Here is a 138,015-nt window from a genome sequence, read left to right as displayed (position 1 = left end):
AGAGCGGGCTGCAGAGGGGGCTGCCCTTCCCGGGCGCCCTGGCTCAAGGCAAAATGGGATCCCTGTCGGCTGGGGCTGCCAGCCCAGTTTGTGCCCAGTTTGCCAAGGGGAGCATCCCTGCTATCCCACTGGGGGAGCCTGGGCTGTGGGCCCTCTGCGGGGCTCACGGCAGCGGGGCTGCAACCTCCGCTCGGCTCCATCCGCCACCTCGGCGGGGGCCCTTGGCTTGTGCCCAGGTTGTCTGCAGGCCTGGGGGACAGTGTGGGTGCAGACTGGGACCTGGGGTCATCCCACTCCCCGAAGGCAGGGGGTGATGGATGAGGTGTCCCTCGCCCAGAGCAGGACGGGGAACGGGCTCTGCCACGGCTCCCGAGCCCGGCTGGATGGAGAGCTCTGTGCCGTGGGGACGCGGCAGCCACGTCCCCAACGGGGACCTCTCCTCCACCGTGCGCAGATGGCGCGGAGCTGCCTGGGCACGCTGGCTGCCGCTCCGCAGCTGCGTCCAGGGTAGGCAAGGGTGCTGTGCGGTGGGTGCTCTCTGAGCTGGCTCTGGACAGACCCCAGAACCAAGATCAGGATCAATCCCCACACTTCGAAAGAGGCTGCTTAGCAAGGACTAGCCTGGGCTCTTCAGCTGGACTGTGCCTGTCCCAGCCAAGGGTCCCTGCTGGAGCTGGGAGAACAGCTCTGTTCACATCTTGCTGACAAAAGGGGGACAAAAATCACACCAAAAAAAATCACTTTGGCAGAAAGTTTTTTTGGTGAAATTTCTCTGGTGCTGTGAAGCCAGCTCAGCCAGGGCTCCCTGGGGGAACCAGCCCTTGGAAAGCTCTTGCTCATCCTGGTGCTTCCCATCCCTTTGGAGCTGCTCGGCATGGGAAGGGGCTGGGGCTCTCGCAGAGGCCGGGCGGGCAGCGGCGAAGGGAACGAGCCCTCCTGGGAGCTGCGTCATGCAGCGGCTCCGGCTGCTGGAGCCAGTGGTCAGCCTCTTGGGTGCTGTGCAGTCCTCCTGGCTGGGCGTCCGGGTTCCTGTGGCACCCATGGAACAGGCCGTGCTGTCCTTGTCCCTGCTGGGGCTAGTGACTTCCTCCCTGCTGGAGCATCTTGGCAGAACGGGGGGGTCTGGCCATGCTCGTGCGGTGACAGCTGCCCTTTAACGGTTCCCCTCTACGTTGCCCTGCTCCAGGTGCAGGGACACTCGCGTGCAGGCTCCGCTGGGGCAGCGGGAACATCGGTGGGGGAGCCTGAGCGCTGCCGCCATCCTTGGCGAGCTGCCGCGCACGGTTGGCTGTGCCCGCTGCAGGAAAGGAGACGTCCCAGGCGGGGGACGCGCTGTCTTTTGCAGTGTGTTGCGCCATGCTCTTGGATGTGCTCCGTCACCTCCAAAACATGCTGTCAGGCCAGACCCCTGCTTGCTCGGCAGCCCCGAGGCAGGGGGAGGGTGCCGTTCCCCTCAGGGTCCGAGCCCAAACTGCTCCATGCTTCTGCCTGTTCTCAAAACCCTCTGTGCCGGGGAGACATCTCCTCAGCATGGCCAGAGCGGCTCTTCCCACTCCATCCACCATGGGCGTGGAGATCTGCTCTCTCGTCCCGTCCCCGGCGGCTGCGACCTGCCTCTCCCCGGCCTGGCTTCACGGCCTCAGCCATCCCCGTCCTCACTAAGGGCACCATTTCTGGGTGCTCCAGCTCCTTTTCCGGGCTTGGAAGCAGAGGTGGGATGTGAGATGGCTCCATTTGCACGGGGCTCGTGTGAGCTCCTCCTAGGGCTCTCTGGAGAGCAAGTGGCACGCGGGGATCTGGGGAGACAGCGGCCCTGGCGACCTGCTGAGCTGCTGGGCAGCAGAGAGGGCTTTCCTCCAGGAGGAGGATGAGGCGATGAAGTCCTGACTTTCCAGGCAGCCAGGGCAGCTCCACGGATGGGTGGACAGAGGGTAGCAGAGGAGGGAACGGAGAGGGCAACACCAGCTGGTTTCTGCTGTCCCTCAGATGCAAAAGCGTGCACCACGTTGCGGTGGGGCTGTGTCCGAGAGGAAAAGCGCCTTCCCACCTCGGTGCTCGGGACTCGCTCCCGAGGCAGCCGGGAAGGAGGTGCCAGCGCTGTCCCCTCTGAGGGACCAAGGAGCTTGGTGGAAAGCAAAGCATAGGGAGAAGGCGCCGCCATCCCATGCCGCGGCGGCTGCGTGGAGGCTCCTGCCAGCACCCCGAGGGACGCCGTGGTGCCTGGCCCCGGCCGGGCCACGCGGTGCGGCTGCCGCTCCGGTCCCCCCCCCTGCCCCCCAGGGCTTGAAGGCACCGACAGCTGCTGCCGAGGGAGCGCTTCGTTAAATCTTTGATGAACCTTCCTCCCGCTAACCCTCCGGAGCACAGAAAAGCGCCCTGAGCACAGGAGCCTTTGGAAGAGCAATTACGGGCAAAAGTGCCGTGACGAAGCGGGGCTGGAAGGAAACTAATTGTGGCAGCTTCATTAAGGCGAAGAGAAGGCGCGTTGCCATAGGAGCCACATCTTGACATATAAATATATAGGTGGTGAAGGCCATTAGGTATATCCTATGTGGCAGACGGCAGCTGGGCCCCGCTCCTTCGGCACCTGGATGCCGCCGAGGAGCCCGCCGCGTCCCCCCCACCCCGGAGCATCCCTCTGGCCTCGCTCGCCAACACCTCGGGTTTCTTATTCCTCCCCAGGAAACGGCTACATCGAAGGCAAAGAGCTGGAAAACTTCTTCCAGGAGCTGGAAAGCGCAAGGAAGGGGGCTGGCGTGGTAAGGCTCTCCCCTGCTTTTGCTCCCTGGTTATCCATGGCTGCAGGGCCCCCCACCCCGGGCCGGGAAGGGACTCGCGTGCCGCCAGGTCAGGGGGGAACAGGTTTGAATTAAAAATACGGGGGCTGTATCAGGCTGGGTGGCTCCGATTTCCCGGGGCGCCCGCGGAGAGGGGAGGAACTGACTCCCGTCCCCGCTCTTTGCCGGCAGGACTCCAAGAACGACAACTTTGGCGAGAAGATGAAGGAGTTCATGCACAAGTACGACAAAAACGCGGACGGCAAAATCGAGATGGCGGAGGTGAGTCAGGGCGGAGCAGCTTCCCCTGCCCGGCGGGGGCCGAGAGGGACCGGCGTGGCACCTTGGGCGCTGCCGGCAGCCGAGGCGGCCGCGGAGGGTGGGAGGAGGCGCCCGGGCGAAGCTCGGAGGGGGCCGTCGCTTCTTCGGGGGTACCGCGGACGAGCGGAAATCTCCGTACGGGAGAGGGGGAGAAGTTCGGGCGCGTGGCTGGGAGGGTGAGCAGGGAGCGTTGGGGGGACCCGGGGCCTCGCCCCGCTGACGCTCGCCGTGCCCCGCTGACGCTCGCCGTGCCCCGCAGCTGGCCCAGATCCTGCCCACGGAGGAGAACTTCCTGCTGTGCTTCCGCCAGCACGTCGGCTCCAGCTCGGAGTTCATGGAGGTGAGCGGGGCCGGCGCGGCCCTCGCGCCGTTTCCAGCCGCAGCTTCTCGAGCCCGTTTCGGTCCCTGCTGTCCCAGCGACCGGCTCGGCCGGGGGCAAACGAGCCGCCCCCGGTCTCCCCCAAATCTCAGGCTCGAATTCGGCGTCGGGGCGGCTTTGCAGCCGCGCTCGCAAAGCGGAGCCCGCGCCGGAGGCCGAGGCGGGAGGAGGAGAGCCGCTTGCGGGGCGGCCGCCGGTCCCCGTCGAATCGGGGGACGCAGGCGGGTGTCAGAGCGGCGCCCCGGTAGCGGCAGCGGGGGCCGGTAACGCGGGAGCTCTTGCGGCGGCGCGCGCCGGGGCGAACGAAAGCGGCGGGCTCGGGCGGCCGGCCGAACGCTCGCGGTGCCTCCCTCGCAGGCCTGGCGGAGGTACGACACGGACCGCAGCGGCTACATCGAAGCCAACGAGCTCAAGGTGGGCCGCGAGGCGGCGGCGGCGTGGGCCGGGCTGCGCCCCGGGGCCGCGCGGGGTGCTCACGGGGAGGGAGTGGGTGGGGGGACGGGGACGGCGCGGCGGCCAACGCGGCGCTCTCTGCCCAGGGCTTCCTGTCAGACCTGCTGAAGAAGGCCAACAGGCCCTACGACGAACCCAAGCTGCAGGAGTACACGCAGACCATCGTAAGTTTGGGGGGGGACGGGGATGGCGAGCCCCGGGGTCTCTTGCCTTCGCCCACCTCGCCGCGGGAGGGAGGGAAGAGCCGCTCGGTGACCGGCCGCCGCTCGCGTCCCCACAGCTGCGGATGTTCGACATGAACGGAGACGGGAAGCTGGGCCTCTCGGAGATGTCCCGGTAAGACCCTCCGCAGCCGCCCGGGGTGCGGGTGTCTCCTCGGATGCCGCCTCCTCCCGAGAAAAGGGCTGCGGGACCGTGAACTGGGCTGCCCCTCTGCACCCCCAGATCAGCGCTGCTGCCGGGATTCGGGGAGCAAAAGGAGCAAGCGGTGGGGAGGAGAAAACCTCAAGGCATCCGTATCTGTTAAGGGTTTGCTTTCGCTTCGGCTGCCGGAGGAAAGCAGCTTTTCCTCTTCGGTGCGCCCTTTCGCGTGGCTCAGGCAGCAGCGTGGCGTTCGCGTGCCCAGTCCGCCGCGCTCTCCCGTCTGTCGGGGCTCAGTGTCACCACTTGCTCAGTGTCACCTGGCTGCTTCCTACTCATCCTCTGGTCTTGTTTTTTCAGACTTTTGCCTGTGCAAGAAAACTTCCTCCTTAAGTTTCAGGTAAAAAAAAAAAATAAATAATCCTATTCCCTGTTTGCAGTGTGCCTCTTTCCCCTCCCTTACATCTGTTTCTCTTGCCAGGGAATGAAGTTGTCGTCGGAGGAATTCAATGCTATCTTTGCATTTTACGATAAGGTGCGTGAGCAGTGGGAAAGGAAGACAAGGGGATTTAACCTGGTGGAGCAGATGGCAGGGAGAGGGCCCTCGGTGCTGGCTTGGTGGCAAGGGGAAGGCTGGATGCAGGCAACCGACTCTGGCTCTGGGCAGCCACCAGCCCCGCTGCCAGCGTGCTGGGAGCAGGCTGCCTCCGACAGACCCACAGGCCTGGAAGAGATGGTGTCTCCCACATCCCACTTCACTGGGATGTAGATGATGTTTTGGGGAGGCTCTGCTGAGGGTCTCCTGCTTTTCAGTCTCTTCTAGATGTTTTCCCATCCCCTCCACGGGGTTGGGAGTAACTTGGGGCCTGAGAAACTGCTCCAGGCAAAAATAGTTCAGCAAAAGTCTTTGGATCAATTCTCCACTCTCATGTGGGGATCTGGATGCTCTTCCTGGGGGTGGGCTCACCGGGCATGTGTCCTTCCCTGGGCTCATGTCCCTCCATCACTGGCCAGGATGGGAGCGGCTTCATTGATGAGAACGAGCTGGACGCACTTTTGAAAGACCTGTATGAAAAGAACAAGAAAGTAAGTGGGGAATGGCCAGGTGGGAGGGAGCCCACACGTCCCTCTGACTCCCCACGCTGCCTCTCCTTCCACGCTGCCTCTCCTTCGCAGCTCAGCACAGCTTGCAGCAGAGCTCTGCCCCCGTGCAGACCAGCGCACCCACAGGGGTATCTTCCACCCTGTGTGTCCAAGTTGCCCTCGGTTCAGGATAAAAGCTAGTCCTGTAGCCCAGTGCTTGCAGCCAGAGCTCCCACAGACCATGTTTGGGCTTTGCGGAGGTGGCTGAAACCTCACCTGGGCTCCTGGAGTGCCAGGCAGGAGCTCCCACTTCCCAGGCCCTTCTCCAGGTCTCGGAGGGAGCAAGGAGGCCGTGCTGCAGCAGAGGAGAGGCTGCAGCACCCCAAGGGGACACCCAGGGTGCTGGGGCTCTAGCACCAAGGAAGTGCATGGGGAAATGTGGGTGCACAGCCTGTCACTGATGCAGCCCCCACGGCCCCAATCCTTGCAGGAGATGAACATCCACCAACTCACCAACTACAGAAAGAGCATCATGAACCTCTCCGACGGGGGCAAACTCTACCGCAAGGAGCTTGAAATTGTGCTCTGCAACGAGCCCCCCATGTAGGGTCCCCTGTGCTCCCTCTCTTCCTCATTCTGGATTTCCTCCCCCCTGCCCGTTGCCCCCCATCACTGCGCCGAAAGAGAGCACAAAGAAGGGAGCAATCGCCGCCGCGGCGCCGGCCGGGAGCTCTGTGCCCGCCTCACTGTGCCCTCCGCTGGCGTTTGCCCACCTGCTTCTGCCCGGGGCCCAGCCCCTGCCCGCCATGGGAGGGGGCGCGCTGCATGGCCTCGTCGCCCGCGGCCCCGTCCTCACTGTTACGCGTTGCATAGGGCGCTAGTGCAGCTCTTCTTGGGTTTCCTCCTCTCCCGCCTTTGCCGTAGTTTGTTTTCCTGTTAAAATCTGGAGTGAACTTTTATTTTTCCCGTCGAGCTGGTTGGGTTTTTTGGATTTTTTGTTCCTTTTTTTTTTTTGGGGGGGGTGTCTTCTCATTCGTTTGGTCTCTTTTGTGTTCTTATTGTTTACCAAAGACCAGTTTACAAATAAACTCAAATACTGCTACCAGACTCTATGCTGTGCCTGGGCATTTCGCCTCCTCCGGCCAGGCACGTGCATGGCCAAGCCCTTCGCCAGGGTGCTGAGGGGACCCCTGGGCCCTCTCTCTGCTAGTGCTCTTGGCCAGCAGCCACTGGTGTCCACCGGGTGGGTGGATGGCCCAGAGCGCTCTGCTCTGTTTTGTATGTCTGTCCTGTGGTTTAAGCTATTAAACCAATATAGCATATAGCTGTAGCAGGATGGGATACAGGTGATGCTTCCCTAATGATAAATAAGAGTACCTCCTTTACCTTCCTGTAAGCTGTGTTCCTCTTTTGTCTTCCCAAAGTGCCCCGAAGGCAGCATGGAGAGGCTTAAAGCCTTTGGCTTAGCAGGTGCTGCCTGCTGGTGGTGCAGCTGATGGATGGGGAGCTCTCGGATAGCAGCAGAGAGAGACATGATCAGAAGTGAATCTGATGGAGACATCTGCTGGCTTTCTCAGCTTTTCAGAAAGCCACCGAGCTCTGCTGAGACTAATTAAGCTGTTATAGATGGTGAGAGGGAGAAAAAAAATCTTGCCAGGAGTAGATCAGAAACCTAGGCAGTGGTGGGAGGGCGGAGACAGCCCTGGTGAAACTTTGCTCATTAGCACTAAGCTCGTCATCCCAAATGTGCCCAAATCAATCCTGAATAAAGACTCTGGTGTGGACAGAGGTAAAAAATGACTCCTTGGCACATTTAGCCTAGGGAAAGAAAAGTTAATAAATCATTGCCTTAACCTGCCCAGCTCCTGCTAATGCCTGAGCCTGCTGCAGAGGGACAGCAGTGAAAGGAGAGATACCACAGCCAGACCGTGGCCGAACCGGGCCTAGAAAACTCATCTTGGGGTAAGGGAGGGTGAAAGGAGAAGTTACAAACACCTGTCCTGCAGGAATAGCTTTACTCAGCCCCTCAGACCACACTCACACACAGAAAACCTCCTCCACCAGGCCCTCGAGCTGTATGAAACCAGGTTTGGGGTGTGCTACCAGTAGGACATTTGGCCAGCAGAGATGTCTTATGGTCCCTTGTCTCTCCACCGCCCTTGAGACCAGCACAGAGGCATGGTATCTCCTGCTGCAAAATAGCCGTGCTGTTGTTCCCGTGCTCCGGGCTGGCAGGGCATTGCCCCCAAGTGTATCTCGGTGTCACTGAGACAGTGAAGGCACTGAAGTGTAAGGGCACAAGGGCCAGCTGCTGGGGACACTGGCACACACACGTGCCCCGCATGATCATCCCCAGGGCAGCAAGCAGTCCAGCTACGCTGCAAAAACCTTGGTATGGAGACTCGCGCTACAGTGGGACGAGTCCCTCGCCCCCACAGGCTCCGTCCCCGTGTCTGGGCCAGCCGCGCTCCTCCGGCTCACGCCTGCAGCCCTGGACAGACCCCCGGCCTCTACGCCCCTCGGCTGTGTGACGCTGCAGAGCCGGAGCTGCCGCGTGGCTCAGAAGACGTGGCTTTGGAGGAGGCTTTCTTTGGCCATGTTTGTGCTTGTGGTCCCAGACAAGTGCCCGTAAGGGGCTTTTTTTCCTCCCCCTCCTGGTGCTGGCTAAAGCCTCCCGCCCACCTGGCACGCTTGGGCTGCCCCCGAAGGGGCTGGCGCGCATCCCTCCCGCCCCTCCTCGGCTCCCCCATGCACATTTCCCAGGAACTCCCAGTTATCCCTCCCAGACGCCTCCAAAGCACCAGGGGTTGCATCCCTCTCCTGGAAAACCAGTCCTGGCGTGGGAGTACCGGTGGAGTAGCAGTGCCACCCTCCGGTGCAGCTTCCCAGACAGGGGCGGAGCGCACTGGGAGCGTCCCAGTTCAGCGGGCTGCGCGCCTGGCTGCGCGGCCCGGGGTGCCCGGCTGTCCCAGCGCGGCGCCGAGCACAGCCCCCGCGGGGGCAGTTACCCTCGGCTTCAGCGCCGCGGCCTCGCCAGCCCCGCAGCCCTCGCGGGGTGGGGAGTGGGGGAAAGCTGCAGGCAGGCAAGGGCTGCTGAGGCCAGCTGGGCTCCGGCCCACCGCAGCGCTCTGCTCCGCCCGGGGAAGCCCCCAGCGCGGCCCGGCCGGCCCAGTACGGCCCAGCGCGGCCGGCCCAGCGCGGCCCCGACGGGGCGGGCGGCGCCGCTGCAGCGAGGCCGCCCGGCCGCCAGGGGGCGCGGCGGCGGCGCGGCGGCGCATGCGCGGGGCGGGGCCGCGCGCCAGGCCGGTAGCCGCCCCCCCCCCCCCACACACACACACACGCTGCTCTCCCGCCGCCGCCATGGCTCTGCTGCAGTCCCGCCGGCTCCTCGCTGCGCCGCGCCTCGCCGCCTCCGCCCGGGCCAGGTGAGGGCCGGCGGCGCTGGGGGGCGGCCGTGCCCGCTGGGGCGCGCTGGCCCCGGGAGCGGGGCGGAGGGGCTCGCACGCGGTGCGGCGCCGGTGCCCGACTGGGTCAGGCCGGGGAGCGGGCCGGGCCAGGCAAGGGGACGGGGCGGGGGGGGGCGCTGTTCGCGGGGACAAAGCGTGTCCCTCCGCGCATCCTGTAGGCGCCGGCGAAGCCGGTGACGTCCGAACGTGGGGGGGGAAGGGGGTTGCAGGAGGCGGGCGCGCGGATTGGCTGGGTGATCCAGGCGAGTCGGGGGGCGCGCGCCGCGGCCTCCCGCTCTGATTGGCTGCGGCCGGGGCCCGGGGCCGCCCGCCTGCCCTTGAGGGGCCGCCTTAGAGGGCGCGCGCTGCGCGGGGGGGGGCGGCGCGGCGCTGCGGGCGGGGGGCTGCGCGGCGCGGCGCGCTGCCGCCTCGGGTGTAGCGCTGTGCCGCTGCCACGTGTTGAGGTGTGCGCGGGAGGGGAGGGGGGTTCCGCGGGTCTCTCTTGGGCACCGCCAGCCCTGAGGCCAGCAGGGAGATGGGGGTAAGGAGCCGACGCGCAGCTGGAGCCCTTGGAAGAGCCCGCTGCCTCCGTCCGCGGAGGACGGGCGATCCGAGAGCCCTGGGGCGCCGGCGGGGGCTCCGTCGGGACCAGCGCTCAGCTGCTGCGCTGCGGAGTGTGCCGGGGCCTTGGCAGGGCCCTGCGGCTTTCCAGAGCCCTTTGACTCCTGGCCCTTGCTGACTCTGGGTGGCTTTAGAGAGCACTTCGTTGTCAGTGCTGCAGAGCATTTTTTTTTCTTTCTTTCACTCTTCCCCCCCCCCATGTTGCAGCAGGTACAGGCTTATTAGGTAGTGGTGAACCCTGTTTTGTCCCACATGGCCCCTGCCAGCCTTATGAGCTGAATACTCCTGCTCCATGCTGCTTCTGAGGCAGCATTCTGGCTCTTACTAGAGAATAGAGGAGTAGATGTCTAGACGCTGTCTTTTCTGCCCTTGGACCCCTGGGCCCTGTCCCTTTTCCATAGGGGACCTGTAAAAGGTATGTAAGCCTGCTGGCAATAGCTTTGCTCTTCTCAAGTTCACTCTATAGCAGACTGCAAACTATGGAATTGAATAGCGGTCACATAGCTGCAGACCATCCCTTTTGTGCATAGAGGGCCTTTCTGCCAAGGTCGGTTGTTGCTAAGCAGTATGTTTGAAGAGTGTCTTCTCCTCAGGTGAGAGGAGATGCCAAGCAGTGATCAGCAATTGTCTGTGTCCTTGTCTCTAGTACCTTAACATGATGTTCAGAGCTATTACGATTTCTCTGCGCTGAAAATGGTCTCTCCAAAATCAGGACAAAGGTAAAGAGTTATGAAATGATTAAAATGGATCTTTCAACACACAAATACAAATTAAAGTGATAACCCTCAGTCTGCTCTTCTGATGTATCACGAGACTATGATTTTAAATGCTTTCCTGGTGGGACGCTGACCAAAGCTGACAAGGGCAATTAATTTTTCAGGCTTGAGAGGGCTGTGGCATCGAGAGCAGCCTATCAGCATTGCTCCTGAATAAATATTTGCTTTAGCTTTGAGATCACAGACGGAGTCGCCTTTGGCCTGATCTGCTTTGCTCCAACTTGCAGAACTACTATAGGGGCTGGCTTTGGCAGAGATTTTGAAATAAAGTATCTTATAGGGCTGTACCTCAGGGAACATGTGAGGGATCTTTAACAATGGGAAAATTTCAATGGGCTCGTAAATGCTTGGCTGCCTGGAGGAAAACATGCTGTGTGAGCCTGGCCTGATTCCATAAGCGTGCTCTTAGGGTCTCTGCAGCTCGGGCCGCAAGTGCCACGTGCGTTTCCTAAGGATGCTGCTGTCTTACACAGTTCCTGGTGCGCATTCCTACCCTTTCTGTCCTGTCTGTCACATCATGCATGCAGCTGTGCACTGAACTGGCTCAGAAAACCAACCTGGCTGAAAAATAATTTGGGAAAAACTTGTTTTTCAGCTGCATCAATTGTCTGAGCACCTTTTTACAAGCTGGCTGTTGGGGGGGACTAGTTGAACAACAGGTCTGCTCAGCATCTAAATACAGCCACAGGCCACCTACGTTCAAGTCCAGAAGGCAAAGAAAATACTGTCTGTGGCTTACATTTGATACTTCTCAAGTAGTTCAACCACAGCTTAAACTTGTTTTTATTTAGGTCTGTGCACTGAAATATGTCCAGCCCTGGAATGTAGGCAGAGAGGACATGCAGTTTATAACTTTGACCTTTATTCAGCACCAGCACTCTTTTAATTGCTTGAAATAAAACATGGTGCAGTGCAGAGACACTACCTTAAAAAATAGGGTGCTTATGACAGCACAGGAGTAGCTGTATGTTAGAATGTGGAACTTTGGATTGCTATTAGATGGCTTGTGTCCCAAACCCCTTGCAGAAAGCTTTGAATGGATGATCTCTCTGAGTGTCCCGATTTGTTCGGACAACTCGGTCTGAAGTGTTTTCTCATCTTCTTGCCAGCTCAACTCCCTGGAGAAAGCAGAGGAGTATTTTTTTTTTTTAACCTTCACCCCAAAACCCTTGGGCTAAGAACAGGAGAAATGGCCATAAACCTACCCTTTGCTGTCTTAAGCTGATAGAAACAGTGGCTCAGAATGAAAGCACTTAACTCTCAGGAGTGCTGGAGCTTAGGCAAATGCTGCAGGATCAGCGTTAGTTGCAGCGGTAGCACATTAGAACCCAGTGACCTGCTAAAGTGTGTGAGATTGGGACCTAAATACCTAAAAGACTGTAAGCAGCTTGGTGAAAAGCACAGCAGAAAGGTGGTACTGTCACTATTTCAGAAGCAGCAACTTTTAAAAGAGATGACCAGATTACTGCAGCCCTTGGTACCAAAATAATCTTAGACCAGCAGAGAGGTGTGCTCTTGTGCAAAGTGCATTTCTTCTCCCCCTGCCTCCTCCATTGCCAGGAAGGTGATGGGAGAGGCATGCTTAAAGCAGTATTGCCTGCTTCCTAAACCCACTGCAGATTTTTGCCTGGACAGGCCCCCTTGGTGGCTTTCCACACGTCCTGCTTGGGTTGGCTCAGCTCTCCGAGCTTCTCCCTCGCTGCTTGCTGCAGCCCGTGTCCCTCCAGAGGGTACGTGTATGTGGCATAACTGACTCATCCTCCTTTCTGAGCTGATCCTGTATTTAACAAATCTTAATTACCGGTTAGTGGTCTAGAAAATGCTAAACGTGGCTTCCATTTTCAGGTTGCCTGAGGGGTGCCTGCCTGTTCGCTGCCTTTTTCGTAGGAATACTGTAATGATGAGGAGAGCAATTAAATTGGAACAGGGCAAATGGTGTCTGAGGCTCAGATGAGAGGTAATCTACATGTACATACATGCAAGGCAGGTATATGTAGTAACTAAAGTGGGTCTAAACAGACCCGAAACAGGGCCTGATTGGCAGAGGAAAGTGACTTTGAGTCCTGATGATCCCAGGAGCACTAGAACCTTCTACTTCCTTAACCTTTTGTCTGTCGTGGTGCAACGCAGTGCGCACAGCGTTCAACAGGAGGTCTGACTCGTCGGGGGAGGTTCGAGGCCTCCTGCGTTGCATGGGGCAGAATCCAGTCCTAGGATACCATTCCCGTGTAACTAAAGGCTGATATCTTCACGTGACCCAGGCCAAAGAACTCTCTCTATAAAGCTGATTTGTGATGATGTTAGCTACAAAAGCAATCTCGTTCTTTGTTTCTCCTTTAGTTCTCAAGACTCAATCCCTTCTGAGGGGAGATGACCCAGATCTGTCTTGTGCTACGTGCTGTGTCCCACCACAGAGCGGGGCCTGCCCCTGTAAGACAGGTTAAAAACCACCAAACCTCTCGCAGTATCTACAGCCTGCAGGAGCTGAGTGTGGGACTAGGTAGAGACTGTGGCCAAAGAGAGAATAACAGGATTTCTTTTTATAGCATGGACTGGTCTGTCCTTGACATTAAGTGAGCCCCTCTGTCTTCAGGATGGCAGTTTTGCCAGCGGGGTGGAGGCAGGTGGTTTATAGAGCGGCTGCTAGGGAGTGAAGAGCACTGACCTGGGCAAAGATCCTGCTGGCGCAGGGAGGCTTTGTGCTTAACTGCAAGGAAAAGGACCTTCCAGTCAGAGCTTGTCACACGAGGAAGAGAGGGTCTGTGCATGTTCTGGGAAAACAGCATTTAGCTCTCAAGGGAGTCAAAGTTTGTGGGACAGGGAAGGGAAATACCTTGGTTAGATCAACCAACCTGCCTGAAAAAGCAGATTAGTTTTCATGCTCGGGAGCCTTTCCAGGAGTTTGGAAGAGGTTCAGTGTTCATGTTTCACACAATTGGCTGGATCTGGACAAGTTGCCCTAGCAAGAGCTAACCTGCGGGAATGAGTCTGTCCTGCAGAAGTAGCAGGTGATCAGAGTGTAAGAATTTAAGACTTCTCTTTCCTGGGGCCTTTGTGGTGTCAGCACGCAAGGAAAACGGGGTCATTTCTACCCATTAATGATTTAGGAGGAAGCCAGTTATTTTCAGCTGCATTGGACTGGGGCTCTGCCCATTTTGCAGTCTGAAATGCAGTGCCAGGTAAGGGGAGCATAAGGGAGGTGTTTCCCCCCAGATAATTGTTTTAGCAATGCTTGTACCTTCCCCAATTAAAGGTTAAATGGTTAAACACAATAAATGATTAAAAGGCAAAATTTCTGTTGACATGTCCTCTCTAGCTATGTATGTCCTGTTGGTGCACACACAAAGGGTGCCACTTAATAGCGAAGTGTGTTTGTAGTGTCCAGTTGGAGTGACGCTGCCTGGGAGGACAGGTTGGTTACACAGTAGTCCCACACCAGCCCTGTGCGGTTCTGGGTGCTGGGATGCTCTGTTTGGGCAGCTGGCGGGTCCCCAACAAATTTTGAGGTCATGCACCAGTGCTTACATAATTCTGTTCAGAGAGGGCCACAGCGCGTGTTTGTTTTCAAATCTCTGTGCCCATTTCCATAAACAATCCATAATCTTCAGCGATCCCCGGGGGAAGGACACCATCCAGGTCTCCTCAAATTTGGCATGTCCTGGGAAACCTTTGGTGGCTTCTTTCAGAAGTCCCCTCCTGCTTTGCGTGGCTTACCTTCTGCCATGGGGCAGAGAGGGGTGTGCTTATTTATCATGTAAACCCACCCACCTTGTCAAACTCTGCTGCTGATGTGCTGCTGGATTAACTTGGGAACATGCTCACTTGGAATTATTGCAGATTTAGATGTGGCTTGAGTGGAGCAGGGGGAAACTGTGGGCTGTTCACTTTGGGAAACAGCACCTCACTTGGGGTGTTGGGGAGCCTGCCACTGCTGAGCCCTTAGGCAGGGTGTTGTGAATGGTGTAGGCTGCCAGACCAGCCCTGTAAGGAGCTCAGTTTCTGCCCCTAATCCTTAGCTTGTTTCTCCCTTTAGCTCATGGTGGTCTCACGTGGAGATGGGTCCCCCCGACCCTATCCTGGGGGTGACAGAAGCTTTCAAGCGCGACACCAATTCCAAGAAGATGAACCTGGGCGTGGGAGCGTACCGAGATGACAACGGGAAGCCGTACGTCCTGAACTGCGTTCGTAAGGTGAGCCTGCTGCTGCGGCAGAATCAGATCCGGGTACCAGGCACCCTGGGGAGGAACAGGGAGTGGGAAGGCCCCCACATGCAATCACTAGGCAACAGGTGCCTGTTGGTCCTTACAACATACTTCGTCTCTAGTAGAGCACAACAGTGTTGCTGGATATCTCCATTAGCAGTGCTAATGCTACAGAGAGACAGTGCAGCTTACTGTTCCAGTAGGAAGCGAAAGAACAGGGAAAGTGTGTTTTGTTCCCATCCAGGTAAGTCTAATTTGTTGCTGCCTTCCATGAGCTCTCCAGTTCAGCTGTCCTCTGAGCTTAAAGATGTTTCCTGTGAATAGCCTGATGTTTCTTGGGCGAGCACCCATTGGAAGGAAAGAGCTGACACTGTCCTCTTAATCTTCTTGGATTAGAAATTCTGCTGAGCCTTTGTTACCAGTTTCTCTGTAAGCCAGTCTGAAACTCCAGCAAGGGGAGCTGGATGTGGATACTGCGCCTGAGGGGATTATAGAGAAGGTGGGGTAACTTTGCCTGGAGCCTTTCGGAGCTGTAAGAATAGAAATAAGCTGTTAAATAGCTGGAAGCTGACATGTATGGTGACTGGCTGGTCTCCTTAGTATAGGGAGAATATCTTGTCCGTGTTTTTTTGTCAGTGTGAAATATAAAGCAGTTGCTCTGCTAACTGTCCTTTGTCCTCACTCTGTCAGAGCATACTACAGCCAGGTCAGAACCAGGAACCTGTATGGTGTTGCAAAAATAGCTTCCTGCTGGCATCTGGATGCTGCCAGCCTCTGTTCAGCTCCTCTAGGAGCAAGAATAAGGTTCCCAGAGCACTCTAAGATGTGTCTCCATCACTGTATTTTTCCATAGTATGGCTTGTTGTCCACTGTTCTTGCTGCCTGTGTTAGATAAAGACTTGGGTTGGTTTTTAATGCTAGGTCTATTTGAAAGAAGAGGTGAGTTGAAGCCAACTTAGTGTTAAAGTGGGCTAGGACTGAGATTAGCAAGACTGGGGGGAGTCATGTTTAGGAGATAAGCAGCCTGCCTGAAAGCTGGCTCATCTTCACGATTGGCTGAGTTTTCTGGGTATTTAATATGCTTTACCTACTTTGTCGTTCCCAGTATATCAAGGGCCTGTGAAGAGCCTGTTACCCGACATCGCTTTACGCTATGTCTCCCTGTATTGAGCTAATCTCTGCTGTTCGGTAACAGAGACACAGGGTAGTCAACAAAACACAGCTTGGATTGGGGGGCCTCCAATGGGTGCATGCAGCTGGGGATGTGCGTGTGGGTTATGGCTACGGGAGACCCCCCTACATCCTTCCTGGTAAACCTGCAGGCATGACTGCCTCTCTGAAATGCCTGTACACCAATGTGCGCAGCATGGAGAACGAACAGGAGGAGCTGGAGATCTGTGTGTGGGTGCAGAGGCCCTGGTGACAAGGGATACAAAGAAGGCAGAATTACTGAATGCCTTCTTTGCTTCAGTTTTCACTGCTAAGGGCAGCCCTCAAGAATCCCAGATCCTGAATGTAAGGGAGAAAGTCTGGCCAAAGGAAGCCTTTTCTTTGGTTGCAGAGGATAGGATTAGAAATCTTCTGGGCAAACCTGACGTCCACAAATCCATGGGCCCTGATGGGATGCACCCACGGGTGCTGAGGGAGCTGGCAGATGTTGTTGCCAGGCTGCTCTCCATCATCTTTGAAAGATCATGGAGAACTGGAGAGGTGCCTGAGGACTGGAAGAAAGCCAATGTCACTGCAGCCTTCCAAAAGGGCAAGAAGGAGGACCCAGGCAACTAGAGGCCGGTCAGCCTCACCTCCATCCCTGGAAAGGGGATGGAACAGCTCATTGTGGATGTCATCTCCAAGCATATGAGCATATGGAAGAAGAGTGGGTGATCAGGAGTATTCAGCATGGATTCACCAAGGGGAAATCCTGGTTAAGCCATCTGATAGCCTTCTCTGATGGAGTGACTGGCTGGGTAGATGAGGGGAGAGCAGTGGATGTTGTGTCCCTTGACTTGAGCAAGGCTTTCCACACTGTCTCCCGTAACATGCTCCTAGATGAGCTCAGGAAGTGTGGGTTAGACGAGTGGACAGTGAGGTGACTTGAGAACTGGCTGAAAGGCAGAGCTCAGAGGGTTGTGCTTAGTGGCGTGGAGTCTAGTTGGAGGCCTGTGGCTAGTGGTGTCCCCCAGGGGTCAGTGGTGGGTCCCATCCTGTTCAGCTTCTTCATCAAGGACCTGGATGAGGGGACAGAGCGCCTCCTCAGCAAGTTTGCTGAAGATCCCAAGCTGGGAGCAGTGACTGACACACCTGAGGGCTGTGCTGCCATCCAGAGAGACCTGGCCAGGCTGGAGAGCTGGGCAGAGAGGACCCTGCTGAGGTTGAGCAAGGGCAAGTGCAGAGTCCTGCACCTAGGGAGGAATAGCCCTAGGCACCAGTACAAGCTGGGGTCTGAGTTGCTTGGAATGCAGCTCTGCAGGGAAGGACCTGGGAGTGCTGGTGGATGACAGCTTTACCATGAGGCAGCAATGTGCCCTTGTGGCCAAGAAGGCCAATGGTCTCCTGGGGTGCATTAGGAAGAGGGTTGCCAGCAGGTGGAGGGAGGTGATCCTGCCCCTCTCCTCAGCCCTGGTGAGGCCTCATCTCGAGTACTGTGTCCGGTTCTGGGCTCCCCAGGACAAGAGAGACTTGAAGCTGCTGGAGAGAGTCCAGCACAGGGCTACGAGGATGATCAGAGGGCTGGAGCATCTGTCGTCTGAGGAACAGCTGCAAGAGCTGGGCCTGTTTAGCCTTGGGGAGAGAAGACTGAGGGGGGATCTTACGAATGTGTACAAGTACCTGAAGGCAGGGTGTCAAGGGGATGGGGACAAACTCTTCAGTTGTCCCATGTGACAGGACTAGTGGCAACAGGCACAAACTGAACCACAGGAAGTTCCGCCTGACCGTGAGGGGGAATTTCTTCCCTGTGTGAGTGACAGAGCACTGGACCAGGTTGCCCAGTGATGTTGTGGAGTCTTCTTCTCTGGAGATATTCAAGGCCTGCCTGGATGCAGCCCTGTCTAACATGCTCTAGGAGACCCTGCTTGAGCAGGAGGGTTGGACTAGATCATCTCCAGAGGTTCCTTCCAACCTTTATGATTCTATGAACAGTCAGGTCTCCCCTTCCTGCAGGACCATTCTAGCTTGGGCAAAGAAGCACATGTCTCTGTGCAGCCACATTAACTGCTAATGGGCGATCTCCTCTAGCACCTGGTTACTCAGCTCTGCTGTGCTTTGCTAACAACTAGTGAGGGCTCTGGCAGTTGGTGGGAAACCTTGCCCTCAGGGTAAGAGTGAGGTGTCTGCAGAAATGTTACTGGCTTTGAATGAGCTCTGTTCTCCAAAGAGAAACTCCTGTCAGACAAGATCCTTTGTCGCCTTTGAGCGGCAAATGTGAAGAGAAGAGACATTGAACTGTGTAAGGGTGATGCCTTTCATATCGAATGTGTCTTCCAGGCGGAGGCCCAGATAGCATCTATGAAGATGGACAAGGAGTACTTGCCCATTGCGGGGCTAGCAGATTTCACCAGGGCATCAGCAGAACTGGCGTTGGGTGAAAACAGTGAGGCTTTCAAGAGTGGCCGGGTAAGGAGTGGGCTGGGAACCGTGGGGGTGGGCAGTGCTGCACGGTCTGTAGGTAGGTGCCCAGGAAGAGTGGAAGGGCTGGTGTGGGCACTTGTCTCTCTGAGTTGCAAACTGGCTATAGGTTCGACAATAATTGCTGCCTCCGAAAGCTGTGGTAAACCAGCCTTTCACAAGGGTTCAGCCTCGCCTGGCTCCCAACTCCCTGCCCTGTTAGTGTATTAGCCAGCGTGGACTCAGCCCCAGAACGCAGCTCTGCTGCGGGATGTGTTTAAGCAGATGTATGTGCTCATCCTGTCAGACTTGGGAGGAAAGAGGGAACCCGTATATTTCCAAGGCAGCTGTGGGTTAGTGAGGACAGAACAGCAAACTGGACTCACTGATCCATGTGGTCCCTTCCAGCCTCACGTCCCTCTTTGAAGGAGTTGTTACTGAGGAGTGCGTCTGCCAAAGCTGATGTAGGGACTGTTCCATTTCCTGTATTGTGCTGTGTCAGCTCAGACTCATCTGTTTGTATCTTCCCTTGCAGTATGTCACTGTGCAGGGTATTTCTGGGACTGGATCTCTGCGAATTGGAGCCAATTTTTTGGTGAGTCCCTGGCCAGTGGGGGAAAGGAGGGGAAAATCTTGACAGGTGCGGATGTTTCAGGTTTTTCTAACTGCTTGAATCTTTTCAATCTCCTGGAACATGTTCTCCTTCTCTTGATCAGCAACGGTTCTTCAAGTCTAGTCGTGATGTGTATCTGCCCAAGCCATCCTGGGGCAATCATACACCTATTTTCCGTGATGCTGGCCTACAGCTTCAGTCTTACCGCTACTACGACCCCAAGACATGCAGCCTTGACTTCTCTGGAGCCATGGATGACATTTCTGTGAGTTGCCTTTAAGGCCTGGATGCACAGAGGTGGTGTGGGGAGATGTGCAAGTTTTTTTGCTTTAGCCCAAATGTGATTGGGAGCCTGATGACATTGTATGAAAGCTGGAGACCCCACAGAACTTGTCAGATGCATGAAAGTAGGAGACACCTTGTGTTCTTGCTCCTCCAGAGTTCTGGCATTGCAGGGCCTTCTAAGCCATCTTTATGGCTACACATGTGTTTAGGTCAGTAGCCTCATCTCAGCAGCTGGGAAGAGTGCCCAGACATCATTAATTATTCATTCTCTGTAACATCTCTCTTAGAAAATTCCAGAGAAGAGCATCATCCTCTTGCATGCCTGTGCTCACAACCCCACTGGAGTGGATCCTCGACCAGAGCAATGGAAGGAGTTGGCTGCTGTGGTGAAGGTGAGCAGTGGAGGGTCCCAGTGGTGCTGTGCTGTTCCTGGGAAAATTGTGTCCCTGGGATTTCATAAGTGGAATCTGATCGCTGCTGAGCTACTGGCTTCTTCCCTCCCTGCAGCCAGGATGAGTGTCTTGTTCCTGCACTAAAGACAGGAGCCAGCCAATTTTACCCTTTCAGGTCAAGCTTTCAGCTGACCATTGGGAGTCTTAATAGTCTGAACTCTGCTGGCCCCTTCCCAGGGAGATGGGGAAGGGAGGGCAGCAAGGCTGAAAGAGCAAGCTGTAGCAGCTGTGGATTCTCTTGATGCTGGTGCGTTAGAAATCCTGGAAGGTCTCATGTGCTTGGTGTCTGCTTGCGAGCTTCAGCTGCAAACACCTAGGGACATGCTCTTCCTTCATTCCACCTCACAGGACTGTAGCCAGTGGGACTTGTTTGGCTTGGGCTTTAGCCACATCCTGGGAGCTCGTGAGAACTGGAGTAGCCTGTGGGGGCTAATGGATAGATGCAGGTCTCCGGCCTGAAGGGAAGTGTGGTTTTCTAGAGGTCCAGAGGCCATTGGGAGAGCTGGTACCTGTCCAGAGGATTCCCAGGTGGCCTGGGTCAGACTGGTCCAATACAGCTAGGCACATTTACCTGGAAGTGGGGTAGGACCTGGTAGGCTGCAGGAGGGGGAAGTAGTGAATGGGTGGGGGGAGGTGAAAAACTGGACTCCTGGAAACTGGTAATACAGGAGACACTGAAATGGAATAAGTCATTGCTGCTAAATCCACTTCTCTCTCCTGGACCGGACTGTATAGGCCATAAATGCGTTGAGAGGGTCTTTGTGTACTGTTCTGATGTGTGGTGGGTAGCTGTGGCTTTTAGACTGCCTTTCCTGAGGCAAAGGAAAGGGAATACTCTATTTGTGGAGGAGCACGGTTGCAACCAAGCAGGCTGCGGCTTATATGGCTCTGTTCAGCCCGCTGCCCTGCTTCCCACAGCCTGGAGGGGTATTCAGCCCCCATGACACTCTCTCCCCTCTTCACTGGCAGAAACGGAACCTCCTCGTGTACTTTGACATGGCCTACCAGGGCTTTGCCAGCGGGGACATCAACCGGGATGCTTGGGCTGTGCGGCACTTCATTGAGCAGGGCATCAACATCGTGTTGGCGCAGTCCTACGCCAAGAACATGGGGCTGTACGGTGAGCAGGGCGGGTGGTGCTTTGCCCACGATGCTGGGTGGATCCTCTGCCTTCAGTTATCAGCCGGTATCTTTCTAGAGATGCCTGGCAGTCTCCCAGTCCCAGCTGCTCCTTGTGCCCGTCCTGTAGTATTGAGGAAGGCACAGGAGGTAACCTGCTGGGAGCAGTTGGAGACTCTCTGAGAGAACAGGGCTCTCATAAGGCTGTGTGGCATTTGGACAGATCCTGCTCCAGCCCTTGGTATCCAGGGGCAGAAGCTGGGACCTGACTACCATTTTTTTCAGGGGAGCGTGTGGGTGCCTTCACGGTGATCTGCAGTGATGCAGAGGAAGCCAAGAGGGTCGAGTCTCAGCTGAAGATCCTCATCCGTCCCATGTACTCCAACCCCCCCATCAACGGAGCCCGCATCGCCTCTCTCATCCTGAACAGCCCTGACCTGCGGAGAGACTGGTAAGAGGGAATTCCTAATGCTCGCAGTAATGAGATGTGAAGCCTTTCTGTGGCAGCAGTGCATTGTGCTTTCTGCTAGCCACTGTCACAGGCAGCTCACTGTTTCAGGGCTGCAGTCAGAAGCACGTGCCGCTCCTTTGCCCTGGAGGAATGGGGGCCTGCTGAGGCATTTGTGTGCTGGCATCAGCTAGCATCAGCCCAGTCTAGCACATGGGGGCTCCTCTTGTGTAACCAGGGCAGAGAACGCAGAAGAGGATAAAGCTCCCCTGGGTTTGAAGGCTGCAGGAGCTGCCTGTCCATGGAGTGCAGAAGACTGACTAAGGCACTGTAGCCACTTAATGTGTCTCACGTGGAGGAAGTAGTAAAGCTTAAGCCCCCTGGGAATAAGACGGAGGAATGTAACCTCCATACCCCAGGCCTGCTCCCTGGCGTGAGCCTGCGCTGCTCTCCCAGCCCCTCGGCGTTGAGCCTTTGCAAGCAGCTGGCCTTGCAGAACAAAGGCTGGCTGTGTACTGTGGCCTCGCTGGGAGCTGTGCTGCTTTGGCAGGCTGACGCTTGTGCCTGATGCGGAGCCCAGCAGAGATGTCTCCTAGCTGCACTGCCTTGGAGCAGGAAATATCTGCCTGTTCTGGGAGGTCTCCCTGTCCTCTCCATCTATCCCCAGATACTATCCTATGCGGTTTTGGACAGTGCTGCCATGAGCCATCCAGCGCTCCTGCAGCTTTTGGAAGTGAGAGATGTGAGACTCTGTTAGTACTTGTCTGACAGCTGTGGAACATGTGCCTGTGGGCAGTGATTGGGTTGTACATCCCATGTTTCTGGGAGTATGAGGCCCCTCCTGGGGCAGAGGGTTGCTTCCCAGACAGTTGGGGAGGGGGCACTGTCACTACATCCTAGCTGTGTTCTGAGTGATTCCTGGCTTGGCTTCTCAGGCTGGTGGAGGTGAAGAGCATGGCTGACCGGATCATCAGCATGCGAACTCAGCTGGTGTCCAACCTCAAGAAAGAGGGATCTTCCCACAACTGGCAGCACATCACCGACCAGATTGGCATGTTCTGCTTCACAGGGCTGAAGCCTGAGCAGGTAAACACAGTTCCTGTGGCCTCGTCATGGTGTTTGTTATCCTTTTCAGATGGATGTTGACTGCAGGTGCTGAAGTGAGCCTGTAATCTGCCCTCTGAGGACGATGGTCCTCTAAGCCTGCAGCACTTCAGCGTGCAGCCTGCCCTGCTCCCTGCTGTACTTGGAGTGTTTGAAAGCAAATGTAGCCCACTTATCTGTGAAAGGCAGCAATCACTTAAAGCCACTGTGTGGTGGCCTTTAGGGTCAGCTCAAGTGAAGTGACTGTCCTGGCTGAACATCTGAAGTGCTTGTGTGTTGCCCAAGAGCAAGAGCAGGCAGTGCTGGCTCTGCAGGTAGTTGGTGTGGGTGCAGCATCTGCTGGTGCCCAGTCGTTTCTGGTTCTGACAAGCTGGGTAGATTTGCGCTCTGTTAACAAAGTAGAGCTTGGCCTATCCTTTGAACTGTGCTCTTTCGTCCCAGGTGGAGCGGCTGACCAAGGAGTTCTCCATCTATATGACGAAGGATGGCCGAATCTCTGTGGCGGGAGTTACATCGGGCAACGTGGGCTACCTGGCTCATGCCATTCATCAAGTCACCAAGTAAAGACAAAGGTGTGCCCTGGAGCTGTTGGCCTTCCCTTCCCCCGTCTCTTGCTGCTGATGGAAGAATGGGAGGGGAAGGAAGTAAGCAGAATACTTCCAACCACAGCACTTAACGCCGCTGCTGAATGTATCTTGTAGATGAATTGTTGTAGAGGCCTAGTCAAATCACCCTACATTGCTGAGCAGGGGCACCATTGCTGGCTTCTACTCCCGTCAGAACCATTCCCTCCTACAGTTCATCCGTTCTCCATCTGCCCCAGCACCCCTCTGCATTGGAGGAAGCAAACGGTTAGCATCCTGCCATCCTACCAGTGTAAGCACAAGTGCGTCCCCACGTTCATTTCTCCATGAGAAGGCTTTATAAGGCTGTTTGCCGCTTGCTGGCAGTGGCACTGGAGAGGCAGCTGGGTGGGCTGAGTGGGTGGGCTGCTCAGGTACACTCCTGCAGCCTCCTCAGCCTCTCCCTGCTGCCTGCAGGCTCCGTCCTCCTTCCCCCCTCTGCAGCTGGGCTTTGGACTAGCCAAGAGCCAGGCAGCACCGAAGCTGCCGTCTGACAACCAGCACAAAGGCTTTGAGGACTTCTTGTTACTAAAATCCACTGCATTCTTGGCTTAGCTCTTTCCAGCTGCGAGTCTCCTCTTGGGTGTGATTCACAGTGGTGTTGGTGCATGAGGCAGGCCACTGTCACTTCTCTAAGTCTGCCTGGTTCACTCCCATACTCTGAGGTGAAACAATTACTTGCTCCTCAATAAGAACATACTCTGAAAACTGCTCTTTGCTGGTCTCTGCCTCTCCCAGTTCTTCTACCAACCCCAACAGCTTGGCCCTGATCCTTGGCCCTGATCCTGATCCTATCAGCCCTTCATGCAAGGAAGAGTGTGTGTGTGTGTGTGTGTGTGTGTGTCCCAAAGCAACGAGCCAAGACGTAGGGCCCACCGTGCGCACCCTCCCACTAGGGTGCCATGGTGTCCTCCTCTTGTCTGCTCTGTCCAACCAGACTTCTGTTGCTGTTAGAAAGCAGGAGGGGGAAAAATCCCAAGGGAAGTCTGAGAGCTAGTGACTCAGAAAACATTCTCTCGTTTGAAGCTGAGACCTGAGAGGACAAAAAGCCCTCACAGGGCAGGCCTGGACTCCGATCTTTCATCCAAAGTAAGCTGACACGTGGCTGTGTTGAGCTGCGGCCTTCCTCCCATTATAGCAGTGCTGGATCCTGTCCTTTCTTTGTACCAAACATTCCCTCTCAGGGATGTGCCAGTACAGGGGATCTCATTATGGCCAGTGAAACTGTTTTGCGAGGATCCCCGTAGAGAGAGTGCAATTCCCACCCAGTCTTGTGTCCTGAAGGCACCAAGGCCTGTGGATGGAGACTGTTCTAGGTGGGAGTCAGAGTCATGCAGCTAAAATTGTAGCCTACTCTGTTGAACAAAGCTGTCGTTTGAGGGATTTGTTTTTTTTCTTTCCCCTGGGGGAGAGTGCAGGTACCCACAGGGTGTCTGTCCTTTGCCCAGCCACTGAAGCAAGAGGAGTTTTGCTTTGCAGCAAGCAAAGATTGTTCCCTAGACAGACACCAAGGGAGGTATCTTTGCTGCTGAAACACTTTTTCCATCCTGTGGCTCTGATCTCCCAACTGACACCTTTCTCCTTTGCAATTGTACCAGGATATTCAGCAGAGCAGTCCCTGTTTTTCACTTGTTACCAGTGCAAATTTGTTCCCTCAGAGCTGGAATGGGTCTGTCTAAGCATATGCTGTCACCGTGCTTTCTGCACAAACCTCGGGGGGCTGGAGCCTCCTGCTGCCCCAGAGCAGACAGTTCGCACTTGAATTGCAATGATTGTTTACACGGCCCGACGCCTACAGCCTCTGCGGCTCTCCGATTTGTGCAATAACTGCTTTCCGTGCTGCTGCTCTCGGTGCTGCCTCGTCGTGCTGCAGGATGGTGGGTTCTTGTGCTGTGGTGCTGGGTTCTGCGTTGCTCCGGAGCCTGCCTTCCCCTGTCTCCCCTGGTTTCAGAGAGCCCTTTTACCCTGTGTAAATCATTAGGCCTTTCTGCAGCCTGTTACAATAAAAATAGAGCTGGAGCAGTTGCTTTCTGACTGTCTTTGGCTGCTGCCTCTTCTCTCTGGGCTGCTGCCTGGGCAATGCGGGGCTGGTTTTAGCCCTAAACCAGCAATGATGGCGCAGAAGCCGCCGTTCCTGGCAGCCGAGGGTCCCTGCGTTTTGTGGTGCTGCTGGCGTGAGGGGGCCGGGGCCCGTGTTCCCGAGCCCTTTTGGGCGATGCAGCCGGGCCGGCACTGCGCCGGGGAGCCGCTGCCTGCAGCTGCTCCGCACCGTGGAGGCAGGAAACCGAACGGCGGTGCCGGGGTCCCTGGCGGTGCCGGGGTGCTGCCGACACCAGAAAGGAGGCAGGAGCCAGGGCTGGGGTAGGGGCGCTCCTTCCCGCGGGCGTTGCGGCAGAGGCGGGGGCTCCGCTGCTGTAGCTCTCCCGCCGCGGGGAGCTGCCGGGCGGGGGAGCCGGGGCCGCGCCCCGGGCCGCCGAGGGAAGGGCGCCCCGGGCGGCGGCGGCGCGGACTACAAGCCCCGGCGTGCAGCGGGCCGGGCGGCGCCGGCGCCGCGGGGAGCGCCGGGCCGGAGCGGCGCGGAGCGGAGCCGGCGCGGAGCGGAGCGGCGGCGCCGCCGGGGTGAGTGAGGCGGGGACGGGGCCGCCCGGCCGAGGGGAGCCGCGGCGCGCAGGGCTTGCGCTGGGCCCGCGGCCCGGCCGCAGCCTGCGCCCCGCGGCCAGGGGCCGCCCGGCTGAGTCAGCTCCCGGCGGCGGAGGGGAGCCTCGGCCGCCGCTCACCCGGGCCGAAAGGGGCCGGCGGGCACCGGCCAGCCCGGTGACCTGGCATCTGCCCCCTTCGCGCTCCTGCCTCCGGACGGGAGTAGCTGCCGTTCTCCTCCCTTTGCCCTGTCTCGTTTCCCAGAAATCCTCGAAGAGGATCTGTAGCAAAAGCCTGGGAATGAATAGCCTGGAAACAACGAGTCGCTTGGTCAGGAAGAGTCTAAGGAAAAAGAGGTTTCCTGGGGCTCTGAAATTTTCCTGCCAGGCTCCCTCGGTGTCTGGGGAGGGTTTGCGAGTGCTGATATTGAGCTGCTAGAGGCGCTGGGATTAGCTCTGAAGTGTCCACCCCTCCCTCCGCTTGTGATGGAAACACCAGGGGTTCGGGTGTAGGCTCCTCGCAAACACTGCCGACACGTCTCGTGCTGGCAATCATCCCGTGGCAGTCCGGGTGCGCACGGGGAGGGAAGGCCATTTGCTGCAGTAGGCGCTGGTCCTGTTCTCCTTGGTTCCTGTTGTGTGCACGGGTCGTTCTCCTTAAGCCAGGCCTGAACTTTACCCAGCCAGCATGTGCGCGGCAGCACTTGCAGACTTTGCGAAAATTGGGGCTGGAAATCGGGAAGTGAGCTGTGACGCTGGGATTCGTGTCTGCAGAAATGTGAGTCCTGTGATGAGGTCGCAGGTCCCCAGGCGTGAAACCAGGGCACAATCCACCATCCAGAGGCAGCAGCGTCCTCGCTGCGAATTCAGAGGACGAGAGGTGAGTTCTCTTCCTATCTCCCTCCACCCCGCAGCATCTTTGCTGCAATTAGGGTGCCTGGGTGCAGTGTTGCGTGAGCTGGGACCCAGAGAATGGATTTCACGTGTGCCCGTCTGTTGTGTGGGTTGTCTCCTGTTAATGTAGACTGCAGGACATCAGAGGCTTTTGGGTGGGTGACCCATCCCCAGGCACAGATGGGAGGGAAGCTTGCACGGCAGCAGGGCTTGATGCGGTTTCCCAGCAATTCTTAACTGACTCTCGTCCCTCTCGTGTCCCTTCTAGGAGCGGTGAAGGGGTCTTCTGCACTTCTGCACTGCTGTGGTCCCAGCCTGGCTGTTTGCTGTCCTGCTGCTTGATGGAGCTGGCGCTGCTGGAGACACTCCTTGTGGCGGTTGGCTGAACCCTGTGTGGAAACACTTGTGAGACACAGAGGGCAGTGTGTGTCGTGGTAGGACGGAAGGATCCTGCCACCAGAGAGAAGATGGCTCAGGGCACTGGCAGCATCAACAGCGACTACAAGGACTGGGAGTGGAGTGCCGATGCTGGGGAACGGGCCAGGCTCCTACAGAGCCCCAGTGTGGAGACAGTACCCAAGAGTGGAGAGAGCCAAGGAGACAGTCTGGGGGCCACCTCTGCTCTGGGGGCTGTCTTCATCGTGGTGAACGCTGCCCTTGGGGCTGGATTGCTCAACTTCCCTGCTGCCTTCAACATGGCTGGTGGTGTGGCTGCAGGCATCGCACTGCAGATGGTGAGAGGGCAGAGAAGGGAGGGCCCTATGGGCCACCCTGAGGAGGGGGTGCCCAGGTGGCAGCTGGAGATCCTTGTGAGGGGTGTGGGGGACTGTGGGCCCCGGGAGGGGCCCCTGTTGGGTGAGGTGTGGGTCAGGACCCTGAGGGACAGCAGAGATGCTATGTGTGTTTGGGGCTGGGTATCTGGGGTGGCTTCAGGGACCCTGGCATGCCATTCCCTCAACTGTACCCCTCCATGTTTCCTCCCCACTCCAGTGCATGCTGGTCTTCATCATCGGAGGCCTGGTCATCCTGGCATACTGCTCGCAGGCGAGCAATGAGCGGACGTACCAGGAGGTGGTGTGGGCCGTGTGTGGGAAAGTACCTGGCGTGCTGTGCGAGGTGGCTATCGCTGTCTACACCTTTGGCACCTGCATCGCTTTCCTCATCATCATTGGAGACCAGGAGGATAAGAGTAAGTGTCTTAAAGAAAAACTCAGTTGCCCTTCCTTCCCCTGCAAAGGGGAGATGTCCTTGCCTTGCACCCTGACAGCCTCGGCTCTCCCCCACAGTTATCGCTGCGTTGGTGACAGAGCCCGAGGGAGCAGGGAGCAGCCACTGGTACACGGACCGCAAGTTCACCATCAGCGTCACTGCCTTCCTCCTCATCCTGCCCCTCTCCATCCCCAAGGAGATCGGCTTCCAGAAATATGCCAGGTAAATGCGGAGACCCCTCCAGGACTGTGAGCTGGGACCTGCTAATGGTCTGGGCCACCTGGTACCCTCCTGAGCATGGAGACACCCTTTCTGGCCCTGGCTCTGCTACCAACTCCTGAGACTTTGGGCATGTCCTTCTCCTGCCCATGCTTCTGTTTCCCAACTTGGGAAACAGAGGAGGTGCTGAGCAATGTGCAGACATAGTATAATTCCCTGGGGCCTGTGTCCCTCATTTATGCTCTCTGGAGGAAAGACGTGGTCTCAGCTGCTTTGTTTGCTGTCTTTGGAGTTGGCAACGCAGCAGAAAGGAGGGCCCCCAGACCCAGGGCCAGGTGCTCTGCCAGCCAGTGCTGCTTTACTGCACATCCTGGTGTAAACCTGGCTGCTGGAGCTGTACCATGGCTACCTACAAACACTGTAGCCATTTGTTTAATACTCACCTCTTTCTCCATCCCTGCTCCAAACCCGAGGTCAGTCTGTCTCTGTGTCTGGAGCGTGTCTGCTCCACAGCACAGCCCCTGAACATAGTAGGGTTGTGTGGGCATCTGTTCTGGGGACGATGGGTGACAGTGCCTAGCATATTCCTGTTCTCGGTGAGGAGGGAGAAGAGGAGGGCAAGAGGTGCTCATGGTGGGAAGGACGGGGGTGGTCCAGGCTGCCTTGGGAGGAAGACAGGGCTGCAGAGGCTGAGAGGAGAGCCACTGCAGCCTGCTGAGAGTAATGATTGCTGACTGGGAGGCTGCACAGTGACAAGTCCACTGTCCCCTCTTGCAGCTCACTAAGTGTGATTGGCACATGGTATGTCACTGCAGTCATTATCATCAAGTACATCTGGCCTGACAAGGAGCTTGCGCCTGTGGAGATCCCCACCAGGTACGTGCCAGAGACGTGTTGCTGGTGGTGACCCTGACTCGCTGCAGAGCCCATCAGGGTGACCCTGACACATTGCAGAGCCCATGCATAAGGGGGAGATGATTCCTTCCCTGGTCACAGGGAAGCTGCATATTTCTGACAAGAACTCCACGAGGCTGCATCGTTGTGCCTTTCATGGGAGTAGGTAGTGAGGGAGAGGAGAAAGACCTTTTGGAGGCACCCTGTCCTGGTCCCCTTCTCCCCTTCTTCAGTCCTGCAGCATGAGCTGAGACATCAGAGAATCCTCATCTTCCCTCCACTCCAAGTGTGTCTTACAGGCTAGTGAGGAGTGGGGAATCTCCAAAACCTAAGAGACCATAGGGACTAGAAGAACAAGGATAGAGAGGGGGCAGGATGGGATTCATGGTGCCCCTACCAGTGGGGTCCTGTTCTCCCAAATGCCTGGGTCCCCAGAGCTCCATGAATGCTTTTGGCAAGAGCTGGTTTAATTTTAGCTCCAGTACAGCTGGGCCCAACGTTTCCTTTGCAGTGTTTGTGCTCACCCAGAAACAAGCACCTGTGGCTCTTTTTATGATGATTTTGGTGTTTCCTTTGTTGACAAAGTCTGAGTGGCTTCACTCTTCCTTCCCTGTGTGGGGCTGTTCCTGGACCCAGTGTGGGCAGACACAGCTGTCTCAGGGGTTTTAGGGCAGGGTAAAACTTAGACCAGTTCTCAGCACTGTCCAACAAGTCCTTATTTTTTTACTGATTCTTTTGCTCCTGTAATTCCTCAATTTTGGACATCTTTGACGGCTTCTAAGGGGGCCTGGTTTTATCTGAGGGAAAGGTCCAGGTCTTCGTAGAGTGCCAGACCCTGGGAAAACTTTTGTCCCTGCAAAGGGCATCATCCCACACGTGGGGAAGGAGTAACTGAGGAGGAGGCAAATCTGCTGAGAAACGACGCCGTTACCGAATGCCCCTTGTCGTTCCTCTGAGGAGGCTCTGTGAGCGGTTGCGGGGCCCTGAACCTTCCCTGCACAGTCTGACTAGCGGGTGTTTCTCTCCTGCCAGCCCCTCCACGTGGATGGCTGTGTTCAACGCTATGCCCACCATCTGCTTCGGGTTCCAGGTAAGGTTGCAAGCCAGGTAAGGCTGCCTGCGTGTAGGGCTGGTCTGGTCCCCGGAGGAGCTGAGGGATAACGGCGGATCCCAGAATTGGGAGCCAGCAGGCCTCCAGCACCCAGGCTGCTGCAGGACAAGCTGTAATGGCAGAGAACTGACCCCAGCAGAAGGAGAGCAGTGTTTTGTTAAGCAGAGACGAGTTGGGCTGTGAACAGGATTAGGGGGAAGATGGATCAGTTGTATCCTAGCCAGGGAGCTGCCAGGGCAGCCTGTTTCCCCGTCGTTTCCTCCAGCAACAAACCTGGGGCTTCATGATGTCTTCGCTCCTCAGTAGCACTTGGTTCTAGCCATGCGTAACATGTGGGATCCTGCATGTCTCCCCTTCGCTCCAGCTCACCCCACCGTGTTTCACCACGCTCTTTTTTTGTCCCTGGCAGTGCCACGTGAGCAGCGTGCCTGTCTTTAACAGCATGAAGCAGCCAGAGGTGAAGACTTGGGGGGCAGTGGTGACGGCAGCCATGGTGATCGCTCTTTTTGTCTATACAGGCACTGGTAAGTGAGGGGACCTCACAGTGGCTTTTGTGAGTATGGCATTGTCCCTGGAGGGGCTGTGAGCTTCTGGGGAGCAGAGATCCCCTGCTCAGCAGAGGGTGTATGAGGGAGGTATAGAGAGGGAAGGGGGAGCTGGGGGGTCAGCACACACCCCTACGCACATCCCTGTGTCCTGTGTGTCACATCCCTCTGGATCTTGTCTCCTGGACACAAGTTTTCCCTGCTGATTGCTTCCTTCCCTGGCAGGTGTCTGTGGATTCTTGACTTTTGGGGCCAGCGTGGACCAGGACGTGCTGCTCTCCTACCCCTCCAATGACATCCCCGTTGCTCTTGCTCGGGCCTTCATCATCCTATGTGTGCTGACATCCTACCCCATCCTGCACTTCTGTGGCCGGTGAGCAGTGGGAGGTGGCAGAGACTGGCATGGGCAGGAGGGCATTGCCAGGAAACCTCCCTTGCTTGGGTTTGTGCCCACAGGGCTGTCTTGGAGGGCCTCTGGCTCCGCTACACTGGTGTGACGGTGGAGGAGGACGTGGTGCGGGAGCGGCGAAGGCGTCTACTCCAGACTGTCAGTTGGTTCCTCCTAACTCTCCTCCTGGCTCTGTTCATCCCTGACATCGGCAAAGTCATTTCTGTTATCGGGGGCTTGGCTGCCTGCTTCATCTTTGTCTTCCCAGGTATAGCTCCATCATCCTGGGACAGTTGGTGGCCAGCGGAGGTCTCTCGTCCTTGTGTATCAGGCAAGGAGGGGGCAGGATGGGGTCACAGGAATGAAGAGCCCTTTTGAGAATGGTGAAAGTACAGTGTGAGGCCAGTTGACACCTCAACTATATAGACTGGGCTCTCTGTTCCATAACTGGGAGTGTGGGAGAGGCAGGAGAAAGGGTTAAGACTGGAGGGGAAGTTCCTACCCCATCTGTTAGCAGTGTGCTTTGCCCCTCTCTAGAGCAGGCTGGGAGGTGGCTGGGATTGCCCTGGGATTCATCTACCTGGCTGGAAGAAGCCAAAGAGAAATTGGAGAGAACTTATCCCTCCTGCCTTCTGCAGAGCAGGTCTTATCTCTCTGGATGAGCAGCTCCTTGGCTTGCAGGCTGTCTCCTCAGGCTCCAGAGGACAGTCCTCATCCAGATTTAATTTTCCTCCTCTTCCTGCCAGGGCTTTGCCTGATTCAAGCCAAACTCTCTGAGATCCAAGAAACCAGACCTGTCAGGTAACTGAAGTTCACCTTCCCTCTCCCCACTTTCCCTGCAGGCATTGGCATACAGGTCCCCTCTAACTGCACCCTGTCCTTGTGCATCCACAGCTGGTGGGCCCAGGTCAGCTACGGGGTGTTCATGGTCACCCTCGGAGCCTTCATCTTCGGACAGACCACTGCCAACGCCATCTTTGTGGATCTCACAGCTTGACTCCTTCTCCAGGCTGGTCCATGCTGCTGCTGAGGAGAAGTAGATTTCCCATAGGACCAGAGGGGTGGGGAGGGGGGAGAAAAAAAATAGTATATTGGGAACATATGAGAAGAATGTTTTAAGTTGGGGCTTCACTGAAAGAGCCCTATAGGGACTTGTATCTCACTGTCTTAACACACCAGGCAGTCGACTTGGCTTTTCAGCCTCGACTATCTGGTAAAACCAGACCATCACTACAAAGAGACCTTGGACCCAGTGGAGAGAGTGCACCGTGACACCGCACGGTGGAGAACCTCACTCATTCCATGCTGACATCCAGGTCAAACCCTTTCTGCTGCTCCAGGGGTAGACATCCGTAAGGGAACACGTTTGGGATTTGCACAGGCAAGCACACTGCTCTTGCCTGCTTACCTCTGGGTCAGGAGATCTCCTCTCCAGCACTTTCACAGGTTAAACTCCCTTTTCTGACGGCAATGTTAGGGGGAGCCAGTGTGTCATGTATAAAGGGAATTACTATCCGTGCTTTAACTTGCAATCAGTGAGGACATGCTGTGGTCTGGAGAGCGCAGAACCAACGGTGCGTCTGCAGAAAGGGAGCGCTCCGTTTTGGCACCAAGCAGAGGGCTGTGTGCCCCGCTGAGCAGTGCGGGGAAGATGGGCCCCGGCTGCTTTGAATAAGCTGTAAAGCGAGTGAGTTCTGCTGTGCCTGAGTGCAGCAATTCCTCCACCACGTTAACCCCGGTAGCTTAGACAAGGTGACATCCCTGTAGTCCTCTCCTGTATCAGTGTTTGGTTTGAGTTTGGTGTTCCTGTGACTCATCTTGCCAGTCTTCTGTTCCAGCTCAGTGCTGCAGAGTTACTGGCACATCTGCCTCTGGCTGGGCTACGCTTTCTGTTAGAAAGTTTTGCATCAAGCTTGACGCTAACTTGTGTCGTTTGTGGCAGGAGGGTCGGGAAGACCCATGGATAGCGACACACCAGTGCAATGTTTACACTGCCAGCCCCTGCCTCCTGGCGCTGAGGGCTTGCTCACTCACTAGAAAAGGTGCTGTGACCACATTGACTGACTGGAGACACAACGCTAGAGCAAAGCTCTTCTCTGAATTTCTAATCCTGTTCTTCCAGGGTAGGTGTTGGAGGAATGGGACTGGGCCAGGTGTAGGTTTAAAGGGACATTTTGGGGGTAAAGCAGTCCATGCTAATGCATTTTGATATTGTTCCCGTGGCTGTTTACACTCGGTGTTGCTGGTGTTGCTCTGGGCTCTTCCTCCTGGGCAGTTTCATTTCTGCTTCTGAGAGCTTTCTCTGGGTTTGGCAGTTCCCTCAGCTGCAGATTCAGCTGGGGGCAGTTAAACCTCAGCAGAAAATTCCTCTTGTTCAGTCTTTAAGCTCTTTCATTCTTTGTTTGGCTTCTAAAACCATGGGGGGGAGGGAGGGATTTATGTGTATGTATCGCTGCGTCTTTGATAAGGGTCCAGCCCACCCCGTCTCTAGAAGGGAGCTTTGTGCACATCTGGCTTGGCTCCTCGTGCATCTTCTCGAAGCAGTGCACTCGGCAGATGTGGCACCTGGCCCAGCCTGTTGTGGTGGAAAGGCGAATCATGACATGTTTACGTACTTCCTACTGTTTTTCTTTTCCTGTGTGACCAGCCAGCGGTGGGTGGGAGGACAGCATGGGGGCACTTCTCAGTGGAAACATTTGATCTCTCCGTACCAATGCTTGCTGTGTATAAATGTGCTCTCTGACAAGAGGTGGTGGCTTCAGCCTCCCTCCTGTGTTCACCGTGTGCTGTCCCCAGCAGCTCCCAGGCAGTGCAGCAGGGCTAGCCCAGCTCTAGCTGGTCTGCTGTGCGGTGGGGAAGGGCTCTTTACCTAAATGCACGAATTTCTCCCCAGATCCTGCTCCATGATTTGAGTGCCTCTGCCCTCCCCCCAGCTCTTAAGAGAGGAGATGGGGAGATCCAGATGGAGAATGAGAAAGAAACTGCGAACACAGCGTGTTTGGAAGGACGGTGCCAACATTGCCTGTCCCTCCTGCTTTGCCCGAGGTAGCTCCAACCTTTGTGCTCTCAGTTTGTGATCGAAGTGGACTTCAGCAGTCCCCTGCTTCCTGTGCTCCTTGTACTTGCCTGGGCACAGGGAAGGGTTATGAGCATGCCAGGCTCTCCTGAGATCATGCTGTGCTTGAGGGGATACAGAGGATGTAGTGTACATGAGCAGACAAGACTTCTTTTCCCAGACAAGAACAGGAGCTGGAAGGAGTCGCTGACCTCAGGTTAACTGAACGCTTACTTAAATACAGTCCATCTGTGCTCCACACAGGACTGAATGCCCCAGGCACCAGCTGCCTCCCAAGCCCCTTCCCCTAGGCTCCTGCGTAAGAGCCGGGCACTGGGGCTTGAAGGACCCCTCTTCTGCCTTGGTGCCCAGAAAAGGGTGCCCACCCCACTGGAAACTAAATGTGCTGACCAGTCCTCATGGACATGGGGAGCACAGAGCCACCTCGTTTCTGTGGATCCCTGCAGGGGTGGAAGAGTTTGAGGCTCAGCAGATACTAATGTAGACGTCCACCAAAGTGTTTCCTTGCCCATTTCCCATCAAGGCAGATGGAAGTTTGGTACCCAGTGGCTTACGCAGGGAGGTCCCACTGCTCTCTTTCTTTCTGCCGATGAATCCCAGCAGCCTCCTGCAACTCGGATCCTCCTGTCTTGGAAAAGCAATGTCTCCACTGGGTTTGCGGTTGCCAACAGCATGGGCTCCTAATAGGAAGGAGAGACGAAGTGCAGGGCTGGGGTGCTTTCAAGGGAATTTGGCTGGTACAGACTATGCTGGGCCCAAGGTCATGTCAGCTTGGGCCCAGGTCAGACTGTAGGACTTCTGTTATGCGTCTCCACTGGAGTGAAGGTAACCAGAGATGCTGCTTAATTTTCTCCCGCATCTTTTTCTTCACCCCCTGCTCTGCTCAGTTTGAAGCTGAGGTAGCAGAGCTGCATCTAACACAGGTGCCACATGTCTTTGCTTGCCAGGTGTGTGCGTGCGTGCGCACACACACACACACACACACACACACACACACACACACACACACACGAGGATTCGCTGTGCTTTCACATTTCCTCCTGAAGGAACACATGTTTGAAAGCAAGGGTGCCTGCTGCCCTGGTGGTAGGGTAATAAGGTGATGTGGCTGTTTCTCTGTTTGCCTTACCACTCCTGTGACTGTTTACAAAACAACGGACTTTTTATGTATTTTCTACGTGCAAAAATGGAAGACCTTGACTTAATAAAAGTGAAGTTGTGGTGCATACATCAGGCAGGTACAATGTGGTTTCTGGATGTCCACAGGGCAAATGTTGATGGAGCTGTGTTGGGGTAGGGAGATGTTTCCAGACAGTGCTTGGGGAGGAGGCTACGTCCCAAAATGCTGGCCAGTTAGGCTCCCTGTGAGGCTCTCCGTGCCTTGGTGGAGTGAGAGCTCAGGGCAGGCAAACATTAACCAGGGCTTCTCTGTCCTCCCTCCATCAGCATGGAGCCAGTGGATCTCAACCCTCTCGCACACAGTGGTGATGCTACCTGTGATTTAGCAGCCTGAGTGCCAAGGAGAGCCACTCTTCCTCATTCCCTGGGGAGGCTGTGCTTTCTCTGGGGGGCTGCTCCTCCTGCCTCTGTGCTGATTCCTCGGAGATGTGAGGCTGTGGGGTTGGGCCCTGCTGGATTATGGCACTCCAGGCTTCTCCTGTGCCCTTAGGCCAAATTCTTGCCTTGCTGATAAAGCTTTCCTCCTAGATGGCCCTTATCTCCAGCAGTGCCACCCCCCACTGGCCTCCAAGGGTTTGGAACAAAGAGCAGCTCTCATGGACATGAAAAGCTGTCAGCTGGGTGCTGGTACCTCATTTCACCTGCAGGGCATTTCTGTAAGAGGCAACACTGACAGCCTGCCCAGCCTCGGAGAGAGAGCTCCGGTAGCCGTTCCTTGGGCTGGGACTGTCCAGAGCTGGAGGGCACTAATCCATCTGGGCTCTGCTACCAGAGTCATGCCTGTGCTTCTCTGGAGGCCCTTAAAGCCCCTGGATAAGACAGCTGGGTGTCTGGGGGGGTAGATGACCCTCCTGTGGCTGCTATTGAAGGCAGCTTCTGCCATCTGTCCTTGGTTAATCAATCTCTGTGTGCCCCTGGGCTGGGCAGCAAGGCCCCACTTGGGCTGTATAGTGGCTGTGCAGGTCCCAGAGGTGCAGAGAGGTCAGGCCTAGGCCAGGAATGGGGAGTGCTGTGAAGAGAGCATTGCATGTCCCCATGCCAGGCTGGGGAGGCAGCCTGGGAAGAGCCTCTGGCCCTTGAAAGACGACTGCTCTTGCTGCTGCATCTTTGGTTCCCCCTAAAGCCTCTGGGGACACCAGCATCTCTGCATGGGCTCCAGCACCGCAGCTCCACATTGGAGCAGTTGCACTGAGGCCTGTCCTGGTCCAGCCTCTGCGTGGGGAACTGCCCGTCCCTCCAGTCCCTGGGCTTGGGAGCTGGAGCAGACCCACTTGGCCCTCTGTTTCCCATTTTTCCAAAAGGTATTCAGCGAGCCAAAGTGGGAAGGATCTGTGCTCAGGCCGTACAGCACCAAGCATCTTCTCTGGGGATGTAGAGCCATGCTGCCTGTCCCGGGTTGGCCAGGACTATGGCTCTCTGCATGCTGCAAGAGCAGCGTTTTTTCTGCCTCCTCCAGCAAACTGACACTGGAGGTGGATCCCCTTCAAAGGAAACGCCACATGGGCAAGCCAGGAGCTGGAAACAACCCCTCAGTTATCACTGCCTTGGGTGACAAAGGAGCTCGTGCTGACTTTTATCTCAAGCAAACAGAGCTCTGGTGATATAAGGATGCTCAGAGGTTGGCAGCAGCAAAACCTGGAGAGCAGAGCAGGCATCATTACGTGTGTTCTGGGCGGCTTTGTGCCCATGGTCTGCATCTGCCTGGGCCTGGTGACAGGGTAGTACGGCCCCAACCTGGTCCTCCATGCCAGGCCTCGCTGAGACTCCCAGCTTCTGGCAGTGGTTGGGTTACCTCACCGCAGGATCTGACCAATACTTCCACTACTGGTAATTCTGGGAGGGCTGGAGACAAGACCAGAATAACTTTGGACTAGCAAAATACCATGGTAAGAAGGGAAAAGGGGATTGTGCCAGCCCCAGCAGAAGCCCCTCCAGCCACCCTGGGCATCCTCAGCTCCCTGGCTAGTGCAACTGATTCCCCCATCTCTGTCCCTCTCTGACCCTGTGGGTCCTGCTGGGACATTGCTGCCCCTGAGCAAGGCAGGAAATGAGTATGGGGTGGGATTTGTGATGCCAAGGACCACAGACATCCTGGAGAATGCCAGCCCTAATTAAATACTTCCAGCCCTGCAGCTTTGGCCGGGGCAAAACCTCCTGCTCAGTACTTGGATGGGCCTTGCGGCAGCCCAAACACAGTTCCCGTGGCCTAACCTCATCTCATGGGCTTGATCCTACTCTACCCTCCAGTTTGTGGAACTGCAAGGTGATCCTGACACCAAACCCCACTGGTCATCTGGCTCAACAGGGGGCCCAGCTGGGAGTCCATGGAAGGACTCCTGACTGAGAATTGCCTATTCCATGTGAGTGAGGGGTGACACAGGGCCTGGAACTGGCTGCCTTTGAGGGACAAATGGCTTTCTCCATCCAACCTCATCTCGCCCTGGCATGTTGTCTGTGCGACGCAATCTGTGTGATTTTCTGCCTCCCAGGTCCAACCCCATGGTCGGGGCAGTGGAGAGGAGCTGGCCAGCCTGCCACAGCTCACTGTGTGCGCCCCAGCACCCCACAGTGCCTGGTATAGGGGTGGGCAGGAACGACCTGGGCTAGCGAGAAAGGAGCTCCAGGATGGCAGGGTGGAAACGATGATGAAAGCTGCCCTAGGAGGACATTGCTGTAGAGATGCTCCCAGCACGATCCGCCAGTGATACCAGCATCGGCTACTCTTGCTGCACTACCAGCACTCAGCCCATCGGTGACAACCAGGTGAGCTGCAGGTCTACAAGGGGGATGGAGGCTACCCTGAGCCTGGTGCCACTGCCTCCTTCAAGACTGGTGGCTGGGAATGCTGTGAGCTGGGCAGCCAGGATGGAGACCAATCTCAGCAGCTCATCAGATGCCCTCTGTCCCCCAACCCCCCGGCGAGGCCATGGGGATCTCTGTGTCCTTCTAGGTGGCAGAGACCAATTACCAGGCACTCCTCAGCTTCTTTGTCAAGTTCTCGAGCTTCAGCAGCAACAATTTCTGTTTTCAACAAGGATCTATGTCTCCATGCTCAGCTCCAAGACCGCCCAGGGGTTGGCACCCATCAGCTTCAAGGTAGGGTAGAAGATTGTGGCTGATTGTGCACCCTTGGCAGCATGGCTAGGTGCTGCCTCCTGCCTTGGCTCAGTGTAGGAAGGTGTCCTGGGGGCTGGGGCAGTGGTTGGGCAGCCCCCCACGTGCCCACTGCTACCAGAGGGCTGAGTCTGGTGCTGGGATTGGGCTGCTGTGGGGTGGCTTGGGGGACCACAGAGAGGGAGGACAGTTTGTGGTCACTCCTGGATGAGTGAGCTGGGGAGAACGGGACCTTTCTCACCCACGGGCCCCAACTTGGCTGCCAGGACCAGTGCTGAGGAGAGGTGAACAGCGGGTGCTGCAACTGGGGGAGAGCTGGGGGGAAAGGGAGAGCAAAGGGGGCTCCCAGAATCATGGCAGCTTCGGGTAGGCACCGCCGCAGCTCTTCCGGGCCTGCCGTTGGCGGGAGTTGGTGGTGGACATCGCCCGCCACCGGCCCACCTGGGACGTTCGGGAGCTTCTTCTCTGAGACCTCCCGGGTGCGAGCGCCCCGGGCGGCCGTGCCGGGCTGCCTCGGGGCCCCACTGCCGCCTGCTGCGGGGGGATTTTAGCCGGCCCGTGTGTGTACGTGCGCACGGGAATAAACGTGTGGAGCGTACGAACGATTTCGGTGGGGCGCTGTGGGGGAAGGGCACGGCGGCTCTCCCCCCCCCCCCCTTCCCCTCGAAGGGCCTGCGGCAGGGCCCAGCACAGCCCAGGCCTCGGGGGGGAGGCTGGTGCAAAATGGCCTCCGTGCCTCTCTCCCCCCCCCCCCCCCCCCCGCCCCGAACGAGAGCCTGTGCCACTGCGCTGTGAGGAAGGGTGCAGTGCATGGGGCTGCATCGCTGCATGGGGGAGGGGGCTGCAGTGCGTGGCTGTTACACTGCACTGGGGGGTGGGGGAATGCAGTGCAGGGGGCTGTACCACCGCCCCGTGGGGGAGATGTTTGCAGTGCTCGGGGCTGTTCCACTGCCTGCCACGGTGGGTGCTGCAGTGTGGGGGGCCCGTGCCACCACACTGCAGAGGGGGGGATGCAGTGCCACCAGACTGTGTGGGGGGAAATGCAGTGTGGGGGGCCCGTGCCACCACACTGCAGAGGGGGGGATGCAGTGCCACCAGACTGTGTGGGGGGAAATGCAGTGTGGGGGGCTGTGCCACCACACTGCAGAGGGGGGGATGCAGTGCCTCCAGACTGTGTGGGGGGAAATGCAGTGTGGGGGGGCTGTGTCACCACACTGCAGAGGGGGGGATGCAGTGCCACCAGACTGTGTGGGGGGAAATGCAGTGTGGGGGGCTGTGCCACCACACTGCAGAGGGGGGGATGCAGTGCCACCAGACTGTGTGGGGGGAAATGCAGTGTGGGGGGGCTGTGCCACCACACTGCAGGGAGGGATGCGGGGGGGGCATACCACCGCACTGCGGGGGGGGGGGGGGAATGCAACGTGGGGGGCCACGCCACCACACTGCAGGGGGGAATGCAGTGTTGGGGGTCGCACCACCACACTGCGGGGGGGATGCAGTGTGAGGGGTTGTACCACCAGACTGTACGTGGGGAAATGCAGTGTGAGGGGGCTGTGCCACCACACTGCAGAGGGGGGGATGCAGTGTGGGGGACTATGCCACCATACTACAGGGGGGGAATGCAGTGTTGGGGGGCATACCATCACACTGCAAGCTGGAGTGCAGTGTGGGGGACCGTGCCACCACACTGCAGGGAGAGGGTGCAGTGTGTGGGGGCCGTACCATCACACTACGGGGGGGTGCAGTGTGGGGGGCCCGTACCATCACACTGCAGGGGTGTGCTTCGGTGTTTGTCACTGTACAATTACACCGGGGGGGGGGGGAGGAGGGCGCATGCAGTGTGTGGGCCCATACCATCGCACTGTGGGGGCAGCGGCAGCGCCGGGAGCTGTACCACTACACGGTGTGTGGCGGGGGGGCCCACACGGTCCCCAGGCGCCCCCCGCGCAGGTGGATAGGCCCTTCCGGGGTCGCCTACACCACTGCGGGGAGCGGGCGGGCGGAGGCGGTGCTTCTCCCCCCCCCCCCCCCCCCCCCGTGACTCCGCGCGCCCTTTGGCGCGCCCCCTCCACTTCCCCTTCCTGCCCCACCCCCCAGCGGAACGCCCTGCGCTCATTGGCCGGCCTCGCGAGCCCTCGCCTCGCCCGCGTGCGCTGATTGGCAGCTTATGCGCATGCTTCGGCCAAGATGCATTCCGGCTCTGATTGGCCAAAGCCGTAGGAAGGACTCCAGCTCCTTTCGGCCAATCAGCGCTTGGCCTTACTCCGCGCGGACGGCCGGGGCGGGGAGTGGGGAAGACGAGTGAACGTCCCCGAGAGGTCGCGCCACGCTGATTGGGCAGACCGAGAGCGGCGTCTCGCCCTGATTGGGCAAGCTCCTGGCCACGGGGCGGGAGGCTGGGCCGTTGCCCCTCCCCCTGCGCCCCTCCTCCCTCCCGCTGGCGTGCCGCGAGGGGACGGGGGAGGGGAAAGGCCGCGACGTGAGCGCGCGACCCCGTCCGCCATTTTGTAGCGAAACCAGCGGAGGCGAGAGGATAAAAGCGCGAGCGGCCCTAGCCCGGCGCCCTGTTCCAGTCCCGACCCACCGCCTGAGGTGAGAGCCGCTCGCCGCGGCGGGCCCCGCTTCGGCCGGCGCCCCGGCAGCCCCCAGTGGGCGGCGGGCGAGGCTGGGGTGATTGGTGGTGGCACTGGAGTCTCCAGGGCGGCAGCAGCGGCGGGGGGCGGGTTGGCTGGCTGGCGGGCGGGCGGGCGGGCGGGCGGCAGTGTAGGCCGTGGCGGGACTAGGCCCCGGGCGCGGCGGGAGTAGGGCGGGAGGCGGCGGGGCCGGCAGGGGGAGCCCGCGGGGCCCGCCGTTTCCGGGGTGCGTGTGGGGCTGCCGGCGAGGCGCCCTCGGCGTGGCCTGTCCCGCTCCACGCCCGCCCCGGCCCTCGTCTACCCGCCGCTGCCCCTTGCCGTTTCTCTGTCCCCCTGAAGGAAGGAGAAGCTGAACAAACTTTGCAGGGTTTTGCCTCGGCGCCGGTCCGGGCTGTGCGTGGTGGTGATAACTTGTGTGGGAGCCACGCGTGTTTTCAGCTCTGCGGGTTGCTGCCTGCGGTTCTCGGCACAGGAAGAAAAGCTCCAGGAACAGACTGTGTTTTGATCGCTTCAAGATGAAACTGAAGTCTTCAGCATCTTATTTTGCCTTCGTTTCTCTCCACTTTCCACTTTTATAGAGTTGATCGTGAAAGGTGAAGCTTTGAGAAACTTGAAAAGAAGCAGGTGCTGGGCCTGTGCATGAGTTTGATTCCGTGACCTCTTTAGAAGATCGGTGTTGTTGTAACTTGCCCAGTGAAAAAAAGTAATGTGTAACCAGTGGAATGTATTAGTACAATCTGTTGGCATAACCTTGCCACAGACTACATAGAAGAAATGCATCTTAATGCTGATATTTAGTCAAGGATACTCTGTGCAGTAGCACAGACTTTTCTATTTTGAAACTAGGAATATCAACAGTTGGCTGTTCTGACACATACTGTTTTGTTAGAAATAGATACTTTGCAATAGTTCTCTTACTCTGAATAATATTGTATTTTTTGTGTAAGTTAAGGTTGAAGTCAGTCTTGATTTAGCTTCAACAGACTACAAACTATTTTGTTTGGATTATATTTACAAGAGAAATGAGATAACAAGTTTTTGTGTATAAATATAAATAACACAAACAGGGACACTTAGTCACTTGCTGTGTCACAGGTTTAGGCACTGCCTTTTTCTGAGTCTGACTTTTCAGAAGGAAGTACAGCATCTGCTTCCTGTGCTGCTTGGCATTTTTTTTTTAAGCAGGTAACAAAACAGGTATGACATCTGACAAATCATGCTTGATGCAAGTAGCATAAATGCTTTCTGTTTCTAAGGTAACTACATTGCCGTTGACCAAAAACTGCAGGCAGGACTAATCCAGATGAGGTAACTGTTTTGTAAACAGGAAACAAAGTTAGTTAGTAATACATAGGTATGTTTCCTATGTGTAGGTATATTCCCTTCTGGAATAGTTACTTCGTTAGTTCTTGAGTCCTTATAAGTATACTCTTAACTACTGATCCTACTGTCCTGGTATCCCTGAACCAAACTCTTAGTAAGCTTGATATCTCCCTATCTTCTGTCTTTGGAGAAGAACCTAATTCTTTCCATTCTTCTAGCTTAGTGTTCCTAGATATTTAATACTTTTCATAATTAATTTAATACTTAATACTTTTTTAATAATTGAGGCTGAAATGACTATTCTTGATATTCAAGACAATACTGAATAAAGTGGAACAGAGACTATGCAGCTATTAATGAGCAAAAGTGGATAGTGAAGCTTTGTGACCCTGTGATTGGTCATCAGTAAATACTGGAGGAATTATACCACTGAGAGTCATATTTGAGGGCACTGCATTCTAGCCAGCTCTGTTTTGTTTTAACTCTGGCTACTATTATGAATACAGCAGTTTTCCTTTGCTGCTTTTTATGATATTTAGCTATACTAAAACACTTTTTTGGATAGGGGAAAAAAAGTCTGCTGCCTTTAAGAATGGATCCTTAATTTACCTAAAATGCAAACTTTGTGCTGCCGTGTCTAACTGAAAGGAAAATAGGATGTGAAAGTTTCTTGGATTTCTTCTTATTGTAAATTCTCCTTGTTGAGTTATGAAAATACCTAAAGTTGCCATGTCATGATGCATACCTGATGTGTTCGAGGTAGGTCCTGAACCTGAAACTTGACTGGCCTTGACTCAGTACCATAAGCATGTGTGCTTAGTTCAACTATTACCTGTAAATTAAAGTTACCATGTTTAATCAGCATCAGTGACTTTCAGTTGACTGGAACTGTGTGCAGTTACACAGTAAACAGAATATTCAAGTAGTTGTTCTATGTGTAAATATGTAATTTGAACTGGTGAAATTCAGCTATTAATGTGACCAGTGCTATAAGGTTTTCCTTTTTGTAGTTTTCAGAATGACTACCTCTAATCCAGTTTAACTGTGGTATGATCCAAAACCCTCCCCCTCAGCCCTTTTGAGCACTTGTAACTTAGGTCTTCTGAGAGGTGTGTGACTCTTTTGTATGTTCTATTTGTGCGTGGATTTGAAGAAATGAGTAAGAGACTTATTCTGAAGAGCAGGTTTAGTGATGTTGCTCTTAGTGTATTTTAGAAGATGTTTTTTGACAGGAATTTAGAACCTTGCCAGCAAGCCTGTTGCTGTTCCTGTTACTTAAGCGATTTTACCCTCCACATGGAATACACATGGCCTTAAATCTGTACAGCTCTTGAAACCCGGTGGGAGTAGTTACTTAGCTTTGCAAAATATTAACAAACCAAAGGCTGATTTAAAAGAAAATTTTAAATGATTTTGTTGGTAAGTCTGCTTCTGAATATGTGTAGAGGACTTCAGATTTGTACATGTTATTCTCTGTGTAGTAAAACTTAGTAGCTCTGAGGGATCAGCTTGGGATTGGTAGAGAATGTGGTATGCTACCAAGCATCATGGAGTGTTAACTTGATGGGCCTGCAGTTTTGTGCAAAATTAATACTAAAATGTTTTTTTTGCCAAACCTGACTACTGGTTACATATCTACCCTGGCCATTTTGTGCTTTTGGATTCTTGCCTACAGTTGTGTTGTATTTATATTTTCACAGCACAACAGAACTCCACAGCGTTAGAGAATCTGCTGAAACTTCTACTCTGCCAAATGTTCTGTGGATGGCCTGTTGACTTCCTTAGAAAGTGTTCAGACTAGATAATACTGCAGATTTCAGTAAATATTTTTTACCTCTTCAAAATCAAGTGTATTGTGTAATAGACAGTGGTTAACCTTTCAAGAGATCCTGACTCTTTTGGCCAATAGCTTAATGTATTGCTGTATCATAGGAACTGTAGTTGAAAGTAACTACTTTTATAAATAAACTTAGATTTTTTTTAAAAAAAAATTGAGGCTTGAATTTTCTGAACTTGTAAAGATGGCAAGTATGCCACATGGACTTGAGAGCCTCTTGAATTCTTGAAGCCAGTATAGCAAGTTTCATTCCCACTAGGACTATATGTGTCTAAAAATATAGTCTGCTTTGCATAACATTCATAACTTTCTTAATTGGTACCATAGAAGTTGAAGTTTAACTTTGCATTGAATGACCAGAGAGATACCTGTCCACTTCCACTTTTTCTGGTAGTGCTTCCTTAATTACTGTAAGTTTATATCCTATTGTAAGTCAGGTTGCACTGTTCGATACCTTGAAATGTTGCTAGTTTGGTGCTTGTGAGGGCTGTCAAATTCCTTACAGGAATTTGGAGCAGGGTACATACCATGTAGACAGTATATTTAGAACATAAATAGGAAGCTACTTCCTTGGACTATTGTGTTTTGTCCTTGAGTCACAGTGTCTGCTCAGGCGCTCTAGTTCTGCTTCCTTGAAAAAGAAAATCCCGTTTTGAGTTTAACTTGGATTCCTGTGTGGCACTGCCAGATTTCACAGTTAGCAAGTGGGAATGCTTGCTGTTGTTCTGTGCAACTAAATTATGTTGAAATGCTTTTCTTGGGAGAAAATAGTGATGCTAATTAAGGGATGGTCAGTGTCGATGTTGTCCACAGGGTATTGTGTAGTAGCGGTGAGGATCATATTCACATCAGACACAGTGTTCTGGCAGTAAGCCTGTACCTAACTCATAGTTCCAGTGTCTAAAAGCTTGATTTTGGGGGTGGAGTAAGTGTGATTGCTTCACTGTTTATATCAGTCTGAGCAACAACGGCTGGAGAAATGAGTTTTTTTTTTTCTTCCCACTGGCCAGAAAGGCAAACTCTGAAACTTGAGTTTTGCGTTAAAAGTGACTGAATCGGAATATTGGTTTGGTCCTGTTCCTGAATCTTGTGCCAGGCTGGTTGCTGAAATCTAGTGCTCTAATAGGGAATGAATTGCTTTAGTCTTGCCAGCTGCTTAAAGTACTTTGTGGCTTTTGCAGGTGTAAGTATTGTAGAATGGCTGTCCGTCGGGTTGATGTTTAACAGACGTTTTTCAAAATCTTTATATTGGCCCAGTAAGAACTGTTGAAAAGCATATTCTTGCCATGCCCAGGGATACCTTCTGGATGATTCTAAAAAGGCAATCTATCATTTAGAAAGTAATCAGGTGTGTGCTGCTGAGAATTTCTGATAACTTGTGTGGCTACCCTCCTTTGTAAAACACTTTCATAGTTCATAGAGTTTTAAGTCTTTAAATACTAGTAATGAATTGCAGTCTGTCAGATGTACAAAAAAAAAATTGAAAGTTTTCTGTAATTCTTGCTGCAGGAGTTTTATACATCTTCAGAAACTGTTTCATAATACAACTGCCTTGTCTTTGAAGCCTTAAAGGACTCTTTCAGTATTACAGATTTCTCGAGTTTCTTTTTTTAATAAGATCTAGGTTTTTTGTCAAAGTGGGATCTTGCATAGTTTCAGAGAATGTACGAATAGTTGATGCACATTTTTACCAAAGAACAGAACAGAAATCATATTCATCCATATGAATATTATTTGGCACTTGTAATATTGTTTGTGGCTGGGAGAAGAAAAAGAGGAGAACTTAAGATTTCCACCAAAATGTTGTGTATATACTTGGTACCCTTCCAAGAAGCATCTTGCTGCCTCTACCTCTGAAAAATTGCTACCTGTGTGATTTCTTTGGTCTACGGTAGAAAAAATGGTTAAAAGCATAGGCAATGCTATATAAGTTGTGATTCTAAGTGTAAGGGAGTAAATACCTTTTCATAAAAGGGAAGAGGGAGAGTTAAATTTCTGATAAGCAGCACAGCCTTTTCAACTGACATAGGTACTATTGCCTGTTCTAACTCTTGTGGAAAGTTGTCAAACAGAGAGTGAGGTTGCTACAGGGTTTGCTTTCTAAACTGTGTTGCCACAAGCATTATGACTGTTCAGTTAACACGTTGTTGACGTAATCCATCTCTATGATGAGGCAGAGGCTTTGGAAATGTGTACTACTATTCTTGGCCATGCTGCCAAAGTGGTGAAGAAGTAATTTTTATTCTAAGAAGGGCAGCTTCAGTGTTTTGGCAAGAAGCCAGTGACCTTTGTGTTTTGATCATGTAGAGCTTTAATATAGTGAATCTTCAGCCTGATTCTGCTCAATAGGTTCTCGGGATACAGTTTCTGTTGAAGCTACTGTTCTGACTATTGATTATGCAGTTCTTGTTTTGGGATGTAATTTTATTGCATTGGTAATCTGTAATTTGAGTGCTAAGTTTGGTGTTGTCATAGAAATTTATCAAGCTGGCAAGCTGTGCTGTTCCAGCACACTAGAAAGCTGCTTTGGTATAAGCCAAATGTTAGGGTTAGCTTGTAGAAATGCTTTGTGTTACTCATTCACAAGTGCTTGTTTTGGTGTGTATAGATGAATGCAGTACTACTTTGATCGTAGTGAGACAAAATATTGCAGAGATGGTTAAATGGGATGTTCTTTGTATAAACTTGTGATTGATGCTTTCAACGATTCTGACCTCTGATTGTTGCTCTGTGGTATCTAATTTATTATGCATCTCATTTTCTCCTTTCTCACACTACTGAAAGAATAGTCATTCTTTAATAGGGCAGTTTGCTAGCTCTTCTAATCTGGCAAAATGCAGAAACGAATAAGTGCAGTTGGGTAATGTGAAAACAGCTAAGCTTGTGCTGTGAAAACTTGATTGTGCTTCTTTTTCCTAGTGGACATAGCTTAACTTATGTGAACCATTTGACATTGCTGTCAAAAATGCCTTTATCAATTTCTCTCTTCTTCTGCAATTTGTTTTGCAAACAAAAAATGAAAAACTCCCAGGCATAATATCAGTTTCTCTAGGATTTAACTTTTTACCCTGTAGTGTTCTAGTGGAATTAGAAAATACAGAGAAACTATTAACTGCTTCAACATCATATAAGAATTACAAAAAATTGTGTAGAAACTTATTTTAAATTTAGAATAGTGTTCAGTAGCAAGATAACAGCCTTTCAGCAATGCTTGGAACATAGCTGTGAAGTTGCTACAGAAGCTAAATTGAATGCAATATTGTCTTTCAGGTGCCATGTTTCAGAACGGAGTAAGACAACTGAGAAAGAAGAGCTGAAGAAAGTAGCACAGAAACAGATACAGGCTAATTGGGGGAAAAAAAATTAACCTGTCTCTGAGGTGACTAAAGGGGAATAATGGTGATTTTGCGCCGGGCTCGGCCGCCTGCTTCCGCCCCAACCAGCAATGAATCTTGACTCGCTCTCGCTGGCCTTGTCTCAAATCAGCTACCTGGTGGACAATTTAACCAAGAAAAACTACCGAGCCAGCCAGCAGGAAATACAACATGTGAGTAAACCAATAATAGTACAAAGGAAATCTTGGAAAGAAAAAATGGGAGTATCAATGGAGTTTGTCTCTGCATTTGAATTTTGTTCTACAGCATTTTCATGCATGTTGCTATGTGCTGTTTTCAGTACTGCAGAATCATAGCTCAGTTGGTTTCATCAGTCTGGCTGTGGAATAAGGCAGCTTTTCTGTCAGAGCTGAGACCACTAACATCTCTGTAGTGCCGTATTAGAATTAGGTGCTGCTCTTGGATTGTAGCATGCGAAGCTTTCCTTCAGGTCAAATCCTGAAACTTCAATAAAGTTCTACAAGAACATCGTGGGGTGGGAGAGGGAAGAAACAATATGTATATGTTGGTGAGAGCTGATGCATTGAAAACATGAGTACAGTAAGATAGTGAATTAGTTCTAGAAATTCTGGTTACATCTGAATGCTTTCATTTATCTTGAATAGAAACTTTTTGCCTTGCATCTCTTTTGATGAAGAGTGGCTATCTGATGAGCTAACAAAGTGAAGTTCCTCGGTCCTGCTTATCAGGAGCAGGCAGAATAATTGTAAATCCAAATCCAAAGCAAAATCATCTAAGATTTGAGCTGAGTTCTTGTTTGATCTCCCTTTTGCAAAATAACTCTGACCAGAGGGATGGTCTAAAAAGAGTTGTCCACAGAGGAGTTCTTAGGAGGAAGTGAATGTTACAGAGCAAGTTTTAGAAACTAGTTCTGTTCAGTCCTCAGAGGCAGCTGAACTTCCTCCCCTTCCCTCCCCCCAGTCCTTTAATTATTTTTTTATGCAGTAGTGCAGTCCTGCAGTGACTTGAATCAGAGTAGGAGGACAAAGGGCCTAAGGAGTGTCAAATTCTGATAACTATATTTTTTTTTTTGGAAGTGCGTTCGTTGCTGTCCTTTAAATCAATACTATTTTCAATATATTACTTTTGCATCAAAGTGTGATTGGATTATTACTTGCAAATTTTTTAAAAGAAACTTGGGTAAAGGATAATAAATATTTCTTCGGTTCAAGAGAAGTTGGCACACACATCTTTTAAAATGGGGACAGATTGATCCTTGGACTTAACTGGAGACCTCTTAGACTTGCTAAGTTGAGAGACTACAGGCTGATCTGTGGAGATGGCTGGTTTGTGTATATTTCCTTGTAACATGGATCTTCTGGGATTTCAAGACTAAATTCCCAGGATCTCCCATGTTACTTTGATTTTTAAATTAGCTAGTATCACTTGTGCAGTTGCTACTACAAGTTTTCATTAGATAATTGAGATTATACCTGTATGTTTTAACTGCCTTTAACTCACAGTATGCTGCTTAGTGTAATTTTTGGCATAAAACACCCATTTTAAAGAGATTACATCTAAGCATATAGAGTGAGTAGGGGAAAACAGACCTGGAGCAGTTCTTCCATAAGAGATTAGTGAAAATAGTTTCTGATCTTAAAGCTTTGGACTTTCCTGCCTTTTGCATTTCTGACTGAAATGACACGTGCATTCACAAGCATAATGCTGACAAAACTTAACTAATTTCTGGACGGATAGATACTTTAAGACTGCTTTAAAATTTTGAAAGTTTTAAGCATTTGTCAGCTGAATTTTAAAGAATGGGTTGCTCTGCAAAGGTTTTTATTGTCTCCCTCTCTTTCCTGAATTAGTGGTAAGGAGATCTTGGCTGCAGAGGATGGAAGGGCTTTGCAGACAGATCCTTCTAGGAAAGCAAAGCTTTCTGAATGTAGAGGAGCAGAGCAATTTTTAACCTAACCCTACATTTGCATGAACAGAATTCAACTTACCTCTGTATGGTAAATTCAAATTCATGTGGTTCAAAGTTCATTCTTAATGGTATAACAAAGAATCCAGTAACTTTGGAAGAGAATCTAAAGGCTGTCAGAACGTGCAAATCTGAGTCTTAACAGGCTTAGTTATGTTTTTGCTCAAGCTTTATTCTTTTTATGAAAAGATGAACTGGCAGTTCTTCTAACTATAGAATAAAACTAAACTCAGCTTAGCAGATGCCAAAAGGCGTGCAGTTCTCTTGCAAGAGCTGAATACTGGCATTTCAAAACTATTCAGTTGGTGATCCTCTATTTTTAATAGACTCTTTTTTTGTCCCAAAGCTGATGCTTAGAACATGCATCTAGTATAAAACGATTGAAACAGCAGAAAAGTAAGTAGCTAGGGAGTAAATGTATTCTAATAGCTTGGCTTTGCCAAACTCCGTTCTTGATGTGGTGTAGCCAGTGCTTAGCCCTTTTCCTGAAAATCCTGGGGGGGTTCTGCTTTATTTATGTAATGTGCTACTACTGTTGAATTGCTCTCATGAGACAAGAGCTCTGCTATAACCTGTAGAGCTTAGCAGTAAACAAGCTGTGCTAGTCAGGCATTTCTTGTAAAACAGTTACTCTTTACAGATCATTCACTTTATGATCAGACAGGCTGTCTGATAGATGGGAAGACTGACCAATAGAAAGGTTTTCTTTTCCCAGTTCTTCCTGCAGGAAAACTAATGACTTTCATTCTGTTTCCTGGAAAAACTTTTACATGAGCATAGCTAGAGCTGAAAGATGCTCCACTGCACTTTCCGCCTCTGCTTTTTTTATTTCTCTCCTCCTGTGTGTTACATTCCCAAACTATTAACCTTCTGAAGCTACTTCTAAGCAAAGAAGCAATCTAATTCTGATGCAGAGAAGCAGCACTGATAAATTTAATATGAAGTTTTCTTCTGCATCCACCTGCTTCTATGAATTTGTCTTTGTTAGTGACACTAAATAGCTCACTGAACAGCTAGGAGATAGACCTTGCTTCACGCCACTATTGTTACAGTGTCTAAATTTAAGTGTTTAATTGGGGTTGCCTGAAGGACTTGCCTGTCTTCTGAAGCCTGAACTAGCTAGTATAACTTGTTGTCAGTTCAGTTCTGCTGCCTTCTGTGCAATCTGAGCTCCTTGTTGTCTTGTCATGGGAGATGGTAGCCTTATGCAGCACTGTCAACATGACTGAAGTGGGTTATTTTCTCTGGGCTGATATTATCATGAGAACGTATGTTCTAGCCTCTGGTCAAGATGGAGAGCTATCCCCAAACAGGGTTACTTCTTTCTGGAGGAGCAAAACTTGGCAGCTGCTAGAGTAAGCAAATGGAGAAGGGTGAGGAAAGCGTAGTGTCAGATAACAATAGAAGAACTGAAATGAGAGCAATTGGAGAAATAGCAGAAGCTGATGAGGATGCAGCCTAAAGCAATACTCTTTGACTTTGCACAAAAACTACAGGGATATTTATGGCAGGATAAAGCAAGGATATTTATGGCAGGATAAAGCAATGAACTTGACAGAAAATCAGGGCACAGATTGGTGCATACGGATGTGCGCTTGCTTGTTGTGTCAGTTGTTAGAAAGGGGGAAGCAGTGGTAAAAATGTTACCAAGAGGTGAAGGTTGCATTTGATGTTAGCTGTTACTATTTGAACAAATAATGCAAGTTACTGATGATAGTGACTTCAAGCTTCTACAATCAAGGATTTTATTAAAACAAGTAATGATAATCAGATAGATGAGATTGTGAGAGAGGAGGAGGGGGAGCAAACAAACAAACCCCCCAACACAGTACAGAAGCAACCTGAAAGGTACTTCAAACAGCAAGTTGCTGAGCTGGTCCATAGCCAAGAGTTAAATTTTAAAGGCAAATAATAGGAGATGTGAATATAGTGTTATTAAGCTCTAGCAATGAGTGAGATAGCTTTTGGAAAGTAACAAATGCAGATCACCTATTCATGACTGGGGTATGACATTCAGTTCAGTGAGCAGTGATGACACAGGAAAGACTTGGTAAAGACATCTCAGCTTCAGTTTTCCAGCATATGATACTCAATTTTAAAGCTTGCTAAAAAGCAAGTTTGAGCTGAACTTTTTTTCTTTAGATGGCAGAAAACACTTACTGTGTAGTGTTCCCTTTATGTCTTAAAAGACTCTGGAATGATGATGGCAAAGTCAGTCATGACCAAGAAGCAAGATGCAAGTTGTCTGCCAGCTCAGTGATGATGTTGTACAGTGGCCTGTCTCTCGGCAATAAATTCATGCCACATAGGCATAGCACAGGAACACCATCATCCCAAGGCTTGCAAACTTAGGCACAAGAGCTCTGAATAAAATGGCAAGAGTGAGGCCATGGTACCATATGGATTCTGGCCTGCTTCAGTGTCAGAGAAGCTGGAAATCCTCAAGGTGACTTGAAAACCACTTTTAAGACCACTATGTATAAAATGCATGGCGTATACATATATTCTTTTCTCATCTCTTTTTTGATGCTTGCATTTGTGAATAGGGTTAATAACTTACTTTATAGGTTACTGATTAGAAAGGAATCACTCAGCTGTTTTGTTGAACAGTAATTTACTTAGCAGTGACATCACTACAGTTTTGCCTGTACTGGCCCCAGATTATGCTCTGTAATGACTGTTACCAAGTTGATTTTTTGGATTTGGTTTTTTTTTTCAGATTGTGAATCGGCACGGTCCCGAGGCAGACAGGCATTTACTACGCTGTCTATTCTCGCACGTGGATTTCAGTGGCGATGGTAAAAGCAGTGGCAAAGATTTCCATCAGGTAAAATTTGCACTGAGGCATCTGCTTGTTGCTTTTGGTTGCTAGAAATCTGCAATAGGATATGATCCATTTTAAGCACAAAGACAGATTAGAGATAGCAGCTTCAATCAAACTTCTGTTATGGTATTTAGCCTTTGAATTACAAGCACTTTTCCAAACTTCTAGTCAGAAGACAGAACTGTTGATCTCTGACATTTTAAGCACCTTGACCCGAAAAAACAGAAAGCTTAAGTACAATGACTCCGTTCACCACATGGAGTACTCTAACTTTGAAAGCCTTCCTTTGTGTGTGTGTGTGTTTTTTTTTTTTTTTTTTTTTTAACTTTGTCCAGATCCACTAACTGGCACTTCTGGTGTTGGATATGTCTGTTCTCAGGAGTGTTTTTCCATCCTTAAGCAGTTTTTCCACAGAGTTGTTTTAAGCTCTTAGTAAATAAAACCGTTGCTGGATTGTCTCAGAGCAGTGGGTGCAGGTATATATAGCAAATGAAACAGTATACTTGCAAGTCCAGTTTTCTTTGCCTTTTGATGGAAAATGTTTGGTCACTTTTTCAATCAGAAAATGCTAACCAGAATTCAGACATTAAGAAGACATAAATACCTTATGAGCTTTATTTGGTGCCACTGCGTGTAGTGAAAAGTTTTGGTTTATTGTCCTGTGACAAAACAACAGGGTTGTTAAATTTGTCTTGTTCTTTTCAGACTCAATTTCTGATCCAGGAGTGTGCGTCATTGATTACAAAACCAAACTTTATCTCGACGCTGTCCTACGCCATTGACAATCCGTTGCACTATCAGAAGGTTTGTTCGTGTCTTAAAAGGGATCTTGTATCAGAAACTGTAATGAGCTGGTCTGTCAGAAACCAACCACTTCTCCTTCACAGTTTCTCAAGGCTCTTATGGCTAAGATTTTATACCATTGTCTTCAAAAATTAAGCTTGCCCGGAAGTTTTGTTTTGCTAGATTAAACAAGTTGTTCAAACTCAAAATCACTAAAATTTAATCTTGAAGCTTATTGCAATGTTAGTATAAGCTGATGGCTTGTTTGTGATGGCCAGAACTAAGGTAAACCACTGGTGCTCCTGTGTTTTTGATGTGAAAGCTATCATGGGGGTTTAATACTAAAGCTAACTGAAGAGTGGGATATGTGGGAAGAAACTTTTAGTGTTGATGGATCCAAAAATAGCTCTGGAGATGTTTATTTACCAAAAAGGCTTTATACTGAGGTACAGGAAATAGTTACTGAAATTCTGTGCTTGCAGATTACCTGGCACATTACAAATGGAGTTGCTTATGTGTTTAGATTGATTTAACTCTTCTTACCTGTTTCAGAGTCTAAAGCCTTCACCCCATTTATTTGCCCAATTGAGTAAAGTCATCAAATTAAGTAAAGTTCAAGAGGTAGGTAAACATTTATTTCCAAAATATTGAAGTGTCTTTATGACCGACTTGTGTTTGAAAGGATGGTTTGCTCTTATTGTGATGTCTGTTTTTTATTGTTTATAGGTGATTTTTGGTCTTGCTTTACTGAACTCTTTCAGCTCAGATCTACGAGGTTTTGGTAAGTGAAGTTTTTAAAATACTGCAGCAGGGACACTTTTTATGGCAGTGGGTAGCAAGATGGATGGGCATGTGCCTGTATGACCTGAGGAGGCTGCTGCAGTTGGAATCAGTGGATCCACTGAAGTCTAACACCATTGAGAGGGGCATTAGGGAGTACGGTCATGTTTCCTGGTATGAAATAGGAGGTCTCTTCTGTGACTGACTTGCTAGATATTGAGTGAAATTGAAAGACGTTGTGATATTTTACCTTTGAGTTGCTTAGTGACAATTGAACTCAGGTATGGCTTATGAGACTTCTGTTTAAAACTGAACTGTTAGGACTTGTGATAAACAAGAGCAAGAAAATGATGCATAACCAAAATGAGTCTTCATACTAAAGGAATTTTAGATTTTTGACTCTGGACTCTTTTGTGTTCAAAAGCTGCCCAGTTTATCAAACAGAAACTCCCGGATCTTTTGCGCTCCTACATTGACGCGGACGTCAGTGGAAATCAAGAAGGTGGCTTCCAAGATATTGCAATAGAGGTCCTGCACCTTCTCCTCTCCCATCTCCTTTTTGGGCAGAAGGGAGCCTTTGGGGTAGGACAGGAACAGATTGACGCTTTCCTCAAAACATTACGTAGAGGTAAGTGTGGTGTTAGGAAGCCTGGCTGAATGCAAACTTTGAAATGGGTTTTTGTAACTTACTGTGCACACCGCTGAAATGGAATAGATGCTGGAGAGGTAGAACTCTTGTCAAGATGTGTTCCAGTAGCTTTCACGGATCTAAACTGAATGAGGAAAAGGCCACTTTTCTGGCACCTGACTGTAATGTAGTGTTTTTCTTTTGATGAGCAGTGACATGAGACAGCTTCAAGGTTTGGATTTTTTATTAGCATACTTTTTTAATCAGTATTTATTAAGTGGGCAATATTCTAGTCTGTGTTTGGTTGCTCATGCAGAATGGTATTTGAGGATTTTAAAACGTGAAATCTATCATGTAAGAAACATGCTAGGTTAAAATTCCACCTCCTAGAAATGGTAATCATAGAGCTATGTATATTGGATGCAAAACTAGGATAAATGCTAGTACGGCATGGGAAGTGGCTCTGAATACAGCTGGTTTGTTTTTTGAAGGCTACCCCTGTCCTTGTGTGATGGCAGGTGAAATTTTCTATAGTCTATGAACTATAGAAAAGTCTTCTCCTTTTCAAAGCGCTTGTTATGTATGAACTTTTCAGAGTAAGGAGGATTTGGACTCAAGCAGTTAAGGGAATTTAACTTAATCCACTTCTTGGCTCTACAGAGACCTAGAGGGATACACCCTATATACAGAAGCAAAAAGCTACTTATTGTCAATATATGTATCTTCATTAGAGTAGTGTGATCTAAGATGATTCATGTTTTAGCTTCTCAAATTCCTTTCTTCCCCTTGCCTTACTTTAGAAAGTTGGGTACTTTTCTGTGAATGGCCCCATAAGGGCATGGAGGCATTATGCTTTATCTGCAAGATAATGTGGCCCGCTCACTATGCGTCTTTACTGTTTTCTACTGTGAGGAAAACTCTCAGCTGAACATCTGTTTTTTCTTATTGCCTTAAACTTTGGTTCCCTCAAAGGAAGAGGGGACCATTCTGTTTTTCTTTCCATCCTGAAATCTCTGGTTTAGATTGCTAGACTTCAAGCTGTAGGCTTAGTAACAAGTTGTTTTCTAATACTTAATGATTTGAAGGAGAGGCTTGCTCTACTTGCTGTATTCTTTCCTGCTCTGTGCTTTCTTTGGATGATGCTCTTAGTGACTGTCTGAACATACCTCCACCACAGCTACTAGCTTTTTGAGCAGCTGCAGTGGACCTGTATAAGCCAAATCTGTTTTATATTCTTGTTCCTTAAGAATATGTAGCTGGCAGTGGAGAACCTGGGAGATGGGGTAGAGTAATGGTGCATGATCTCCCTATTGATATCTGCAGCTGCAGCAGGGAAACTCCAGTGCACTGCTCAAGTTATTTCTAATAGTCACTTGGGTGTCAGTGATGCTTTTGATTGTGTTTTTTTTTTTTTTTTTGTGGGGGTAACATTATTTGTTTGTTTATTTTTTTAACTTTCGTATTTAGATTTTCCCCAGGAGCGTTGCCCTGTGGTGCTTGCACCACTTCTATACCCTGAAAAACGGGACATTCTAATGGACAGGATCCTGCCTGATTCTGGAGGGATAGCCAAAACCATGATGGAGAGTTCTCTGGCAGACTTCATGCAAGAAGTTGGCTATGGCTTCTGTACAAGGTTTGTAGGAGAACTTTTGCTTAATTTATTATAAGGGAATCAAGCGTCTTAGATGGTGGTTATTTCCTTCATTTCTTGAGGTGAAAGGTAAAGACAAATAACTTTTTACTAAAAAGATTGGAATTTCGTTAAGTATAATGAGGTCATCATTTTTGATTCCTGCTTTGTATTTTATTTACTTCTGATGTTGTGCACAACAGATGTGTTGAAACTGTGTAAGACTCTCTCATGGTAGGAAAAGCATCCAAATTCATTGTGAAGTTCTTAAAAGAATTTGGCCTTCAATGTACTTTTTTTTTTTTTTTTTTTTTTTTTTTTCAGAAAATGGCTAGTTAAGCATGCATTCCAAATAAATCCTTATCAAGTCTTTGGGAATACTTCACTCTTATGACAGACTCTTGTTAGCTTAATGTCCACATGTAGTAGGTTACAGAAGAATTGAAAGCAGAATGTCGCTTCACAAGAGTTGACCAAGAGCAACTTTCTATTAGTATTGGGTTTTAATCAGGGTGGTAGGCGCTATGATGGAGATTATTTGAAGCTGTAGAATCTGTAGAATCTACTCATGATACTGAACGGCTGACAAGGAAGCAGCTCTTGAAAGCTGCTTTTAAAGTTCTTTTTACTCACTTAGGCAGGCTTGTTTTGGTAAAATACAACTGTCTTAAACTTGCTCTTGTTTTATTTCTATATTTGTAGCCATTCTTCACCCACATCTTCAGAACAGTGTTCCATATTCTTCTTGCTCGCTGTCCCTTATTTTAGACGTGCAGATCTTTTAACTTGACCTGCTAGAGCCTTGTGAAATAGATTGTCATTCGGTGGGCTTTCCCAGAGTGATATGAGCAATACTAAAAATATTTCCTTATAGCACCTAGCACAAGTATTATATTAAATGTCTATGTTACATAGATACATGAAATGGTGAGTAGGAAGTTACCAGGAAAGTGGAAGGAGAAACCAAATTCTAATCAGAGTATGTCTATTAGAGAGCTAATTTGAATATATTAGAAGTTTATTTCCTGTGGTATATTTGCTGTCTCTGCATAAATCCAACTTGATTTTTGAATGCAGATTTTAAGGATGAAGGATAATATTCTAATACTGACACTGATAATGTAGGTGCTTGCAAGCAAGTGGCCAGTTTTGAAAGGGGAGCATAGATTTAGCCTTTGCTAAGATCTTTTTTTAAAAGAAGGTTTACTTGAAGTCCAAGCTAAGAGAAATAAATGATTCTGTATCTTTTTTTTTTTAAAAAAAAGGTAAGACTTTTGATCACTTTGGAGAATTATTTGGAACTGAGGCTATTCTAACTTAAGTTTATGGAGTAAAATACAGAAGCACACAATATAAACAGCATGTTGGAGGTATTGCATGTGAATTCTGCAGTTAATGCATGCCTATTAAGACAACATATTTTTTGGTCTGCACTGATTCTTTATAAATCTAGACTTGCTGGCCTGTTTATGTAATGTTCATGTAAAGTGAAATACTGCAAAAAGGGCCTTCAGTTCTAAAGTAAGTACTTAACCATCTGCTCACTGTTTGCTGTTTTGGCTCCATGAAAGCTTTTGCTAGTGACCTCTGGTCAGAAAAGCTATAGCTTATATCTGTTTAAAAGGCATACTTTCACAGCTTAACTTTTCCATAATGCACATTGTCAGTCTGAAATGTGCATTGCTGCGGCCTTTGTTTCCCTTTCAGCTAGCAGAGAGCTTCATTCTTTGAGACTCTGTATCAGAGGTCAGTGCATGGAAGTGCTTTAATAAAAATTGGAGCGAATCCTACCCTGTGTCATTACTTTGACAGAACATAGCTAGTAAAACATCTTCCACTGTGATTTAAGTAGACCTGACTTTGAATTGAGTGTATAGCAGTATATGCGTTATGGAAAAAATTGCATGAACCTCCTACTGAATTTCTTCTGGCTTGTCCTAGGAAGTTTTTATGTTCGATCATTTGACTAATAAAACTATGAAGTTGAGTGTGTTCTCATATTTTATAGTGTGTGCAATTATTTTCTCCCTGCGGTTTGCCTTGTCCCAACTGTATTTATAGGTCATGTTTTGGTCCATCTGTTGTATGTCATAGTAACAGCTGCTTTAGTACTAAGGTGCATCTGTTTTGTTGTGTCTTAGTGTTGAAGAATGTCGCAACATAATCATGCAGTTTGGTGTTCGGGAGGTCACAGCTGCCCAGGTTGCCAGGGTTTTGGGGATGATGGCTCGAACTCATTCGGGGTTGACGGACGGTATTCCATTACAAGTGAGTGGCCTACTAGAGTGGGAGTTGTATGTATTTAAAAAAGCAGAGCATGGGGAAGTGGAAACTCTAGCCTTAAATTTAACATTGATTTTATTATTCAATATGTGTACTTAGCCATTAACTGTTCTGCAATAAATGTCTATAAAGTACTGTTGAAAGACATTCTCAGGAGAGCACAGCTGGTGTCTTTACTAGTCTGAATCTGTGCTTTCCTTCCTGGTGCAAAACATTGTGTAGCTAGTGGCTTTTAAGATTGTTTTATCTTTAACTAGTATCTGACTAGTGTATTTAACTTGCAGTCTATTTCGGCTCCTGGCAGTGGGATTTGGAGTGATGGGAAAGATAAAAGTGATGGAGCACAAGCCCATACCTGGAATGTGGAGGTCTTAATTGATGTTCTAAAAGAACTGGTAAGTTTGAACATCTTGCTTTTTAACGCAGAACATTTGAAGGAAGGTAGTATGTCAGTGTGAATATGAGTCTTAATAGGCTCATAACAGCCTGAATGGCTTTGAATCTTATTAATGCAACTGCTCTGCTATTTTTAAATGATCCCCCCCCCCCCCAAGAATATTTGAATATTTTGAGGAATTGTGTGGAAAGTAAAAACTGCTTGCATGCCTGACTTGTGTACAAACTGAGATTTATTCCATACTATTTGCTCTCACGTACTACAGCATGTGCTGTCTGGGTGTTTTATGTTTGAAGAACTTCTTTTTGCCCATGGAAAGAGATTTGTAGATTTGTAGGAAAGAGATCTGTAGACATTCATGGTGAAAATGAAATGTAATGTTTTCATTCTGTTTCTAAAATCCTAAACACCTGTAAATGATAGATTTCAGAAAAAAGTTTTCTACCACTTAATAAGCATCAATTCTTATAATTAAGACAGTGAAGCATAAGTACTGCTTCTTTTGTCCATTTTGTGTCAGGTATTGCACTCTTTCTAACCTTAGAATATATAGCTAGCTTTTTCTCTCTATTATGTAATACCATCTGAATCCCATTCTGCTTTATAGATACTGGTAGGTTTTAGTTGTTAATTTAGTTGTACTGTTGCAATTATTACAAAGAGCTCTCTATTGCTTGTATCTTTTGTTACATTAAAGACTGACTTGTTTGCTCTCGTTTTTTTCATTCTATGACAGAATATGCATCTTACATAAATAACTGACTGTAGCTTGCACAAATGGGATTAGTGCTCTTGTCAGTTCCTCCTGTTGTTTAGAGAAGTATTTACTGTTGTTCAGACACTTCATTCTCTGTCCATCTTTCCATTTGTATAAGCCTACTGGAGTCTTTTCTCACCCAACTGATATGCTTCAAATTTACATTGTGTTGTATCACACTTATTGGGAAACTGGCGGGATGAGTAGTTAGTAATTCCAGGTCTCTGAAAGGAGGGTTCTGCGTTCCGTAATGGCCAAAGTTTCTTCCATCCTTACGGTTTCATACTGTTGTTGAAAATGAGCTGGGTGCTTTGCAAGTATTGCAATTGAAGAATTGTAAATTCTTCAGTAGGGAAAACAAGTTCTGCTTGCCAGCTAGTCAGGCCCTACTGCCTCTTACTGGAGAGCACAAGGGCATCCACAAATGGAATGAGCTAGTATGCTAAGAAAGGAACTGTTATTCTCTTAAACTTACTAATTAAATGTTTGGAGGATAGAAGTTTTACAACTACTGACTGTACTGTTTGAGGAAGTGCAAATTCACAGGCTGGTTTTGGACATTATTAAGTTGCATTTAAGTTCTCAGAACTATCTAAATCATTTTTTTAAGCAAACAATTTTGCTTGCAACAAAGTCAGGTGGATGTTACGCTGAGCAAAATACTAATGAAGTGGAGCTCTTGCTAGAAAGTACTGGAGACTAATCCTTAAGGCTGACTAATTTCTCATCTTTTTACTGCTTGCAGAATCCTAGTTTGGACTTCAAAGTAGTAACCTATGAATTGGACCATCCGGGATTTCAGATTCGTGACAGCAAGGGCTTGCAGATTGTAGTGTTTGGGATCCAGAGAGGGCTAGGCATGGAAGTCTTTCCAGTTAACGCCATATACAGACCTTGGAAACATGCAGAGGGCCAGGTAGGCTTACGAGCATCTTATGTTTTATCTGTTTGACACTTAAAGTCACTGAACTTCTGAAATGGAGAATGCAAGTTGGTAATGAAAAATCTAATTCCTAGACAAAGCAAACTTGAGAATGATATAACCATTGGCCTAGAAGGCATAAGACTCGGAGTATATTACTAAAGTACAATCTGTTATTTGAACAGTCTGCATTGCTTGGGAGGAGTTCATCTTCACTTACTCTACTTCTATGACATTTGTCTTCATTTTTAGTGGTGTTCTAATTTGCAGCTGGGCTTGGAACTGTTCTGTAATGGCTATGTTCTGAGGCTTTTTTACCTGGTTACAAAAAAGGCTAGAGCTTTGCATGCAAAACAGCGCTGTATGAACAGGTTCCCTTGGCACAGCTGTGACTGTCATCCTCAGAATTGCTGAGAAGAAATTCTTACCTAGTGAAGTTTGGTCTTATGTAAAACACATTGATAGTAAATCTTGACTCATTTCTACAGCATCTGTTGATTTGTATCCCTCTTGGAAATGCATGAGTTGATGAAGTAGAACCTGGAACTCTAAAGACCTAAACTACTTTTGATATCATTTATTCCAGCTCTCCTTCATTCAGCATTCCCTCATAAACCCTGACATCTTCTGTTTTGCTGACTACCCTTGTCATACTGTTGCCACAGACATCCTGAAAGCACCACCAGAGGATGACAATCGAGAAATTGCAACATGGTAAACCTCCTCTCTCAACTGCTTTTCTTGCCTAGATATAGAGTAAGATTACTTCTCTAGTCAAATACAATTTTATCTTCATGCAGCATGAGTTAGTGTAACTGTGTACATTCCAGTAGATCAGCCATTAGTACTTGTTCCATGTTTGATTGATGAAAGCTCTTGTTGTGTTATCAGCACTTCCTATGTACTTCCATTATATCTGAAAATGTACTGCCAGCTGTTGCTTTTATTGGAGGCTTCTGGTTGTCTGGAGAATTCCTACTAATATATTTTGGCAGATGCTATGGGTTGAGATGAGAGGAGAGGTAGATGAAATATGAATTTCAACTGTCTTTCCTAGGGTAACATTAGAGAAACTTGCTCCGTTTATATGAAATAAGTTATAGGTTTTAAAAAGTAAATTTCTGTAGCTTTACTCAGTTATTGCACAAAGCCGAATAATACAGCTTTTTCTGAGCTGACCATTACATCCCATCTTTTAACACAGTACGTGAGGTTCCTGAGCATTATCTAAGGATTGACAGTTGAAAGCTGCTTGCTTTTTTCTGTCTGTAGGTTATGTAGCTGATTTCAGTGAAGATTTGCTTCTGTTCCTGTAGTATGGCCCAAAACAGGGAATGAGAGCATGTGTGAAAAGTGGGACAAGATGGCAAAGGCTTCTTGTCTGTGAAGTAGACAAAACAAGTAGAATATTTTCTCGTAGTTTCAGAGATGGCAACTGTGAGGTGTAGAAAGAGCTCCCTTTCTGGAGGTGTATTTCAAGTTGAATTGTCAAGGTCACCCACCTCAAGCTATTTTTTTTTTTGTCATTGGTGTTTAATCTTCTTCCCTAAGCAAAATAAGCAGCTCTTGATCTCATACTGTTTTGTAAAATCTGAGTTACGTTTCTTAAATAAGAATGTTGTTATAGGCATAACTGTATGTGATAGGAGCTCCATTATTAGGCTGTAAGTTGCTTGCAGTGGGTGCTAGTTTATATTGTCTTGCAGTATACGCTACAAAATTTTTCAATCTAGAATCCTGCAAGTTAACTACTATTTAATTTTGGGGGTTTTTTTGTTTTTGTTTTTGTTAGGAAGAGCCTGGATTTGATCGAATCTCTGTTACGATTGGCAGAAGTGGGACAGTATGAGCAGGTTAAGCAGCTCTTCAGTTTTCCTATCAAGCACTGCCCAGATATGTTGGTATTGGCCTTATTGCAGATCAACACTTCCTGGCATACCTTGCGCCATGAACTCATCTCCACGCTCATGCCAATTTTCCTTGGCAACCATCCCAACTCTGCCATCATTTTGCACTATGCATGGCATGGACAGGTAAGTGTTTTCACTGGATGGGCCTGTAGTTTGTTCTTGTGACTGGCAACTTGTTGAATTGATTGAACAGTTAGGCAAATACAGGCATTGTTGTTCTGTGAACAGCATAGTTGATAACTCAGGAGGTGAATTATCAGCGCTTTATGCAAAATAATATGTTATTCCCTCCCCTCCGTGCTTTGAAGCAAGTTCCAGTAATTTGCTTCTCTTTGGGGGAAGTTTATTCAGAACAAAAAGCAGTCACTGTTCACTGAGCAAATATTCCAGGAAAAGTGTCAAGACCAAAGTTAGAATATATAGATTTTTAATAAGATGAACAAAAATGAAAAACATATGTTGAAAGTATAGAGACTTTTAAGTAGTAAGGGATGAGAAGGCTTAAAATGAAATTGTCTGGATTGTACTTGCTACAGTGGAGGCTAACAGGGAGGCTATTCCAGGTATAAAGAAACTACTTATACCATAAAAAGTTTTGGGTGTTATCTGAAAACACAGGACTAGCCACAGACTTTCTTAAAGGAGACCTTCCATGTAGAAACACAGTAGGGCATACACAAACTCTGTCCCTTTAATGAATAAATAGTTAGGCTTTTAGGGACTTGCCTTTCTTACTGTATAGCCTTCCATCATTGTTTCCACTGGTACTTTAACAAATGTGAGTCATAGGAAGAAACTTATGGCAGAGGAAGCCTCTGGGGTGGGGAGTAGGAGGAAATTTGCATTAGGAAAAAATCCTCCCTTGCTCGAGCACAGTAGAGTTGACCATATGAAGCCTGACCTCAAGGATGTATTGGTCCACGCTGAAGCTTGACCTCAGTGTGTCTTGATCCACATTTAATGTGAAGTCATGGCTGGTTGCCAGCTGAAGTGCTGCTGACTTTTTATATTTTTCCTGATGCAAATCTTAAACTGAAGACTGGCAGGAGACTGATTATGTGTTTGGGTTTGAGGTGAAGTGTTTTGTTGTACAAGGTCTTGAGGTGGCAGAATTTTCCAGTGCTGTAGGGTACAGTTAAAATTGGAGAATGATACTGTGTGTCATAGAGCTGCTTTATAACTTGAGGAGGTTTGCCTTCCCAAGATGAGGGAACCTTATGCAAAACCCTTGTTGCCATCAATTTTATTTGCATTGTAATTGAAATTTGCCCCTGTGTGAGCAGAGAGAGATAACTGTCGCTTTTTTTAAACCACATTAAGGTGTAATGTGTGCTTCACGAGAGCAATGCAAGCATAAAGTTTTGTAGGTGGTTCATGTATTTCAAAAGCCATTTTTTCTGCAGTTGAGAGGAATTAAGCTTGTACAATGGTAGTAGTGACATGGAGTGTGTACATATTCATCACTCATAGTCATTCTATATCCTTTTAACTGTAAGCTCTTGGATAGTTTTACTATCTCATGGTAAGAGCCAGACTAAGAAACTAAATTCCAAAGCTAGAGAGTAAATATGTTTGCATGTTAAGGTTTAAAGGTGAAATATCCTGCTTAATGTTCAAATAGCTGATTTTTTTCCTAAAGGCCTGAAGTACAATCCTAATTGAATTCTCCTTAGGGTCAATCTCCTTCAATTCGCCAGCTTATCATGCATGCAATGGCAGAATGGTACATGAGAGGGGAACAGTATGACCAGGCAAAATTATCGCGTATTCTTGATGTGGCGCAAGACTTGAAGGTGAGTTTTGCTAAACACTGTCATTATTTTTAGCTCTGGTGCCTTGTGCAGACTTGTTCAGTTTATAACAAAGCTAAACTTAACTTAGGTGTGACTAATTTAGCAAGGATTGCTTTGTTTAAACATGTCTGAGTTCAGTTGTTGCTGTGCTTGGTCTTAAGAGTCTGTATGTTCACGTGCTTGTAAGTGCTCTTCGGCTGAGTTGTGGCATCTGACTACAGCTGCTTTCTAGCCTGCTGAATTGTGAAGCTAAGGCATTTTTACTTGGTGTTTGCAGTAGAGTACCTACGTTAGTTGGTTACCATGGCTTAGCTGACAAGTATCTCGATAAGCAATGTAACTCAACTGCTTGCTGTATGAGCATGCTGTAAATCCAGAAAGTTTCAACTTACGATTTTGATTACCTTTGAAATGGGAATGTAGAAAACATTCCTTGGAAGGCTGTGTAAAGTGGCACTGCTAAGCTTAATCAAATGTGGCTTACTTAAGAATACTGCTAGCTTTTCAATTGTTTACAAGTTCACAGAAGAGACTGGAAAATGTGGCCGAGTTCTTTGAGGCCTTTATCACCTGTTAAAGATGCAAAATAATTGGGTGTCACAAAGCGCAAGAGCACCAACTGCTGCTTCAGATCAGTTTTGTCACACGTGTTACTGTGCTGAAAGATAAGCACTTTGAACAAATGTGTTCAATGTGGTTCTGAAGTGGTTGGGTTGTGTTTGCAGGGAGATGCTAGGCTATTTTGATTACTTCTGTTGCCATAGAAACTTGGTAGCTCTTGACCAGTTGCTGGTAGACTTTCATGTAAAGAAACCTAAAACCACAAGCACAAGGTCACTTCAAGATGATAGAGCTCTAGTTTTGAAAGCATGGTTCTTGCTTGTTTGTGTTACAAGTGAGCTGTAAGGGAAGCTAATAGTACCAATCTTTTTGTTGACTAAAAGCACAGCAGCATGTGATAGCAAGACTTCGTACTAAAAGTACATGGGGATTAGAAAGAAAAGGAGAAAGGATATCCTTGTGTCTTCACTAGTAGTCTTCTAATTTTTTTTCTTTAGGCCTTGTCAATGCTGCTAAATGGTACTCCATTTGCCTTTGTTATTGACCTTGCTGCACTTGCCTCTCGACGGGAATACCTCAAACTTGACAAATGGCTCACAGATAAAATTCGGGAGCATGGGGTAAAGCAGGATTTTTCTTTTTATTTCTGCACTCTATTATCAGTGACTAACTTAAGTCACTTTAACAATTTTATAAGTAGTGTTGAAGTTGTGGAAAGTGTCCGTGGTCTCATAGTTCGACATTTTCACTGAACTAAAATAGCTTAGTGTGATTCTTTCCACCGTGCAATTGCCAAGTTTGACAAAGTGTCTTGGATGCAGTTTGGGAGATTAAGATAACACTTTTTCCTCAGGAGCCCTTCATCCAGGCCTGCATGACTTTCTTAAAGAGAAGATGTCCATCTATCCTGGGTGGCCTGGCTCCGGAAAAAGATCAACCCAAAAGTGCTCAGCTTCCTCCAGAAACCTTGGCAACTATGTTGGCTTGTCTCCAAGCTTGTGCTGGGTAAGGATTACCTTGTGTACAGTGAATGTGTAATATGCTTGAAACTTGTTTGTTGGCTTTGTATTGCATTGTTCACAGCTATTTTGGAATTTCATGTGGAGAATAGAGTCATGGAGAGTATGCAAGCTTGCATGGCTGGGTTCAGTAGCATGTTTAATTTTCCAGTGAGACTTCCATTGTAGACTTAATCACAAGAGCTTGAAAGAGCATCCTCCTCTGTATAAGGAAACAGATGAGGTGATCTTGGTGACTGTGGGACGACTGGTTCGTCAGATACTGGCTTGTTAATGACTATATACAGGGCCGTAATTTGGACAAAAATGAGTATAGGCCATAACTGCAGAATGAGGTGGCATCTCAGAAAACAGTGATTTTATAAAGGATTTAATGAGTGCAGTAAGTAAATGCTTCTGAGTGGCTATTACCCTAGGAGAAAGGGCTAATGCAATCCTTTAGTGTAGGGAAAACTTGGTGACTTTATTTTAATTGTGACTGAAACCAGAAATGAGTAACTACTGTTGTTGTTTGTTACTGTTTTTTTTAAAATGCTGACAGTCACAAAAGGTAGTCAAAGGGTGAAAAATATCTAAGGTCGTCTGTAGTTCAGTCTTTTTGGCTAACTTCTGAAAGGGAAAAGCGTTGGTCCTAGAGAGCTGTTCCCTCTGCTAGAGGGAGTGGTAGACCACGGAAAGACTGATGGAAACTTGAGTTGGACAAAGCAGTCTTGAAATACAGTGTTAATTTTTAGTAAAAATGACTAAACATTGAAAAATATTCAAATGGTGTCACTTCTTGGTATTGTTGAATCAGGATGATAGTTAACTGTAGTAAACTTTCAGAAAGATGGATTAGGCTAGTGCAGTGTGTGATATACGAGCCAGAGGCTGGAAGCTGGCGATCGAGCTGCTTTTGGCCTTAAGCTCTGTCCCTGAGAGGGGCTGGCATGTAAGAGTGCATGTTACCTGATATGATGCCTCTGTTGTATCCCTAAATGTATCCTTTGATATCCTGACAAATGTAAGAAACATCCTTAAAGGTACACAGGAGGTTCCTGGGTCTCATGTAGGCCAGGAAATGAGTATCAACACAGAATTGTCATGAGTAGCTTTTGAACTGGAAGGGAATGTGGAAGGTACCTGGAAGATTTTAGGAGAAAAGGCTCTCTGACTTCTACTGGGACCTCTGCAATTAAAGTTCAAAATGCTGTTGAAACATTGTTTCTGAAGCATAATTATATAGTCCATCTTTTGGACTGAGAAGATTACTGTTACTTTTCAACTCAGTGCATCTTGTTTCAAGAAGGTAGTTCAGAAGTTAGCTTAATTTCACATGTTACCACATCCAGGCTTTAGAGATTTAATAGTTAACTGTAGACTTGACTTGCATCTAACTTCACTGTGTTCTGAATCTTAATGTGTTACAAGTTTTGTTTATTCATTTAATTCTAAAAGCCACCAGTTCTCTACTGGCACAACTTTCTCAGCTTTTTGTTTTTTAAAGCTCTCTGTATTTTCTTTTATGCAAGAATGTGACCTACTTGCAGTCGTTTTCCATTAGTTTTTCTCTTTAAGCTGTAAAGAGAAAATACTTAATTTCCGTCATGATGCTATCACTTTGATTAGTTTAGGTTTCAGTCACAAATGGAAGTAGGCATTGTAAAGATTAGAAGATTAAAATCACAATAAATATTAAATAGGGCTGAGAGAGTAACTCCACTACACCCGCTGAAATCTGCCCTTACGAGTAGTTGATTTAGGAGCAATTTCTTTAATTAGTTTGTAGTTATTACTTGTTCCGTTATGTGTCCGGGGAGATGCTTTTCTTAGCCATTAAGACACTGCATCTTCTGAGAATCTTTATTTTTGTGCAACTTGTTTATCGTTGCTGAGCCCTGCAGCTGTGGTACGTAGCAGTGAGACTTCAAAAAGAACTGTTCCTCTAACTTGTGTATTTAAAATGAAGTCAGGTTGACTGTAGGTACTGCAGTCTGCCTTATTAAATGAGCATGTGAATTGCTCTTTTGGAGGTTTTAACAAACTACTTAAGAAAAATCTTCCATCTCAAGAAGTCAGGTTGATCTGAAAAGCAGCAGTAGTACCTATTTCATGGAGTATTATCCAGGATAGCCCCATGTTTATCAGTGTAGAGGATGGTCATTCCTTCTCAGTTACTGCTTCAAGAAGGGAAGTAACGTCTGGTTGCCTGTGCTTAGGAGAATGAAAAGGCTTTTTCTCTTTGTCTGCATATTGGTTCCTCTCTGAAGAAAAGGTGATAAATGTTTTATTGGGGAGGGCTTAGAGGCTGAGGGAGAAAATAGAAAAGCTAGAGGTGGGGATGGCTTATATGAATAAAGAGAAATCAGAAGCAGTAAAGAAATAAGAAAAGAAATGAAAACTTATTCATCAGTGACCTGGATGAAAGACTAGAGCGCAGCCTCTGCAAGTTTGTTGGTGATACAAAACTGAGAGGCGTGGCAGATACACCTGAGGGCTGTGCTGCCCTTCAGAAGGACCGTGACAGGCTGGAGAGCTGGGCGGAGAGAAACCTCATGAGGTTGAACAAGGGCAAGTGCAGAGTCCTGCACCTAGGGAGAAATTACTCCATACACCCGTACAGGCTGGGGATTGACCTTGTGGAGAGCAGCTCTGCAGAGAAGGACCTGGGAGTGCTGGTGGATGACAAGCTGACCATGAGGCAGCAATGCACCCTTGTGGCGAGGAAGACCAATGGTCTTCTGGGGTGCATTAAGAGTGTTGCCAGCAGGTGGAGGGAGGTGATCCTGCCCCTCTCCTCAGCCCATGATGGGGTGGCGGGGGGAAGTAGGTGGGATGAAAGAATATTGAGCTTGTTCTTTCCAGCCAGCTGGAGCTTCTGTTAAGTGGATGCTCTTGTTCCTCTAGAGGTGACTGAATCTATGGTCTCTGTCTTCTGTCTCTTTTCCTTTCTCATGTTTCAGGAAGTTCTTCTTTTTGTTACTTTCCCTAATCCTCTTTCTGGAGTTGTTTTGATTATGTAAAAATATATATAAAAGCATCTAATGCAGAAATTGAAAGAGTGAGCATTATCTTTAAGATGTAATTTGAAGCAAACATATCCACCTACTTTCTGCTTCATACCCTTTGTGTTTAATGCAGCTTTTCAAAAAAACCTGAGATATTGTGCTATCTAAAAAGTATTGGATGTTTGTGTTTTGATACAGCAGTGTATCTCTTGACATGATAAAAACATTACCTTTGGTTTGTCTAGATGGCATAGCATAAAATTAATGATTCTTTTCAAAGAGTGGGTTGCCAAACAGGTCTACCGTAAGCAGCAAACTTAGACTTGTAAGCCTTTCTCAGGCTTGATTATAGACTGCCGTGTTATCAGTTAACTCTAGCTACCACAGGTTAGAATTTGTTTTACTAAAACATACTGTAGAATTAAAGGATTGAAAACGGCTAGTTTACTGCCATCAAGAAAAGGGTGGGCAAAACACTGTGGGTAGTAATAGTTTGAACTCAGGTCTTGGGTCCCCAGTCACATTCTCAAGTTACAGTATTGCGTGACCATGGGGAGTGTCTCCTACATGAAGAAACCTGTGTCTTCCTTCCTACCTGATAACTAAGTACACTTAAGCTTTGAGATCTCTGTGGTTTTAGGGCATAGGCAAATATGTATTCTAGATACTGAAGCAGCCACATGCTTTGCTCAGAACTGTCTTCGGGTCTGGTACTTTCTTAGAGAAAGCCCCCCCCCCCCTTTTTTAATGGCTACTCCTATGTAGCCACATGTTATTATACAAAACTGACAGCTAGTCTGCAATTAACTTTCCTGCTATAGTTGTCAGGATGACTTCTCTTCCTTTTCTCCCCATGTCTCAACAGCTGTGCAGTTAAAAACTCGTGAAGATGAGGAATGTGAGGGCCAATTTGACAAAGTAACAGGAGATATGTTGGTGTAGTTGCCCTGAGAAAGGGCTTAGCTGCTTTGGCTTGACCTAAATGGCAGAACTGAAGTTCAGGCAAGCTATAAACAATAAGTTGGCCATGTTTCCCAAAGGGGAAATATTAGCGTTGTGTTAGGACGTTTTTGTTTGGGTATGTCAGCAGCAATGCTAGCGTTCCTTCCCGTTTGGGAACCTGGTAACTTGGTGGACTGATCTGGAATAATTTGGAAAGAGGTTTGAAATCCTGTTGACAGTACAATGACTTTAAGCCCAGGTTTGAGTTTTCTGTTGGCTTTCTGATAAAATTTCCTCAGATAGTTCTGCTGTCTTGTTAAATTTTGAGCGTGAGAAGCATGCCTTTCAATTTATAGACCCAGATTAATTCTAGGGAAATCATTGTGTGGGGATATTTACCTCATATCCTTTTGGTTTTGAGTGCAAGTTTTAGTCTTGGATCTCTCCTTTAAAGAGACCTTGCATATGACAAGATTCAGAGTGGGAACAACCATGAACCGTAAATTCCAGGAATGGGAAAGAGCGCTGGGGAAGAGGGAGCTGATTTGAACAGAGAATTGCAGCAGAAGCTATTGTGTACTTAAATTCATGAGGCTGAGCTGTTTATACCTTGTACCATGGACAATGACAGGGAAAGAACATTGTACTTAATCTGCTACTTTGAGGGCTGGTAGAACCATATAGAAAGTGCTGACTGACAGATAATATACCGCAGCTTATCTGGCTGTCTGTAAAGCAGTATTTGGTGTTTTTAAAAATCCAAGGATATTTCGGAGGCATAGAAATATGTTAGCTAGAAGAAGACTTGAAAATGACGGAAAGAATATACTCTTGGAGATGAATTTTTAAACAAATTTAAAAAGTTGAATGCAGGCTTTGCAAATAAGATGTGTCTTCTGCTATGTTTGGTTTGCAGCTTCTAGATAAAAATCTGGAGTGAACTTCAGTTGCATAATCCTCAGTGGGCATTTGCGAATGGATTTTTAAAAGTTCTCATAGGGTCGTTGATCAACTAACCGTTTGTAAACTCGTTTTCTGAAGAGGAAATGTTTTCAGAAACAAATGAGGGCATTATTTTCATGAATGTTCTTACTATCCTACTCCTCTGTTTTAGGAGCGTTTCTCAGGAGCTGTCGGAGACGATCCTCACCATGGTTGCTAACTGCAGTAATGTCATGAACAAGGCTAGACAGCCACCACCTGGAGTCATGCCGAAAGGCCGTCCACCTAGTGCTAGCAGCTTGGATGCCATCTCTCCTGTGCAGGTAGATAAACAATGTGCTACACTTTCAGAAAGTGGTGATGATTAGCATTAGTTTTGCTGTGCTAGTTGAACTCTTTCAGCAGAACTAAGTAAAACATCATCTGGCTCCCTTAGTTTTTATGCTTGCATGTCTAGATAACTTGCTTATTAACTACAGAATAATGCCTGAGGGTTACAGTTCAGAGCTCTCTTTCACTTTACAAATGTTTGTAAGAAGTAACTGAAGTATAGCAGGATGGGAGCACTAAAGAGTGATAGAGATTTGGCTTATTTAAAATAACTGAGGGTTTCTTTAAAGTGCTAAAATTTACTAAGATTTTTGAGGATTAAGCACTGCCTTTGAACCTGATGTGTCTTGTTTGTAGCTTCACGGGCCAAGCAACAGTGCTAGAGCATAAGGACTTGTTATAACTGGGGCTCTTCAGCTCTCAACTGAACTGCTCTTTTAAAAACAAGGTACATTTAAGTTACTCCCTGCCACTCACCATCCCTTCCTCCTCTGGGAGCAACACATTACAGACAGGTTTTGCTTCTAGCAACTACATTCAATGGCAGATTTTAAGAAATCATGAAAAATTTTCCTGTGAAATAGTGGCACTTCAGCACTTAATGTCTGAAGCATCAATAGATAATGTAGGCTTAAATATATAGAGCAGTTTCACAGTGATTTGTTACTTTATTGAAGTTGCTCATCATATATACCAAATATCTTGGCAACTTGCTGCAAAAATTCGATGTGAGCAAGTAGAGCAGCAATTGTTAGTCTATAGTCCTGTCATCTTTTAGTGCAGTCTTCTGCTGTTCCCAGTCAGGAGCTTTTAATCCTGTGTCAGCTGACACTATGCCTTCCCTCCCACTCATCACCCAGATCTTAATGTTTTTTTTTCTTCTTCTTCTTCTTTTTTTTTTTAAGATTACATTCAGGTAGTGTCCAGGAAAACTGGACTTGGTGGGATCCTTCAAACAGTTGAAAATAGTCTTTAAGCTTGAGGTGAAATAGCCTTCGTAAATCTCATGGTGAGGTCTTAAACTGGAGAGCGTAAATTGCTCTGGTACAAAATAGTTAAGCACTGCTTCTTATCTCAGTGTTCACTGTTGTGTTATACTTAACTAGAGACTATGGAACAATCAGCCTTTCTGTCAAACCTTTAATATTAATATGGGATTCTTATGGGATTGTAGAGAAATAACTGATACGTCATTCGGTAGACGGATGGATCTTTTGGGGTAATCTGGAAGACTTCACAATTTAAAGGGACCATGCAAAAAAATTCTGTCAGTAGTATTTTAATATGTAGCTGTCTTTGTATAAAACCTGCCTAAATTAGGCTTGATTGCAGTTCACGGCTGTCTGTATAATCTTCCTCTCTTCATTCAGATTGACTCGCTTGCGGGAATGGCATCTCTTAGTTTAGGTGGCTCAGCTGCTCCTCATACCCAGAGCATGCAAGGCTTCCCTCCGAACCTGGGCTCTGCATTCAGTACTCCTCAGTCACCAGCAAAAGCGTTTCCCCCTCTTTCCACCCAGAACCAGACAACTGGTTTCAGTGGCATTGGAGGACTCTCTTCACAGCTTCCAGGTACTGCTATGTGGTTAGAATGTTTGTATTTTTGATGTGTCAGAGCTAAGGCAGTGTCATTGTTGTGGCTGGAAATACTAGACAAAAGCAGCTCTGTTCTGTGTTGCGTGGGAGTGGATTAAGCAGCCCTTGCTACTAGGTCACTGCTGAAATAGCCCGTCAAAATGTTGCAATTGCAATAGATTGGAAGTTTGTGTGTCAGGAGGGGTGAGTGTTTTGCCAGACTAGCAGGATTGTTTTAGGGCTGGGCAGAGATGAGTAGCTTGAGATGAAACTGCCCGATGTTGGGTAGCTAAGAGGCTGCATGGCTCTGGATTCCTGGGAATGGCAAGATACTGTGACTGATAAGTACATGCTGTGGAGGGTGCAAGTGAAATGACCAATGCCTTGTTTGCTCTTCAGTAGGTGGTCTTACTACGGGTAGCCTGACTGGTATAGGAACTGGGGCCCTTGGCCTCCCTGCAGTGAACAATGACCCATTCGTGCAAAGGAAACTGAGCACATCTGGACTGAACCAGCCTACATTCCAGCAGAGTAAGATGAAACCTTGTAAGTGGTAGTGTTGTCTGTGACTGTGAAGTGTGATTGTGGTCTGCAGTTAATTTACATTTCCCTCAGGAGAGGTTTGGATCTGTAGGTGGTAAATGTTAGAAATGTGGCTCTTGTGTTCTGCCTTTATCCTGAAAAAGATGCTTCTAAATTGCTATACTAAAGCTTGCCAAGTAGCCGAGAGAGGAGTTTTAAGTAAATAAAAGCTGTTAGCACAGGAAATACTGAATGATATGAATTTGCATGATCGATACGTTTGTATTTTGTTGTGCTGCGTCTTGAGCAAAAGTGTTATTCTGCACTTTACAGAGGATTGCATACATCTTAAGAGTTTCTTTGTAATAATGTTAATCAAAGCTACTTGGGTAAGGTCCTGTTGCAGCAGAGAACTTGAGCAGGGAAGCACTGAATTAGACTGCAATGTTTGGAAGAGATGGACTAACAAGTTGATGGGAAGATTTTTTTGGAAGGAATAGTTTGGTCTCTAACACCTGTAGTCTGTAACTTGTTTATGCCTCTGATGTATGCTTACAAGGAAATGTGTAAGCAATCAGACCTTGCCTTTAGGATGGCCATATGCTAAACCTCCACATTGCTGTTACCAAATCTATTGTATTTGATAGCACCTCCATAGAAGCAAAGTTTTAAGTCTCTACAGGTGTGCAGTTGGAGATAGCTTTGTTGTTTTTCTCTATGGGCTTGAGTATTCCATGTAAATTTGCTTGAAGCTCACTGGCTGGCCTGAAAGTTTGTGTGAAAGGTTGTCTGCATGTTAGTGTTGTGTAGCATGCTTTATTCTAGCCTATTTTGCATTCATTTGATTTAGGTGTCAGTTGAGGTTACCTTGAGATGCAGTGTGTTATAGGAATACAACCGTATGAGGTTAATCCCTTAAGGATTTGCTTCTGGTGTGTAAACCCAATTTACTAAACAGATTTTAAATAAAAACAATTTGTATCTACATGAAAGGATAAAAGATTTTTTTTAAGGACAGCAAGCAGGTTCTATATAGACATATGAAAGAGTTGAAAGGGGCTAGATGAAATTCTGCCTGAAGTTGTTCAGAGCATGACTCCTGTTCCATTTTCTTTAACAGCTGACTTATCTCAGGTGTGGCCAGAGGCTAATCAGCACTTTAGCAAAGAAATAGATGATGAGGCAAACAGCTACTTCCAACGTATTTATAACCATCCACCGCATCCGACCATGTCTGTAGATGAGGTGAGTTTTTCTGTAGCAGTTGCATCAACTATCTAGAGGCTTGCCATATATGTGAGGGAAGAATTCCTGTCAACTATTAGTTTTAGTGGAAATCAGTAGAGGGCTGGTGGTAGGTGGTATCCCTTTAGGCAATCTACATAAACTGTACTCTTATCCTCAGTATTTGTTTTTACAGTATCTAAATATGACTACAACTTGCACATATATAAAGATATCCTTAATTTCATCTTGTGCACTTCAGTACTCATATTTTGCTATTTTTCTTGGTTGCTGGTCGTCAGCTGCCTTTTTGAATGTCTTGAGGAAAAATTGGTTGTAAAACCTCTGAAACATTAGTCTCAACTAGAGTAATTATCAGTCTGATGTACTTGCTCTTTTGAAGTACTTTTTGAGTCTACTTTAATATACTCTCATGCTTATAAATTATGAAAGACATTGAATATATTTTTCTAATTTTGAATGAATGGAGTAGGAATTGGCAGAAGTAGCTTTCATTTAAAGACAGTTGCTTAGAAGTACGGGGAGAAGACTAAAGTCTGAGATGAAACTTGTGCTGTAGAATCTACTGGCTAAAATGAGTGTGTGTGGTGAGGGTTTTGGGTTTTTTTTAACAGTTATTTTGCAGTCTGGCTTGTGGTAGCGCAACTTAATGTTGGTAGTTACAAGTGCTTTTGAACCTATAGGTGTAACAGGTCAGAACTGAAGTAAATCTGTTGGTAACAGTTTCTGATTTCTTTGTAGGTGTTAGAGATGCTACAGAGATTTAAGGACTCCAACATCAAACGGGAACGAGAAGTGTTTAACTGTATGCTGAGGAACTTGTTTGAAGAATATCGTTTTTTTCCCCAATACCCAGATAAAGAGCTGCACATAACAGCCTGCCTCTTTGGTGGGATAATAGAGAAAGGACTGGTTACTTATATGGCATTGGGCCTGGCCCTGCGCTATGTTCTTGAAGCCTTACGAAAGCCTTTTGCATCCAAAATGTACTATTTTGGTATTGCTGCACTAGATAGATTTAAAAATAGGTGAGTGTGGTTTTTTTTGATAATGCTTGTAACAGTGCATGTAATGTTTTATTAAACTTGGACCTACTCTAATTATATGATATAAGATCATGTGCGTTGTAGAAATTTCTACATCTGAACTTTAGAATTACTGCAGAGATGGGCTGAACTGAAATAAAATGTGCTAGCTAAAAGGTAACTAGTCTTTTTCAAAGTCAAAATGTTTAATGCAGTGCCTGTGGCACCCTGGAACAAACAGAAATGCTGAAACAACTTAGCAGACTTTATGGAACTGAGTGAAGTGTTGAGTTGACTGAAGTTGCCAGCTTGTTAGAAATTGAATGAGTGTCATTATTAACAGGTGTGCTCTGATGGAGTGTCACCTGATTTGGGAATGAGTGAAAGATTGACTAGGAACTCAGCATTAGGACTTTTGGTTTGAGGCAGATCTCAAGTGTGGCATCTCAGCTGTCACTCAGAATATTCTTCATTAGCTATGTATAAGATTGTAAAGAATGCTACTCAAGTACTGAGATTCTCCAGAAAGTCCAGTTAGAGAAAGCTTTTTTGTTTAAATGTTTCACTAAGCTCGTAGTAGACTGCAGGCAAACTGTCTTAGTAGGCAGGATTATAAACTCACTGTGGAATACCTCCTTTTGGGAATAAGACTTGAATATGAGAAATAGTGAAAAGCTTCTTGAAATTAGTGACTGGAAATGTGTGGACCTAAGCATCAAAAGCAAGGAACGTGTTATCGTCTGTTGTTCTCCTTTTATAGTTCAGCTGCCCCACAGTATTTTAGCTGTAATAAAAGCTGTTGCTTTCAACAGTTTAGAACTAGGTATCCCGTTGTGAACTTAGCCTAACAAAATGAATAAACACACTGAAGACTGACATATTGAGTATTAACCACCTTATTCCTTTTTTTAGACCTGCTTTAAGTGGGGCCTAAAGATCTTGCTCTCAAAACGAGTGATAATGTTTAGCATTCATAAGTAGAATTATAATCAGCGGGCATAGGGGAAGCTTCTGTCTTGGAAATTAGGGGCTGTTCTCATCTGCTGTTTAAAATACGCTGAGCTGCACTTCAAATAACTTAGTAATCTTACTGAAAGCACTGCATACAAATGCAGTTATGTGCTTGGTCAGAAGTATAGACCGAGATGGGTTGTTGTGAATAAATAACCTTGTATTGTGCTGCTAAATCAGTTTTAGATGTGTTTTGCCACAGAAACTGCTTTGTGGAAAATACTGTTTGTAGCACAGCTACTGTAAATAGTCCAGAAGCAACTCTGATATGGGTGTGATGTACTAGTGTCATATTTGTATTGCTCCATATTACTGTTTTTGATCACTGCTTGTGCTTTTGATTAATGTGTACTTTGTCTGTTGACAGATTGAAGGACTATCCCCAGTATTGTCAGCACTTGGCTTCTATTAGTCACTTTATACAGTTCCCTCATCACTTACAGGAGGTGAGTGTCTTCATATTAGCACTAACTTTCTATAATGTTAAATATTCTTGAGCATACTGTTACTTTCTACTGGAAGAATAGTCAATAGTCTGAGCTGTTGTAATTTTATACAGTGCACATCCACACAGAGACAAAATAGGCCCTTATGAGCAATTAAGATTCAGATGCTTCTTAAAGGTTTTGGCATGTGGTTAGTGGGGAGGGGAGGATTAACTGCTATATATTATAGAAATATAACTTCTATTTCTGTAAGCCTGTCTGGATTCTTTGTATTGAAATAGATGCCTGAACAAATTGCTTCATCCACCAGGACATGTGGCTGTATGCAAAGATTTTGAAGTGCTTCCCCAGGCTAGCATTCCAGTCCCGTAAGGACTTTGGATTTTCTTGTAAAATAAAAGATGTTCAGCTGTATGGGTCTTGTTACTCAGACTCGCTTAAATACCCAGATAAGAGTCAGAAGAACTCCTTCCTGAATTGAATGTCTGATCAGAGTAATGGAAACATTCTGTAGGCCAGACAGTAAAAGCAATGTTGATCATATTGTGTCCATCTTAAAGGTGCTTTCTGTGGTAGAATTGCTTTAAAAATAAACAAACAAAAACAAAAGCTCACCCCAAAACAGTGATCCCAGTGGCAGAGCTTGAGATCATAGTCCAAACAGGCAAAAATAAAATTTGATCAGCTCTGGCGTGAAGGTAGGAAGAGGTTGTGTAGTCAGCAAAGCTGTTAGTTCAGTAGCAGTCTCTATTTAACTTATAGGTGTCAGACTTAGGCTTTTTACTGGTATGCTTTGTCTGATGTATTATAAATTTCTGAGTAAATGTACTGCAATGGGGAAGAAACTCTTTACTGTGGAGTTATTTTGGAAGATGTAAGAAATCTGAAGTTGGACAATTCGGAACAGTCTTCTGCATATTCATTGTGAACTTCATACTTTACCATTTTTATGCTGTTGAAGGAGTCCTTGGGGAAGACTTCTTACCTGCTTTGTAGCAGATCTCTTGACGCTAATGTGTTTCTTTGACACCCTCTCTCCTCTTCAGCTTTGTTTTCCTAGACTTGCAGGGTGGGGATTACTGGGTAGTGCTCTAAAAGAAAAAGTTTTCTTAATGATGTCAAGCCTTGTGACACTTTACCTCTGACCTCATTAGGCTGATGTCATGCCTAGGGCCCCTTTCCAGTAAGAAGGGAAGTAAACAGTGTCAAGATGTGCTTTATAAGGGAGTTCAGCTGTTTGCTGATTCTGTGAACAGTGGTGATTAAGCATTTTAGAGACTGTCAGTAAACTTTTATACTTTTAATGCTGTAACCCAGCTCATAGTTCTTCTGTTGTATGTGAATTTCTGTGTGTGCTTGTTTACCTTACTTCAGTACATAGAATACGGACAGCAGTCCAGAGATCCTCCTGTGAAGATGCAGGGTTCAATCACCACCCCTGGAAGTATTGCACTTGCCCAGGCTCAAGCCCAGGCCCAAGTTCCAGCAAAAGCTCCTCTTGCTGGCCAAGTCAGCACTATAGTAACCACCTCAACCACCACTACTGTTGCAAAAACCATTACGATCACTCGTCCAACTGGAGTCAGCTTCAAGAAAGATGTGCCGGTAAGCAGTTTGTGACACCAGTGCCCTTGTTGGAGATACGGAGGTGCTAAATTGCTGATCTGGATTGAATACCCAGAGGCAGAACCCTACTGAATTTCTGTATTGCATATTTTCAAACACTGATCCTTTTGGTCTGTATTTTATATCCAAAGCATATAACCTTAAATCTGACCAACCTTTTTTATTGCAAAGGCTTTTTAATTGGGAAACTATACAATTACTATGGAGTCAAATAGGCATTTGTTTATTGAGGGTTTAATTCTCAAGACAATTACAAAATCATAGTTTTTCCTAATGACTTGTAATGGGACTCTTGAATTCGTTGGCAATTTTTATTCTTGGAGCTTGAGACCTTGGACTACACATTCTTAAATCGTAGTTGACCTAGCAGTTTTAACAGCATTAACTTTACCTAGTCTGTAGTCGCTTATGTAAACGTAACTCTAGTCTGAGTTACTGCACAGTTGGCAGATTGATGGTATGGCTACAGTGCAGAAAGTACATGGGTACAGTTGGTTACCTCATAGTAAACTCTTAATACTTTGTTTTGGGAGGAAGAGTAGTCCTGCATGTATGCTGAGGATGTATGGAGCTTTACTGCAGGATGACTGATACGCTGTGAAGTTTTGTCTGCTTCACAGAACCTCCTGTATAGTTTTCTACTAAAAGAAACTCCTCAAATTGGTAGCCAAAATTCCCTTAAACTACCTTTTAGGGACAGTTTACGGTGTAGCCATTAAAAATTCTTACACTCCTCATTATATTGAGTAAGTAGTTCTTATTGTGGGAAGTTTACATTGCCTGATTTTCAATGGAAGTCATGATTGATATATAAAACTCTTTCCCCCTAATTGCAGCATACCAAGCGCTAAATCCTTTGGGTTCAGAACTTCAGCCATAAGAACACAGGTTGTATTCCTGTGACTAGTGGTTGGCCTGCTTTCTCACAGATCCAGTAGTGGGATTTTCTTATTCCTAGTTTAATACTCAAGTGTTCCTGGAGATTTACTGTTGTACTGTGACTTCTCCCATGCTAGCAGTGTATGCAAGCTGTTAGCCATAATGGGTGCCATTGCAGAACACTTACTACATATGAATGGAAATCTTAAAGATTTTTTTTGGTAGAGCAGCTTTCTGCTGCTGAATATTGATCCCCATTTGTAGAGTAAAATCACTTAGCATGATTAGGGTGATGCTAAAAATATATCGGACAGTAGATGTGACCTGAAACGGCTCTCTTTTTTTTTTTAACTTGACAAAATGGAACAAAAATTTGTTTTGATATTGCCTCTTCCTGTGGTCCATTCTTAACTTGTTATTCTTGCTGCAGCCTTCCATTAATACTACTAACATTGATACGCTGTTAGTAGCAACAGATCAAACTGAGAGAATTGTGGAACCTCCAGAGAATGTTCAGGAAAAAATTGCTTTCATCTTCAATAATCTGTCTCAGTCAAATATGACACAAAAGGCAAGTATGAAAGAATGTTAATAAAATTGGTTTTATTTTTTTTTGGAAGTCCATTATAAAGTCAGAGGTGATGGTGTTTCTACAAAAACTTCAGCTTTACAAAAAGTTTTAAGAAAAGCACATTTTAAGGAAATGGTGGTTTACCTGCTGCTTGAACTTCTTTGGATATATCCCTTTTCAGGGAAAGGAGAGCCAGATGAAATGGTAGCTATTTTTCTGGCTTTTTCTTACAGGTTTCCTTTTTTCCTATAGCCAAATCCTTTGAACCAAAGTTAAGTGTTTAAATCTGAAGGCTTTGTTTTCAGGAAAGTTCTTCTGGTAGGTGGCTGAAATAATTGCTGGGTAGTCCTTTCTGATGCCATTGTCATGAGAAGGGACTGGAAAACATTAATAAAAGTTGATCTGAACAAATATTCACGTCATAAGCAGACTAGATATCATATGATATTGCAGGGGTAAGCTGGTGGATTCCCCTGAATTTCAGCTTGAAATGTGAAAGGTGTTTTGTTTTTTTGTTTGTTTTTTGAACTAATACAAATCAAATCTGTGGTGCTGTTGCTGCTTTTGCTGTCTGTCTTATGGACAGATAGCTTTAACATCAGATGCTCACCAAAGCTGAGAAGTTGGGGAGAAGTAAATCTTTGTACCTCACTCATTTTATGATTAAGTCTTTGCTGGTTGACCTAGTTCTTAGATATAATGAATGATACTGATTTCAAAGCTACTGATTTCATTTTTTAAGAAAATGAAAAACTTTGCTAAAAGCTGTTGATTAAATGTGGCTATATGTTGGACAGAGCTGACCTTGGAAGTTTGTGATGATCTCCTAACTTTGGTGCTTTCCTCTTGTGTGAGGACAGGTTGAGGAGCTGAAGGAAACAGTGAAAGAAGAGTTCATGCCTTGGGTATCGCAGTATCTTGTCATGAAAAGAGTCAGTATTGAGCCAAACTTTCACAGCTTATATTCCAACTTCCTTGACACTCTTAAGAATCCGGAGTTTAATAAAATGGTTCTGAATGAAACCTACAGAAATATCAAGGTGTGTAGTGCAAGCTTCTAATGTTTATTCTATTTTGAAGCTTATTTAAAGTTCTGTTGTTCTCCTTAGGCCATTTGCTTACTGTGTTCCTGACCTTCAAATACGGACCATCTTTAAAATATTTGCTTACAATTAAACTTACAGGCCACCTGTATGAATACCAGGATTCTTGTTTTCAGTCATGAATGTGCATAGGAGTTTTTCTGACTGACTGATTATAAAGCATCAAATGCAGACGTGGTCCCTATAGGCGGACTCTAAATTTGTGTGAGGCTTTGAAATTACAGCCTGGGTATGGGGAAAACAAAGATAGGAAAACCTAATGTTTGGCTGAAGAACAATTGGAGGAAAGGGGGGCTTTAAAAAGTGAGGATGTAAACAGGGGAAAAAACTAATAAAATTCATCAGAGAACTGAGATTATATGAAGGTGAGGAGGAGGGAGAAGTGATAGCCTAGAAGAGATGAGTGGGTTAACTCAGATTGTCATGCAAGCACTATTTTTAAACCTGTTGGTGGAATTTCTTGCCACCATGGGTTACGCTGTAGTGCAAAAGAATTTCCTGGCTCTTTGGAGCACTGCTGACCTTGGTCTGTTCAGCTGATGCTACTCCGAAGCAAAGGAACAGAACTAACAGCAGAATGCTGTGGTGTGATTAAAAGTCCTGAAGTAAGAATTAAATAGTTTTCTGAGGAATGCAGGTTATAGCCTTCAGGTTTGTATTGAGGCATTAAGAGGAAGGATTGTCTACCTGTTGCCTAGAATTCACAAGTTATGCTATGCAAAAAGTAGTTGTAGTAATCCTGTCATAGAGTAACTGGTAAGGTCTGGAAAAGCATAACCCTCTTTTTGTTCCTCTTGAAAGGAATTTTGAAATCATTACAGGGTAGACCTACAGAGATGCTGTTTTGAAATGAAGGCTGGTGTGATTATCTCTGTAATATGACTGAAGCTCAAACTTAGTGCTCTAAAACAGTATCTGCTGTCTTAAAGTCGGATTAGCTCTTTGATTTGTCTTTGAGTGTATGATTATTTTCTAGTTGTTGCTTGAATTGCTTCTTCTATTAGGTGCTACTGACATCAGATAAAGCTGCAGCCAACTTTTCAGACCGTTCCTTGTTAAAGAACCTTGGTCACTGGCTGGGAATGATTACATTGGCTAAAAATAAGCCCATCTTGCACACGGTGAGCTTCTGTTTTGTTCAGATTGTTTGGCACAAGCTATTGGGTTGTAGAGGGCTATTCAGGAAATTCTATTGCCGCCTTGGTCTCATTCTTTGCCAAGTTCAGAAAACAATTCCAGAGATGGTTATCTAAGACTTCTTGATAACCTTTTTTTATCAGAAAAGTCAGTAGTTAAGTTCTTGCTAAACTAATTGAATTAATTGCATGCAGAAATGTGTATCTGTAAATCTTTATTCAAAAAAGCCCTGCTACTTAGCAATTTAAAATTCAAGGTCTGCCTTGATTCAACCTTGCTATTAAGTCCAAAAAAAAAAAAAAAAAAAAACGGAATTTTTGCAATGTTCATGCTGTTTTCTCTGCCTTCATCCGCTTTTCAATTGTTGATGGTGTTTTTCAGGATTTGGATGTGAAATCACTGCTTCTGGAAGCATATGTTAAGGGACAGCAGGAATTGCTTTATGTAGTGCCATTTGTTGCCAAAGTCTTAGAATCCAGTGTCAGGAGTGTGGTAAGTGACTACAGATATGCTGACACAGTTACTGTTCGAGTGGCAAAGTAAATTGCAAAAATGAATTAGCTTTCTCTGTAAAGTTAACTGATTTAATTTCCAAGGGGGAAAATAAAAGGGATATAGAGGCTCAAAAGTGAAGGAGTTCTGATTTGAGGGAAAGTACCTGACTTGTTTGTGTTTGCAGTCTAAACAGATGATGTTGGTGTATGATATCCCTGAACTCTATAGAGAAATGGAAGGGTGCCATGAAAGGGGTTCTAGGATCAATTTATTCTTTAATTTGTACCTTTTGTCCCTGATCAGCTGTCTTATCAGTTCTGTTTGGCATAAAACAATGGATCTGTTGGGAGGAATAGTTCATTGTGCCTCTAACTCAGTGTTCCGGTCCTGCGATTCACTTGATATAATTCTGTTGAAACAGAATGCTAAATTCAGTCCTAACTACTGCTATGCAAACTTTACTTTTTCATGGCTGTGCATACACATTGCTGTTCATGTTTCACAACCTCCTGGTTGTAAGTTAACTGTTCAAGAAGTTTCTGTAATGCTGCTTTTTTTTTCTTTCTTTTAGGTGTTCAGGCCTCCAAACCCCTGGACAATGGCCATTATGAATGTTTTAGCTGAGCTGCATCAAGAACATGATCTAAAAGTAAAGTTTCTTTTTTTTTTCCTTTTTTTCCCCCTCTGCACTTACTGAGCATGAGGTTTTCTTCACATACCAGTGAAGAAAGATGTTGTGTAGGACTGCATTTTTGGTTTCACTACTTTAGCATGGCGAGGATTAAGCATTGCTTGTTTTGGTAGAACTTAGATGAAACCCTGCTCCTGTGAAGTCCATGTGTGGGATAATTGTTGCTAGTGGTCTCTAGAAGGCATGGGAGTAGAATGGGAAGCTTGGGGATTGAGTAGTCAGTAAATGTTGAAAATCTTTTTTCTTTCCTTGTGATGCAACCTAAACTGGAATTGTGCAGTTGAATCTGAAGTTTGAGATCGAGGTGCTCTGCAAGAATCTTGCACTAGATATCAATGAGCTGAAACCTGGAAGTCTCCTGAAAGATAAAGATCGATTGAAAAATCTAGATGAGCAGCTCTCTGCTCCAAAGAAGGATGTGAAACAGCCAGAGGAGCTACCACCCATCACAACAACTAGTAAGTACTCCTCAAATTGAGCCCAGAAGCACACTATACAAATGCTAGTAAGATAGATCATGCTATTTCAAAGGAAGAATATGAAGTAATATATCCTTCTGTAAGTGTTTAATGCTTGAATATTTCTAGTTTTGCAGTAGAAGGTGACACACAAACTTTGGAGGTGGGAAGGGAAAAGAAGCCATCCAGAGAACTAATTCTGCATGTACTGCTTGTGACTACTCCTTAATAGGGAGAGTAGCAGAATGGACAGCTAATGAAACATCAGGATTTAAACCGTCGTATAAGAAACAGCACTGGTTTGTCTATGCTAGAATATAGTGAAGGTACTTCGTTACAAAGGGAAGTGCAAAACAAAAATTGCTTGATGAGTTTAGGGGCTTTACAGTCAAACTGCAAAACTTTTTCTTAACCATTTGTTGATTTACATGGGAAATATAGACTTTTATTATCACTTGCTATTCAGTTATAGTTCAATATGCATGTTTTATGTTCTATAGCTGCTTCTACAACTCCGGCTACCAGCACCACATGTACGGCCACTGTTCCTCCACAGCCTCAGTACAGTTACCACGACATCAATGTCTACTCCTTAGGAGGGTTGGCTCCGCATATTACCCTAAATCCAACGGTAAGTTTTAGAGTTAATTTGGTTTGCTAAAGGAATTCTTGCCACCAGCATTGTCACAGATTTCAGGTGGTGGGAGCAGCATCCTGCGAGTTGAGGTTGAAGTTTCTTGGAGAGCCAGCTCCCAAACTTAATGGGGAGGATGAGTGCTAACAGTCAGGTGGAGAACTTTATGGGGTTAGCAGTAGTTACATTAGTTAGCAAGCTCTCTCATATGGTCAGATGATCTTGCACTGTGACATACAAGTTAGCATCTAGTTTTTTTCTGACAATATGTGTCAGTTCAGGACATCAAGACTTCAGCTTAGAATAAGCTTCCTTGCTTATTTTGACCAGTCAGCTTAGCTGTAAACTCAGTTTTTGGATTGTGCTCAGCTCAGGCATTTGAAGAAACTAGTAGGATGTCCCCAGTCTCAGAATTATCAAATAGACAGTATACTAAGCTGCATTGTGAAACACTGGAATGTGGCACAATGTATAAGCTGTGGCAGTACACTTAGTTCTTTGGAAAATGTGAATACCTAGGGCAAATGGGTTTATAGTTTATTTTCTTTTCTGACTTGACTTTCCTAATTCTCCTCCAGATTCCACTGTTTCAGGCACACCCCCAGTTGAAGCAGTGTGTGCGGCAGGCCATAGAGCGAGCAGTGCAAGAGCTGGTCCATCCGGTGGTAGATCGGTCCATTAAGATTGCCATGACTACTTGTGAACAGATAGTCAGGAAGGACTTTGCTCTGGATTCGGAAGAGTCACGGATGCGTGTAGCAGCACATCATATGATGCGGAATCTGACTGCTGGGATGGCCATGATTACCTGCAGGGAACCTTTGCTAATGAGCATAGCTACTAACTTGAAGAATAGTTTTGCTACTGCACTGAGGGTAAGAGTCGCATTGTTATAAAGCTTATTTTCCACATTATGGGGCAGTAGATATCTAGCATTAGTAAATGGGTGTTCTGTGCTGTAGACTTCCTGATTAATATTATGTGGCTTAACTAGTGTGGAGATTAATTTGGTGGATGAAAGTTGTATGACTTGTGGAATTAAGTAGAAAAACCTGGTGAAATAACAGCTTGTGTCAAATAGTCTTAAGACGTTAAACTGGATCATATAACGCTGTACACAGACTTCTTGAGTGCCTCTGTTTTTTCTGATCAGCTCTTTACCTGAAGTGTGCAGTTCAGTTTGATCACATCAGGAAAGGCTTGAAGTATTTATATTTTTGTGGGTTTTGAGGTAGAAAAGTTTGAGTAGAGAGGATTGAATTGATCCTGGTATGCATGTATGCTTCAGGCAAATAATTTTATATACTTGTCCTGTTAGCAGATGTATAGCTGAGACTGTTCTGCACTGTTTGTTAATTCATTGGCTTTTTATAGGATTTTCCTGGGTCTCTTAAGCAATGTTTGAGTTGAAGTGTGGTGGCTTTCCCCTCTTGGCTAAATGGAACGCAGTTCATGCACTGCTGGCTGGAACAGCAGCTTGCTCTCCAGAAAGCTAGCTGTGCTTGCCATCGGTGTCAGCAGGTGCATGAATTGCATGCTACAGACGAGCGCATAAGGATCCTGGAAAGTTAAAGACAAATATTCTTTCAAGGCTATTAAAAAGAAAAAAAGTTAAAGGACTGTTTACCTCCTCTTTAAGGGCATATCAGTATTTTCCCATCTGATGGGGAGTGACCATGCAAAAGTCACTTTGCAGTGGAGTGGCACTCTTGCATGGTGACTCACTCGAGTATAAACGATTTAAAGGTATGGAGGGAGTATTGGGCACCTCTGCTTTCAGTTTCCAATGAGAGTTACTGCTTTGCACCCTTGCAAGATCAATCCATCTGTTCAGTGTTCTATTAAAGCAGACTGAGAAGACAATGAAAAATCTGTATCAGAATGGGAAGCCACTTGAAAAATGCTTAGGACTGCTGATCTGCGTTGCTAATGATGCACCCTCATATCTTGTGATTACAGCCTAGGAAATGAAAAGCTTTTAGGCCATGATATAAGGCTTGCTTTTCCTGCATTAGCACCTGTTGCATATGCATCAGTCCAAAGCAGGGTTTCCTTATTTCTATGGCCTGAAGGTTGGTGAAGAAGAGGGGGAGCTTTATGCTTTTTTTAGTTCCTTGATGGAAGTATTCAGTATAGTCTTGTCTATGTGCTTGACTGAAAGCTTTGCAATATTCAATTTATTATTGTATGTTCCATGTGAAGTGAGTGCATTCCTAAGACCATTCCTTTCTAATGCTGGTGTTATACTGGTGGTGATGCAAATCTTAAGATAGTATCCAGTGAAAATTTATAGCTTCCTTTGATTAATCCTGTTTTCAATAGGCAGCCTCGCCACAACAGAGGGACATGATGGAGCAAGCAGCTGCCCAGTTAGCTCAGGATAACTGTGAGCTTGCATGCTGCTTTATTCAGAAGACAGCTGTGGAAAAGGCAGGCCCTGAAATGGATAAGAGGCTAGCAACTGTAAGTATGGGGCTGCTGTCTTTCCAAAAACTTTATCTGCTCTTGTATACATGCTGGCTCAGTGTCAAAATTTAATGTGATGTTTTCCAGGAATTTGAGCTCAGAAAACATGCTAGACAAGAGGGTCGTCGGTACTGTGACCCTGTTGTGTTAACTTACCAAGCAGAACGGATGCCAGAGCAGATCAGGTTAAAGGTGAGAATATTACCTGAGTTTTATATTCTGATGTTGTTTTTCTTCCCCCTCCTGATAATGAAGAATTGATGGCACAGTTTTAGCCGAGTAATCTTACATTTTATATTTCACGTTCGACAATGTCACTGCTCTTAGCTTGATTACAAGCAGAAACATTAAAGTCTTGTTTCCAAAATGAGTGTTCAAATCACTCTTCTCAAGAAGATTCCTCCTTGAAGAAGAAATCCTTTTTTTTTTTTTTTTTTTTTTGTTCTGTGTTCTTTCCACTGAAAGAAGGTTACTAGTTTGTTTTGTCTTCTCCTTTGTATTTTGTTCCCTTTAAAGAGCATGCCTGTACTCTCAGCAGAGTACTTCTCACATGCATCAGAGAAGCATGAAGTTTGAATTCAGTTCAGTTCTGGCAATGTGAGTTGCAGTTGTATGGCCAAATCTTCCTGTTTAAGGAGGTCTGGCAGGAAAAATAAGACTTTGGTACAGAGGAGTAGAATCCTATTTGTTGACATCTAGACTGCTCTGTTTAAAACTGTTTTTAGAATCTATTTAAGTTTGTGTAGCTACCTGCTACACAAACCTTCACTCCCTGCTGCCACAGTGCTTAGCAATGAGCTTAATGTCTTTCCCCCAACCCCTTCTTTCTTGTAAAGGTTGGAGGTGTGGATCCGAAACAGCTGGCTGTTTACGAAGAGTTTGCTCGCAATGTTCCTGGCTTCTTGCCTACCAATGATTTAACTCAGCCTACGGGATTCTTGGCTCAGCCTATGAAGGTATAGATTTCTGAACTAGATTGACGCAAGAATACTATAAGCCCTTTTGGTGAAAGTTGCAGAACTTGCCTCTTTTAGCAAAAAGGCAAGTAAGAATTAGGCATTTGTTGTGGTTGGGAATACAGATTGAAAGACGCATTAGTCTTAAGAGAAACTGATGGCACTATAAAGGTGTTCTCTTACATCCAGTCTGCCCAGTGTTGGGAAGGGGGAAGTTCTTTTGTATATATGTTTTCTTTTTCTTGTTTTTCTTAAACTGAGGTTGGATGTGCCAGCTAAAATTACTACACGTGATCTTTTAGTAGCAGTGAAGCATATAACTTTCAGGTTACTTTGGGGGGGGAGGTTGTGGATGGCACACACTGATTTTTGAGATAATGAACAGGTCCTTGTCTATGTACTGGGTTTGAGGACTACTGTTTATTTCTACAACTGTTTTGCTCATAATATTTCTGTGTTGCCCACATAAATGGACAACAATAGTGCAGAAGACTCTATTCTTATGCTGTCAGTCCTGGCGCAGTTAAGGTCACTCGGTATTCAAGTTTCACAAATACAGTCCATGCAAAAGTCACTCACTTCCACTTTCTGTTAAATAGCAAGCCTGGGCTACAGATGATGTAGCACAGATCTATGATAAATGTATGACAGAACTGGAGCAGCACCTGCAGTCCATTCCACATACCCTGGCCATGAATCCTCAAGCTCAAGCTTTGCGCAGCCTCTTGGAGGCTGTGGTAGTGGCTCGTAACTCACGTGATGCTATTGCTGCGCTTGGACTGCTGCAGAAGGTGAGTGTTAACAACTCTTTTCTTGTTACAGTTTATCTAGAATTTACTCTTTACTACTTTTCTGACTTGTGAATTGTCTTAGTGGTGACTGTATATCTTCATCCTGTGGAATCTGCGTCGTGAACGTTGAACACCTCCTGCCTTTTGAAATTCAGTGAATAAAATGGGAAGAGGGCGGTGTTGTTCACTTATCATTGTACAGGCTCTGGCCCAGCTGAGGGGAAGGAACAGGTACAGAATGCTGGGATGCACTGCAGTGTAGGTTTCTGTGGGGCAAGTAGAGCTGTTGCACTCGAGTAGTTTCTGGTTTTGGAATGTTTTGAGGCTAAGCAAAACATTTAAATTGCACTTGTAAGGGGATGGATGATATTGAGCATAGTACTGGATTTCTAGTGGCAAACTCTTGTTTTGCAATAACTGATGTATGAGTGTGCCAGTTAGGATACAGATGGGGAGTGTTACAGTGAGCTCTGAGACTTGAGCTAGCATAAATGCCTGTGTAGTAGTGCAGAACAAAGTGAGAGACTGAGATCAGGGGAAATGTTTGGGAAGCGGTAGAAAGGCACTGAACTGCCTATACTAGGGTTAAGAACAATGACAGACAAAAGTAACTGAAAGCTGGAAACTACTTCAGGGAAGGATCTCTGTTCTTAACTGATAGTGCAAGTAACTACTGTAAGATTTACTCCTGACTAGGACTTGACTAGGCACATTGTGCTGCCTCTGTAGAAAACTCTTCCGTTTACTACAGACTAGCATAGACGCATCTTAAACCATGATTGCTGCTGATCTTCGTCTAAAGAATTTGAAAGCTGACCTCTGACATGTTTTATTAATCTTTTCTGTGTTTTTTGAGCTGTATGTAGAGTTGCTCTTAAAGTCATTGACTTACAGAAGCTACAGCACAAAATATTCCAGGCTTTCATGCTACTTGGTGTACATATATATATAAAACCAGTGTGCTCTAGAGAGATTGTAGGCTTCTTCATGCTAAGACAGCTATGTACAGTGAATACCTAGGTGCCATAGTAACTAGAAAAACCTCATGTAAGCTTACCAACGGGGACAGCATGGTGACCAAACTGTTTTGGGGGGGGAGGGGAAGGGAGTTTTTGTTTTGGCATGACTGCCAAGCCTTCTGGTGATAACTGCTTTTATGACTTGGTTTGAGGAGGATTTGGAAGAGGACTTGTTTTTTCCTCTGCTAATAGGTTGCATCTATTCTAGGCTGTTGAGGGCTTACTGGATGCCACGAGTGGGGCAGATGCTGATCTCCTGCTTCGCTATCGTGAGTGTCATCTACTTGTGCTGAAGGCTCTGCAGGATGGTCGTGCATATGGATCTCCATGGTGTAACAAACAAATTACTAGGTCAGTTATAAGGCAGCAGATACACTGATGAGGCTTCCCTCATCCATTGTGAATTACTGTGTTATTCTAATATCACTTACCTTGTTAGTATTTTTGCACTGCTGCATCATTTAATTTGGGCAGGTCGAAAATAATGTTTTTTGTTAAAAGTAATTAGACACTGATAATGCCACTCCATCCTGGAATGCGATAGGAAGCTTTCATGGAATGAAGCGTTAAAAATGCTCTTTCTCATTTTATAGAGGATCTCTCTGCTTGCTCTCACAAACTTAAGTGATATGACCTGTCTGCAGCAGAAACCCTGGTGCTTTAACTAGACGGATATACTGCTTCATCCTTGGAAGAGAAGCTTCTTACTCTGAATAAACTGACACTCTTGAAGGGCTGTTGTGACCAGTAGTGCGGGGCAGCAAATGTTGAGGCGGGTGACTGTTTTGAAGCTCTAGCATTACCTTAGAGAAAGCTCCAGAAGAAGCTGCCTTTGGAGCAGTTGTACAGTTTTTGAAGCGTTAAACTTGAGTTATTTCCCTTAAAATGTGTAGCTAAGTTTAAGTACATATGGAAAAAGTCCGATTCTTCTAGGTGCCTGATTGAATGCAGAGATGAATACAAGTACAATGTGGAAGCAGTGGAGTTGCTAATCCGTAATCACCTTGTTAACATGCAGCAGTATGATCTTCATTTGGCTCAGGTAAAGAGAACTTACTCTTTTTGAGGAGAAAGGTTGTATTCGGTTGAGCATAGGATTTATACTTGAATTTCATAACCTTGATTGCCTCTTATATTCGCAGTCAATGGAGAATGGCCTGAACTACATGGCAGTGGCATTTGCCATGCAGTTAGTAAAGATTCTTCTGGTGGATGAGAGAAGTGTTGCCCACGTAACAGAGGCAGATCTGTTTCACACCATTGAGACACTCATGAGGATTAATGCTCACTCCAGAGGAAATGCTCCGGAAGGGTGAGATTAAAATGCTGTGCAATGGAGTACTTGTTTGATAGGAGCAATTATGATTTGAAATGATTTATGACTGGATGATGTGAGACTATGTGTAATGTGCAGCTTTAAGCTTCCTGTAGGGCTGCAGTCCTGTGTTAGCTAAAACTGTTCTCTTGTTCTGATGTCACTCTAATGTAGTTGCTTTGGGTTTATGTCAAATAGTGTGCATTGCACAGATGAGTTTACTTAGAGGCAGCTGCAGCATGATTTTAAACAGAGTGCTTGAGCAGAAAAACCTCTCATGCACTGTGCCCCAAAATTGCCACGGTACTGTGAGAAACTGCCTGAATTCCTGATTTATCTCAAATTTAGGCAATATTCTTATCTCTTTAAATTTTAAATATATATGTTACTTGGGTTTGCCAATGCAAATTAATCGATCAAATAATTCTGCCTATTGCTTTAGACAGTTTCCTGTTTAGAGTCTAGAAAGCGGGTATCTACCAATCCCACATGGTTTGTGGGTCCACCAGCAGTAAATTGGGCAGTAAATATTGCCACAACATCTGGAAATACCTGTGGGGCTTGAGGGTATTGAGAAGCAATTACTGTTAGGCCTGAGAGACATAGATTGGAGCTTGGAGAACTAATGTGTCTCCTGTGAGAGCTGCCAGCAGCAGGTTGGTGGCAGTAGCTGCTGTCATCACCACCAACTGCTAGTGAGAGGTCCCAAAACTAAGACCATGTTCTCAGCAGGTGATGTGGATGGACTGTCTTTGCTGTATTCCTGTTCTAACCCAACTGTCTCTGGTCTGTTGCATTAGATTACCCCAGTTGATGGAAGTGGTCCGATCAAACTATGAAGCCATGATTGATCGTGCTCATGGAGGTCCCAATTTCATGATGCATTCAGGAATATCCCAAGCCTCTGAGTATGATGACCCACCAGGTCTGAGGGAGAAGGCAGAATATCTACTGAGGGAATGGGTGAACCTGTACCATTCAGCTGCAGCAGGCCGTGACAGTACCAAAGCTTTCTCTGCGTTTGTTGGACAGGTAGAGCTTTTGGAAAGAAAGGTGCTTTTTATTCAACATAAGTAGGGTGTGATGCCCTCCATTTTAAAGCAGTGTTGTAACTAGTGTTAGACATCCTTTTCACGTTTTTTCAGGTATATGATGGTTGCCTGTTAAAACTTTCTCTTACTTTGTTGGCAGTGAAGAGCTCTATAGAAAGCTGTACCCTTCAGCAAATAACATGCTGCTTCAACTACTGTAGCAAAAAGCTGTCAGTTCAGGCTCTGATTTTTAGTATAAATCTGGAGGGAAAAGAACTTTAGTTGAGGTAGTTACTGAGAATAGTTCTGACAAGGTCTGTTTAATGAAGCTTGGCTTTTGTTACTCGTTGTCAATAACAGTGAAAGCTCTGACAGCCTGCACAAGTAAATTGCCAGTAGGTAGAGATGCAGATGAATTGTTTCACACTACATGAAGAGTGGATGCTTTTTTTTTTTTTTTTTTTTTTTTCCTTTTTTAATTGGAACCACTACTGAGTGAGGAAAACATCAAACTTAATTAGCTGAAGTCTGAATTCAAACAGCCAGATTACCCTAACATTTCACTCCTGGATGCTTTAACAGATGTAATGAACAGCATGTGTCTGCCATTCAGGTGTGACTGAGAAAGGAAATGCACTGGGTAACTGAGCCTGGTTACTGACTCTTTATATAGTATTTGCAGTCATCTTGTTGAAACTGTATTCGTATCAGTTCCTTGACTGCAAGGATGCCCCCAGTTTGATCTGTCTGCGTGATGCTCTCTTTCAAATTCAGCACTAATACAGGAGGAATGCTACAGAGCTTGCAGCTGCCTCCCAAAAGCAGTTCAAGCTATCAAGTCCAAATAACACTGAATGCCTCACTGCAGTGGAAACTTGTGCCAGAAAAAGCTGGAGAGCCTCGATGGGGAAACTTTTTATTTATTTTTGTTTTGTAAGCTACTACTGAAGAGGTAGTGGTAGTTAGAAGCCTCTATTAAAGTTACCTTTCTTTATACTCCTCTTGTTTTGCACAGATGAATGGATAAGGGAAGCTCTTGTTGACAGATATTGCCAGAGGTGCTGTATGGACTTTCTGTACTCCTTATTTTAACTACAGACAATGATACAGAAGATTAGTTGCGGCTGTGCTTGTCAGCTGCTCCCAAGAACCATGTGGCCATGCTAACCTCTACTGTATCAGCTCTTTAATTGCTGGCCTGGCTCTGAACCCTGACAGGCATAGAGGGGTTAGCTTGCAGAGCTCATTCTCCTGAAACACTAACTGGCCACTGTTGTCTGTGTTCCCTAATGGAAGATCCCCGTTAGCTGTAAACTACAGCATGATTCACCTCGTCAGCGTGGTGATGGCAGTAAGCCTTCATCTTACTGTAGCTTCTCAAGAACAAGGATTTTTCTGAGCTGGAGAAGAATTGTTGCCAGCTTCTGTGTGGTTCTGATGCACAGATTTTCATCTAACTTGTGTGCTGGCTTGTAGCCACCTTTCTGTTTGTCTGACTTACAGTGCATAGCATCTTTGTTTTACCCTTTTGGAATGAGTTTATGGGTCTTGTGTTAAGCTGAAGCCTTTTTTAAAAAGGCTTTAGCCTTATTGATTCATACTTTGTGTGATCTCACTCTTGATTTTGTACCTTGAAGTATGCTCATACAGTATACTTTAGTATGGTGTTCTCATAATGCTGACTGCCCTTTGCACTACTTGACTGTGTCAAATTTGTTTGCTTACCTTGTAGGTACTTGATCAAATTTGAAGTAACTGAAATATATGAAATAAGTGTGTGTGTGTGTGTATATTTATATGTATATAACTTTTTTCCTTCCAGGCTACAGATGTGAGTGTGTTTTTTTTTTTCAAGGAGCATTTTTTAATTTGTGCATTAAAAAAGATTTTAATACTGGACTTAGAATGACCTTAATTTTGACTGCTTTCATTCAGAAGAGTTGCTTCCTTTCCAGTAATTCCTTAGGACAAGGAGGAGCATATTACTTAAAAGGCAGATACATGGCTTCTCCTTTTTAAAAGCTATTCCAGAAATACCAGAAGCTTTTTGAAAGTCAATGATGCTATTTATGTAGCTTCATGTTTATGCAGCAGGAATTATGAAGTAAAATTCTTTATCCAAAAGCAAGAGACTTCCTGCAGTGTAGCTTTAGATTCAATTTGATAGCTTTAATATTGTGGTAATATATAATTATATAAATATATAAAATGAGGTTTCATTTTTGATGTTTGTTAAAAACTAACAAAAAACAACAACAAAAAGCTGCCTTCCCAGAAAGCTCAGGCTTTGTTTGCCCACTATCGTCCTATGAGGAGAATTTACTGCCCTAATGTATCTTGCTTCTACAAAAGGTGCTACCAAGATGATTTGCAAACCAACTTTCTAAAGTAAGCAAAGACCGTTACTGAGTTGGTAGCTGAACTCTGCCCTTCCCAAGAACTTGTGTGCCTTGTGAGAGCTCCTAAAGGCCTGACAAATTTGCTCTTGCTTTCCTTTGTGCAAGGTCAAGTACTTGTAGCAGAGATGGTTTGTTACCCCTGTCTCTTTTGAGTGGTAAAAGTTAATTCTGCCAGGTAAAGTGGATGCTTTGTAAAGTGTTTGAAGTAAGCTGTAAAATGAGCTTTTCATATTTGTAGTTCTGAGGGTTTTTCCTTTCCCTGATAGATGCACCAGCAAGGAATCCTGAAGACAGATGACCTGATCACTCGATTTTTTCGTCTTTGCACTGAAATGTGTGTTGAAATTAGCTATCGTGCTCAGGCTGAGCAACAGCATAACCCTGCTGCCAACCCCACTATGATCCGAGCCAAGTGCTACCACAATCTGGATGCCTTTGTGCGACTTATTGCACTGCTGGTGAAGCACTCTGGGGAGGCAACCAACACAGTTACAAAGATCAACCTCCTGAACAAGGTTGGGACCTTTTCTGTACTCATTGTATTTAAAGTGCGTAATTGGGTGTATTTCTGTTTATATATGTGAAATGTAAACCTTAACGCAGGCTACAGCTAAAATACTGTGTAAGGACTTGAACAGATTGGTCATTGAACAGGAAGTGAGTAGAATGTCAGGTGACTTTCTTGCTTATAAAGATTTCATGTCAAACGCTAGAAACTAGTTCTCTAGTTTGTGCCTTGAAATGAAGAACAGCTGATATTTTAACCTGTGAGGAGGTGTGCTGAAGGCTAATTTCTGTGGTGTCTGCCTTGATTTTTGTAAGAGCCTATACCCTTAGGTAGCACCCAGCCATAAGCCTAAAAACTAAGACCCTCCAACGCTGCTCACTTGGTTGTGACTGTGGTCTGTAGGACAGGGAGAACAAAGTATAGTGGTTGGGGGGTTGCTGGTGTAGAATAGAATATTAGTTTATGCAACCAATTATTTTCCAGCTGGCAGAACTTCCAGTTCTTACTAGAAGCTGCTAATTTCTTTTTGGTGGCTAAAACATTACCTGTGGTCTGACTTGCAAAGTAATTCTTGCTGTTACCCTGAAAAGTGTATTGAAACGTGTTAATTTCTTCAGGTTCTTGGTATTGTGGTGGGAGTTCTTCTGCAGGACCATGATGTCCGGCAGAGTGAATTTCAACAGCTTCCTTACCATCGCATTTTCATCATGTTGCTGCTGGAATTAAATGCTCCTGAGCATGTGCTGGAGACTATCAACTTTCAGACACTCACAGCCTTCTGGTATGTATTTGAGGTTGACCCTGCCATGCTTATCCTTTCCTGAGAGGGTCAGGGATTTGCATCTAAAAGCTATCTGACTGTTTGTTCATGGTGGCTTAATCACGTTTGGAATAACTGTTTCTAATGTAGAGTGTCCACTTGCTTGTATTAAGGAAGATCACTGGTAAAACCAAGATGCTAAAATGCCTTGCTTCTCGGGCAGTGTATGTTTTCCTTCAGTATTATGAAAAGCAGTCCTATTGCTGTGCACTTTTAACTTGCTCTAACTTTTCTTTCAGTAACACATTTCACATCCTGAGGCCTACAAAAGCTCCAGGTTTTGTTTATGCCTGGCTGGAACTGATCTCCCATCGGATATTTATTGCAAGAATGCTGGCACATACACCACAGCAGAAGGTGTGGCTGCAGTTTATCTTTCCTAAATTAAACAGCTCACGCAGATGGGTGCTTATCTAGTGTGATGCTGTTTCACATCTCTTGAAGTGCACTAGTAGCATGGCTATTCTGTTTGTGTTGCCTTCCATATTCACCGTAACTTAACTGCATGGAGGAGAGTCTTTTTGTCAAATTGTTGAAGATGGGGTGACTGGAAATTAATAAACATGCCTTTGTCAAAGTTAGAGCTGTAGTCCAGACTGAATTAACGCCATCTCAGTATGGCATGCTTGATGTTCTGAAATCACCTATAGCATATGATGTGAAACTGAAGCCCTTGAAAATGAAGCTGTGCTGCAATCACTCCTAGAGCTAGCAGTAGAACTTGCTTTGGATACAGATTCAGATGAAGACCACTTTAGTGATGGCTTTGAACTTAAGACAACTGCTCTTCCTTACACATTGTTCACCTGCTGTTTTTCTTTTTGACAGGGTTGGCCTATGTATGCCCAGTTATTGATTGATCTTTTCAAGTACTTGGCTCCTTTTCTTAGAAATGTGGAACTCACCAAACCTATGCAAATTCTTTACAAGGTAAAACAAAAAACAAAAAACAAAAAAAAACAACAACAAAAAAAAAAGCACATGACTTCATATTTATTTCCAGCAGAACTTTTCTGAAAGTAGAGGTGAATTGAAGTGGCAAAACTTGTTCTGGTAGTGAAATGTGATTCACTGTTCTTTTATGGTGTATTTCTGTATGTTAGAATAAAATGCAAGTCTGTGGGACAGACATGGACTCTTAACAGGAAGAAATTGATCTAGTAAGGTAGTCTTAATCATGTGACAGGGAAGGATATCTTTGCAAGTTCTTTTACAGTTTCAACAGGAACAGTTAGGAGCATCTTTATTACAACCACTGCTTTTTCTTTTACAGGGCACCCTGCGAGTGTTGCTGGTCTTGTTGCATGATTTCCCAGAATTTCTTTGTGACTACCACTATGGGTTCTGTGATGTGATCCCCCCCAACTGTATTCAACTAAGGAACCTTATCCTGAGTGCCTTCCCACGGAACATGAGGCTTCCAGACCCTTTCACTCCCAATCTGAAGGTAGGACTTCTGCGAGACTGATGATAGGAGATTGACCATTCTGAAGCCAGCCTCTTACATACTGGGGAGAGACTTTGAGAAGTGTAAATATTACCAGACTAAATTCTTGACCATATACCAGTGTTGTAATTGTGAGATGACTGCTGCAGGGCCAACTTTCTCATGCTGCTTTAATATTGTCTGGTATCTCTTGATTGCATGAACTGTGAGGGGTGACAGAAGTGAAGTCAGTTAGCTCTTGTTGAGCCTGAAGAAGGCTGTTCTCGACTTGTGCAAATGTTTGTTCTTTGTAAAAACTGCCAAACTGTGGTGAGTTTAGATTTAGAGATGGTAACTGAACTCCCCCATGGCCTTCCTCCTTGATTTCCTTAGCCTCTACCCTCAGTTCTTTTGAGAAGTGCTCATCTATCACAGTTTGCATGTAAAGGAAGAGAACAGTTTATTCTGAAACCTGAGAAAGATCTAGTTATCTATTGCTAGTAGGAAAAAGCTGTCAACGGCAATAGCTGATGTAATATTGCTTACAGATTGACTTTTGCGCTTTGCTCCTTTTTTAAGATCACAGATTACTTACTGTTTAGTTGACTGGGTTTTCTCTTGACAGGTGGACATGCTGAGTGAGATTAATATTGCTCCACGGATACTTACCAATTTCACTGGAGTGATGCCACCTCAGTTCAAGAAAGACTTGGATTCCTATCTCAAAACCCGTTCTCCAGTCACTTTCTTGTCTGATTTACGCAGCAACCTACAGGTGAGTGGCTGGTTCCTGAGGATGCTGAATACAAATAATCTGAGACCAATTATCTTATCAGCCAAGTCACACTCCTTTCTTGTGGGAAGTGTGTTGGTGCATACTAAGTACATGTTCTAGATGGTAGAAAAGCCTCTGAAAATATACCTTTCTCTGAGTATTTCTTCTCCCAGGATCTAGCTGGGCACTAAGTCTCTGTGCTAAGTAGTTTCATCTAGCTGTAGGAGGAGCGTGAGGGAATGTTGACTTTGGTCAACATTGAAGTGTTCTGATTTAAAAGCAGCAGGTTTTACCTACAAGTTGCCTTAAGGGCTGACCCAGAGCTGCTGAATCTTGCAGTGAAAATACAAGGTTACCTAAATCTTTATGCCACTTCTGTGTATGTCTTCTTTCAGTGCACAACTTTGCAGACCTTAAGTAGAGAAGACTGTAGTCAGAGCTGATGGTATCAAGCTCACTTTTCTGTCCCCTACGACTGAGGGGGGATGAACTATCTGTGGCTTCCATCATGCAACTCTAGCACTGTTTACCTAGGATGTATCTGGAACTCAACATGCCTTACTGTATTTGACTGCATTTTTTCAGAATCTGATTAAATTTTATTTCCAAGTGAATTTATAGGTGCTATTTCTTGCAACCTATGTATCTACATGCTGATCCTCCAAGGCAGGGGTGGGGAGGAAGCTAAAGCTCAGTTCAGAATTATTGGTCAACTGCATGTATTTAGTATTCAGGATTGAAGTTGGATTTACTCAGGAAAATAATTTACAATTAGTCATTCACACAGGTAGTGTGTTTTTTCAACCAGCCTGTGGTACCACTGGTGAACTCAGATGCTTTGACCTGATTGCTTTCAGTGAGGAGTGCAGAAATTGTTAGGTCTTGCAATACTTTGCTAATACCTTTGGATATATACCCACAGCATTACAAAATGGCAAATGCCAAATTGAACTTGTGGACCAAGTGTTTTGCCTTCTGCATAATCAGGAAGAAATCTGAATGCTCTGTTCTACAAATCTGCACTTTAGATTGCTGAATGAATATAGAATATTAATGCTGCTTCTGTTTTTCCTGTTAGGTATCAAATGAACCTGGCAACCGCTACAACATCCAGCTGATCAATGCACTGGTGCTCTATGTAGGTACTCAAGCTATTGCACACATTCACAACAAAGGCAGTACCCCCTCCATGAGCACCATCACCCACTCAGCTCACATGGACATCTTCCAGAATTTGGCTGTAGATCTGGACACTGAAGGTGAGCTGGAAACACTTCTAGCATATGTAGTTTCTCATTTAATAGCAGATTGTCATTTTGAGCTATGAGAAGCACAGGAGGTAAGTTCTGTGTAGCTATTAGTGAAGCCATAGTAAGTAATGAGCTGGCTAGTATTCAGGTACCACTTCCTCCAAGCTCAAGAGCTGTGTATCCGAAGGAGAAGGAAGTCCAGCAAAGGGGGCCAGAGACCAGCACAGATGAACAAGGAGCTCCTGGCAAAACTCCAACAGAAGAGGAAAGTTCACAGAACGTGGAAGAGGGGCCAGGCTACTTGGGAGCATTATAAGAATGCTGCCAGAGTGTGGAGCGATGCGACGAGGAAGGCTAAGGGCCAGTTGGAATTGAGTCTGGCAAGGGATGTCAAGGACAACAAGAAGGGCTTCTTCAAGTACATGAGCAGCAAGAGGAAGACTGGGGAAAATGTGGGCCTGCTACTGAATGGGGCGGGGGCCCTGGTGGCGAAGGCTCCAGAGAAGGCAGAATTACGGAATGCCGCCTTTGCTTCTGTCCTCGCTGCTAAGGGCAGCCCTCAAGAATCCCAGAGCATCCAGACAAGGGAGGGAGCGTGGCGAAAGGAAGCCTTTCCTTTGGTTGCTGAGGGTAGGATTAGAGAACTTCTGGGCAAACCTGACATCCACAAATCCATGGGCCCTGATGGGATGCACCCACGGGTGCTGAGGGAGCTGGCAGATGTTGTTGCCAGGCCGCTCTCCATCATCTTTGAAAGATCATGGAGAACTGGAGAGGTGCCTGAGGACTGGAAGAAAGCCAATGTCACTGCAGTCTTCCAAAAGGGCAAGAAGGAGGACCCAGGCAACTAGAGGCCGGTCAGCCTCACCTCCATCCCTGGAAAGGGGATGGAACAGCTCATTGTGGATGTCATCTCCAAGCATATGAGCATATGGAAGAAGAGAGGGTGATCAGGAGTATTCAGCATGGATTCACCAAGGGGAAATCCTGGTTAAGCCATCTGATAGCCTTCTCTGATGGAGTGACTGGCTGGGTAGATGAGGGGAGAGCAGTGGATGTTGTGTCCCTTGACTTGAGCAAGGCTTTTGACACTGTCTCCCGTAACATGCTCCTAGATGAGCTCAGGAAGTGTGGGTTAGATGAGTGGACAGTGGCTTGAGAGCTGGCTGAAAGGCAGAGCTCAGAGGGTTGTGCTTAGTGGCGTGGAGTCTAGTTGGAGGCCTGTGCCTAGTGGCGTCCCCCAGGGGTCAGTGCTGGGTCCCATCCTGTTCAGCTTCTTCATCAAGGACCTGGATGAGGGGACAGAGTGCCTCCTCAGCAAGTTTGCTGATGATCCCAAGCTGGGAGCAGTGGCTGACACACCTGAAGGCTGTGCTGCCATCCAGAGAGACCTGGCCAGGCTGGAGAGCTGGGCAGAGAGGACCCTCCTGAGGCTGAGCAAGGGCAAGTGCAGAGTCCTGCACCTAGGGAGGAATTACACCATGCCCCAGTACAGGCTGGGGGCTGAGCTTGTGGAGAGCAGCTCTGCAGGGAAGGACCTGGGAATGCTGGTGGATGACAAGCTGACCATGAGCCAGAAATGTGCCCTTGTGGCCAAGAAGGCCAATGGTCTCCTGGGGTGCATTAGGAAGAGGGTTGCCAGCAGGTGGAGGGAGGTGATCCTGCCCCTCTCCTCAGCCCTGGTGAGGCCTCTTCTCGAGTACTGTGTTCGGTTCTGGGCTCCCCAGGACAAGAGACATGGAGCTACTGGAGAGAGTCCAGCGCAGGGCTACGAGGATGATCAGAGGGCTGGAGCATCTGCCGTCTGAGGAACGTCTGCGAGAGCTGGGCCTGTTTAGCCTCGGGGAGAGAAGACTGAGGGCAGATTTAATCAATGTGTATAAGTACGTGAAGGGAGGGTGTCAAGGGGATGGGGACAAACTCTTTTCAGTTGTCCCATGCAAAAGGAGTAGAGGCAACGGGCACAAATTGAACCACAGGAAGTTCCACCTGAATATGAGGAGGAATTTCCTCACTGTGAGAGTGATGGAGCACTGGACCAGGTTGCCCAGCGAGGTTGTGGAGTCTCCTTCTCTGGAGATACTCAAAGGCCGCCTGAATGCAACCCTGTCTGATGTGCTCTAGGTGACCCTGCTTGAGCAGGAGGATTGGACTAGATCATCTCCAGAGGTCCCTTCTGATATTACCCATTCTGCGATGCTGTGATTCTGTGACACGGGGAGGCAGGAGACGGCAGTTACGGGGCCGGCGCAGGGCAGGGAGCACTGGACCAGGTTGCCCAGCGAGGTTGTGGCGTCTCCTTCTCTGGAGATACTCAAAGCCTGCCTGAATGCAGCCCTGTCTAACATGCTCTAGGTGACCCTGCTTGAGCAGGAGGGTTGGACTAGATGATCTCCGGAGGTCCCTTCCAATCTTACCGATCCTGTGATGCTACATTAGAATATTAAACTGTGAATACAGGAGAAATATTAAATGTTCAAGGTATGCAAGGGAATGAGAACAGTTTAATGAAGAGAAATCAAATTCTTACTGCCCCATCAACTTGGTTTAATGCTGTCTCATACCTTCTGTTGGTTTTAGTTATGTTTTGTGTGGCTGTGTAGGACAGACTCACTAACCTTAATCTGAAGCAGTGCTTGTTGTTTCTTTATTTCTGTTTTGTGTGTTTAAGGGAAACTGTATGTACTGTACTATTCCTCTTCTGCAGGTCGGTACCTTTTCTTGAATGCAATTGCCAATCAGCTGCGATACCCCAACAGTCACACCCACTACTTCAGTTGCACCATGCTTTACCTGTTTGCAGAGGCCAACACAGAGGCTATCCAGGAGCAGATCACTAGGTGAGAGGGGGGAAGGCATTTAAGTTGTCTGCATTCAGCTTCTCTTTCTTCCCTGTGTAATTGAGATTTTAAGCTCTAACTGTTTTTACTTTGGACTTCAGGGTTCTCTTGGAACGACTGATTGTAAATAGGCCTCACCCCTGGGGTCTCCTTATTACTTTCATTGAGCTGATAAAAAATCCAGCGTTTAAGTTCTGGAACCATGAGTTTGTTCACTGTGCTCCAGAGATTGAGAAGTGAGTATAATTTTACTATTAAATCACTAAAACAAAACATCTGAAATGGGTTGAGTTACATCTTGAATCTTTGGAGCTTCGTAGTGGAAGCACCAGTTGCGGTGATAGTAAGAGGAAAATGCATAACATTAGGGGCGAAATGTAAAGTGATTACTTGAAGTCCAGGAGCTGGCTACTAATTTGTTTTGTCCATTTGGCTGTTTATATACTTTGCTTCTGTATAACTTGCTTTTCTGTTACCATTTTGTGAAAGTTAATGCTACTCTTGTGCAGAAGAGGGTAGCTTTGGAAAATCCCAGGCAGAGCTGCTGCCTTGTAACAGTGACTGCATAGCTTACTGGACTTTTGTTACCACTTATTCACAATAGCATCTGATATAATCAGATTTGTTCTTCAGGAAATGAAGCCATCTGTTTGTCCCAGCAAATCTGAAAATTTTGTGTGAAAGCGTTTGTTCCATAGTGAAATTTTAGGTTGCAGAGATCTTGGAGATGCAGAAATAATAGAGGAATTGGGCTGCCATCACTGACTCAGTACAGATGGTTCAGAGCAGGCCGCCTACGTAACGTGGACAGGTTCATTATGGTGGTAGTGCATGAAGATAGTACCTGGCTGTTTCCCCTTATTCTTATGGGAACTGAACTAAGGTCACTGTAATTCTGGTGATAAGGTATCCCCCCCCAAAAGAGATGAGACTAGCCCCTTTACCCAACACAGGACTCACTAATTCACATGTGTTTGGCAGTTTGTTTCATCCTGTGGTGGTGGGGATCACCTGATGGGCGGTACAGCTAACACACCTAATGCTGCTTTGCTTCTGTGTTCAGGTTGTTCCAGTCAGTTGCACAGTGCTGTATGGGGCAGAAGCAGGCCCAGCAAGTAATGGAAGGGACTGGTGCCAGTTAGATGAGCTGCATCTTGTATTGTAAGCGTGCCAGCCTGGAGGTCCCCATCCCATCGACTGACAGAAGAATCTGTAAGGCTCTTCCTGACCTTCCCAGCTCCCTGATTGGGTACCTGCAACGGATCTTGGGTGAAAGTCTGTGTGGGCACGTTCCAAAGTTTGAAACAAGTTTTTGACTTTTGGCCAAAATTCAGAAGATGCTGTGAATATAATTTTGAACTAGTGTAAATACAAGGAACAGAAACGTTTGTCTGGACTTTTGGGTTTGTGCAAACTGTGTAAAGACAGGTGGGTAGCTGGTGCCTGTCCAGCTTGTAATAAAGGGGCAGCTGCTGATGCCAAGCACTTGTCTGGGGCAGACCTCCTTGTCCTGACATTCCCAGACTCCCAAAGAATATTGAAAAGCCAGTTATAATATTATGTAACTTATTTTTTCTTTATGTGGATGGGGGACCTTTAAATCACTAAGTTGTTTTACAAACAAAAGTGGATGTGTTTGGAATATGGGAATACTATGGAGTAGGGAAGGGGTGAGGGAGGGATCAAGGTTCAGAGTTGCTTTTCCCCCTTCCCCCCCACATCAAATGCTGACAGACAGCAAGGGGAGTGGCAGTCGGAGAACGCCTCCTTTCTGTTGGAGAGGATACACCTCAGGCCCTTTGGGAGAGGGTCAGCTGTTTTTAGTGAAGAAACCAGAGACCAGGCCTATAGCTTTTTTTTTTTTTTTTCCTCCTTTCTTTTCTTGACACTTGTAAATTTTGGAGGGGGGACTAAACCTAGACCTTCCCCCTGATGGCCACACAGTATAAGTTTGTAAAAAAAAGACCAAAGGACCAATACAGCCCATTTTGTAAGGATTTTGAATGTTTTGTAAAGTATTGGTCCATGTGTTGTATTTTGTAGCCTTTCTAGTTCTTGGGCTTTAGTTCTCCCACTTCTTGTATGTATGCATACTGTAGTTACACATTAAAGTCATGACATGCAGCACGTGCCACTGTGCTTATTCTCTCCAGTTCCATCCTGCTTGGCCAGTTGATGTCTTTCAGTCTGTTCCACCCACCTAAAAGTTGCAGTTTTCCATTGTGTTTTAGGCACTGCTTGTTAGGAGGAGTAACAGAGCTGGTTTTGTGGCATAAGATGAGAAAGAAGAGAAAGAAACTTAGTTTGAATCACTGGAGGAAAGGATTCAATATAGCTTTTTGGGAGGGAAGTATCTTAGTTGCAGGTTCATAAGCAAGGTTTGTCTCTGAAAGTTGTGTTGGAGAGGAGGTGTTATTCTTCCAGCACACTACTTAAAAGCGGAGGGGTACAGAAAATAGGTGGTAGTCCAGCTTCATTGCTAATGACTTGCTACCTGCTATACTTCAGCACGAATCCTTCCAAGTCTGCAAGCTGGCTGTAGTGAGGCTAGGTGGCTTCAGCATTGCTAATACTCTGAATTGTTTTAACCTTTGCCTTACAACTGAACAGATGCTAAGAAAAAGAGCTTCACCATTTTCTTTTTCTAAAAAAGCTTCTAGTTTGTTAAATCTAGTTGACTGAAATCTAGTTGACTGCTACTGTATGGGGAGAGAGATCAGGATTCCCTTGCCTAGCTATAAGGGACTGCATCTGGCCATGCCTTTCATCCACAGAGTGTAAATGTGACAGCCAAATGTGCCAGCAGCCTGTGGCTCAAGGGGGATTTTTCATCTGTTTCTGGGCAGTGTTTTGTCAGTCCCCTCTGTCTAAAGGGGGAGTCTCTTGCCAGTTTCTACAATTCCCTGCACCTTGTTTTGGCAGGTCAGCAGTCGTGCTGAAGCTGAGCCTTTAAAGTATCGATTGTTTTTTGTTCTGGTGGTTACTCTTCCACCTTTATTGGATTAGGTTACAGGGACCTATTAGCAGTCAGTATTTCGTCTAGTCCAGATTCTGTGAGGATTTTTTTTTTTTAATCTAACCATAGGCAGAGCTTAGTGACTATAATGTCCTGTCTTAATGACTCCTAATACTGACTATATTAAAGCTCAAAGGCTTTTTTTGTTCTGTACTAACTGCTGTATGTAGCTGGTTCCTTCAAGCCTTAAGAACTGTTAGGGTGGTTATAGACAAAGGTGGAAGTAGGACTTGGCCAAGATCCTATTAACTTCATAGTGTAGGTTTGGTTGGTAGCACAGACTGTTAGGTTTTGTATGCTCTCTTAGCAGGTAAGGAACCTGCAACTGAGCCTGTTTCTGTCAGGGTAAATAGTGTTTCTGTCAGCTCCACAAGGATTACCAAGGAGTTCTTGCCACAGCTGAGGCCTCGAGCATAGTGCACCTCATGTTTAAGGAGTAAAGGTTAACCTTTCAATCTCCTGTATGGCTGAGTTTGAAAATCTCCTAGCCTTTAGAGGAAGAGAAGAGCCAAGATGACAGGTGGGACTCTAAACAGCCACTGCATGTTCTGCTGTAAGAATGAAGAAGGGAAAGGGGAGAGAAAAAATAATGGGCAATGGTGCAAACACTCTGGCCTCCAGCACTGCAATTAGGGCTGTAGCTGACCTCTTTAACACAAGTGAGTAGTCCTGGTTTTGCTTTTTTGCAATATTTCCAACTGTGCAGCAGCATCAGGAAAGATCTCTCTTTAGATGGGACTTTGCACCCTGTTGAAGCAGACAGCATTGGCAGAGTAAGAACTGTTGTTTTTATTAAACATAGCTTGGCCTGTAAACCTTTACAGTTTTGTCGTACAGGAATGGCTGAAGGGAATATATTAGCACAGCTAAACATGATGAGCAAAGCCCAATTTCAGGGAAGAACTGCATCAGCTGGAGGGTGTGTATCCAATGCTCAACCTACAGCAGTTGCAGAACTGTGACAGTGCTACTATATAGCATATATAAACAGTATGGGCCTGAGATATATACCATATGCATTTGACAGAGATAAAAGGAAACCTCTTGTTATGCTACATGAAAATCAGACGGATGTACTGGTATAGGTATACTCCTGTACTGCACACTGCTAATGGAGTACAGAGGAAGAGTGTAGTTTAGCAGGTGGATATGTCAGATGTGGTAACTATTACTTTACTGAGTAAACATGTACTTCTGCCCCTGTTCATCTGGACAAAGAACAGCTCTTGCCGTACCTCACTGATGCTAAGTGAGGGAACAGGCTTGTCATAATGTCAGCATGTGTCTGTCCTCAGCAAGCAAGTATTAGGAGATCTGAGTTTTAATAAATCCTCTAGAGGAGGATTCTGCTCCTTGTGCTGGTTGTGCTCCAGAGCACTCACTGTATGACAACCTCCCACTCCCCCCACCCTCAACACACACACATTCCTCTGCCATAAATAATTGCTTAAAGTTTTTCTTTATACAGAGGTAGATAAAAAGCCAGATGCAAGGTGAGGGACTAGTGGGCCCAAATTCAATCTTGCTTTTCTTGCTGTAGTAGAAGAAACTGCCAAGGGCTCTTTCTGAGCTCAGTTCCAGGCAGTTCCAGAGTCAGGTTTCTACTGTATCAGCTCTAGCAACTGATGCAAGATCCTTTTCTGTCCATAGCGCACATGCAAAGCTTGCTGCTCCCTTCGGCTCAGTCTCTCGTAAGCCTCCTTATTATTTAGCAAGTCTTGCTCTGCTTTCAAGTCTGACCTGTAGGACTCCAGAGTCAGCAGCACACTGTCATAAAGCAGCTTCTTGCAAGGGTTTTTAAGTCGAGAGAGAGCTTCGTTAGAAAGGATTGAGTTCTCCTCCTCCTCAGTGTCATCTTCCCAGCCATCTTGTTCCTTGTATTCCTGGAATTCTTCTTCTGACATGCACAGCACCTGTAATCACCCCAGCAAGGAGACAAGTAAGTCACTGGCTGTGTGAGTACATCAGGATTTCCTCCCTAAAGGAGTACTGTCTTAGGGCTGTATCGAACAAGTGAATTATTCCTCAGCTGCTGTAAATGTTGGATGATAAAACAGACTTGGATACCTAATTACAAGTAACTGATGGGTCAGAAGAATATTGAAATGGCAAACCTGGGTGTTGGGACCAGTCTTAAAGAACACATCAGCTGCTCTGTATAAAGGTGCAAAAACTCCAGAACAGCAGTAGCCATGAAGCTGTTCACAACCTGTAAGCACGTAGGTGTGTGGCTGGCTAGTTACAGGAAGGAAGACAGTAACGCAGCACCGGAAGCCTCAAGGGGCTGGACAACCCCATCCCCTATCACTTCTTGTGCAGGACTGTTGGTACCAAACTGCCTTCACATGCTTGTCTCCCTTCAATTAACAGTGTTGTAGTGTAGCTGTTCAAACCAGCATGCAGTTAAGTCTGGGTTCTTCCCATTCACGTAGCTCTTCCACTGATCCGTGATCCCTCAGCACTGCTTACCTTCAGGGTCATGGACAGCTCCTCCTCTGTAAGCACCTCATCCCAGCCAAGCACAAAGGCACCTTCCTCCCCAACCATTTCCAGCTGGCATAGGAAGTCCCACTGCTCTGAGACCAGCTGCTGCTCTGCTTCACTTTTGGCACCTGTTTTGAGGACAAACACATCTGCAAACCCAACCCACTGGAAGGACAGAAGAAAGGAGGCAGTAAATCTAGGCATAATCCCCAGCACCTTATGTGCTATGTGAGGATCTCATTTCTCCCTCACACTTGAGCCCTATTTCATTAAAGCCCTGTTTAATGGGGCGGGGGGGGGGAGGGGAGGGACCACTGACCCATCCTTCCCTGGAATGGCTACAGGTGACACTCACGCCGCAGTGCCGCTTTGCGCACTGTCACCATCTGGATGTCAGCCGTGTCATTGGTGTTGCCAGGGTATGGCTCTGCAAAGCCATACATGTGTAGGAGCTGCCAGTTGGCCATCTGTCCGTACGTGTTGAAGATCTCTTGTCCTTTGCTGATGGGTTGTGTTGTGACCATCCGTAAACATTTCTGCAAGCAAAAAGAGAGAGAAAAAGCTCTAAAAGCTTCTGCAATCCTACCAGGCTTGGGAGGGGGATGGTCTCAGCGGAGGCTGCCCGGCCTGCCAGTGATTCAGGCACATACCATTCCCTTGTTTGTGATCCTAGGGAAAAGCTAACCGGTGCTCCTCTATTCTTAAGAGGAGAAACAGGTCCCAAGCCTAATGCTGCAGCAAAAGCACCTTCAAAGAGGCTTAGATGACCTAAAGCTCTTTCTAGCTAAACCAAGCAAACAGCAGGGGAATATGTACAACAGCCTTATACTAATGAGACCCAGGCCAGGCTCGCTTGGCTTCACATGGGAGCATCTCCCTGTCTGAAGCCGGGACAGCACTAGCTTCTCCACAGCACCGGTCCCAAAGGCAAGCCCCGCCTTGCAAGGAGCGGGCGCCAGCCTGCGCTGCGGGCGCTGGCTCTGCACTCACCGGAGCATACTCCAGGTTGGCATTGTGGTTGGCTACGTGATTCAGGATGTCTGCTACTGGCACCATCATTGGAGGGTTGGGCCCCTTCTCGTCTTCATCGTCTTCCAGAGGCTCCTGAAAGCTAATACAAGGGAGTGGCAGATGAGCCAGTTTTATACCTTGCAGCAAGCATCAGCTTTTCCCTAAAAGGTTGCAGTACACCCAAGAACGTAAGTAAACCGGCTGTGATCATTTCTCAGTCTGTAATGCTACGACGTGTTCTTTATCAGCCCTGTATGAGATCCTGAGCCATTCTCCTTGTTCCCCCCATTCCCTTCTCACCTGTAGGCCATGACAAATGCCACCAGTTCCTTGTACAACTCCAGCGTGTGCAGCTTGGGGTCAAAGATGTCAGGGTGGGACTCTATGAAGGGCAGGATGATGGAGTTGTACTCCAGTTGGATGTTAACTAGGTCCTTGTCTACTGCTTCTGGGATGCCTGTGCCCTGCAAAAGCCTTTTTCTCTCCTCTTCAGGCCTGTTGCAAGAAAAAATAGCAAGGTTTCTATCTACTGCAGAGAAAAGAATTATAAATTTCTCCCTCCTCCAGAATCGAAGCCTTGGGGAGGCTCTACTGATTCCTGTTTTCCGAATACTTTCTGTAGCCAGCTACCACCCTGTGTAGTTAGTGCCTGGGAGGGTCCCTCATGTTCTTGATACTCACAGCACAGGGCTGGAGTAAAGCAGATAGCAAAGTCATCCAGTAAAGCCACATCCAACCCCCAAACCAGCCAGGGCTAAGTTAAGTTTTGCTTTTTGCTGGACAAAGCCTGGATTCAACTGCCCAATTCACCTACTCCACAGTGCCACTTAGATTTCATTTTACCAGAACATGGGGTGATCCAAGCTCCTGAAGTCCTGCCAGAGTGAGAAATAAGGCTGCCAGTAGGAGTTGCTGGTTGTATATTCATGTAGTAGGGCCAGAAGGAGAGGAACCCAACCAGACTGGCTCTGCAGTGACTCTCGGGCTAAGGAACCAAAGAGGACAGAGCAGGGTTGGATGTACTCTGATCTGTTTTTTGTTCCTTTTCCTAGAACATGGTCTTTTAAGTATCAAAGCTCAGCTAAGCACAAAGGAAAACAGCTTAAGTCTGGCGTAAGATCTCTCAAATCTCAGGTTTGGCCAGAGATCAAACCAAACCAGAAGCTGCCCTGCTCTGCAGCCATGGTGCTGAGTGGGTGGATGAGCTACTCCAGCCTCCGTCCCCACCAATGCCTCACTGCAGCCTCAACTGCGGCTTCGGGTGCTTGGAGCAGGAAAAAAACACTCTCTCTCCTGCGACACCTTGAGGAAAGCACAGCCACAGTGGTGGTTGTTACACTGGCGTAATCAGCTTTTCTAACGGTGCTCTTTGCCAGCATGGCTCAGGACTGCCTTGGGAAAGGATGGGGTGCTGAGCCCTAGGACCAGGGGAAGACATAAAGTTCTCCCAAGCCATCCCCTATCCCTCCTGTTCACCCGTTGCCCTGCAAATTCCTGTTCCCTCTACCTCCAGCAGTCAAGGCACTAGTTCTTCACCAAGACTTTACTTCCTGCTCCCAAGGTTCACTGATATCCTGCACAAAGCAGGAGCATTCCCTGGACTTTATCCTAAACCAGCTGTATTGCACTGAAGGGAAATGGAGCAAATGCAAGCATGGTGCTGAGAAAGACACCTGGCCTGCTGGTAACAGGCGGATAAAGCAGCTGGAGAAGCTCTAACTACATCCTACCCAGGCTGAGAGCTGAAGCCAGATTCTTCAGGTCTTCCCTTGCGCTCACCTTCCTGCAAGAGGGGCTGGATAGAGCTGGTGTACTGGGACAGCAGTGCAGCACGAGGGATGGTGAAGAGGACCTCTCCCACCTGGAGATCCGCGGTGGCCAACATGCCGTAGTCTGCCACGGTGCGCTCCCTGCTCACGCAGACCTTGGGGGAGAGGTGACCGGTCAGGAGCGCGGAGAGGGAGGCGCGGCTGCGGCCGGACTCTGCCTCGCTTGGCGGGGAGCGCGTGTGGCACGAACCCGGGCAGGGTTTGGATCTCCTTCCTCATCTCCTCTCTGGTGCTCCTCCCGCACGCACGCGCCGGTGCTCGGGGCCTCCCAGCCCGCCGGCTCCCTCAGCGGGCGCCGAAGCTGGGTGGCTCCCGCCCGCGCTGCCCCGCCGAGGCCCGCGCTGCCCCGCTCACCTTGGGGCTGAGCTCCAAGCCAACCTTCTCGCACCACGCCAGCAAGCCGCGGACGGGATCGACGCCGCCCGCCTCGGCGGGGCTGCTCTCAGCAGCCACCTGCACGCAGAAACACCGCGTCAGGCACCAGCGCTGCCCCCGGGGAAACGAGACGGGCGGGGCGGGACAGGCCGGGGGCGCCGCGCGGCCTCCAAGCCGCCCTCTCCGCGGCCTGGGCCGGCCGGGAAGCGCGAGCCGCCGCCTCGGCCTCGCGGGCTGCCCCGCAGGCGCCGCTTCGGCCTCCCCCGGCGCAAGGCGGCGGCGGCCGCGGGGCCCTCGCCGCCCCGGCCCCGGCCCCGGCCCCGGCCCCGGCCGCCCCCGGCGCCGCCGCCGCTCGCTACCTTGAGCCGCTTCGCCGCCGCCGCCATGGAGCGGCGCCCACGTGACCCGCGCGGCCCCGCCCCCGCGCGCGCCCTCCGACGGCGGCCGCGGGGGGCCAGTTCGCAGCGGGGCGGCGCTTTGGCTGCGCGTCGCGGGGCCGCGGGCCGCGGCGGGGGCGCGCGTGAACGCGGGGCCCGGCCGGGTGCTCGCTTATCCGCGCTGCCGACTGCAGGCAGTGACAAACAGGCCTCTGCAGGGTGAAAAACCGCGCGAATTTTATTTTCCCGCTGACAGAGCTGATCTCGGTGGGGGCTGCCGACAACTTCCAGAGCGCTTCGGGCGAGCGCAGTTTCCGTCCTCGACCCGCCCTGCTGGCTCCCGCCTCGGGGCCGGCGGCCGAATGTCTCTGCTGCAGTGGCCGGTTCCGCGTGCTCCTTCCCCCAGCTTCGGCCCTGCGGTTTCTCCCGCCCGTCCTCGCTCCCCCGATGCTGCTGGGGGCTCTGTGTTTAATCGAAGGAGCCTTTGCTCAGGCAATGCAGCCCCAGGACCTTCAGGATGGCCTGCCGCACGGCGCCGACGCTCGGGGAGAGCCGCTGGCCCATGTAGATGACCGCTCCCCTGGCATCGCTCAGGCGCCACAGCCTGCCGCGCGTGTCCCACCCTCGCTGCTGCTTTTCTTCCTGCCCGCTGTCATCGTCCTTCTCCGGAGGGGACGGCTCGGGCCGCGGCTCTGCGTGCGGCTGGGTGGCCCGGGGAGGGCAGGGCGGACGCAGAGCGGGGAGCCGAGCGCGGGTCTCCGCGCGGGGCCGTTCAGGGGCCGAGAGCGGTGCCCGGGGCGCGTGCGCTCCCAGCGCCTCCCCGGCCGAGCCCCACTGGCGCTGCAGCCGCTTCGCCCGGACGTGGAGCTCCAGGGCCTCGCGGGCCTCCTCCGGCAGGAACAGGGCCTCCGCGGTGTGGAAGTACTTGGGGGCCGCGGCGGAGCGCGGCGGCGGGGGGGCTGCGGGGGGCTCCGCGCTGCGGACGGACACCTCGCGGGATCGCTGCGCCGCGGCGGGGAAGCTTCCCAGGCGGATCTCCAGGCACTTCTTCGTCACGTGCATCTGCAGCCTCCTCCTGAAAGGCTCTTCCAGCCGCAGCCCGGACGCGGGGCGAGGATCGGCGCCCCCGAGCAGGCTGCCAGCCCCGTGAGCCGGGCACGCGCCCGGGACGGCGGGCGAGCCGGCCCGGGGGCTGTGTCCCCTCCGGAGGCTGCAGCCCGCCGAGGAGGGCGACGGCGGCCGGCTGGAGGCCCCGGGGCTCTGCCACGCCGCTGCCCGCAGCCGCCACTGCCGCCGCCGCGCGGCCTCGCTGCAGGGTCTGCAGCTGAGGTCGTAGCACAGGAAGGCGCCCGGGCCCTTGCAGCCGGACGCCCACTGCTCATCGCCTGCAATACAACACAGCGGGGGGCCGAGGCACCCTGAGCAGGGCCGCGGGTGCTGCCCCACGCGCAGCCCCACGGCCGCCTCCCGGCTGGGCACAGGACCTTGCTGGGCACGGGGCCGGAGGCAGCGCTCGGCGCTGCAGAGCAGAGCTGGGCTGGGGCCTGGTGTGGGAGAGGGAGCAGGAGCAGGGCAGCCCTCCCCTTCCCGGGGCCGGGAGCCAGGGAGCGCAGAGCAGAGCCCCGTGCCGGGAACTGCCCGGCCCCACGGACAACCCCTCCCACACCCTCCTGCCAGCCGGCCCCATGGCAGAGGATCAGGGACGCAGCAGGGGCCCTGGGGATCCAGGACAGCCCGCGACTGGGCAGGGCTTGGAGCCCCCAGCAGGGTCGCACAGGTCAGTGGGGCAGAGGCGGACGGGGCACCCCATAGCCCAGCACCCTGGGGCGAGGCTTGTCCCAGAGCAACCCCCCGGGGACAGCGGCTCTCCCCACGCGTCAGCCCAGCTCCCACGGGCCCCGTGGGGCCGTGAGCCCCGCAGGGCGGGCACGCCGTCCCCAGCGGGAGCCAGCGCCCGGGCAGCGCAGCCTCACCTGAGTCCTGGGCGCCCCAGCGCCTCCCCCGGCGCCGGCTCCAGGGAGAGACCTGCGGGCACGAGAGCATGGGGGGCACCGGGAGCGTGGCCTGGGCCGAGCCCGCGGCGCCCCGGCCCCCCACCCGCCGCGCTCCTGGGTCCCCACCAGCCCCGACCCCACTGCGGGCGGGAGAAGGGCTGCTCCCGGGGCCTCTCTCCTACCTGGCGGCGTTGGCCAGAGCCACCGCGCAGGACGGTCCAGAGCACCAGCAGCAGCAGGACGCCGGGGCAGAGGCCGAGCAGGCGGCCGCAGCCCTGGACTAAGGATACCCAGCCATGCTGAGCCAGCCCCATGGCGTGCAGCATGGCAGGGCCGAGGGCACGGGAGCAGGCGCAGCCCTTGGGAGCTGCTCCGGCCTCCCCACGCAAACCCTCGGTGACCACTGTCCCGGGCTGGGCCGGTGAGGTCACCGCTGCCGCGGTGCTGTGACATCTCTGAGCGCATCAGAAAGCCCCAGCAGCGGGGACGCCCGGGGCGGGGGGCGAGGGGAAGCGGGCGCCGGGCACCCGGCTGCCACGGGGACCGCGGGGAAGGGCCCAGAACCGCAGGGTGGTTGAGGGCGGCAGGGACCGCCGGAGATCAGCTAGCGCGACGCCCCTGCTCAGGCAGGGTCACCCAGCGCACGTCGCCCACGACCGAGGGCAGGCGGCTTCTGAGCGGCTCCAAGCCCAGAGACTCCACAGCTCTCGGGGCAACCTGCTCCACTGCTCCCTGCCCCTCCCCGCACGGCAGTTTTCCCTTCTGTTCAGGCAGAACTTCCCCGGTTTCAGTTTGTGCCCGTTGCCTCTCGTCCTGTCGCTGGGCCCCACTGAGAAGAGCCTGGCCCCACGCTCTTGACCCCTTCCCTTCAGGGGTCTATACACGTTGATAAGGTGCCCCCGCCGGCTGGGCCCCTCCAGGCCGAAGCAGCCCCAGCTCGCCGAGCCTCTCCTCGCAGCAGAGACGCTCCAGGTCCTTCGTTATCTCAGCAGCCCTTCGCTGCCCCTCTGCCAGTAGCTCCACGTCTGCCCCGCGCTGTGGAGCCCAGCCCTGGGCAGAGCACTCCCGGTGGGGCCTCCCCAGGGCTGCCTAGAGGGGGCAGAAGAAGCCCCCAACAGCGGGGACACCTGGGGGTGGGGGCGCAGGAGGATTCCGGCGACGGTCGCCCGGCTGCCCCAGGCAGCAGGGGCCACGAGAGAGGGCAGAGCCAGACGACCCGCAGCCACACTGCGCAGAGGGCAGTGGAGGCCGCATGCGGCGTTAGGCGGGCACGGAGGACCCAGAGGGCAGGGGCCGGAGATGTTGCCTTGGACCACGTGCCACGGGTCCCTGCCGGGCTCTGGCTTTGTGTTTGCGCTTTGCTCCCGAGGCCCCCGTGCTCTGTGCACATTGCAGGAGCTGCAAACATAACCCGGCCCGGGGCGATACAGCCGGCGTGCGGCTGCCGAGGGCGTCCTGCCCTGCGCCGGCCCCGTAACTGCCGTCTCCTGCCTCCCCGTGTCACAGAATCACAGCATCGCAGAATGGGTAATATCAGAAGGGACCTCTGGAGATGATCTAGTCCAATCCTCCTGCTCAAGCAGGGTCACCTAGAGCATCTTAGACAGGGTTGCATTCAGACAGGCTTTGAGTATCTCCAGAGAAGGAGACTCCACAGCCTCGCTGGGCAACCTGGTCCAGTGCTCCATCACTCTCACAGTGAGGAAATTCCTCCTCATATTCAGGTGGAACTTCCTGTGGTTCAATTTGTGCCCGTTGCCTCTACTCCTTTTGCATGGGACAACTGAAAAGAGTTTGTCCCCATCCCCTTGACACCCTCTCTTCACGTACTTATACACATTGATTAAATCTGCCCTCAGTCTTCTCTCCCCGAGGCTAAACAGGCCCAGCTCTCGCAGACGTTCCTCAGACGGCAGATGCTCCAGCCCTCTGATCATCCTCGTAGCCCTGCGCTGGACTCTCTCCAGTAGCTCCATGTCTCTTGTCCTGGGGAGCCCAGAACCGGACACAGTACTCGAGAAGAGGCCTCACCAGGGCTGAGGAGAGGGGCAGGATCACCTCCCTCTACCTGCTGGCAACCCTCTTCCTAATGCACCCCAGGAGACCATTGGTCATCTTGGTCACAGAGGCACACTGCTGGCTCATGGTCAGCTTGTCATCCACCAGCACTCCCAGGTCCTTCCCTGCAGAGCTGCTCTCCACAAGCTCAGCCCCCAGCCTGTACTGGGGCATGGTGTAATTCCTCCCTAGGTGCAGGACTCTGCACTTGCCCTTGCTCAACCTCAGGAGGGTCCTCTCTGCCCAGCTCTCCAGCCTGGCCAGGTCTCTCTGGATGGCAGCACAGCCCTCAGGTGTGTCAGCCACTGCTCCCAGCTTGGGATCATCAGCAAACTTGCTGAGGAGGCGCTCTGTCCCCTCATCCAGGTCCTTGATGAAGAAGCTGAACAGGATGGGACCCAGCACTGACCCCTGGGGGACACCACTAGGCACAGGCCTCCACCTAGACTCCACGCCACTAAGCACAACCCTCTGAGCTCTGCCTTTCAGCCAGCTCTCAAGCCACTGTCCACTCATCTAACCCACACTTCCTGAGCTCATCTAGGAGCATGTTACGGGAGACAGTGTGGAAAGCCTTGCTCATGTCAAGGGACACAATGTCCACTGCCCTCCCCTCATCTACCCAGCCAGTCACTCCATCAGAGAAGGCTATCAGATGGCTTAACCAGGATTTCCCCTTGGTGAATCCATGCTGAATACTCCTGATCACCCTCTCTTCTTCCATATGCTCATATGCTTGGAGATGACATCCACAATGAGCTGTTCCATCCCCTTTCCAGGGATGGAGGTGAGGCTGACCGGCCTCTAGTTGCCTGGGTCCTCCTTCTTGCCCTTTTGGAAGGCTGCAGTGACATTGGCTTTCTTCTAGTCCTCAGGCACCTCTCCAGTTCTCCATGATCTTTCAAAGATGATGGAGAGCGGCCTGGCAACAACATCTGCCAGCTCCCTCAGCACCCGTGGGTGCATCCCATCAGGGCCCATGGATTTGTGGACGTCAGGTTTGCCCAGAAGTTCTCTAATCCTACCCTCAGCAACCAAAGGAAAGGCTTCCTTTCGCCACGCTCCCTCCCTTGTCTGGATGCTCTGGGATTCTTGAGGGCTGCCCTTAGCAGCGAAGACGGAAGCAAAGGCGGCATTCCGTAATTCTGCCTTCTCTGGAGCCTTCGCCACCAGGGCCCCCGCCCCATTCAGTAGCAGGCCCACATTTTCCCCAGTCTTCCTCTTGCTACTCATGTACTTGAAGAAGCCCTTCTTGTTGTCCTTGACATCCCTTGCCAGACTCAATTCCAACTGGCCCTTAGCCTTCCTCGTCGCATCGCTCCACACTCTGGCAGCATTCTTATAATGCTCCCAAGTAGCCTGGCCCCTCTTCCACGTTCTGTGAACTTTCCTCTTCTGTTGGAGTTTTGCCAGGAGCTCCTTGTTCATCTGTGCTGGTCTCTGGCCCCCTTTGCTGGACTTCCTTCTCCTTCGGATACACAGCTCTTGAGCTTGGAGGAAGTGATGCTTGAATGAATACTAGCCAGCTCCTCTGCACCCCCTTTCCTTCTGGGGCCTTAACCCATGAGATTCCTCCAAATAGGTCTCTGAAGAGGCCAAAGTCCGCTCTCCTGAGGTCCAGGGTTCTACTTCCTGCCTTGCTTTCTCCACACAGGATCCTGAACTCCACCATCTCGTGGTCACTGCAGCCAAGGCTGCCCTCAGCCTTCCCATCTCTGACCAGTTCTTTGTTGGTTCGGACAAGGTCCAGCAGGACACCCTTCCTCACAGGCTCCTCCACCACCTGCGTCAATAAGTTACCATCAATGCACTGCAGGAGCCTCCCGGGCTGTTTGTGCCTAGCTGTGTTGTCCTTCCAGCAGATACCAGAGTGAAAAGGGACATGGCAGTGGTGGGATTCGAACCCACGCCTCTGAAGAGACTGGAGCCTTAATCCAGCGCCTTAGACCGCTCGGCCACACTACCTTGGTGTCTTGTGTTCCAGCACTCATCCGTGGAGCAGCTGGCTGCCATGCTGCCCAGCGTGGTGCAGCATTTTGGGAGAGTGCTGCCGCCTCTGCCGACTGCCTGGGTCCTGGGTGCCAGCCGAGGCTGCGGGCCAGGGAGCTGGGGGGCCGGAGGCGAGAGCATGTGGGTGGGGGGGTGGATCGTACCCATAAGCTAGTATCTTGCCTGCCTTTTGGGCTCCACTGCAGGACTCGCAGTGGGCAGAAGGGTGCCCGAGCCTGCCGGGCCCCCTGCACTTGCCTCTCCGCCTTCCAGGTTCAAGGACGTGATCAGCATCAGCATTGGGGCAGGAGCCTAAATGCTGGCCAAGTTTGCAGTGAGTCCGGTGTGAGGACGGGGCGGGAATTGTCCGTTGCCTGCAGCCACTCGCGGACGCAGCGGGAGCTGACGTCCACTGGCACGCTGTGCTGCTGGGAAGGCACCCGGAGCGCCGGGGCGGCGGTGCCGTGGCCGTGCTGTGCCCTGCAACTGGGCCATGCGCGCTGCCGCTGCCAGCACAGCGCTGCGGCGCTGCCGAAAGCCCCGGGGCTCAGGGGGTGCCAGAGCACCGCAAAGCCGGGGCCCCTCCAGCTCTGTTAGTGCGGCTGCTGGTGGACAGTGCTGCGGCGGGGGGGGGGGGACTGCACTGGCGCGTCCCCCCGTCCCACCACACATCACGGCCCTGGTTTGGTGCAGCTCATCTTCCCCGACCTGGCGGAAGGGCTGGTCCTCATGAACATCGACCCCAACGGCAAAGGCTGGATGCTCTCCTTGAAAGCCGGCTGCCCATGGTAGGAGCAACCCCCCCCCAGGGACAGCGCCTCTCCCCACGCGTGAACCCAGCTCCTGTGGGGCCCCTCTCTGGCCACTCTCCCTTGCTGCTGTCCCTGTCCCCATGCGGGTGCCCCAGGGGACACGGTCCCTGCGCACGCACACCTCCTCGCCCACGCAGCACCTCTTCCCAAAAGTGCGTCTCCAGCCGGGGACCCAACCACGGGCCCTTGCACAGGTCACCTCCACTTCCATCTGCTTTTCTCCAAAACCGCCCCTCCGAACGCCGCTCCTCACGCAGCCCCTTCTCGCTGCCCTCCTGCGTCTGCTCCCACCTCCCCGCTTGTGGTGCCTTCGGCGTGTCCCCCCATGTCGCCTGTGGGCTGTGGGGTCTCCTGCCCTATGCAGCTGCAGCACCGCCCTGGTGACGTTTCTGCCGCTGGCCTGGGCACGGGCTGCCGAGCGGAGGGGCTGCGCTTGGTGCTGGTGGCGGGGTGCTCGGCAGGGCTGTGCTGAGCTGCTGCCCCTGGGGCACCGCTGGTTTGCTGCCACCGCAGGAAACGTGTCTCCAGGAGGAGCTGGTCCCTACCTGGGCGATCCTTGGGCTGTGCACTGCGTGCTGGTGTCGAGGTGCCCCCGGGGCAAGGCCGTGAGAGCTGCCATTGCAGCTCTTGGGGAGGGCAGAGCACCGCCACTCTGCCGCGGGGGGCCTGGGCCGGCCGAGCCGCTGGGGGGGATGGGCCTTGAGGGGCGCCCTGGCCCCTGCCATGCTCTGCCTTCTGCCGCAGCCCCACTCCTGCGGCACCCTCGTGCTTGTGTCCCCTGGCCCCGGCGTCCCTTCCGCTGCCCCCCGGGATCCTGCACGGCTCTTTCCGGGCAGTTCAGGGTGCCGCTGGGCGCATGAGAGGGTCCTCGGCGAGCTCCCATCCCAGGGGGTGTCAGAGAGCCCCGGCTGATTTTCCGGGTGCCCCAGGATTCCCGGTGTGCCCCTTGTGGTGGGTCCGTGGGCCCCCATGCACCTTCGGGCGTGGGGCTGGGGCCTCTGCTCGGCCTTTGGAGGAGCACAGCGGGGGCCTGTGAGGCAGCGCCATGGAGGGGGCCGACAGTGCGTGTGCCCTTCGAGGCCTCTCAGGGCCTGGACGTGCATCTGCTGGGGCCCGGGGGCGTCTGCGTGCTGCTCCGTGCAGGCCTGGGGCCTCCGGGGGCCGTTGGTGCGGCCGGGGCCTGCGCGTGCCTTTTGGCGGGGGCTGGAGCCCTTGCAGCGTCCCTCAGGGCAGCCCTGGTGGCTCGTCGTGCCTTTGGTAGCGGCCAGAGCTCTCAGGCTGCCTCTCAGTGCGAGGCCAGGTGCCTCATCGTGCCATTTTTGCCCCCCACCCCACCCCCCCCCCCGGTGCCTCCGTGTGCTGTTCGCTGTGCACTTAGGGCCTCCCCATGCCTTTGGGTAAGGCTATGGGGCCTCCGCGTGCCTTGTGGGGCAGGCCAGGGCCTAGGAGTGCCTTTCGGTGCATCAGGGCTCTGCCCGTAGCTTCTGCCATGGGCTCAGGATCTCTGTCTTTCCCCGTGGCCATGGCTTTCGGGGAGGCCAAGGGGCTTCCGTGTGCATCTTGCTGCAGCTCTGGGAAGGGACCTCCAGGTGCCTTCCAGCGTGGCACGTGGGCCTTGGCGTGCCTTGTGGCGTGGGCCAGGGCCCCCGGCCCCTTTCCCTGCGGCTTGCGCCTGGCCAGAGTCCGTGGGGATGAGGTGAGCAAGGAGCGAGTGGTCGGCGCTAACATTGCCGCGGAGCCGGGGCTGGGAGCTGCGTGCGGCTCGTGCGTGGGGGGGGGACATGGCTGGGGCTGGCCGTTGCCGCCTGCCGGCGGACTGACATCCCAGGCGCGGTGCAGCGGCCGTGCAAGGGACGTGCTGCACTTCGCAGCTCACAGACAACGTGCTCGGGCGGACGCGTGCTTCTCGGTTCCTCAGTTATCCCGTGCTGCGAGGGGAGACAGCGGCTGGGCGCTGGGTGCGCTGAGCCTCGTGCCCAGGCAGGACATCCTTCCTCTGGCCGTGACGGAGGCGCTCACCTCTGAGGCCCCCTCATTTCCACTTTGGCGGTTTACAGCCATCAGCGGTGACATCGTGGAGCCATTTGGCTGTGTTAGTGAAAGCAGGGGGTGAGGAGGAGTTGCCTGTGTGTGGGGCCGGGCCAGGAAAGGCCAGAGCAGGCTGGTGCCGGCAGGAGGGAGCAGCGCCCCTCGGGGCCCCCACGGCAGGGCTCTGGCCCAGGGTCCCGGCGATGCCCAAGCAGTGGCAGGTAAATGGCTGCAGGGAGCCCGTGAATGGCACCGGACACGCAGCAGCACAGCTAGGAGAGCAGCGAGGGTGGAGGCAGAGGCAGGCAGCGGAGCTGGGGCCTGCCGCGAGAGCGTGAGGATGGTGGTGACGGAGAGTTGTGGGGAAAGAGCAACCGCTGAGCTGCGATGCTGAGGGGGGGATTTATTCCTCGATTTAGTGTAGGGTAGAGCTGACGGAGTGGACGTGCCACAACCCGCGTGGCCCCAGGCAGCTCTGCGCTCAGAGGCCGACAAGAGCTGTGGGCTGAGCTGAGCCTGGCTGTGAAATGCCGTTGGGACCGTGGCTGAGGTTATGGGCCCTGGAGGGGCTGCTGCAGCTGCGGCTGCTGCCTCGGGGGCACCTGTGCTTGTGCCTGCAGTGGGCCAGCAGGAAGACCCAGGGCTGGAGCGCAGCCAGGCCCCACCTTGGTGCCACCAAAGGCAAAGGCTGCCTGTGCCCGGGCCGGCTGCTGGCAGGGCAGGGCCCATGCGAGCAGCTTTGGAGCTGCAGCGCGAGGTGGGAGCAGGGCTGTGACGGGTGGCTGTGGACAGTGGGAATGTGCTCAGCGCCTGGGGAAACAGAGCTGTGTGTGGTATCTTTTTTGTAGCACGACCTACACTATGGAAGCATTTGTTTGGGTGAGTGCCCACAACAACATGCTCGAGGTGGTCCCCAAGGCCACCACCAGGGCTCTGTGATGGGCACCCCATGGGTGAGTGCCACGACGTGCTCGAGGCGGTCCCCATGGCCACCACCAGGGCTCTGTGATCAGCAGCCCCATGGGTGAGTGCCACGACATCCTCGAGGTGGTCCCAAGGCCACCACCAGGGCTCTGTCATGGGGGTCCTCATGGGGGACGGACAGGATGTGCTCAGGGGGCTCCCTATGTCACACCCAGGGCTCTGTGACGGCGGTGGCATCATCCCACCAAGGCCATTGTGGCAGTACGTCACAGTGGTGAAAGGCCCCGACGCCCCGTGATCCTCGGTCTCAGGAGAGCGAGCGGCTGCAGCAGCAGCAGCGAGCAGCTCTCCTGCGTGCCAGCGTTGCAGGTGGCACAGCATCTTTAAGATGCCATTAGAGCAGCGGGCGAACGCCCGCTCCCAGCCCGCAGACGGGCACCCCGGGGCGCAGGAGCGCAGCGAGGTGAGCGATGGGACCGGAGGCAGAGGCAGCAGCGGGGATGGGACCAGCACGGCCAGCAGGGAGGGGCTGGGACGGGGAGCTGGGCCGAGACAGGCAGCCCTGAGCTCCGCCGCCTGGGGCATTTACTCCGGGCCCTGCAAGAACCGGCCTCAGCCAGCAGCTTCCCCGGGAAACGCGCTGGGCTTGCGGCTGCTTCAGGGGCCGCTTGTGCCATTGCAGCCGCCCCATCGCACACCTCCTTCTCCCCGCAGCTGGGCCACCGGGAGCCCGCAGCAATGCAGCACAGCCAGTCCCCAGCTCAGAGTAGCCGACGGGACAGGCTGCCGCCGCTCCCCCGCCCACCGAGCTCGCAGGAGACCGACAGCAGGGGCACAGAGGTACCGAGCAGGGCGGCTGCCCAAGCCCCCGTGTCACGGGGCGAGCGCTGCCATCAGGGCTGGCAGCAGAGGCCGCAGGAGTCCCAGACGGAAGACCGGCAGCTTCCAGGCCTGCAAGTGCCCCCTGCAGAGGCGTCCCAGGCAGAAAGAGCAGCTCCTGCCCCGGACGTTCCCCTGCAGTCGGCTGCCCTGGCCACAAGCTCTCCCGAGGACGCTGACCTCACCACCAGGGAGAGCCGAGCTCACAGTCCTGCCTGCGCTGAGCTGCCCACGGACTTCACAGAGGACATCGTGGCCACACAGGAGAGGGAAACGCTGCCAGAGCTGTCCGTGTCGTCTTCCTCTCCTGAGCTGGACAGCGCTGCGCCCAGCATCCTCGGCAATGTGGGAACAGCAGGGAGTCCCGAGAGCCAGGGTACAGCACCGCCGGGCTCCCCATCACCTGCCGCGGCTGAGGAGGACGCGGTGCAGGGGCTCATGGCTGCCATCAGGAGCCACGAAGACGATGCAAGACCAGGCCCCAGCCACCAGCCAGCGCATCCAGGTGGGGAGGAAGATGCAGAGCAGATCAGTGTGGCTGTCCCACAGAACCTGGTGGCCCACCCGATCAGCCCACCACCACCAGCAAGGGCAGCGCGGCAGCCGAGGAGAGAGCACGCCAGAAGCGCTGTCCTCGCAGCTCAGCAAGGAGCAGATGTCCACGCTCGTGGGGGCAAGAGGGCTGCCAAAATGGCCAGCGTGCCAGCTTCCCCAGTTGCTGCCAGTGGGCCAGGGCACAAGGGACGAGCAGCAGAACAGGAGGTGGCCGCAAGAGTCCTGCCAGCGCCGTGGGACGCTCAAGGGAGCTCCAGTGAGGATGAAGAAGGGGAGGGTGATGCTGAAAGACGCATCTTGGAACAGCGACAGCTCGAGCGGGAGGCCTCCACCCGCACCATCTGGGTCAGACCCAGCTTCGAGGACCTGTCCAGCTCAGCCGGCAGCATAGATGGAGCTGGCGACGCGCTGCACCCACCTCTCCCCTTAGCAGCACCTGCTGGAGCCGAGGCTGCAGCTCTGCCCTTGGCCGGAGCCCCTCGGGAGGAGGCCCCGCAAGGGCCTGAAGAAGAAGATCCTGCAGCCGTGCCCGTGCTTGGAGGCCCTTGGGATGAGGTGAGCAAAGAGCCCACGGTCGGCACTGACCCTCCGAGGAAGCCGGACGTGGGAGCTATGTGTGGCGTGTACGTGGTGGGGAGATGCCCGGAGCTCTCCGGTGCAGCCCGCCGCAGGCCCCCGGACTGGCACCCCCTCCCTGCCCTGCACTGCCTTCAAGCCGGGGAGTCGGGAGGGCGGACGCAGAGCAAGGAGGGAAGGTGCTGGCCCCAGCAGCAGCCACCTCCCACACCCCGCCAGGCAGCCCCCCCGTCTGCCACGTGCCCCCCACCTCCATTCACCACCAGCACTCGCAGCCTCGGAGCTAATGGCCCTCGCGGGATCGGTTTGTTCTCCCCACGCAGGTTGCATCTGAGCAAGACGACGATGCAAATTCATCCTCATCCTCCGGAGCCCCCGCGGAGGCTGAGCCAGGTACGTACCGCAGTCCCCAGCCTGTCTGGGCATGACGGGCCTGGCCCCGTCCAGCCAGCGGCCCTCAGGCCGGCAGGGCTAAGGCCACGAGAGCTGGCCACGCAGAGCCCGACCCCTCGGCAAAGCCCGCAGTGGCGGGGGCTGCTGCTCGCCCTGCACCCGCACAAGCCCTCGCCCACCACTCTCCTCCCCACACAGGCATCGCCGCTCGCCCGCGCCCTGTGGCTCCCCGCCGATGGCCCTTGCTCCTCAGCACAGCGCTTCGGGCTCTGCGCAGAGCCTTCTCCTGCAGCTGTGTCACGGGGCAGCGAGAAGGACGGCGCAGGGACGCAAGGGCCACGCCGGGCCCCTGAGATCGGGGCTCATCCTGCGCACACACAGCGCAAACACGGGGCGCGACGCAGATGCCCACCCTGGCACCGGAGGCGCACACACTGGCCTGCTCCCGCAGACACCCGTCAGGCAACAGCCGCTGCTGCTTCCAATAAAATCTTGGGAAGCTTTTTGGCCCACGGTTGCTTTGTGTCCCTCGGCGTCTTCTCCTCTCCTGCCTGGACAGCACCAGCACCCTCAGCCTCTCCTCACACCTCCTGGGCTCCAGCTCGCCACCAGCTCCCGGCCCGCGCCGCCACGGGTCCTGCACTGGCTGCCCTCCCTTGTTGCTGTCCCTGTCCCCATGCGGGTGCCCCAGGGGACACGGTCCCTGCACACGCACGCCTCCTCGCCCACGCAGCACCTCTTCCCAAAAGTGCGTCTCCAGCCGGGGACCCAACCACGGGCCCTTGCACAGGTCACCTCCACTTCCATCTGCTTTTCTCCAAAACCGCCCCTCCGAACGCCGCTCCTCACGCAGCCCCTTCTCGCTGCCCTCCTGCGTCTGCTCCCACCTCCCCCCCTTGCGGTGCCTTCGGTGTCTCCTCCCATAGCACACGATACACAAGGGCTTTGGGATCTGCCTCTGTTGCCGTAAAAACCAGGCTCACAATAAAACCGCCCGAAACTTAATTTCAAGTTTTAGGAAGCAGGCCTGTTTTATTACAGCGCTGGACGCACGTCAGCAGGAACGATCCCTTGTGCGTCCAGCGCTGTAATGAAGCGTGCCTGCTTTCTAAAGCTTTACATTTGGGGGGGGGTTATTTTGAGCCTTGTTTTATGGCAACGGCAGGAATGTTGTATCAACTTGGCACCTAGAGATCCCCTTGTTCTAGCATTGGAAAAAGAGGAAAGCAAAACTTTGGAAAGATGTTGTTCTACTTGTAGTACAGGACAAAGGTGCTCAAAAGCCTGCGAACAGAGGGAGGAAGAGAATGATACTGATTTAGCGGTGGCTCCCAATCGCTGCCTGGGACCCCAAGATCAGGGACATGATGGGCCCGGAATGGAAGACGGAGGGCACAGTCACCAGGGCAACGCACAAGAGCTGCGGGCGGAAGGCTTTAGCCCAAGAGCAGGGCGAGCAAGAGCTGAACAGGCAGAAATCACACAAGCTCCCCTATGCCAGGCAGTGGGGCACGAGGCACCAGGAACCGTAAAGGTCTCCTTTTCAATCACTGACCTTAATAACTGGAAATCGGCAGCCCAAAGTTACAGGAATGACCCAAAGCAGGTGGCTGGTGCTTTTGAGATGATGATTAAAACCCAGGATCCAGACTGGAAAGATACTGAAGCGATTTTGCGACACCACCGAAAGACAAAAGGTTCGCAAGGCAGCTCGAACACAGGTAGAAGTGCAGATCGCTTCATCGCTTCAGGGGCTTTATAGGGGATGGTAGAGACCCATTTTCCTTCGGCAGTTCCAAACTGGGATCCGAATGTCAATGGGTCAAGACAACTCCTAACCCAGCATCAAAAGTGGGTTTCGTCTGGAGTTCAAAATGCAGTAGCTAAGGCAACTGACTCGTCCGCATTGTGTAAAATAAAGCAGCATCAAAAGGAGTCTCCTACGGATTTTATGAACAAATTAACTGCTCGTAAATATACAACTATCGATCCTGATTCCACAGAAGACAGAAATCAGTTGGCTCCGTTACCTTTAGGACAATCCGTGGATGATATAAGGCAGAAATTACAGAGGTTACAACAAGTGATGCGAGGGATCTGGGCAAATTGCTCCGTGTGGCTTGGGCAGCATATACATATAGAGACAGAAGGAAACAACAAAGAGTGGGCTGCTAGCAGCATCAGAAGAGAACACTTGCGCTACAGATAATCAAAGGAGAGGGCAGTATCAAGCAAGGGGTCGGGGGCCAGGGGAAAATTGCCCCGTTGCAAAATTCCAGACCTCCTTTGAGGGAAAACCAATGCGCCCTTTGCAACAGAGTGGGACACTGAAAAGCTCAGTGGCCCCTCCAAAAGCAAAACACTCTCCCAAATTCTTTACTCTCAGTCGGGGAGGACCAAAGGAGACCGGAGCAATCTCTCCCAGCGGAACCTCTGGTTAAAGCTGGGCTGGGAAATGGAGAAGGCGCGTTTTTGGTTGATACGGGGATACCTGTTCTGTGTCGAACACTTTGGAGGGAGAATTAAATAACAGAAACATTTATGTTATTGGTGCAACAGGGTCTCCTGGGACTCGGCCAGTTTTCACAGCCCTACAATTAGGATTAGGGAAGCAATGGGTCACTCACCAAGATTTGTACTTGCAGAATTCTCCAAAACCCCTGCTAGGGAGAGACTTACTTGAAAAACTGGAAGCAGAAATTAAATTTAGACAAGGAGAGATTGAAATGCATGTTCCAGAACCTAACTACGTTGAGCCAACAGCCTTTTTGTTGCAGGATATAGGTTCCATGGGAAAAACAATTCCTCGACAAGTGGAGAATGCTGTAATCCCTATTGGGTGGGCTGCAGAGGTCCCAGGAAGGTCTCCAAGGGCAGAACCAGGAAGAGTCCATCTCAAACCAGGATCATCGCCGCTAAGAATTAAGCAATACCCTTTAAAACTAGAAGCAAGCGTAAGGTTCGTTCCTGTAACTCCAGAATTGTTCAAATACAACTTCCTAATAGAATGCAAATCAAAAGACAATACTCCTAATTTACCACTTAAGGCAGCAAATGGTGGAAGACTTTCGTCCAGCTCAAGACCTTAGAGCAATGAATCACACAGGACAGGGCATCCACCCCATAGCGGCAAGTCCATATACCTTGTTAACTGCTCTTACGGGGGAACAAGGTTGCTTTACACTTCTAGATCTGAAAGACGCCTTTTCCCGCAGCCCCCTTCATGCTGAAAGTAGAGAGCTTTTTGCTTTCAAATGGGAAAACCCAGAAACAAGAAGAAAGGTACAACATGCTTGCACTGTCCTACCCCAAGGCTTCAAAAAACAGTCCAACTGGTTTTGGTCATCAGCTGGCAAAAGAGTTAAGAGATCTGCAAGAGAGGAAACGGACAAGCACTTATGTTACAGTACGTGGATGACATCTTAATTGCAACAGAAACTGCAGGAAAACAATGCATCTCCTTGACCACAAGCCTTCTGAACTTTGCGGCGGTTAGTGGACATCCAGTAGCCAAAGAAAGGCACAGATTGCCCAAGAAACCTCCACTTAGCTGGGGTTCAGAATCCTGGAAGGACGGAGACAGCTAGGGACTGAACGGAAGGAAGCCATCTGTTGCCTTCCTGAACCCCAAACAGCCAGAGAATTGCGGGCGTTTCCAGGAATCGTGGGACGGTGCCGCTTGTGGGTTGCAAACCACAGACTACTCGTAAAACCTTTACAAGAATTCCTGAAGGACTCCCAAAGAGGAGGTATTGATTGGATCAGCAACAGTAGAGCTGCTTTTAAACAACTAAGACAAGCCTTGATGAAGGCACCAGCCCCTGGGTTACCAGATCTAACAAAGCCCTTTGAGCTTTTCACCTACGACAGCAAAGGTATAGCTCTGGGCGTCTCAGCACAGCTTTGGGGGGAAGGGCGACAGGCTGTGCCAGATCTTTCCAAGCTGTCAACCTCTCAGCAAAAATAGAGAGCACTGAAAATAAAAACCATAGATGCAATGGCAGCCCTGCAGGCCAAAGCATCTGCTCTATCACAAGTGGTTTAACAAAAGCAAATGGCCTTACGCTTACTATTAGCTCCGCAAGGAGGGGTCTGCACAGTTATAAATACAACTTGTTGCACAGATGTGGCCCAAAGCAGAAGGATTTCTACAGACTTAAAATTTGGGAAGAAACTAAGGTTTTAAATGAAGTCGCAGACGATGACACCTCCCGGGGATTCAGTGCTGTATGGAAAAAGCTTACCTCATGGCTGCTCAGTTGGACTAGGGTAAGACTGTATTATGATTCAGTTTTCTAGTTATTGGAATGCAAAGCGTTTAAAGGTAGGTGTGAAATAATTTGAAACTTTGGATTTTTAAGTGTAAAGTCTCAAGAGAAGGGAGCATTCATACATTAGGCTTTACAGAAGCTCCATTTTTGCCTTTCGCCATCGTTTTTGTGTACTCAACTCGACAGTGTATTTTGTGAAAGTTAGAAACAGGGAAGTTATCAGACAGCATCCAAACTGATGGCTGTGCCCTTGAAAACTGTATCTGAGGGGCAGATGGCGAAGCGGGGAGGCACCGCGGTCAGGAAGCACCAATGGCTGGATGATTGTGCAAGAGGCATGGACACAACAAAACCACAGTAACTACACATAGGCTCTTGCGAAAAGCAACTACAGGACACCCTCGAGCGACCCCCTGGTGAACCCAAAGACCACCGGAGACCCCCCCCAGAAGATCCTGAAACACTCAAAGCGCATGTGTGATCACAATGTGAGTATTACAGTTAGTTCCACGAAATGTTTTGAATACGAAAAGCGATTCCGGGAAATCTAATGAACACGTTTAAGATGGAATTGTGAACGTTGTGCTTAGTGCAGCGTGCAGCACGCATGGTAGAAGGAACCATCCCCCGTCTATCCAGCACTCTAGTAAAAAATACCTTGCTGAACTTCAACTTTTAGAGTGTTTTGAGCCCATTTTGTAGCAGCATGGATCATCTCCACTTCCACCTGCTTTTCCCCAAGGCTGCCCCTCTGCACCCGTCTCCTCACGCAACCACTGCTGGCTGCCCTCCTGTGTCTGCCCCCCCCTCCACTTGGGGTGCCTTCGGGGTGTCCGATCGCATGGTACGCAAAGGCTTGGGGGCCTTCCGCCTCTTGCAGCTGCAGCACAGCCCTGGTGACAGGGCCAGCGCTTCCCACAGGACTTCAGCTGTCCTCCTGTCATTGCTCCCGCAATACTGCCTCAAAAGCTACCCATGTTCACGTTGCCACAGAAGCCACAGTCACATTTCCAAACTAACCCAATCCAAGGCCCGGGCCCCAAGCATGGAGTCACACAGGCTTTGCTCTGCCCTATCCATCTCAGGGGAACGAAGCACGAACAGGATGGCAATTGCTGAGCAGCAACTCAGATAGCACAGCAGCAGCACTCATTGACGAAGCACCCTCCGGGAGGCTGCGTGAGGCTGTTGAGCAGTTCTCCATCCACGCCACATTGGGTCAGAGCAGCAGCTCCACCCCACAACACCCTCCCTTATAACCCCACAGCTCAAACCTTCTCCCCCCTCCCCATGCCTTTTTTGGACTTCCTGGCAGGTTCCAGAAGCTTCTAACCAATCAGCGCTCAGGCTCGGGGCCCTTTCCTTTTATGGAAGGCTGCAGCCATTTCCCCCTTCCCGCCTCCAGGCCGGTTGGATCCGGTTTTCAGTGGCGGCCCTGGGCGAGGGAAGGAGCTGGAGGGGGAGGGACCAGTGCTGCCCGGCGCTGGGCGCAGCTGCCTTTGAGATCGCCACGTTTGAATAAGCCCTCGAGTGCATTCCGTCGGCTGCGTGTTTTCACAAACTGCCCCAAACCTTCAACTCCCATGAGGCTCTTCATGGTAACGTTGTCAAAAAATCTGTCTCAAAATAAAACCCGCGGGGGGTGGGGGTGGGGGGTCGCTCGAGGGTGTCCTTTAGTTGCACTTCGTGAGAGCGTGCGCAGTTACTGCAGCTGCGCTGTCTCCAGGCCTCTTGCTCAATCATCCAGCCATTGGTGACTCCAGACCACGATGATCCGGCGCCTTCCAGACCAAGATGACACCCCCCCCCCACACACACACACACCAGCCCCTCAGTTCCTCTTCAAGGACACAGCCATCGGTTTTGTACTGTCTGCTAACTTGCCTAGCTCCGAGCTCCTTTCCCTAACTGGCAGATTTTTTCTCGCAAAATACACTCTATCTCAACACTGTCAAGTATACAGAATGATCATAAAAAGGCAAAAATGGAATTTTCTCCAAGGCCTAGTGCATCAACTCCCCCCTTTTCTTGAGACTTCGGACTTAGAAATCCAAAGTTTCAAATTATTCTATACCTGACTTTTAAACACATTTGACTACAACAACTACAAAACTGAATCGTAATACAGGCTAAAATACAAACACAGACTGTAGTTACTACAATGACCGAAAGATTTCTTAACCAAGTCCAGTTGGGCAGCCATGAGCTAAGCTTTTTCCATATAGCACTGAATCCCCGGGAGGTGTCATCGTCTGCGACTTCATTTAAAACCTTAGTTTCTTCCCAAATTTTGTCTTTAAGTCTGTAGAAGTCCTTCTGCTTTGGGCCACATCTATGCAACAAGTTGTATTTATAACTGTGCAGACCCCTCCTTGCGGAGCTAATAGTAAGCGTAAGGCCATTTGCTTTTGTTAAACCACTTGTCATAGAGCAGATACTTTGGCCTGCAGGGCTGGCATTGCATCTGTGGTTTTGTTTTGAATACTCTCTATTGTTGCTGAGATGTTGACAGTTGTTTTTTCCAATTCACTTACTCCCAAGCATGGGAAGAACCATCTAACAAAACTATGGAATCCTGTGGGCTGTTCTGCAATGGCATTGGGAGCTCTTCCAGTCTTTTGAGGAGGGTCCTAAGCCATCCACTTTGTTGATGTAATCAGGCAAGTATGGTTATATTAGGGACCAAAACTCCTAGCACACGTGTCTCATCTTGGTGTAAGGGTAAGGCTTCCCAGGCCTTGTCACCACACAGCCAATGCCATCCTAAACCATGTGGAGTTAAAAGCCCTGTAACATTTCCAAGTTGACACATAACGGTCTCATTGAATTTTTCTACTATATGCGAATCATCATTACCATAGCCATAATCGGGGTCATAATAAGACCCAGCATTCACAGTTATACCTGCTCTATCATTCTCATCCCACAACAGCGGCAAAAGACTTAAATATGTGAGTGGACCGTAGGTGGGAGTCCAATTACTCTTATGAATCCACTCTGTTTCCTTTTTTTTCCATATGTGAGTCATTTAAAACTATTCCAATTAAGCTATTCCCTGTTGATTTCTGCTTTGGGGCATTTGGGTACATATCCAACAATCCTTGTGTAATATTTGAGTGATACCTTGAGATAGGATCAAATGTAAAGTTTGGTCCCAACGTAAGGTTTGCCAAACTTGAGTCACGGCAACCAATAGTAATGCAAGTAAACCCCAGAGGTCAGTCGTAGTTCCTTCTTATCTTAAGTTTGAAAGGAGACTGTTCTGCTGCCCACAGGGAGAGAGCCTTCTTAACTCCAGAATAATGGACCCGTGGTCATTTGCCCCAAACCTTGGCAGTGGTGTAAGTTGTCAGGAGAGCTTGGAACGGTCCTTTCCACTTTTCGGTTGGTGGCTCTGAATGCCACGACTTAATACAGACCCAGTCCCCAGGCTGGAACGGATGTGTTGGTGCGTCTAATTCCAGCGGTCTATCAGTTGCCGCATATCTCCGAAGTTCCTGTAAGGTATTTCCCAGAGACATCAAAGAGCTGTTTGTATCCACTCCTCCTATAACACGGGGGTTACCTGGTATACAACTCCTGTGGGCTCAAGTTGCCTCTTCTGTGAGGTTGGATCCTGATTCTTAATAATGCTAAAGGTAAGGCTTGTACCCAAGTCACTGCTGTTTCCTGGCAGGTCTTTCCAAGTTGTAGCTTAAGGGTATAATTCATTCATTCTACTTTCCCGCTTGACTGTGGTCTATAAGGGGTATGAAAATCCCGTGTTAGAGCTAATACCTTGCTTAATTGTCCCACAACTTTAGCAATAAAGTGAGACCCCTTATCTGACAGCATTCCCAGGGGAATACGGAACTGTGGAATAACTTCTTTTTGTAGTATCTTAATTACTTCTCTTGCTTTATTGCTACAACAGGGAAAAGCTTAAGCCACCCTGTAAATGTGTCAACTAGGACTACAGTATATCAGTATCCTTCTTGCCTGGGTAACTCAATATAAGTGTATTAGCCAATAATCTGGAGGAGAATTTCCCCCTTTGGTCACTCCAAAAATTCACTTGATATTCGGGCTCTTCTTACAAGAAGTCTCACATTTTTCTGCAGCTAATCTAATAGTTTCTGTCACTGCTCTACTCAGGATGGTTTTTTGTAGATGTTCCAATAAATTCTCCGCTCCCCATGTTATCTTCTCATGCTCTCTTTTAGCAATTTCTCTCATCAGTGAGGGTGAGATTACTACCTGTCCTATAGGTGTAGAAGCCCATCCGTTTACTCGTTCCGTAGCTTTCAAGGACTTTATTAACTGAAAATGTTTTCTATCATATTTTGGTGGGGTATCTGGTAAGATTATTTCTTTCTCGGGTTTTAGAGGTAGGATGCCTGTTTCTGCAGCCTCCTTTGCTGCTTTATCTGCTAATTGATTCCTTATTTCTGGAGTAGAGTTTCCAGTCTGATGTGCTTTGCAATGCATTATAGCTACCGCAGCCGTTTTCTGAATATTTTCAGGTAGCTGTTGAATTTGGGAGGCGTGTATAATCTCAGTCCCCTGGGCTGGCAGAAGCCCTCTTTCTTTCCAAATAGCCCCATGTGCTTGTACAGCTCTGAAAGCATATCTGGAATCCGTCCAGATGACTCTTTTTTCCTTCACTCAAGTCCAGTGCCCACGTGAGGGCTATAAGCTCAGCTTTTTGAGCTGACACCCTTGAAGGTAATGCTCATGATTCCACAACCTCATAGATGGTTGTCACAGCAAACCCTGACATTCTTTTTCCACCTCGAACAAAGCTGCTACCGTCCGTATATAATTCCCAATCCAGGTTCTCCAGTGGGGTGTCTTTGAGGTCGGGGCGAGTAGAATAAATCACCTTGACTGTTTGTAAACAGTCATGCTCTGGAGCACTCTCCATGCGGTCAGTAGAGAGAAAAGTAGCGGCGTTAACGATTGAAGTCGTTTTGAGGTAAGTGTCTTCATGTTCTAACTGTACAGCTTGGTACTTCAGCATGCCACTGGGGGAGAGCCAATGCCCCCCTTTCGGTTCCAATACTGTAATTGCCATATGGGGTACATATGCAGCCATCTTCTGTCCTAGGGTTAACTTCCAGGCTTCTTGAATCAATAGTACAATAGCTGCTACAGCTCTAAGACAGCTCGGCCACCCTTGGCTTACGTTATCCAGTTGTTTGGAAAAATCTGGCACAGCCCGTCGCCCTTCCCCCCAAAGCTGTGCTGAGACGCCCAGAGCTATACCTTTGCTGTCGTAGGTGAAAAGCTCAAAGGGCTTTGTTAGATCTGGTAACCCAGGGGCTGGTGCCTTCATCAAGGCTTGTCTTAGTTGTTTAAAAGCAGCTCTACTGTTGCTGATCCAATCAATACCTCCTCTTTGGGAGTCCTTCAGGAATTCATGTAAAGGTATTACCAGTAGTCCGTGGTTTGCAACCCACAAGCGGCACCGTCCCACGATTCCTGGAAACGCCCGCAATTCTCTGGCTGTTTGGGGTTCAGGAAGGCGACAGATGGCTTCCTTCCGTTCAGTCCCTAGCTGTCTCTGTCCTTCCAGGATTCTGAACCCCAGCTAAGTGGGGGTTTCTTGGGCAATCTGTGCCTTTTCTTTGGCTACTGGATGTCCACTAACCGCCGCAAAGTTCAGAAGGCTTGTGGTCAAGGAGATGCATTGTTTTCCTGCAGTTTCTGTTGCAATTAAGATGTCATCCACGTACTGTAACATAAGTGCTTGTCCGTTTCCTCTCTTGCAGATCTCTTAACTCTTTTGCCAGCTGATGACCAAAACCAGTTGGACTGTTTTTTGAAGCCTTGGGGTAGGACAGTGCAAGCATGTTGTACCTTTCTTCTTGTTTCTGGGTTTTCCCATTTGAAAGCAAAAAGCTCTCTACTTTCAGCATGAAGGGGGCTGCGGGAAAAGGCGTCTTTCAGATCTAGAAGTGTAAAGCAACCTTGTTCCCCCGTAAGAGCAGTTAACAAGGTATATGGACTTGCCGCTACGGGGTGGATGCTCTGTCCTATGTGATTCGTTGCTCTAAGGTCTTGAGCGGGACGAAAGTCTTCCACCATTTGCTGCCTTAAGTGGTAAATTAGGAGTATTGTCTTTTGATTTGCATTCTATTAGGAAGTTGTATTTGAACAATTCTGGAGTTACAGGAACGAACCTTACGCTTGCTTCTAGTTTTAAAGGGTATTGCTTAATTCTTAGCGGCGATGATCCTGGTTTGAGATGGACTCTTCCTGGTTCTGCCCTTGGAGACCTTCCTGGGACCTCTGCAGCCCACCCAATAGGGATTACAGCATCCTCCACTTGTCGAGGAATTGTTTCTCCCATGGAACCTATATCCTGCAACAAAAAGGCTGTTGGCTCAACGTAGTTAGGTTCTGGAACATGCATTTCAATCTCTCCTTGTCTAAATTTAATTTCTGCTTCCAGTTTTTCAAGTAAGTCTCTCCCTAGCAGGGGTTTTGGAGAATTCTGCAAGTACAAATCTTGGTGAGTGACCCATTGCTTCCCTAATCCTAATTGTAGGGCTGTGAAAACTGGCCGAGTCCCAGGAGACCCTGTTGCACCAATAACATAAATGTTTCTGTTATTTAATTCTCCCTCCAAAGTGTTCGACACAGAACAGGTATCCCCGTATCAACCAAAAATGCGCCTTCTCCATTTCCCAGCCCAGCTTTAACCAGAGGTTCCGCTGGGAGAGATTGCTCCGGTCTCCTTTGGTCCTCCCCGACTGAGAGTAAAGAATTTGGGAGAGTGTTTTGCTTTTGGAGGGGCCACTGAGCTTTCCAGTGTCCCACTCTGTTGCAAAGGGCGCATTGGTTTTCCCTCAAAGGAGGTCTGGAATTTTGCAACGGGGCAATTTTCCCCTGGCCCCCGACCCCTTGCTTGATACTGCCCTCTCCTTTGATTAGCTGTAGCGCAAGTGTTCTCTTCTGATGCTGCTAGCAGCCCACTCTTTGTTGTTTCCTTCTGTCTCTGTACGTATATGCTGCCCAAGCCACACGGAGCAATTTGCCCAGATCCCTCGCATCACTTGTTGTAACCTCTGTAATTTCTGCCTTATATCATCCACGGATTGTCCTAAAGGTAACGGAGCCAACTGATTTCTGTCTTCTGTGGAATCAGGATCGATAGTTGTATATTTACGAGCAGTTAATTTGTTCATAAAATCCGTAGGAGACTCCTTTTGATGCTGCTTTATTTTACACAATGCGGACGAGTCAGTTGCCTTAGCTACTGCATTTTGAACTCCAGACGAAACCCACTTTTGATGCTGGGTTAGGAGTTGTCTTGACCCATTGACATTCGGATCCCAGTTTGGAACTGCCGAAGGAAAATGGGTCTCTACCATCCCCTATAAAGCCCCTGAAGCGATGAAGCGATCTGCACTTCTACCTGTGTTCGAGCTGCCTTGCGATCCATTTGTCTTTCGGTGGTGTCGCAAAATCGCTTCAGTATCTTTCCAGTCTGGATCCTGGGTTTTAATCATCATCTCAAAAGCACCAGCCACCTGCTTTGGGTCATTCCTGTAACTTTGGGCTGCCGATTTCCAGTTATTAAGGTCAGTGATTGAAAAGGAGACCTTTACGGTTCCTGGTGCCTCGCGCCCCACTGCCTGGCATAGGGGAGCTTGTGTGATTTCTGCCTGTTCAGCTCTTGCTCGCCCTGCTCTTGGGCTAAAGCCTTCCGCCCGCAGCTCTTGTGCGTTGCCCTGGTGACTGTGCCCTCCGTCTTCCATTCCGGGCCCATCATGTCCCTGATCTTGGGGTCCCAGGCAGCGATTGGGAGCCACCGCTAAATCAGTATCATTCTCTTCCTCCCTCTGTTTGCAGGCTTTTGAGCACCTTTGTCCTGTACTACAAGTAGAACAACATCTTTCCAAAGTTTTGCTTTCCTCTTTTTCCAATGCTAGAACAAGGGGATCTCTAGGTGCCAAGTTGATACAACATTCCTGCCGTTGCCATAAAACAAGGCTCAAAATAACCCCCCCCCCCCCAAATGTAAAGCTTTAGAAAGCAGGCACGCTTCATTACAGCGCTGGACGCACAAGGGATCGTTCCTGCTGACGTGCGTCCAGCGCTGTAATAAAACAGGCCTGCTTCCTAAAACTTGAAATTAAGTTTCGGGCGGTTTTATTGTGAGCCTGGTTTTTACGGCAACAGAGGCAGATCCCAAAGCCCTTGTGTATCGTGTGCTATGGGAGGAGACACCAAAGGCACCGCAAGGGGGGGAGGTGGGAGCAGATGCAGGAGGGCAGCGAGAAGGGGCTGCGTGAGAAGCGGGGTTCGGAGGGGCGGTTTTGGAGAAACCAGACGGAAGTGGAGGTGACCCGTGCAAGGGCCCATGGTTGGGGCCCCGGCTGGAGACGCACTTTTGGGAAGAGGTGCTGCGTGGGCGAGGAGGCGTGCGTGCGCAGGGACCGTGTCCCCTGGGGCACCCGCATGGGGACAGGGACAGCAACAAGGGAGGGCAGCCAGAGCAGGACCCGTGGCGGCGCGGGCCGGGAGCTGGTGGCGAGCTGGAGCCCAGGAGGTGTGAGGAGAGGCTGAGGGTGCTGGTGCTGTCCAGGCAGGAGAGGAGAAGACGCCGAGGGACACAAAGCAACCGTGGGCCAAAAAGCTTCCCAAGCTTTTATTGGAAGCAGCAGCAGCTGTTGCCTGACAGGTGTCTGCGGGAGCAGGCCAGTGTGTGCGCCTCCGGTGCCAGGGTGGGCATCTGCGTCGCGCCCCGTGTTTGTGCTGTGTGTGCGCAGGATGAGCCCCGATCTCAGGGGCCCGGCGTGGCCCTTGCGTCCCTGCGCCGTCCTTCTCGCTGCCCCGTGACACAGCTGCAGGAGAAGGCTCTGCGCAGAGCCCGAAGCGCTGTGCTGAGGAGCAAGGGCCATTGGCGGGGAGCCACAGGGCGCGGGCGAGCGGCGATGCCTGTGTGGGGAGGAGAGTGGTGGGCGAGGGCTTGTGCGGGTGCAGGGCGAGCAGCAGCCCCCGCCACTGCGGGCTTTGCCGAGGGGTCGGGCTCTGCGTGGCCAGCTCTCGTGGCCTTAGCCCTGCCGGCCTGAGGGCCGCTGGCTGGACGGGGCCAGGCCCGTCATGCCCAGACAGGCTGGGGACTGCGGTACGTACCTGGCTCAGCCTCCGCTGGGGCTCCGGAGGATGAGGATGAATTTGCATCGTCGTCTTGCTCAGATGCAACCTGCGTGGGGAGAGCAAACCGATCCCGCGAGGGCCATTAGCTCCGAGGCGACGAGTGCTGGTGGTGAATGGAGGCGGGGGACACGTGGCAGACGGGGGGGCTGCCTGGCGGGGTGTGGGAGGTGGCTGCTGCAGGGGCCAGCACCTTCCCTCCTTGCTCTGCGTCCGCCCTCCCGACTCCCCGGCTTGAAGGCAGTGCAGGGCAGGGAGGGGGTGCCAGTCCGGGGGCCTGCGGCGGGCTGCACCGGAGAGCTCCGGGCATCTCCCCACCACGTACACGCCACACAGAGCTCCCACGTCCGGCTTCCTCGGAGGGTCAGTGCCGACCGTGGGCTCTTTGCTCACCTCATCCCAAGGGCCTCCAAGCACGGGCACGGCTGCAGGATCTTCTTCTTCAGGCCCTTGCGGGGCCTCCTCCCGAGGGGCTCCGGCCAAGGGCAGAGCTGCAGCCTCGGCTCCAGCAGGTGCTGCTAAGGGGAGAGGTGGGTGCAGCGCGTCGCCAGCTCCATCTATGCTGCCGGCTGAGCTGGACAGGTCCTCGAAGCTGGGTCTGACCCAGATGGTGCGGGTGGAGGCCTCCCGCTCGAGCTGTCGCTGTTCCAAGATGTGTCTTTCAGCATCACCCTCCCCTTCTTCATCCTCACTGGAGCTCCCTTGAGTGTCCCACGGCGCTGGCAGGACTCTTGCGGCCACCTCCTGTTCTGCTGCTCGTCCCTTGTGCCCTGGCCCACTGGCAACAACTGGGGAAGCTGGCACGCTGGCTGTTTTGGCAGCCCTCTTGCCCCCACGAGCGTGGACATCTGCTCCTTGCTGAGCTGCGAGGACAGCGCTTCTGGCGTGCTCTCTCCTCGGCTGCCGCGCTGCCCTTGCTGGTGGTGGTGGGCTGATCGGGTGGGCCACCAGGTTCTGTGGGACAGCCACACTGATCTGCTCTGCATCTTCCTCCCCACCTGGATGCGCTGGCTGGTGGCTGGGGCTTGGTCTTGCATCATCTTCGTGGCTCCTGGTGGCAGCCATGAGCCCCTGCACCGCGTCCTCCTCAGCCGCGGCAGGTGATGGGGAGCCCGGCGGTGCTGTACCCTGGCTCTCGGGACTCCCTGCTGTTCCCACATTGCCGAGGATGCTGGGCGCAGCGCTGTCCAGCTCAGGAGAGGAAGACGACACGGACAGCTCTGGCAGCGTTTCCCTCTCCTGTGTGGCCACGATGTCCTCTGTGAAGTCCGTGGGCAGCTCAGCGCAGGCAGGGCTGCGAGCTCGGCTCTCCCTGGTGGTGAGGGCAGCGTCCTCGGGAGAGCTTGTGGCCAGGGCAGCCGACTGCAGGGGAACGTCCGGGGCAGGAACTGCTCTTTCTGCCTGGGAAGCCTCTGCAGGGGGCACTTGCAGGCCCGGAAGCTGCCGGTCTTCCGTCTGGGACTCAGAGGAGTCCTGGCCGGGCACAAGCAGGTCCGAGGGGTGCACTTGGGTGCTGATGTCCCTCGTAGCAGGGAGCAGCCTGCTCGAGCGCTCCTGGGCTGCTCCCAGGACCTCTTCGCCAGCAGCAACCCCTGCGTGGAGCTGAGATGGCCTGGGCAGCCTCAGTCAGGTTGGCCAAGGCTCGTCCCGCTCCCTGGACGCTGGCCTGCCTTGCACGGCCCCTTGGGCTCTGCTCGGGGCTCCCGGCTGACCAGAGGAATGCGCAGAGAGCCGCGAGCTGATGGGG

General features: G+C 49.4%; 5 protein-coding genes and 3 non-coding genes across 12 annotated transcripts in view; 6 read left to right on the top strand and 2 right to left on the bottom strand.

Annotated features, from left to right (window-relative positions):
• CALB2 (calbindin 2) overlaps positions 1–6,204 on the top strand; it is a 6,551-nt gene extending 347 nt beyond the window's left edge. The window contains exons 2-11 of the mRNA XM_062586524.1: positions 2,683–2,759; positions 2,970–3,059; positions 3,358–3,438; positions 3,835–3,891; positions 4,017–4,094; positions 4,211–4,266; positions 4,651–4,690; positions 4,772–4,825; positions 5,305–5,376; positions 5,864–6,204. Of these exons, the coding sequence (XP_062442508.1) occupies positions 2,683–2,759; positions 2,970–3,059; positions 3,358–3,438; positions 3,835–3,891; positions 4,017–4,094; positions 4,211–4,266; positions 4,651–4,690; positions 4,772–4,825; positions 5,305–5,376; positions 5,864–5,980 (722 nt within the window). The 3' untranslated portion in view covers positions 5,981–6,204. The remainder of the gene's footprint in view (positions 1–2,682; positions 2,760–2,969; positions 3,060–3,357; positions 3,439–3,834; positions 3,892–4,016; positions 4,095–4,210; positions 4,267–4,650; positions 4,691–4,771; positions 4,826–5,304; positions 5,377–5,863) is intronic.
• Positions 6,205–8,695: 2,491 nt separating this feature from the next.
• On the top strand, positions 8,696–24,687 carry GOT2 (glutamic-oxaloacetic transaminase 2). The gene is made up of 10 exons (XM_062586497.1): positions 8,696–8,798; positions 14,250–14,406; positions 17,905–18,033; positions 18,560–18,619; positions 18,741–18,902; positions 19,210–19,314; positions 20,344–20,494; positions 20,779–20,944; positions 21,877–22,027; positions 22,487–24,687. Exons 1-10 carry the CDS (start codon positions 8,734–8,736, stop codon positions 22,607–22,609), a joined length of 1,269 nt encoding a protein of 422 aa, XP_062442481.1. The 5' UTR covers positions 8,696–8,733; the 3' UTR covers positions 22,610–24,687.
• Positions 24,688–25,221: 534 nt separating this feature from the next.
• On the top strand, positions 25,222–33,312 carry SLC38A7 (solute carrier family 38 member 7). The gene is made up of 12 exons (XM_062586763.1): positions 25,222–25,287; positions 26,079–26,184; positions 26,467–26,932; positions 27,189–27,387; positions 27,485–27,629; positions 28,404–28,502; positions 29,553–29,610; positions 30,041–30,155; positions 30,402–30,549; positions 30,633–30,832; positions 31,311–31,365; positions 31,459–33,312. Exons 3-12 carry the CDS (start codon positions 26,666–26,668, stop codon positions 31,559–31,561), a joined length of 1,389 nt encoding a protein of 462 aa, XP_062442747.1. The 5' UTR covers positions 25,222–25,287; positions 26,079–26,184; positions 26,467–26,665; the 3' UTR covers positions 31,562–33,312.
• A 7,090-nt stretch (positions 33,313–40,402) lies between these two features.
• On the top strand, positions 40,403–103,677 carry CNOT1 (CCR4-NOT transcription complex subunit 1). Of its 5 annotated transcripts, none has more exons than XM_062586127.1 (49): positions 40,403–40,525; positions 46,997–47,273; positions 51,768–51,875; positions 52,578–52,676; positions 53,208–53,276; positions 53,382–53,436; positions 53,860–54,063; positions 55,531–55,699; positions 57,838–57,964; positions 58,264–58,374; positions 59,879–60,049; positions 60,642–60,769; positions 61,848–62,088; positions 63,639–63,758; positions 64,817–64,939; positions 65,173–65,324; positions 70,382–70,532; positions 71,910–72,111; positions 72,517–72,645; positions 73,757–73,881; positions 74,623–74,909; positions 76,285–76,363; positions 77,738–77,968; positions 79,299–79,439; positions 80,300–80,479; positions 81,547–81,663; positions 82,061–82,171; positions 82,746–82,823; positions 83,146–83,323; positions 83,824–83,954; positions 84,536–84,832; positions 86,280–86,420; positions 86,511–86,615; positions 87,260–87,379; positions 87,979–88,170; positions 89,398–89,540; positions 90,123–90,231; positions 90,332–90,501; positions 91,305–91,536; positions 94,201–94,449; positions 95,060–95,223; positions 95,502–95,619; positions 96,091–96,192; positions 96,536–96,709; positions 97,314–97,463; positions 98,542–98,722; positions 101,421–101,553; positions 101,655–101,789; positions 102,617–103,677. In XM_062586127.1, exons 2-49 carry the CDS (start codon positions 47,172–47,174, stop codon positions 102,693–102,695), a joined length of 7,113 nt encoding a protein of 2,370 aa, XP_062442111.1. In that variant the 5' UTR covers positions 40,403–40,525; positions 46,997–47,171; the 3' UTR covers positions 102,696–103,677. The 5 variants fall into 5 exon arrangements, 4 of the variants coding, with proteins under 4 accessions (XP_062442111.1, XP_062442109.1, XP_062442110.1 ...); XM_062586125.1 differs by having other exon boundaries at positions 72,517–72,660; XM_062586126.1 differs by having other exon boundaries at positions 72,514–72,645.
• Positions 70,860–70,995, top strand: LOC134146476 (small nucleolar RNA SNORA50). The gene has a single exon (XR_009959855.1). It is a non-coding gene; the product is annotated as a small nucleolar RNA SNORA50 (small nucleolar RNA).
• LOC134146475 (small nucleolar RNA SNORA46) lies at positions 80,971–81,108 on the top strand. The gene has a single exon (XR_009959854.1). It is a non-coding gene; the product is annotated as a small nucleolar RNA SNORA46 (small nucleolar RNA).
• Positions 103,678–105,296: 1,619 nt separating the features above from the next.
• Positions 105,297–110,677, bottom strand: SETD6 (SET domain containing 6, protein lysine methyltransferase). The gene is made up of 9 exons (XM_062586348.1): positions 110,628–110,677; positions 110,248–110,346; positions 109,844–109,988; positions 108,908–109,049; positions 108,365–108,559; positions 108,044–108,164; positions 107,409–107,589; positions 107,039–107,181; positions 105,297–106,482 (listed from the first exon to the last, which is right to left on the bottom strand). Exons 1-9 carry the CDS (start codon positions 110,652–110,654, stop codon positions 106,171–106,173), a joined length of 1,365 nt encoding a protein of 454 aa, XP_062442332.1. The 5' UTR covers positions 110,655–110,677; the 3' UTR covers positions 105,297–106,170.
• A 5,903-nt stretch (positions 110,678–116,580) lies between these two features.
• TRNAL-AAG (transfer RNA leucine (anticodon AAG)) lies at positions 116,581–116,662 on the bottom strand. Its single transcript has one exon. It is a non-coding gene; the product is annotated as a tRNA-Leu (tRNA).
• Between the last annotated feature and the right edge of the window lie 21,353 nt (positions 116,663–138,015).

This window comes from Rhea pennata, chromosome 13, assembly GCF_028389875.1.
Source record: "Rhea pennata isolate bPtePen1 chromosome 13, bPtePen1.pri, whole genome shotgun sequence".
Classification (NCBI taxonomy): domain Eukaryota; kingdom Metazoa; phylum Chordata; class Aves; order Rheiformes; family Rheidae; genus Rhea; species Rhea pennata.
Note: the sequence above shows the minus strand (reverse complement) of the source record. Positions and strands in the feature narration are given on the sequence as shown.

Coding starts and splice junctions, on each gene's coding strand:
- GOT2 (XM_062586497.1), top strand. CDS start 8,734: ATGGCTCTGCTGCAGTCCCGCCGGCTCCTCGCTGCGCCGCGCCTCGCC. Junction 20,495..20,778: donor CAAGAACATGGGGCTGTACG/GTGAGCAGGGCG, acceptor CATTTTTTTCAG/GGGAGCGTGTGGGTGCCTTC. Junction 20,945..21,876: donor CCTGACCTGCGGAGAGACTG/GTAAGAGGGAAT, acceptor TTGGCTTCTCAG/GCTGGTGGAGGTGAAGAGCA.
- SETD6 (XM_062586348.1), bottom strand. CDS start 110,654: ATGGCGGCGGCGGCGAAGCGGCTCAAG. Junction 107,590..108,043: donor CCAACCTGGAGTATGCTCCG/GTGAGTGCAGAG, acceptor TTTTGCTTGCAG/AAATGTTTACGGATGGTCAC. Junction 106,483..107,038: donor AGCTGTCCATGACCCTGAAG/GTAAGCAGTGCT, acceptor GGGTGATTACAG/GTGCTGTGCATGTCAGAAGA.
- SLC38A7 (XM_062586763.1), top strand. CDS start 26,666: ATGGCTCAGGGCACTGGCAGCATCAACAGCGACTACAAGGACTGGGAG. Junction 30,156..30,401: donor TTTTGTCTATACAGGCACTG/GTAAGTGAGGGG, acceptor CTTCCCTGGCAG/GTGTCTGTGGATTCTTGACT. Junction 30,833..31,310: donor CTTCATCTTTGTCTTCCCAG/GTATAGCTCCAT, acceptor TCTTCCTGCCAG/GGCTTTGCCTGATTCAAGCC.
- CNOT1 (XM_062586124.1), top strand. CDS start 47,172: ATGAATCTTGACTCGCTCTCGCTGGCCTTGTCTCAAATCAGCTACCTG. Junction 70,533..71,909: donor ATGCCATCTCTCCTGTGCAG/GTAGATAAACAA, acceptor CTCTTCATTCAG/ATTGACTCGCTTGCGGGAAT. Junction 83,324..83,823: donor ACCACCCATCACAACAACTA/GTAAGTACTCCT, acceptor TATGTTCTATAG/CTGCTTCTACAACTCCGGCT.